At 43.9% G+C, this 144,179-nt stretch overlaps 1 protein-coding gene across 1 annotated transcript; it reads right to left on the reverse strand.

Annotated features, from left to right (window-relative positions):
- Positions 1-224: 224 nt before the first annotated feature.
- Positions 225-103,996, reverse strand: LOC147724779 (ly6/PLAUR domain-containing protein 2-like). Its single transcript, XM_086967065.1, has 3 exons — positions 103,910-103,996; positions 8,429-8,548; positions 225-683 (listed from the first exon to the last, which is right to left on the reverse strand). The coding sequence occupies exons 1-3, from the start codon at positions 103,953-103,955 to the stop codon at positions 460-462; spliced, it is 390 nt and encodes a 129-aa protein (XP_086823191.1). The 5' UTR covers positions 103,956-103,996; the 3' UTR covers positions 225-459.
- Positions 103,997-144,179: the final 40,183 nt, after the last annotated feature.

Consider the following 144,179-nt stretch of genomic DNA (forward strand, 5'->3'; position numbering starts at 1 on the left):
TTCAAAGAAGTTAGGATTTTGTCTTAAGTTTGTCTTAAGACAGACTTAAGACAGACTTAAGACAAAATCCTAACTTAAGTCTGTCTTAAGTTTGTCTTAAGACAAACTTAAGACAAAATCCTAACTTCTGTGAATACCAAAAGTAGTAAGTTTAGGATTTTGTCTTAAGTTAGTTCTGTGAATCGGGCCAAATGATGTTAAACAATTATACATTGGTACATACAATTACATTTCTCTTGTGCTGGTAGTTCCTTTTCGGGTGCTGCTAATGAATGGAGTCGACTTCTCTTAATCTTGAGGGCAACCTGACCAGTGTTTTCTTCACACAGATTAGAGGATCATCATATTCTTCACTGTAATATGTGTAGAGAGCACATCATTGAGCTTCTCTTGATACTTATATATTCATGGTGTGATTTTTATGGGGTGGTCCTTGTAGTCAAATCCATATTACACATTTTATCTCATCATCGGAATTGCAACAATCATAATTCCTGCAAATGTTGTTAATGTCATATAGTTGCTCTCTGCTCTTGTGGCTAAATTGTTGCCATGTGTAACCCTTGTATTGCAAAGATCAGTGCTGCAGCAGGAGATGGTGATGTAAGGTCCAACTTCACTATTTTCCTTGCACTGGACAGAGCAGTCTTGAACCACACTTTCAGGCCCATCAAATGGATCAGCTGGAAGATAAATGGTAAAACATGAAGCACTTATTTGCTGATGTCTGTCATAGTTATCCAGCAACGATCTGCAATGTTATCACTAAGAATATTTGTATTTGGCACTTTAGGTTTTAATACTTTGCACATGTTTAAACCATTGTAGCCCACTATATAAGCACATGTCACAATATTCCTCTCAGACATTGAAGGGGAATATGAGAAACAACTGGTAATAAAATATGCCTATTTTCTAATGCAGATAGCTCTATCTGTTCTTTTTCAAAATATTTCTTGGTTATGAATCACTGTAGGATTTGTGAAAAGCTCTACATAATAACTGTCTCTATTCATCTCGTAATTGTTATAAAAATAACATCGTCCTTCTTATGAAAAGAATGAGAGGTCTGTATTAAAGGTGGCATTCATTACTATACTACTATAATTGCATTGTTACTTTGAATAGTTTATTTTGGCAGTGCTTATAGTCACACCATTGTTAACATAGTTTAGAATGTACATATTATTAATGTTAACTTTTATGTCATGATGCTCTCTAGTATATTGTAACATATGGGTTTCATGCTAGTTTTATTTGGATGGTATTTAAAAAGTATTTTATAGTTGTGGAATAGTCTCAGTAATTGGACTAGTAAAATGCTGTATTTTTGTTTTAGATGAAAGGACTATTGCTGCTTTGTTGTGGTAGTTAAAGTTGAATATGAACCTAAACGCCAATATTTGACTCCTTTTCAGTTTCGTTGTTTCAGTTACTACATATGCTTTGTTTACTTTTTATACGTGGCAACCTTAAAAATGGATTATCTATATTTATATTTTTTTCAGTAGACTTCTTTGTTGTTTTGATTGTTTATCTGCCATTTTGGCAATTATTGTTTTTCATTATTTACATTTCTGGTGTGGTGACATTAGGGACAGTATCTACTAATTTTCATTAGTGTTCCCTTCTGTTAGAAGTGCTGTACTAAAGACAAATACAAAAAAGACAATATCGTTAATACTTTTTGAATGACATGCTTTCTTCAATTAAAGGTACCTTTTATTAGTCTTTACACAAAGAAGCAAGGTATAATGTATAACCTACTTCATGTCATAATATATGTGTATTATAAAGTTACAGTTCAGTCACAAAGCTATGATAAGGGAAAAGGCATGATATTTGCAATGGCATTCTGTTTCCTGTTTTTAAAGTGAGTGATGTCCATATCCTTGTAAATATTGGTGTTTTATTTACTTTTTGTCGGTCCATGTTTTCTTTTGTAACTTGGAAAGTATTTTACAGAATTGGATTTGTAGCCGCGTTTCTTCCTGGCACTGTTTGGATCTCTTCTGCCCGTCGTACCGCAACACCCGCAAAACTTTGCGCACAAGTGCGCATAAAGCCAGCACCAGCGAACAGCGGCGGTTGTAGCCGTGTTTCTTCCTGGTACTGTTTGATTCTCTTCTGCCCACCGGACCGTAACTCCCACAAACCTTTGCATGCGGGCATGTATAAAGCCAGCACCTGCGACCACGGCGGTTCTAGCCACATGTCTTCCTGGCACTGTTTAGATCTTTTCTGCCCGCCGGACCGCAACTCACACAAACATTTGCATGCGGGCGTTCTAAAAGCCAGCATCAGTGCCCCCGGCGGTTGTAGCCGCATTTCATTCTGCCACTGTTTGGATCTCTTCTGCCGGCCTGACCACAACTCGCACAAACCTTTGCACGTGGATGAGCATAAAGTCAGCATGGTGTGGGATGTGGGCAGGCCACTCGTCCATTCCTGTTGGAGCCTGGAGGAGGCTGGGCTGGGCTGGACTGGGCTGGGCTGGGACCCCCTATAACAACGCAGACTCCATTAAGGTAGTGTGCGCAGATATTCTTATTTCTTTCACAATGAGTAAGTGCAAGAGTCAGAGTGAACAAGCGGGCGGGGGAATTGCTGGAACTCTCGATGCATTCTTAACAAGGGCGGAGTCTGTTATAACACATGATATAGAACTGAATGAGTGACGCCTATCTTGGGACCCTACTCTTCAAAAGCAGTCTGTCTTGGGGGGCAATGTACACTGCGTGCTCCCACAAAACCTCCCTTACTAGAACCAGAACTAGGACCAGGAATATTCACGGACCTGAACCCAAAACCCAATTTCTTCTACACCATCTAGCATGTCAAGAATACCCACCAGGGGCAAGGGCCAGAAAAAGCACCCAGGCATTATCCCTAGGCCATCAGTAAAGAGAAAAATTAGTGGTGGTCCCCAGAGACCGAAACCAGCAAAAATCTCTAAATCGGCCAAAACAAGGGGGGCTGACGAAACAGAACCTGCTCAAAATGGAGCAAGTTCTCCAGTACCCCTATCTTCGTTCCCGTTGACGAATGATGACGACAGGTGGCAGCAACTAGAAAATATGGTCTCTACCATGTTGAATCCCATCCTGTTGAAGCTAAGACAGATTGAAGAGAAGTTAGCACACCTGGACCCTCAGGTCGCAAATACATTTCGTAGCCTTGAGACATTGCATCTCAGGAACGGACTCAGCACTGGCACAGGGACGATGGGGCCCCGCAGATCAGAAATTACGCTGAACCACCGTCCAAATACTGATCCTGCACATAGTAATCTGGTCAACCTCATACACTCCTATTCTGATATCCATACTAACACAACTCACCATACTCGAAGGTCTACGCAACAGCCAAATGCCCACCTGGAGACCCTGGTAGGGGAGGTTCCGCAAAATTTCCATCCTAATAAAGCATTGACAAACCAGCTCTTAACCTCACCAGGGCCGAAGAGGAGGGCTAACCACCCAGGAGGGTCCGACTCATGGTCGGAAGCATGACCACTGGACTTCAGACATTGCACCTCCCTCCGGCAGCATCCTCACATGTATTGATGTTGGCAAACGTACCACTTTTGAGGGAGGGTCAAAAAGAAACAACTGACCAACTAATATCTAAAGCCCTCCATTGGCTGACCAGTCGACTGAACGAGGTGGGGGAAGGGGCAGCTGTCTCTCTAATCAAATCATTATGGCTAGAAGGATAGGTTGGTTGGGCACTTCAAGGAAAGAGATGCAGGGAGATTGTGTGGTGATACATTTCAACAATTAAATTGTGGTTAGATCCCTCCTAGTGTACCTATGTAAGGCTCCCCCTAAGGGCTCCCAGATTACTGTTTTATCACTGGAATACTTCTACAAACCTCTTTTCCTGCTGGTTGCAGGAGGTAGACCCCACCAGAGGGACCCAAAGACATGGTTAAATCCACCAAGAAATTTCAGGGCATTGGGGCTGAGGTTGGAGAATAGATTTGCTCCTCTATCTGATCTGAAATCATGCGATTGACAACACCCAACCGAGATAAAATCTCGAGACGCTTGCGTCAGTCATGATATTCTGGTCCCTGTCACTGAAGGGAGCCCAAAGATAGTTAACACACAACTGGGGGCAAATAAAACTATTTTTAAAATAGCATCATGGAATGTGGCAGGTATTGTCCCAAAAGTGGGTAACGATAACTGGAGAATATTCTCGCAAGACCACAACATCGCATGTTTCCAGGAGACATGGTGTACGGAGACAATCTTCTTTGATGGGAAGGCATACTCAAAAGTGCTCCTAAAAGAGCTAGAGGCATGGATAACAGATAGCCAAATCATACCGCAATACCAGACAGGATTTTGACCGAACTCGTCAACAATGGACAATGCCTTTGCATTATCATATCTGGCAACTAAGGCCACAGAGGGCGCTACCCCTCCATATACGCCTGCTTTGTTGACTACAGTGCTGCTTTTGATGGTATTGATCACAACATTCTGTGGGCAAAATTTGCAAAGTTGGGTATACCGAGGAAACTCCTGGCAGCCATCATGTCTCTCCACACTGGCACTTGGATCCGCACTAAGCTCACACAGGCAAACGCAACAGCCAAGATCTACACAAATAAAGGGCTAAAACAGGGCTGTGTGTTCGCACTAACATTGTTCAATTTATACACTGCGGACCTGGGAGATGTTCTTTTAAAAACAAACATCTTTCTACTCAAATTGGGTCACTTTAGACTACCAATCATGCAGTATGTGACAGCCCTGTCATTTTGGACCAAACCAGAGTAGGCATGAAAAGGGCATTGGAGACACTACACCTCTATAATAAGGAAAACAATCTCCAAGCCAATGCAACTAAAACTAAGGTACTGGTCTTCGGCCATAAACCAAAAAAATCTTTATTGGGCTGGTATCTCGGACCATTAAGAATATCCACCGCAAACAAGTACACCTACCTGGGAGTACAATTCTCAGACACCAGCAGAACAACACTACAGGCCAAAACACTGAAAGCAAAAGCGACCAAGGTTACACGCACCCTATGCCGATTACACCTGAAGCTTGTGAGCCATTCAATGGAGGGCATACAATGAGTAATGCAAGCCAAGCTAACTCCAACAATGAGCTATGGCCATCTTGCTTTCCTGGGCTTGTTGACCAACAAATTAGAGCATCTGCACATCAAGGCTTTAGGAAAGGTTTTCAAGCTGCCATACTCGACAAGATGCACATTGATTCAACTAAAGTTTAATTTACCAGCAACGGACATAGAATGTAAAAAATATATAGTGAAGTTCCATCATCATGTGATTAAGGCAAGCCGAAGTACTTTCAGGAAAGCACTCCAAACAGTATTCACCAACAATACTAGTCGATGGGCAAGGTACCTCACGTCAGCCAATAGAACACTGTGCCTTCCAGCTGATTTCAAAACGGACACTCAACTGCCAACGGACAGCTTAAAAAATCTACTAAAGAAGCAGGAAAGATCATTTCAAGACACCAGTATATCGAAAGGATTATAGCTATTCGTAGCGCAGAGGACCTTGCAAACTCACACATAGCTACTCTATGCCAACCATACCTGAAAGCAGGACGGGGCAGACAAGCTCTGCAGACTGTTTTGAAGACCAGGTTTCTAACTTTACCAATACAGGCCTACAGGGCACACTGGAAACCCCCGCCACCAGGAAACAGTGGATATTGTTTGTGCCAATATCACACAGAATCTGCAGAGCATGTCATATGCTGCTGTCCAGTCTTGTTAAGCCCGATGAACAATGTTCATCCAAAAGAAAGTAAGATCATGCAAGGAGGCTCTAACATTTATTTATACCACCACAGTCTCAATGGAGCTCGCGAGTGTTGGTAAGTTGTTTGCTGTAGCTGGAAAGACTCTAAGCAAAATGCATACCTATTAGATGAACTAAAACATTGCACTGATTTGTGAAGTAAGAGCCATCTGTTGTTTTTATAACCCTTTTTATATGTTATTTTAACTAACCAAAGGTTTTTTTAACTATGAAAGTAATGTTGTACGTATTTGTAAATGGTTTTAGGTAACCATACAATAAAGAATATTCAATAGTCAATAGTTGTTTATGGATTTAATAGATGTGAAAGTTAATCAGAAGTCTTTTGCAATTATATCTGGGGCCAGAAAAATGTGGGGCATAAACTAGCTTATAGGCATTCTTATTTCAAGAGTTTTGTTTTTATTTTTGAATACCTGACCAGTTCTGATATATTGCAATATGTTTTCACAGTCAATTAGCTTTACATTATGCTTTACATTATCACATCACTATCTGTTCTGTTTTGTGATAGGACACATGTGAGATAAGTTTTAAGTTGACATTTTCCATGCTACTTATAGACATTTTGGCATTGCTAATTGTTGACATTTTGAAGACTGGTTGGTCTCTAACCTATGTTAATTTAAAACGTACTTGTATGCTTATCAAAAAGCTGACCCTCCTCAGATTGTAGAACTTTGCAAATTCTTGAATGAGATTCATTCACTTTCATGTTCGGCAATATAAAGCTAAATTGGTGATTGACAACCCTGTTACACTGACGTATTCTAGACTGTTTTCCTGTTCAACTGGCTACATTAGTAGGCATTGTAAAGTTACAACTCGTTTATTTAGGGCCATATGTAGGTAGCTAAATACCGGTCGGTAACTGCCAAAAATCGGTAATTATCCCTTTACCAACCGGTATTAGCCTTTTCTAATGTAGGAGGCAGGTTTTAAGGATTCTGTAATTTACAGATTCCTTATTTTAAGGGAATCAGTAAAATACTGAATCCTTATTTTAAGGAATCAGTAATTTACCAAATCCTTAAAAGCTATGTAGGAGGCACTCAAGTGAGTGCATATTTGCTTTCAGGATTCGTTATTTACCACCAACTACAAGTTGGTGGTAAATACTGAATACCTATAAAAAAGCAATATTTTGCTTTTTTCAAGGTGCTATGTGGCAGACATAGGGCATGTATGTGCGCCACATGTGCACTCATGCACGATTCAAGAGTGCAACAGGGTGTCAATGTGAACCCTGCCACCCTTGAATATGCTCCTGCTATTATCGATTCCATAAATACCAAATCGGTAATAGTGAATGGCTTCCTAGTCATTCCTGTGGGCCTCCAGGCCCATAGGAATGAATGGGAAGGTATTTCTTATTACCGAATCGGTAATAAGAAATATTACCGAATCAGTACATTTTACTGATTCATTGCCTACATCACATTTACCAATTCCTAAATACCGAATCGGTAAAATTCGGTATTTAGAAATCGGTAAAATTAGATTCCCTACATATGGCCCTAAATGATGATACTCCTTTAGGTGCTGCCACTATGCAGAGTAGTGATGAAGTAAAGTGTGCATTTATTAAATTGGTACTGACTTTTAATAGATTCTGTACCCGGTCCCATCTTGGTCACTTATGTACAGATGATGTTGCCACATACATGTGAAACTGTTCTGTTTTTGTTCTACTTCCTCTTTAATGTTTTTTATAACAATTTTAAATTCAATATGGGGTGTCATTTAGCTGATCTAGGTGAATAGTGGGATCATTCTCTTCATCACACAATGCTACCATTTTGTTCTCCACTTTATCCATGTCCCTTGCTGCATCATTTCCAATGATGTTTGTAATTTCACCAACAGGAAGCTTTAGGTGTCTGGGGAGAGCTCATGTAATGACCTAGCACAAAATATAAAGATACAGAAAATGGGCTATTGACAGCCCCTTTAAGCCTTTGGCTACTGTGATCACTTTAGACATTGGCTAAAAAGGTTAGCAATAAGTGCTGGGATAAGTGCACAGCATTTCACGAATGTGAACTACTTAAAAGGTAGTCCACACACCGATATTGGCTTTAATGCCTTGTGCTCAGTTTTGTTTGTTTAAATTGGGATATTCTAAATAAGAAATAGAAAAATGTTTATGGAGATGAAATGTCAAGAAGACATTTGTGTGGCTGTTTGTCAATCAGGTGGCAGCAGATATCAGCTTATTCTGACATTAGTGAAATGAAGTGTGAATCAAACTGTTGTGTTTGTGCTATGGAACTAGGATAAGGCAGGTCTTTCCTGCAGCAGCGGTACAGGAGGAGTTAATTTGCCATGATGTGTTTCATGATCAGTGGTGTAGCATGGGTTCCATGTACACTACATTCTGGTCCCTGATGTCACTGTACCAGTTGCACCATAGATATTTTCGCCCCTGTTCATTAAAAAATGGTATATCCTGTCGAACTAGAATCTTCAACTTCTACTAAGACAAAAAATCCTGAAATAATGTAAAATCAATCATTTGTTTTCACTTTTTCAAGATTTTGAGATTTACAGGCAGGTGTACGTTGTCGTACTAGGGGTGACAAAATAGGTTCTTAATCAAAATCATATTCATACTCATGTTTCGCAGAAACACGATTGTCTTGCACATTGTGAATACTCCAGAACAGTTCTTCTCCACAGTGCACTTGGATTGGGAACCCGATGAGACACACTCATAGCACTTTAAAGCATGACCTATAATAGAAAAAAACTGGCAGTTAATGTTAATGTCTGCATTATAGGATCGATTGGTTTATTGATGTTCAACTAATTAAAATCATAACATCTTGACATAAAAACATACGAATATGATAAGACAAAGTAAAAACAATATTTCATGAAAGAGTAAATGTCAAGTTGTTGATCACTTTAGGCTTCCCATTCCCAGTTAGCCAACATCGCACATATGCTTTTGCCTAACATGGTGTTTGTCATTGAAGCTGCGGGGTCATGTATAGAAACGTAGGGCCCAATTCACAAATGTAAAGTGATAAGAAAGTCCAACTTTATGACTTTCGGTATTCACAAAGAGCATTTACTATAGACTTATAAGCCACCATAGCGGGCTATACCAGCTATTAAAGGCCCTCTCCAGCGTTAAAGGCCCGAGCCAAAGGCGAGGGCCTTTAACAAGGGAGAAGGACTTTAATAGCCAGTATAGGCCAACTGCAAAGGGCTATAAGGCTATTAGAACATTCAGCCAGAGCTGTGAACAAAGAAACATTGGAATGTTGGAGTTGAATGAATGAATGAAATGAATGAAAATGGATTTTTAAAGCGCGAATTGCTGCCCTGAGGCGTCCAAGCGCTAGAGGAACCTGATGGAAGTATGAGAGAGGTTTGCAGACCGGGAAGAGGGAAGTAAAGCTGAGTTATTAAAGAGATTTGAACAGGTGTGTTTTTAATTGTTTGCGGAAAGAAGCGAGGTCAGGGTTGGATCTCAAATGAAAAGGAAGGGAGTTCCAGATCTTAGCGGCGTTGAAGGCAAACATCCTTCCGCCTGATCTTGTCCTTTTAATTCTAGGGACTGTTGCCATAAAAGCCTGGCTAGAGCGCAGGTCTCTGCCTGGACGATATTGACTGACTAGGCTACGCGTGATTTGGGGCCCGAGTCCCAGAAGGCCTGGTGAGCAATACACATTGCCTTAAAAGTGACTCTCTTACGCACTGAAAGCCAGTGTAGGCTGGTCAGTGCCTCTCTGACTGGCGTTCTGCGTGGGATCTGCAGTAGAGTGCGGGCAGCACAGTTTTGTACTAGATGTAGTCTCTTTAGTGTGTACTCTGGAGCACCCAGATAGAGGGCGTTGTTAGAGTCCAGTCGTGACTGTATTTTGCCCTGTATGGCTGTCTGCTTTGCCTCCATTGGGAGCAAAGGAAGAACTTTCTTCAATGTCCTGAGCAGTCCAAAGCAGGTGGTGGAAAGCTTTGTAGCCTGAGTGTTAAGAGAGAGACTCCTGTCCAGCCATACCCCTAGGCTTTTGATGATTTCTTTCGGAGCCGGGGGGGGGGCCAAGACAGGTGGGCCATAATGAGTTGAAGAGGGTCGGATCAGCCTGGCCCAGGAGCATAAGCTCCGTTTTGTCACCATTGAGCTTTAGTGATGACAGAGTCATCCAGGCCTTCACCTCCTCCAAGCATTTTGTTAGTCCACCTGAGAGTGGCTGTTGAGCCTCCTGCGCTAGTGAGACCACCAGCTGGGTGTCGTCCGCATAGGAAATGATCTTAACTCAATGCGGACGAACTACCTCAGCCAGTGGCCTCATGTAGATATTAAAAAGCGCAGGGCTTAAAGAGGAGCCCTGGGGGACTCCACACTTCAGGGGCATGCTAGAGGAAACTGTCTGTCCGTCAAACACCTGGAACGACCTGTTGCTTAGAAAAGATTTTAACCAGAGCCAGGCCTTGTCCACAATGCCGACGCTCGAAAGGCGGTTCAGTAGGGTGTTATGACTGACCGTGTCGAACGCCGCGCTGAGATCAAGGAGGATCACTGCCACTGATTCTCCTTGATCAAGAATTTTCCTGGACTCCTCAATGACCATTAGGAGGGCGGACTCTGTTCCATGCTTAGGTCTGAACCCTGTCTGGGTGGTGTCTAACAGCTGGTTATCTTCAAGAAAGCTAACCAGCCGGAGATTGATATACTTCTCCATGATTTTACTCACCTAGGGTAGTAGCGAAATCGGACGATAGTTGGCAAAGTCCAATAGGTCTAGGTTTGGCTTTTTTATCAGTGCTCGGACCATTGCCTGTTTCCAGGAAGGAGGGACAATGCCAGAAGCGATGGAGGCATTCAGAAGGTTCTTGATGATAGGTAGGACCGTCTGAGATGCTAGCAACATGGCTTCTGGAGGTGCCGGGTCAGTTGGAGATCCGGATTTTACTTTCCAAGCCATGGACTCCACCACTTCCAGATCCATGCAGGGAAAGTGGTCAAGCGTGGGTAAAGAGGCTAGCACAGGGTCTGTCCCCCTGGTGTTATCCTGAACTGTCAGAGGAGTAGTGGTGCATAGGAAGGAGGTGTATATTTTATTTACTTTGGCCGAGAAAAATTCCGCCAGGTCGTTGCATTGGGAGACAGATTTTTCCTCATATACACTGGGGGGGGGGGTGGTTTTGTCAGTTTTTGCAGAGTTTGAAAGATTTCCCTGGGTTTAGATTTTGCAGCTAGGATCTTGTCAGAAAAGTATGCTGCTTGAGCAGCTTTTACTTCCTTTTTGTATGCTTTTATTTCCTCTCGATATCGAATTTTTTCCTCCGTGGAATAGTCTGAGCGCCATTTTCTTTCAATTTTTCGGCATTCCCGCTTTTTGTTCCTGAGGGCTTCCGAGTACCATGGTGCTGTTTTGTGGGAACGTTTTACCGTAGATTTCTTAAGAGGGAGGATGGTTTCGAGGGAGTGCAGGATCCAGTTTTCATGGGCCTGGTTTGCCAGACATGGATCTTCGTTATTAGGGGGAAGTTCTTTCATAAGTTTATTTGTCCATTTGTCCACTTGTATCTGCGCCCAGGATCTAGCATGTCTTGTCATAGGTGTTACCGGGATGGGTTTCTGGGTGGACCAGGTAAAGGGCACCAAAAAATGGTCAGTCCATGGGAGAGGGAGTGGGGGCTCAACCACGAAATCCACACAGTTACTGAAGACTGGATCTAAGAGGTGTCCTTTCACATGAGTTGATGTATTTACTCGTTGGATGAGTTGTAGCGCGGCCAGGTCATCGGCTAGTGTAGTAGCTGTGGGATCCAGTGGTGAATCAAAGTGAAAATTAAGATCGCCTAACACAGTGTAGTTGGCGGCAGTGCTAATGCCTGGCGCCACTATTGCTGGTAGGAGATTATGAAATTGTTTGGGGGGGCCAGGGTGGCGGTATATCAATGTGCCCGAGAAGCAGTGGTTGGGAGAAAGCTCCAGCGAGAAAGCTATGCTTTCACAATCTGGGATGTTTTCCGAGATGAGTCTGCAATGATATTGTTCTTTAAATATGATTGCTAGTCCTCCCACTCTACCCTCCGGACGGTCTTGACGGATGATTTGATAACCAGAGGGGAGGGATGCTATCACATCAGGGTCGGAGTCTGACGCTAACCATGTTTTGGTGAGAAACACTGCGTCCGGCATACGCTCTTCCAGTAGGAGGGAGATTTCCACCTTATGTTTAGGCAGGGATCTGCAGTTTAATAGGAGCATACAGTATTCATGCTTCAAGGTTTTGGTCTGCCATATGTTAAAAGGGGCGTTACATTTTGGACGAGTGGCTGGAAGGGACATTGCGTCGAGGCAATGCCTTGCACAATCCTGTCCCAAGGGCCTCATGCCGTGAAGAGCGTCTGCGCTGTAGGCTATGGACTGTTTAGCCTGAGATGTAGGGGATGTGGCCCCTGGCCCGGACTCGGTGCGGACGAGCGTAGACGAGCTTGCCTTATGCGCGGCTTCGGCGCGCATTCGACGCGCCCGCTGCGCTCGTCCGCTGCGCTTCCTGTATAGACACATACTTTATAGGAGGCAGCAGTAGAGTAAGGGGGCGTGGCCTATCCAGGTGGGCGTGGCCTGTGTCCTGGTAATGGCGGCAGGGAGGCAAACAAACACTCGCCGGTGGCAGCGTATTAATCAGCTGTCATCGGGGGTTCGTGGCAATGATTAGTGCTCAGACGGTGAGTGCAGCAAGTTTAAAAACACACAAATCAAAATTACAGTTTTAAAACGCGATTTCGCGCTACTCCCGGCTCAAGCCTCAGGAGGTTTCACAATAGCAATAGGCAGCGCTTGCATTCAGCGCGCTCTAAATACCGAGTGGCGAGGAGGGGGGGGCGTGGCCTATCCAGGTGGGCGTGGCCTGTGTCCTGGTAATGGCGGCAGGGAGGCAAACAAACACTCGCCGGTGGCAGCGTATTAATCGGCTGTCATCGGGGGTTCGTGGCAATGATTAGTGCTCAGACGGTGAGTGCAGCAAGTTTAAAAACACACAAATCAAAATTACAGTTTTAAAACGCGATTTCGCGCTACTCCCGGCTCAAGCCTCAGGAGGTTCCACAATAGCAATAGGCAGCGCTTGCATTCAGCGCGCTCTAAATACCGAGTGGCGAGGAGGGGGTGTGTGGCCTATCCAGGTGGGCGTGGCCTGTGTCCTGGTAATGGCGGCAGGGAGGCAAACAAACACTCGCCGGTGGCAGCGTATTAATCAGCTCTCATCGGGGGTTCGTGGCAATGATTAGTGCTCAGACGGTGAGTGCAGCAAGTTTAAAAACAAACAAATCAACATTACAGTTTTAAACGCGATTTCGCGCTACTCCCGGCTCAAGCCTCAGGAGGTTCCACAATAGCAGAAGTGAGAATATAGGATCAGGTGTATGAAACCATTTGCGTTCGCAAACAGGGCAGATAGCAAAATTCGGTCATTAGTGAACGCAAAATGGCCTTTCCCAATGTATGAAAGGGTTTGCATTAGCAAAATTGGTAATTGCAAAAATGGGATTCCTTATTTTGCGAATACCAATTTTGCGAATCTCAAATTGGGAATTTGCAACTTGGTAATCGCAGGCCAGTATATGAACCATTAGAAAATTGCAAATGATTCAAAATGTATAATTTTGCAAGGACAAATTACTACCTATTCCAATCAGGCGGTAACCAGGTGCAATCTATTTAAGTAGGCCCAGAAAGCCTCAGAAAGTTGCTCAATGGCAGCAAAGTACCTCATAGCGAGGAGGATGAAGATACAAGCAGCACAGAGAAGGAGGAGACAAGAACACATTTTCAAAGGGCTTCTAACCCTATTTCAGTAGACAGAGGAAGAAATCAATGACAAATATCAATTAGACTCGCTACAATCCTAGATAATGACTGTCCTTCATCCACTACTGCAGCATCAGACTTGCAGGACTAATGTCATTGCCACATATATGAAGGTCCTAGGTTCACTGCACCTATAAGCTTCAGGGGGAGCTTCCGGGGGTGATAGCAGTAGCAGAAGAGGGTCTTCTAAAGTGCCTTTTCGGGATTTTTCAATGCCTTCTTGGACGCATTAGTCCAGAAGATCCACCTTTACATTAGATTCCCTACTACGCCACATGAATTGCAGCACACCGAACTAGATTTCTACCAGATAGTTCAATCCCACCATGTAATTGGGTGCATTGATGGTACACATGTAGCCATTTGTCCCCCCCTCCCTCCGGTAATGAGCACGTGTTCAGAAACAGGAAATCCTTTTATTACATGTACATTCAGGCAAAATTCCCTGGCAGTACCAACAATTTATTTAAATTCAGATACAGTGGTATTTACACACGTCTCCTTGTGTGTGAATTTGGCGAAGGATACCTGCTAGGTACATGCATGTAAAATAGTCTGGTAATGGTGAAACAGTATAGTTGACATTTATTGTCTTTTATCCAATAGGTGACAGCGCATCTGCTCTGTGCTCCTTCATACTCACCCCATACCTGAATCCTGCAACTCAAAGTGAAATTAAATACAATACTGTGCATAAATCGCCATGCAATGTGATAGAGTCGACCCTCTGCTGCCTACATAAAAGTGGAGGTAAACTGCAGTATAGGCCGAAGACATATTGCAAAATTGTGGCCACTTGTGCCATGTTGCACAACCTTGTGACAACCAATGGCATACCATTGGACCTGACGGTTTCTGAGTTTGATGATGAGGATGAACCACGTTAACCTCACAGAGCAGCAGAAGGTGCAGGGCAGCAGATGGCAGAGAGAGACATGACAAAATAACATGAAACTTTTTTGATGAGACAATGATTCAGGACTTATTTTCTACTGTGTTTTATTCACCTTAATCTCAGGTAAACTGTATGCACACAGCCAATGTCATCTTACATGTGTGTAAATTTTGTAGGAGAATAAATATTCTCAAGTAATTCCATTTGAAAGCAGTGTCCATTGAACATATATGTATCTCTACTCTATTAATCACCTTTCTAAAAACTCATTATATTCACATCCATTATTTATTCACATTTTTTGACATGATCCACAGTTGTATAATTCATTGACAAACATCAATATACATTATTATAATTATATCATGTGCACATCCTCCTCTTTCTTATACATCATGTAATTACAGAAAAATATTATGACTGTGCAGAAAATTTCATGCCCAATGCATTTCTGGATTCCAGATCCCTTCTTCGGTCGCTATTCTGAAACAGAAAAGATATAACGAGATAATGTAGTACAAGGGTAAATCTCTTTATCAAAATAAATCTAATGACCTGATCATGTTTTATGTATCATGCCTTCTATTATGTTGGTGTTCTTTAACATTGCATGCTGTGTAACACTGCTTCCTCACTGTCTCCTGCACCCAGTGTACTTGTTCCAGCTAAAGTAGCTGTCTGTGACTGTTCTACAGTAGTGAGAACCTGCATCATTACCCAGGCTACATCAGAACTGCAGTGAGCCATTTCCACCTGCATGGCCACAGTACACCTGGAGAGGACAACAGTGGCATTGCTCAGACAATGTATTCCCTTAGTGTCACCCTCCAAATGCCCTATTAGGTGGTGACTTTGTCTGTGTTTGGAGGTATTCTCCCTCTGCATGATGTTACAGAGGTCTCTAATGGCTGCTGTCATGTCCCTGACACTTTCAGCAATTGCCCTATGGCCCTCTGCCACTGTGTTGATCAACTGCATGATGCTGTCCTTAATGTCCGCCATGTTGTTTTTCAGAAACACCAGCTGGGTTTGCATTGACCGCATGTTTTTCAATTTCAGGCGCTGCACCTTCACCATGGTGACCTCCAGACCAGCAAAGACAGAGGAGCCCTATCTTTCCTCAGCAGCACAGTCTCATGCTATTGGTGCAAGTGGGACCGGTCACTTTGGGTCTGTGCCCACTCATCTGGCCTCGCCTGCAGCTCTCCCTGACTGTCTACTTCAACCTCCTGTGGTGGAGCCACAGTGCACTCTTTTATTCTTGGTGCAGGTGTTGTTGGCATGTAATGTAAATAAATTGGTGACCAGGTCACAAGCCAGGCGCACAGCATGGGGTAAAATATAACAAAATGAAATGTAGTTTTAGTGAACTCCAAGAGAGAAATGGGGACCGGTAACCATACAATCCCCAGAAAACCCTGGATAGCAATCCAGAGTTCGTCACAATATACCACACGTATCTCCCTGAGCTCTACACAAATAAACACCAAAGCAAGCTCTGCAAAAAGAAACAGTTCCACTCTAGTGCAGTAGTAATGTCTCTCGTTCTTGATGATGTATCCGTTGAAGTAAACAAATCCAATGTTGTGATTATCCAATACGTTTTAATGTTATTTTCTTCAAACAGATCCTTAAACAAACTTCTTCAAATCAATCCTTAACATCCTTTTACATGCTTCTTCAAATCAGTCCTTATACAGCCAACACGTGTTTCGTCAGATGCTATATAATTGCATCTAATGACTTTATCAGGGCTGCAACCCAGAAAATAAAACATATATAGGTAAATCCATCTGACACTAATGTTGAATTGATGAACCACACATCAATTAAGTAGGAAGTGGATTTAATGTAATAGCAGAGCAGGTACACAGCCAGACAGGTTAGCAGTCAGGAGTAACTAAACACATTGGAATACAACTAGTAGGAACACTCTGAATGGAATGTAGAATGAACAGAGTTAAAGCAACATACATGTATTACGCAACATAACACATCCCCCTTTGAACATTATAGAAATTAAACTTATAACTTGTGCCCGACACCACCCCCCATCTTAACAAAAAAAACAATTTGGAAATTGAAGTGAAAAAAAAAACATTACAAAGGAAAATTTTCAGACATGTAATCCGCTAACCAAACAGGAGGCTTTTTTTCACGCCTAGGGTTTCTAAAAACATTTACCTCTTCATCACATGCAGAACTAGAAGAAGTAGAAGCACCCAAATCTGATGAAATCTGGCCAGAAACATCTGAAACAGGACAACTGGAACTGGAAGTATTAGACGTCTCGAAAGCATCAGAAGACTTAGCACAAAACAAATCCTCTAAATCAAACAAATCAGATGACTTCTGTGAAGAAACTTGACAAGAAGTATCAACTTGAGGAGGAGGACATTTGGCAATCCTTTTGAGGTTCCAAACACGTCCATCAGAAAGACGAACAGAATTGTTTAAAACTTCAACAATTTGCATAGGTTCATAAAAACTACTTTCCTCCTTGGAAGATTTACAAGGTTTCTTGACTCTTACCCATTGACCAACTACCAAATTAACATCCTTCACCTTATGCTTTGTATCATACAACATTTTGCTTTTAAGATGCAAAGCTTGGCTCCTTTCCTTTACAACATCTTCAGACCAATTCACCACATTAGACTTAAACAACCATCCCGGAGTAAACTTGGTACGTGGATTCCTGCCACGCATAAGTACAAAAGGAGGAAAACCTGTAGCTTCACATATTGAGGTTCTGTAAGACCAAACCATCTTCAAAACTTAAACTTCCCACTCCTTATTCTTACCAGACATTTGAATAGTACTTTTAATAACACGGTTAAAGCGCTCAACCATTCCATTACTGTTTGGGTTGTATAGAGCAGTGGTCTTGTGCTTGATACCTAATGTATTGAAATACTCTTTTGCCTTATTAGAGGTAAATTGGACACCATTGTCACTTAGTAAAACTGAAGGAATACCTTCCAAAGTGAAAGATTTATCCAGAAATTTTAAAACAGTCTCAGTATCAGCTTTACTTACAACTTTTACAAAAGGCCACCTTGAAAACAAATCCATTAAGACCAAAATATATTTTTGCTCACAGCCAATGGGACCCATGATATCAATAGCTAAATGTTCCCAAGGAGAAGTAGGTGCAGTCATGTTGCCCATAGGAGGCTTACAGACTACTAGTGATTTGTCAGCTGTTTGACACGACTTACAGTTCCTTACAAACTTATCAATTTCTGCATCCATACCTGGCCACCAAAATGAGGTTTTAATAGTGCGTTTAGAACGGACTATGCCAAAATGCCCCTCATGGCATAAAGCCATGATGGACGACCGCAAAGTCTTTGGAGGTATTACTCTCTCTCCAAACCAGATGTTGCCATCTTGAACACATAAGTCTAATCTAACCTCCCAAAAAGGCTTCAAGGGATGCTTGCTATCAACTTTCTTCGGCCAGGACCCAGCTAGATGGAATTTCACTAAGGATAACTCTTCATCTTTCAAATACTCATCAACCCACTTCTGCTTCAAAATGCCTGCACCTTCCATATCTTGTACATAGGCTACCTGGAAAGAATTCCACAATTCATCCTCACATTCATCGAGTTGCTTAGGCATTCTAGAAAGAAAATCAGCTATACAATTCTCTTTGCCAGGCACATATTCCACTTTATAACAATAATCTTGCAGTTTAATAGCAAGTCTGGCAACTCTCGCTGAAGTGTTAACGGTACCTTCAGTAGTTAGGACTCTGAGTAATGGCTTGTGATCACAGCGCAAAATAAACTTAGTACCCCATACAAAAGCTCTAAAGTGATTAACTGCCCATACACATGCCAAAGTTTCTTTTTCAATTGTAGAGTATTTTTCCTCTGTAGGCGAGAGTGACCTGGAAGCATAAGCTACAATTTGTTCCTTACCATTCACACCGACTTGGGATAAAACCGAACCCAAACCTTTAATGCTGGCATCTGTGGTGATAATAGATTGAGCATCAGGATTAAAACTTTTTAAAGAAGCGATATTAGTAATACAGCTTTTGATGTCTTCGAAATCTTGTTCACATTCTACCGACCAAGCAAACTTTGTCTTGTTCTTTAACAGCTGTCTTATATTATATGTTCTGGTCGCAAAGTTTGGAATGTACTTTGAACAAAATTCGGCCAAACCAATAAAGGATCTGACATCATCTTTTCCTTTGGGAGAAGGAGCACATCTGATAGCATCAACTAAGTTAGGTTTTGGTTTAATCCCATCACAATCTATAACATGGCCTAGGTAAGTAACATGATCACTGGCAAAAGTACATTTGGTGTATTCAACTGTTAAACCTTTGTCATTCAGGATGCTTAAAACTTCATTCAAAGTGTTGTCATGATCTGCCCTTTCTTTTCCAAAAATGAGAATATCATCTTGAAAAAACTTTGTGTTTTTAACTGTGGAAAACAACCTGTGCATTAAACGCTGGAAAACAGCTGCGGCCGAAGCCAAACCAAAAGGCATCCTTTTAAATTGGTAACATCCTTGTGGGGTTATGAAAGCAGTGTATTTTCTGCTGTCTCTAAACAAAGGAATCTGATGGTACGCAGATGATAAATCTATTGTAGTGAACCATTTAGCCCCGTCAAGCAAAGCTAACATCTCATTAATCTTTGGCAGAGGGAATTGATCTACCACTATATTATCATTTAAATGGCGAAGGTCCACACATAATCTTAATTTACCATTGGAGCGTTTCACGACCACCAAAGGAGAAACCCAAGCAGACGCCTCAACCGGTTCAATTATGTTAGATGAGACCAATCTCTCAAGTTCCGTTGCAACGTCTTTTCTTAAAGCGATTGGCACACTTCTAACTTTGTGGATCTTAGGTACAGCAGAATCCTTCAAAATTATTTTGTGTTCAAAATCTTTTAATTTGCCAATTGTCTTTGAAAAAACTGCAGGAAATCTTTTTAACAGTTCCTCACCTATTTTGGTACCCTCATCCATCACTAAAACTTTTTCCACAGAGTTGGGGTCAAGAATAATATGTAAATCCCCTTGGTCTTTCCACCCTAAAACCGATGGACCTTTTTTTGATACATACAACTTGCCATATGATCTACGGTTCTTGTACTCAAATTTCAGCCAACGAAAACCAACAATATCAATATTCCCACCATTATAACCTTCAGGGTCAATATCTGGAGGAGACAGTTTTGGACCAATTCTGTCTACAAATGTGTTACGCCATATATCTTCATTTACAATCGTATAAGGCGAACCAGAATCAGCATATACCTTGATACGCACACCTCCTATATGTATCCAACATTCAGGTTTGTTATCAACAAGTAAACAACCATCCCTGATGTTGAGGAGTAGTTTCTTATTCAAGACTACAGCTCAATCTGATGCTTGGTCCTCATCACTAGAAGTGTTCTCATCAGAGGCAAGGTCCTCTTGAATGCACTTGACAGTCTTTGTCCTTCTTCTACATGCTTTAGTGTAGTGACCATACAGTCCACAAGCACCACATTTACTCTTTTTTGCAGGACACGACTTGGCAAACGCCAAATGTTCTAAACTACCACACCTATAACATTTGGGAGGTTCATTACTATACTTAGGCTTTGCCCATGTTTCATTCTTTTGTTTAAAATTACTGCTTTTTTTTGAACTTGCATCTATTTTAGCCACTACATCTTTATTGACACTTTCTGATTTTAGAGCACTTGCACATCTACTAGATGACTCAGCTTTACGAACTAAAGCTAGGATGTCTTCTAAACAAGCATCACCATTCATCCAAAGACGTTCCTGAATTGCAGGATTATTAGCGTGCATTACAACCTGGTCGCGAATTAAATCTTCCAGTAAACCCCCAAAAGCGCAATCATCGCCCATATGGCTGAGATACCCGCCACCCCCTCTCAACACAATCCCCAAGGATGGGAAACCGGAAACAGTTCTGAAGTTTTTTGGAGACGGGAGGGAGTGACCCTCCCGGGCCGTATTTATTAAAATATGAAACAAAATTAAAACATTAAAATAAACAGTTTCATATTATGTACAATTTCATTACCACATTGCGATGTTTGGCTAACCTTAACATATCCTCTAGTACAAAGGTTCTCCTAGCCGAACTAACATCCTACCAAACATTTACTTAACTTTTGAAATTGTACATCCTAACGTTTAAGGGTCAACGGCAAGGTCGTAACCGGTGTCAAGATCCCTAACCCAGACATATCCCCCTCACTTGAGAGGGGCGGCACGGAGGCATACCTCAAGTGCAACTACCAATTTCCCTTGACTTGACGGGGGCCCCAATAAAACTCAACGCCACTTAAAGGTCGTACGAGGACTCGTGTGAGGTATCTAGAAGGTAGCGTAGACCCCCCCCCAAACCCCACACAACTTACCACATCTGCCGTCGCAGACGTCCTGGCCCCGGGAAATTCCCCAGGAGGGGGCTGTAACCCCTCCTACCCATGAAGGGGCCTTGACCGCCTTCCCTTTCCTTTCGGCGACCCATCCTTAGAAGGGACCGCCTCCCCGTTGAGGGGCCAATGGCCACCTCCCCCGAGCGCCCCCATCCGTAATGGGTGACGCCCATTCATAGGGATCTTCCAATTAGTGCTCACCGATCATGACCTTACCGCCCGACCAAAATAAATACGACAATGATAGCTAAGTAACTAAAGACTAAATATAACAGACAGTATCAACAACAACTTTATTCAAAGCATGCTTACTGATGAACACTAAAGCACAATTACTTTATTTGCAAAACATAACACAAATCGATCATTCTTTATTGCATACTCAAAATCTTCACGATAATACCACAACCTGTAAACGAAAATCAGAATTATCCATCAAACTTTATTCAAAACCACTCGCTGTCTTCAGGGGCTGGTGGGTGGGTCAAAATTGGCTCTTCGTTCCGTCTCGAGCTCACGTGCAGCGAGGAGGGCAGCTTCAGAGCACAGGAACAAGAGGATGCTTTCTGGTCTTGTTCCTCCTTTTATCCGTCTTCAGGGCGGGCGTAAACCCGCCCCTGCCTGCCCCAAGGGCGTGGCCAGCCGCTTCAGTGTCTAGGCCAACCCACTCTAGGGCGGGAAAAAGGCGCGCCCCGGCTACGCCGCTTCGGGCATACCAGCCGAGACTCGCCTCCCGCCCAAGATGGCTTCCCGGGGGGATCGTGGTACTCTGCCATACGTTCGGGGGGACCGATTGGTCGCCCCTTTCCATTTTTCTTAACTCTCCAACATAGTCATCCACAGATTCATTTTTAGACGGTTTTCTTTGGTAAAATTTGTAACGCGTAATGCCCATACATACCTTCGGGGAGAAATATTTGTCTAAATTGGATAGAGCTACTGTGAAAACATTACTATCCCCTCCCCCTACAATGGGCTTGTTCATTTGGTTATAACATTTGAGCCCTTTTGGACCCAAAGAGTGTAAAAGAATACGCTTCTTTTGATCAGCAGACATTTTACCATCGGAATCTACAGTATCAATATAATTAAGAAAATAGTCTTTCCACTCTAGCCATTTCAACGTTGGTTCAGAACCTTTGCACCAGAATTCCTGAGGGTTACTTAAAGAAAATGTTTGTTGACTCATGTTGATGTTAAAAAAAATGAATTAATAAAAATAATTGATGGTTGCTGAGGTAAGTTATCAGTAAGGTATAAAGCTGTTTATGGTGGAATTGTTCAGTGAGTAATAACACACGTTCCTTTTTTACACTGTCCAGTCTTCACCACCAAATGCTTTGAAAATGTAGAGATTCTTCAAATTGTCTAAAATTAGATAAGTAGCATTGTTCCAAGCGCTAAAGAAAGATTACCTGTAACCGCCCTGTAATTCCGACTTGTGGGTGTTGAAATCGGCAAAATAAACAAAAAAAAGTCTTCCGTTTTTTTTTTATTCATAACGAGTAGGCCTGCCCAATCCAAAATGGCTGCCACGCATCATGTGATGCGCCACGTTCTCAGCGAACGTATGACGTTACAAGGAAGCAGCGCGACTTCCAGAGAGAACTTCCAGGCTTGAGGACACGCGCATTCGATCTGCGTTTTGAATCCAGCAACGGTGAGCGCTCGAGCGCAGCTGTCCAAGCGCAATGCAATATATCCAAAGTATAATTAATTATAAATTCTTTGAAAAATAAAGCGTCGCTCACCAGGATTTCTTGCGCTAAAATGATTACTGTCCTCAGCGCGCTGTTCAAATGTAGTAACGTCGTCTCTGCTCCACGTCGTCCACTAAGAAAGTCAGAATTCCAATAAAAAGCGGTACACAGGCTTCTCAGTAATGTAAAAAAATCATCCCGACAGTCGCCAGTTGTTGAATTGATGAACCACATATCAATTAAGTAGGAAGTGGATTTAATGTAATAGCAGAGCAGGTACACAGCCAGACAGGTTAGCAGTCAGGAGTAACTAAACACATTGGAATACAACTAGTAGGAACACTCTGAATGGAATGTAGAATGAACAGAGTTAAAGCAACATACATGTATTACGCAACATAACAACTAATTAATTTAGTACCCATCACCGATTTTGTAAGAGAAGTGGTAACCAGTTAGAAAGACAACCGAGTAACTGGTGAAAACCAATATAAAGTCACCGTTTGTGATGATACACATATACACAGTTACGAAAGAACATGCTATAGTAAACCAAGTGTGAAATAGTCCCAATATACCGTGCTAAAATAAACAAAATGTGGAATAGTCCCAATATACCGTGTAAGGCAATTTCAAATAAAGAAGGAAAATGTACCTTTAAATTATTAAGTCCTTCCCTGGACTATTATTCCTTATAATCAAAGAATGGGACAAGTTGGGCATGCATGGAATAAAGGTATACCGACCTAATTAATCTTGCTCAGTATATGCCAAGTCAAAATTTCATTATACTGCATACATGGCCATGACGCTATTTATTCCAGTTAAATATCAAGGAATCCACAGTTTAGTGACCTCCTAATTTTAGTAAAACAAAATATGATGTCACACCTATCCATAAAGTAAAGCTCAATATATCATAGTATAGCTGTAAATGTTCCATGAGGTACCCTACCTCATTACTCCCAAATCTGTAGAATCTTCGTATCCTACGTAAATAAATGTTGTTCAGTGGTGTTAGGTCCGAAATACAGGATACACATGTACATGTACCTGGAAAATACCGAAAGGAGTTTTAGTATCTATCCCACTCACGGGCGCCCCGTTCCCCTCATTAACGGTCCTTACCTGCTCGTATCTCGTATGCTCCCTCGTACAAATCCTTCGCTTTCGCGTTCGAGTGCTGTCTCTGCGCCATCTTTAAAGGGTACCCGTACGGCAAAATATTAACCAGCGCCATGTTGAAATGTCTATCTTAAGACTAAATAATAAAATAAGGCTCCTTTCGGCAGTGAACAAACTTTACCAAGTACTTCGTAAAATAAGACACGATATCTGCGTATTATCTCGTTACGTTTGTAAAAATGAGCCAAGGTGTAAACGACGTGCTAATATAAACCAATAAGTCTCTAGATGTTGTCAGGATGTGTACCCCATCTGGCATTACAAAACGCCAATTGTATGACTATATATATCTCTCCTTTTAAATCTTGAGTACGTCCGACTATCAGAGAGAGGCGGAACAGTCCTTACTCTGTTTCAATATAGATGTGACAGCTCTCAGCTTCGTTTAGGTATTATGCTGCAAAAGTTAGAACTTAGGAAAGTCTCACGATATTACTAATTTTGCTTAGACTCCAAATTATATAAAAATAAAATTGAAATTCGTAACACACCAAATATATGTTATAGAATCCGAACCTCTAAAAATATAAGTCATAAAGATAAGGTTATTCATGCTGACTGCTAACTCGAACCATGAATCTCAAAACTCACTGTCTCCACACACTCCTCATGGCTACGGTATGATCTACTCATTAACATTCCTGGTCAGTATACCAATAACCCGGGTGCTCCATCTTTGTCAGATATATCGTTTCTTATGAAATGGTACATACACCAGAAACTGTTTCTTTTTGCAGAGCTTGCATTTGGTGTTTATTTGTGTAGAGCTCAGGGAGATACGTGTGGTATGTTGTTGGCATGTGACTGCCTCATCTTCCCCTGCCTGTTCCTGGGTCTCCTCTGGCTCATCTGTTGCTGAGTCGGTGCCCTGTCACTCAGGGGTATCTGTAAATGAACAGAACTACTTCAGTATTATGTGTGTACTGCTTTGTGCTATGTTTAACTTAAACGACAACTGATTGCATCTACAAAAATAAAGTGTGTATATTGGTCATTTGCATGTGGTCCTCAACTGCACCTATGCTGCTATAAATTTAGTTTTTTATCTCTTGTGTGCCTGACCACATTTCCCATGATGCATTGTTGGGTGAAAGCAAAGAGGTGGACTTGAGTGGTATTTTGTTTCTCAAATTATGCTTCCTACCTAGCTGTTGGCGGGGGCGGCTGAGCTGTCGATGTGCATAACACCACTGATAGACTCAAGCTGCAGGGTCGACTCCACCAAGTCCTCAAGGGGCATAGATGAAGGCTGGATAAATGGTCCTCCGCCGGTCTTCTTGGCATCTTCAAGCCTGCTTGCCTCCTTCTCCTTTGTCCTTGACCACAAGTTGAACCAGCGCTTGCGCAAGTCTTCATTGGTGCGCTGTGTGACTCCCAAAAGTGTTGCTTTTTGCTCTTATGTCCAGCCACATTTTTCTTTTCTGTGACTCAGGGACAGAATAATTGCCAATTAATTGTTCATGGGTTTTGACCATTTCATCAATTAGGACCTCCAATTCTTTTTAACGGAATTTTATTTTTCTCGTCTATCCCAGAGCCTCCTTTGCCTTCTCCTGTGATGCCATGCTGGGAATTTGAGCCTGCCTGTGCACTCTGGATGTCCTCCTGAGTCGTGATCACCTGCTGTCAGCCTCCTACAAAGCCTCAGGCACTCAAGAACAGCATGGGAAACCTCACTTCCTGGTTGTGAGGTCATTATGTTGCATCGGATTATTAGTTTCACAATTTTGCGATTCTTTAAATTGCATATTTGCTATTTAAGAATCACAATTTGGGAATCTGTTTTTGCAAATGTGAATTCCACCGAATCAGTATTTTTTAGCGAATGTATTGATACATCGCGTTTTGCGATTACCAAATAATCATACGGTAACAATGGCTATTTGAGAATCACAAAATGCTTTATTTGATTCATCTGGCCCATAAATCCGAACCTATTCTCCTCAAGTTCATACAGTTTAAGTGGCCAAGTAAATCCAGAGAGATCAAAAAGTGCTCTGTGCTTACAAGGATTAGGCCCTCATAGGCATTTGGGGGTTGCCCGTTGCAGGCTATCATCAACTTAAGCATTCCCCCTGATAGAGCTTCTTATGCACAGGATTGGCCAGCTGCCCAGAATGTCCTCAAGTTTAAGATACAAAGAAAGAAACGGCAGGTGCATTGTTCTAAAGTGCTTAAAGCTGACAGTGCATCATTGTACTTTACAGGTGGAGTGCGCCCCGGACTGGTGCGCTCCAAGGACATCAAAGGTGCTCCATGCTTGCAAGTAAGGCCATCATTGACATTTTGGGGTTCCTGTTGCTACTTTCTTACACTTTACGAAAAGCCCAGCTAACTGGCATGATTCTCTTTGTAAGCAGGTTAGGACAGCCGCCCAACATGTCCTCATGTTTAAAATAAGAAATACAGGCCGAAACCAATAGAACCTCAAGGTTTAAGGAGCTTCACAGATACAGAAAGCATGTATTAGAGACTCTTCTGTAGTGCCACACCATCTTCCTCATTACAAACATGCAGAAATTGAAAAGGGCCTAGTGAATGCAAGGGTCGAAGAAGATGGGATCAGAGGGGCATGATGTGTCCATACATTTTTGATTCATGACAATCCATCCATATTTCTGACCCATGACAGTTATTGCCTATAGATGAAATGCTTCAGTTGAAGTGTCATTCACAAAGTCTCCTGAGCTATGAAACCTAGGAGGGGGAAGAAAACTAAGCAAGCTTTCTTGCCAGGGTGCCTGCTTCCCCCCAAAAAATTTAAATGTGCGAGACAAGTTAATTCTGCAAATGTAAAGGGTAATATGGCAATGTAAAGGATGCTTGAGAGCTGGTACTGGCTTTAATTTATTGAATCACTGGAAGCTTTGTGATGATAACGATATATTAATTTTGAGTTGTAGCACAAAGAGTTAAAAACTGAGATGTGATGTGCATGCTTTTAATTGTAATTACATTTATATAGTGTTTACCACACCTGACGAGGTATTGAAGGGATAGTTGTGTTAAAAAAAAATGCAATACATACAGTCTGGGTATTTCTAAAATCTGTATTTTGGAGGCACCGTTTTATTTTGAACCTTTATGCGCATTTTGTAGCAGGCTATTTAATACTTTGCGTAATCCAAGTTTAAAAGAATTGCTTACATATTCACTGTGCTTTCTGTCACAGGCTGTGTCCTCATAATGCTAAAAATACAAAAGTCACTATTCTCCACTGCACCACCCAAGATTTATTTTTATGGCTTTCTGGTTACACACAGACCTTTGCAGTGCATTAACTAATAGAAGTTTGATAATGTACGATAGTGTATTCCCTACTGCAGTGGTTCCCAATCTGTGTGCCTCGGCACCCGGGTGCGCCATTAAAACTAGCCTGGGGCGCAGCAAATGGTTGCACACCATTCTAGGAACCACTGACATACTCTGTTCCTTTAGTGCTGCTGTTAGTTTGCATCATAAATTGAAGCTCATGCTGATGTGGATATTTCAGTTCCGGCTGAACTTTTCCTTCCGGTGTACTCACCTCATTGGTAGATTACAGCAGCACATCCATGCAAAGAGCTGCTTCTCCCACCCCGCTCTTGGTCTTGCGCTACCGATGCACGGCAGTGCAAGGTGCAAGGAAAGTAGGCAGTGCTGACACTGGAGTGTAGTGTAATATCTGCAGCGGTCTAGTCGCTGCACGCACACACGCATCCCCACATCCGCAGGCCAGGCGTGGCCTGCGGGGTTGAATAAAAGGATGATGTCCGCCTGGGGGCGTCACTTCCGACTGGTATCCTGTGTCGGCGTGGTTTACTCGCCGCTGCGCGACCTGCCCCCGCGCTACCTCAGAGGCCCAAGTGAGGCCCAGGTCACCCCACAGCGTAGCGCAAAACATTGGCGACGAGCGGAGGGAGCTCAACCCTCGCCCGTGCACTGGGGACTGAAGCGGAGCGCCCGGCTCCTCTACGCGGCACCACCACGTGTCCACCTGCTGAAGCAGCCTGGCCTGACCCTGCCTGCACAACTCTGTCTCTCCCCACCTTGGCGCTGGAGTCTCCTGTAACTGCCCGCACGACACGTCGCAGCGGAAAGTAGTACCAGACTGGAGGTGCGACGCGATGCCGCTTCTCATGCATCTCGCGTGAGTCGCGGGTACGCGGGAGGCATGCCAAGTCTCACGCATTGCGCGTGAGACGCGGGAAACGCCCTTTGGTGTTCCAGTCTGCGCCCTGGAGGAAGTACAAGTGGCAATCTGACTTGGGGAAGGACATTATCCAGGACCCAACACCCCACGTCACCAGACGCCTGCAACAAGCTCGACAGAGCCGAGGTAGGCCGCCCGGCTACCACGCGGTGTTGCAGAAGCGGCGCAAAGGGGGAGACGATCAACAAGGGCAAGCACCATCCCAATAAGTTGTGGGAAAAGGGGAAGGGAGGGAAATCCATCCCGACGAGCTAACACCATGGGGGACGAAGACGCGCCAGCAGCCACCATTAACATCCCGTTCCAACATGCCGCGTCGGGGGTGTTACCACCATTTAGAGAGATGGAGGACCCGTCCACAACGTCACCAAGGTGGAAAATATGGCTCGAGAGACTGGAAAACGACTTTGCAGTCACGAGAGAGACAAAGCAGTGAAGAGGTCGCTCCTACTACACTATGCAGGGGATGAAATATTCAGACTGTTCAAACACTTGCCCAATACGGGGGCGGGGGATGACTACGATGCTGCAGTAGCCACCCTCAACGGTCATTTTGATCCACAGCTGAATTTAGACTTTGAAGTATTCAAATTGGGACAGGCACGTCAGCGGGAAGGCGAGGCCATGGACCAATTCTATGCCCGTGTCAGGGAGCTAGCCAGCTCCAGCACCGATGAGGATTAACCAAAAGCCATACGAAGACAGATCATCCAAGGGTGCCGAGACAAGGCGCTGAGAGGATCGATACTACGCAAACCAGGGATCTCGCTAGAAGATATACTAATCTTGGCCAAGTCCCATGACCTATCCAATGTCAGGGCCACCACTATGGAACAAGCGCTCCACAAGCCCCAAATTAAATTAGAGACCGTCAAGAGTGAGCGGGCAGATGCGGTAAGGACCCAGCAGCGTGGACCACCCCAGCGAGAGTACCGGAAAGAACAGGCCCGAGCACGGTGTGGGTATTGCGGACATGAGCCCCACGCGGCCAAAGACTGCCCAGCCCAGGGCAAGACCTGCTCCAACTGCGGGATCCCAAACCATTTCGTGACGGTGTGCCGAAGCAGGAACACGTCAAAGACCTTCAAGAAACCACGGACGCCTACCAAAGCTATTAGGCAGCTGTCACTAGCTGAACCACCACCACCGAAGACAGAGAGGTACCTACCCACGGTAGATGACGACTCGGAGTCGGAGGACAAAGAGGCCTACATTGTCTCGTTCGCGCGAGAACTCAAACAGCGGCGGCGGCCACAGCCAACGTGCATTGTACAAATGGGGGGAAATGAAGTCAAGGCAATAATCGACACTGGCGCCACTGTAAATGTAATGGGCCTGCAGCAGTTCAGGAAACTACGCCCGCGTCCTCAGATACTGCCGTGCAAAACGAGAATATTCGCATATGGAGCGGACACACCGCTTCCCCTCAAAGGGAAAATCACAATACCTATCCAGGCCGACGAGTCGGAGGTGGTGGCGACAATCCACATAATTAACCGAGAGGCTGACTCTCTACTAAGCAGCCACCAGCCGAAGACCTCAAATTAATAGCGTTTGCCAACCGCATCAGGGCACACCAGGTAGACGAGCTACTGGGAAGGATCCCCAAACTCTTCCGGGGCCTAGGTTGTATAAAATGTGATCCAATCAAACTACACATCGATGGGTCAATCACTCCCACCACCCTGCGACACCGTCGGATACCGTTTCACCTACGTCCCTTGGTGGAGAAAGAACTTGAAAAGCTGGAAAACTTGGGGGTCTTAGAGATGGTCACGGGGCCCACCCCGTGGGTATCGCCAATGGTTATTGTGAAGAAGCCTAAACAACCGGGTGAAATCAGATTGTGCATTGACATGCGACTACCGAATGCCGTGATCCGGAGGGAGAGACATCTGACCCCTACCATGGATGATATTATTGCTGACGTGAATGGGTCGAAATGGTTTTCAAAGATTGATCTCAACGCTGGATACCATCAACTACCATTAGCGGAGGAGAGTCGTTTCATAACCACCTTTAGCACCCATCTTGGCCTACGACGATACAAGCGGCTGAACTTCGGCATCTCCTCAGCGGCTGAGGTGTTCCAGAATACCATTAGAGAACTCCTGTCTGGGCTGCCCGGGGTAATCAACGTCAGCGACGCGTCAGAACATCACAAACATCTCAGGGATGTCCTGAAGAGGCTGAGTGCTCATATAGCTACACTGCACAAGGAAAAGTGTCAATTTTTCCAGCCCTCCATAGAATTCTTTGGATACATCTTTAATCAGGAGGGTATCCAGGTAGACCCGAGAAAGTCCAAGGCCATCAAGGACGCCCTGGCGCCCAAATCCCCGATGGAAATAAGAAGCCTTCTTGGGATGGCCACTTACTGTGGCAGGTTCATACCAGGTTTAGCCACCTGGAGTGAACCCCTACGAGCGCTGACCAAGGCGGATGCCATCTGGCAGTGGGGTCCGAAGGAAGACGATGCCTTCCAAGGAATCAAGGACGCTCTCCTGGAGAAAGCCACCCTGTCATACTTTGACCCCATGAAACGTACGGAGGTGCTAGTGGATGCCAGTTCGGTGGGTCTCGGCGCAGTGCTGACCCAGGAACATGAACCCGGCCAGTGGACGGCGCTAGCGTTTGCCAGCAAAGCCCTCACCCCAACCGAAACAAGGTATGCCCAGATTGAGAGGGAGGCCCTAGCTATCAAATGGGCCTGTGCCCACTTCCATCTGTACCTGCGGGGACATCCTTTTGTCATGGTCACCGACCACCAACCTCTGGTGTCCCTCTTCAAGGGGACTGCTCCACACCCCCCGCCTCGCATAGAACGTTGGGTAATCCAGCTCCAACCATACAAAATGGAAGTTGTGTATGGGCCGGGGGCCAAGAACCCTGCGGACTTCTTATCGCGACACCCATCCCTACCAGAACCAGAGTCAGTGGACGACGATTGTGAGGAATACGCCCAGTGGGTGGCACTCACGTCATGCCCCCAAAGCATGTCGATAGAAGAAGTGAAAGAAGCAGCCGCTACCAACAACATCTACCTGAGGTCGCTGCAGGCAGTTCAAGAAGGCTCGTGGGCTGACTACCTCTGCCCCCCCAACTCCTGGTCAGCGGGAGACAGAGAGTCTCTCACGAAGATGTGGCGAGTCCGGCACAAACTCAGTGCTACTGAAGAAGGGGTGCTGCTGAGAGGGTCACGTCTGGTCATCCCACGAAGCCTGAGAGACAGGGCAGTACAACTTGCCCATGGGGGCCACCAAGGCACAACGAAGATTAAGGCGCGCATGAGGGAAAAGGTATGGTTCCCGGAGCTAGAGAGCATGGTGGAGGAGTACTTGAGAAAATGCAAGGCCTGTCAGCTGACCAGTGACCCTGAAAGACCCTTACCCGTGATCACTGAAGAAGCTTGTACATCTCCCTGGACTAAGATTAGCATAGACTTTGGAAGCTTTCGAGGGGAGGGACACACATTAGTAGCCTTCGACTCCTACTCGAAATACCCCCTAGTGGAGAAGGTGGCCTCCACTGCGTTCACACGTAGGACCGGCGCTAGAGAAAATGGTCTCCATGTTCGGATATCCGTCGGAGGTCCGAAGTGACAACGGACCACCTTTCCAAGGGGCTGAGTTTGCCACGTTCCTCCGACAAAGGGGAATTCAGCACCGCCGCATCACACCTCAGTGGCACCAGGCAAATGGAGACGTTGAAAGATTCATGCGGACCTTAAACAAAGTATTCCGGATAGCAGTGGTAGAACAGGCGGACCCGGAGCAGTGGTTACACGAGTTATTGCGGGAATATAGAGGCACCCCCCACTGCACCACTCAAAGCAGCCCATGGACCCTCATGTTCCAAGGACCATGAAGAGACCTCCTCCCCAATGCCCCATGTGGACACCATCCCCAGTCGCCACCGGTGAAGCTCAGGAACGGAGACGCCAAGGGAACCAACGGGCCAGTCGCTGTAGAAAAGCCACCCCCAGGAGAAGCCCGGGGACCCGGGTGATCATCCGGAACAGACGCCCAGGGGCAAAATTCCAAACTCGATATGATCCGGGCACCTGGACGGTCACATCCACAAGGGGCACTATGGTCACGGCCCAGAAAGGAGAGGAGGAGGTACAAGGAATGACTCCTGGTTCAAGGCTATACCGCCCAGAGATGGGCAATGTTCAGGAGGGGATGAAGGGGAAACCGACTCAAATGCGACGACAACTCCAGTGGACGAAGATAGCACCTTGGTGGGGAGCCACGTAAATGGACCAGGATCGGCATCAGTGCCTCAGACATTGCCCGTCACGACCAGAGAGACCTGCCAAGACGCCGAAGGTGGTAGGACCAACTCACAGCGTTACAACCTGCAGCCCAATCCAACACCAAGTCAGAGATTGAGAGACTATGCTTGCCTGTTGAGACCCTGAAGTTGTCATCAAGGGGCACGCAAGTACCTAGGCGGTGAGCAGCAAAGAGCAGAAGGGCCCCACGCAGATCTCGTGGATGCTGGGGGGCTGTACTTTGGTGCTGGAGCTGCTCAGGGTTGGGGCTTCTCAAACCCCAGTGCACTCACTCGAGGATATCCGGCGGTCATGCTGGTTAAGCTTCGTGCTGGTTTTGAAGATGGCCGGTCCCTCAGGTCTCGTCACACCCACGAATCTCAGCTTGGCTGATAGTGCAGGTAGAGGTCAGAGATGCCAAGGAATCCGGGTCTCGTCGAGCTGGTCAGCCTTGATCCGGAGGATGGACGTGCAGCAAACCGCGATGCTTAGGTGGTGCCTGCGGGTGCAGGGTGGCTACTCCTTAGCCACAAGGGAGAGTCTTCACAAATTGTCAAGAGTTCCTTTCGTGGAAAGTAGTTCAAGAAAGATTCAGAATTATCTAATTTGGGAAGGGGGCCTGCTCCTACCTTTATCCTAAGAAATGGGGCTGGCACGCGACTAGGTCCTGCCCATGGGTGGGACCAGGAGGGGGCTGGTTACACCCCTCTCCCTTGTCCGGACTTTCCCCAGCTCAGGGGCTGGTGTGCCCCTGGAACTGGTTTGAGCCGGCATATGCACAGTGAGCACCGGGGTGCCACTTGTAGTCACCTTCCTCTCAGCCCTGCCTACCTGGGATACACAAAACCCTGTCTGGGATAGTGCTAGCACCGCCCCTGACAGGAAACCCTTTGTCGGAGCTCTCCTCACTGGAAGGACTCCCAGCAGCAGGAGGTCAGACTTGTGTCTGTGGTGGCAGCATCCATTTTGTGATGCTGAGGCTCGCGTTAACTTTAAATGGGGTTCACAGTTACATACATGTTGTGTCCCTCTAGAAGGGTGGAATGCTAACCCCGTCACCAGAATTGGCGAGGGGTTAGTATTCCAATTCGTATGACACCTTACTCAACATGTTTTGATAAAGCGATACCAAAGTTGGCAAATAACCGCGAAGATTATAATGCACTTAAGAGTATATGGTACGCGTTATCATGGAACAGCTATTAGGACTTGGTTCCGCAAGCTGCAAACAGGCTCAGCTCATGCCAGAGCACCATCTCACATAATTCCAAGCACTCTGCCTTCAGGATTGATAAGGCCTATTGGAGTGACTGAGAGGTGTATATGTGTCCATTTTAGGGTTAGATATAGGTATACTATATCTAAAGCAAAGGGTGATTACACCACCTTTCCCCAGCTGTCATGCAGCCAGTTGTGTCAGATTTGGATGGCCAGCCAGGGGTGGCATAATACATGCTGCAGCCCCTGGTAGGCCCTGGGTACACCTATGCCCTGGATACCTAAGGTATGCTGTACAGGGACTGATAAGGTGGCCCAGTACCAATTGGTAAATGCACCTAAGGTACATGTGTGTCAATTTAGAGAGAGAACAGCTAGGCTGTGGGTCTGATTAGCAGGCCCACAGCCAGGGAAAGTCGTAAACCAGTGAAGCAAAAAAGCAAAAATCGGGGGTGACCATAGGATTGCAGACCCCACTCTCCTACATAACCCCCCCCCCCCCCAAACTTAGGGACATTAAACTAACCTTGACCAGGTGAGTCTTCTTGTTCTAAGTGGAAGTACCAGGAGAGACCATCTGCATTACCATGGTCAGTCCCTGGGCTGTGCTCCACTGTAAAGTCCATCCCCTGTAGGGAAATGGACCACCTAAGAAGTTTGGGATTTTCACCCTTTATTTGATTTAGCCATAAGAGGGGCTTATGGTCGGTCTGAATCTTGAAGTGAGTGCCAAACAAGTATGGCCTCAACTTCTTCAGGGCCCAAACCACAGCAAAGGCCTCCCTCTCTATAGCTGACCAACGTTTCTATCTAGGGGTCAGCCTTCTACTTATAAAAGCAATGGGCTGGTCATGACCGTCAATATTCAGTTGAGAAAGAACAGCTCCCACACCCATCTCAGAAGCATCTGTTTGGACAATGAATGGCTTGGAGTAGTCTGGACTCTTGAGAATAGGTGCAGTGCACATGGCCTGCTTTAGGTCATCGAATGCCTTCTGACAGCTAACTGTCCACTGAACATTCTTTGGCATTTTCTTGCTTGTGAGGTCATTAAGTGGAGTCACAATGGTTCCATAATTTCTGACAAATATCCTATAGTAACCAGACAGGCCCAAGAAAGCTCTGACCTGTGTCTGAGTGGTTGGAGGAGCCCAGTCCTTTATGGCCTGTATCTTGCTCTCCAAAGGTTGAACTTGGCCTCCACCTACAAGGTGGCCCAAGTATACAACTTGACTCTGCCCTATCTGGCACTTGGTAGCCTTGATAGTGAGGCCTGCCTTTTGCAGGGCCTCTAAAACTTTCCTCAGGTGGATCAGGTGATCCTCCCAGGTGGAGCTAAAGACAGCAATATCATCTAGATATGCTGCACAGAAGTCATGCAGCCCAGAGAGAACTTGGTTCACCAACCTTTGAAAAGTGGCAGGTGCATTCTTCAAAACAAAGGGCATCACCACAAACTGGTAATGACCGCCTGGGGTAGAAAATGCTGTCTTGGCCTTGGCATTCTCAGCTAACCTGATTTGCCAATAACCAGCTGTCAGGTCAAATGTACTCAAGAACTTGGCAGAAGCCAATCTGTCAATGAGTTCATCTGCTCTTGGTATTGGATGGGCATCTGTCTTAGTGACAGCATTGAGACCCCTGTAGTCTACACAAAACCTCATCTCTCTCTTACCATCTCGGGTGTGAGGTTTAGGTACTAGAACTACAGGACTAGCCCAAGGGCTCTCTGAGGGTTCAATGACTCCCAATTCCAACATTTTCTGTACTTCTTGTTTGATACAGTCCCTGACGTGGTCAGGTTGCCTGTAGATTTTACTCTTTATAGGCAGGCTGTCACCAGTGTCCACCTCATGGGTGCACCAGTTTGTCTGACTGGGTGTCAGAGAGAACATTTGTCTAAAGTATTGAAGAACCTGTTTACAATCCTCTTGTTGATGCTCAGAGAGGCTGTCAGAAAAGACTACACCATCTACTGACCCATCATCAGGGTTCTGAGTGAGCAGGTCTGGGGGAGGGTCACTCTCTTCCTCCTGCCCCTCATCTGTAGCCATGAGCAGGCCCATGTCTTCCCTGTTGACAAATGCCTTGAGCCTGTTCACATGAAGTACTCTGTGAGGGCTCCTGGGAGTTCCAAGGTCCACCAGGTAGGTGACCTCTCCCTTTTGCTCAATAATGGTATGGGGTCCAGACCACTTGTCTTGGAGAGCTGCTGGGGCCACTGGCTCCAACACCCACACCTTCTGTCCTGGGTGATACACAGTCAGGACAGCCTTTTGGTCATGCCAAGCTTTTTGGAGTTCTTGGCTGGCCTCAAGGTTTTTAGATGCCTTCTCCATGTACACTGCCATCCTGGAGCGGAGACCAAGTACATAGTCCATTATGTCCTGTTTAGGCTTTTTGAGAGGTAACTCCCATCCTTCCTTCACAAGACACAGGGGTCCTCTTACAGGATGCCCAAAGAGAAGTTCAAAAGGGCTGTAGCCAACCCCCTTCTGTGGGACCTCTCTGTAAGCAAACAGAAGGCAGGGTAAAAGGATGTCCCATCTTCTCCTAAGCTTTTCAGGTAACCCTTTTATCATCCCTTTTAGGGTCTTGTTGAACCTTTCAACAAGCCCATTGCACTGTGGATGATAGGGGGTGGTGAACTTGTAGTTGACACCACACTCCTTCCAAATAGCAGTAAGGTATCCTGACATCAAGTTTGCACCTCTGTCAGAGACAACCTCCTTAGGAAACCCCACTCTGGAGAAAACTCCAAGTAGGGCCCTGGCCACAACAGGAGCTGTAGTGGTCCTAAGGGGAATAGCTTCTGGATACCTGGTGGCATGATCCACTACCACCAGTATAAACCTGTGCCCAGATGCTGTTGGGGGGTCCATCGGTCCAACAATGTCAATCCCCATTCTTTCAAAGGGTACCCCCACCACAGGTAGTGGTATAAGGGGGGCCTTTGTTGTGCCACCTGATTTGCCACTGGCTTGACAGGTGACACATGAGCGACAAAACTCTTTAGTGTCCTCAGACACATGAGGCCAGTGAAAGTGTGGGGCAAGCCTGTCCCAAGTCTTGTTCTGGCCTAAGTGACCTGCAAGGGGAATTTCATGGGCCAAGGTGAGAAGGAAACCTCTCAGAGACAAGGGGATGACCAGCCTCCTGGTAGCACCAGGCTTGGGGTCTCTTGCCTCAGAGTAAAGGAGTCCATCTTCCCAATACACTTTATGGGCACCTGTGGCATTCCCTGCAGCCTCAGCAGCAGCTTGCTGTCTGAGGGTTTCCAGAGAATAACAGTCTAACTGAGCCTGTCTCAAGTCTGCCCTGGAAGGTCCCCCTGTCCCAAGAAACTCAACCTGTTCAGGCTCAATTTCTTCTAGGACAGTTCCTTCTGGGGTCTTTGGGTCAGTCTCCTGTGAGAGCTGATCCTCTCCTTGATGCAAGGGGGAAGGCACTGCCTTAACCCTACTGTTCTTTCACTTGGTGAGTGTCTGGTCCATTGTCCAGGATCCAGCACTAGTTCAGCTGGGCATTTCTTGGCCTGTGACCAAGTCACAGCAAGGACATGTGCTGACAAACCTAACATTTCCACATGAGTCCTATACTCCACATCTGACCATAGGGAGGATTCCAAATCATTGCCCAAAAGACAGTCCACTGGGAGGTCTGAACTAACAACAACCCTTTTGAGGCCATTTACCCCTCCCCAGGAGAAATTAACAAGTGCCATACTATGGGTGGTAGTGACATTGCTAGCGTTGGTCACTAGGTAGTCTGAACCTAGTATTACCTGATCAGGGTCCACAATGTTTGGTGTCACCATAGTGACACTGGCACAAGTGTCCCTGTAGGCCTGAGCCAATTTTCCATTGATTAAAGTCGTCTGCCTGTACTTGCCCAGAGTACTGGGACTTATTGTAGGGGTCAAATCCATGTCCCCAGTACAGACAAGAACAGCCTGGGTAGGCACTCTGACTCGGTCAGAGCCTGCCTCAGATACCAGTGTCAAACCCACTAAAGTCTTAGGGGGAACACTACCACTACTAACTGAACTAGTGGTTGCAGGTGCCTTAGGGGCAGTAGTGGTAGGAGCTGGGCCTTTCTTGGTGCAATCACTAAACCAGTGAGTATTACTTTTACAGTACTGGCACCATGGTTTCTTCTGACCATTGTTCTTCTTCTTTTGGGAGTTCTGGGCCCCACCCTCCTTAGATTGTTGGGGCCCAGTTGAAGACTTCTGGTCATTTTGTTTACTCTCATTACCCTTCTGGTCTGCTTTATTCTGGCCACCACCCTGGTTCTGGTTCTGCTGCTTGACCCTTGTCCTGACCCATCTGTCTGCCTTCTTTCCCAATTCTTGGGGAGAGGTCAGATCTGAGTCAATAAGGTGCTGATGCAACAACTGATTTTGACAATTACTTAAGATTTGTTCTCTCATAATTAGGCTATACAATCCTGTATAATCAGTAACTTTACTTCTCAGTAACCAGCTTTCAAAAGCCTTAGTGGCACAATCTACAAAGTCAGCCCAATCCTGAGACTGAATTTTCTGGGTGTCTCTGAACAGCAACCTGTACTGCTCAGTTGTTAGGCCAAACCCATCAATCAGTGTATTCTTCAGGACTTGGTAATTGTTAGCATCCTCAGCTCTAGTAGTGAGGAGCTTATCTCTACCTTTGCCTTCAAAGGAGACCCCCAGAATAGCTGCCCACTGACTCTGGGGGATGCACTGGACAGTGCAGGCCCTCTCCAAAGCAGTCATCCATTTGTGGATGTCATCCCCTTGTTTAAAGGGGGTCTCGTCACACCCACGAATCTCAGCTGGGCTGATGATGCAGGTAGAGGTCAGAGATGCCAGGGAATCCGGGTCTCGTCGAGCTGGTCAGTCTTGATCCGGAGGATGGACGTGCAGCAAACCGCGATGCTTAGGTGGTGCCTGCGGGTGCAGGGTGGCTACTCCTTAGCCACAAGGGAGAGTCTTCACAAATTGTCAAGAGTTCCTTTCGAGGAAAGTAGTTCAAGATTCAGAATTATCTAATTTGGGAAGGGGGCCTGCTCCTACCTTTATCCTAAGAAAAGAGCTGGCACGCGACTAGGTCCTGCCCATGGGTGGGACCAGGAGGGGGGTGGTTAGACCCCTCTCCCTTGTCCAGACTTTCCCCAGCTCAGGGGCTGGTGTGCCCCTGGAACTGGTTTGAGCCGGCATATGCACAGTGAGCACAGGGGTGCCACTTGCAGTCACCTTCCTCTCAGCCCTGCCTACCTGGGATACACAAAACCCTGTCTGGGATGGTGCTAGCACCGCCCCTGACAGGAAACCCTTTGTCTGAGCTCTCCTCGCTGGAAGGACTCCCAGCAGCAGGAGGTCAGACTTGTGTCTGTGGTGGCAGCATCCATTTTGTGATGCTGAGGCTCGAGTTAACTTTAAATGGGGTTCACAGTTACATACATGTTGTGTCCCTCTAGAAGGGTGGAATGCTAACCCCGTCACCAGAATTGGCGAGGGGTTAGTATTCCAATTCGTATGACACCTTACTCAACATGTTTTGATAAAGCAATACCAAAGTTGGCAAATAACCGCGAGGATTATAATGCACTTAAGAGTATATGGTACGCGTTATCATGGAACAGCTATTAGGACTTGGTTCCGCAAGCTGCAAACGGGCTCAGCTCATGCCAGAGCACCATCTCACATAATTCCAAGCACTCTGCCTTCAGGATTGATAAGGCCTGCCATAGGAGTGACTGATAGGAGTATATGTGTCCATTTTAGGGTTAGATATAGGTATACTATATCTAAAGCAAAGGGTGATTACACCACCTTGCCCCAGCTGTCGTGCAGCCAGTTGTGTCAGATTTGGATGGCCAGCCAGGGGTGGCATAATACATGCTGCAGCCCCTGGTAGGCCCTGGGTACACCTATGCCCTGGATACCTAAGGTATGCTGTACAGAGACTGATAAGGTGGCCCAGTACCAATTGGTAAATGCACCTAAGGTACATGTGTGTCAATTTAGAGAGAGAACAGCTAGGCTGTGGGTCTGATTAGCAGGCCCACAGCCAGGGAAAGTCGTAAACCAGTGAAGCAAAAAAGCAAAAATCGGGGGTGACCGTAGGATTGCAGACCCCACACTTCTACAGCGGACAGGTGAGACTTTCAGTGAATTGGAAAGAGGAGGCCGTATTTACCAATCAATAGCGGGTTTCAAAGTGGTCCCGCGTCTAACTTTCTGGATGCCGGGTCAATCGCGGCACTCTGTGGAGAAAAGGGGAGGCATCCATGGGTTCAAAAGGGGGTCATGGGTAGTAGCTGATGAAACCAAGCGTGAAGTACGTTTAATTAGTACTTACTTAGTTGCTGATGAAAGCCGAATCGCTTTTCAACCATGCTTCGCGGGAATCGCTTCAAAACTGCCTATGGCAGCGGGCTTAAGTGGAGATTACCACGTTAGCGGGGTAATGAAAATAGAGGAGATACAACCGCTGGAGACTGCGGCAGCCATCTTGAGGTGGGTTAGTTCCACCCAGCTAACACAAAGAGAAGGTAATGCCACTAGGCATTTCGCCGGCCATATTGGAGTGAGGATTGCTCTTGGGGAGGGATTGGGAGGTTCTAGATGGCCAAAATACAAGTGAATTAGACATGTGAAAAACATGCATGATGAGGGACAGGCGCAGTGAGACCTAAGTACATTTGCATATATACACCATATACTGAACATTAATAAGAGACATTTTGCAGCAGGTAATTGATCATATTAATTAGCAGAAGAGTTTAAATAGTGTGAGGAGTGGCACAATGTGGATCAGAGGAGCGAGGTCCAATCCTCCAGACGATTCAATCCATTGCGGATACTGTTGGTCCGCAGTATCCAGTTCAGTTCCTCTTTGTTAAGTAGTTGGGATACATCACCTCCTCTCGGAGGGGGCTTGATCAGTGTGAATATTGTCCATGTAAAGTCCTTCTCACGTTGTCTTTTTTCCTTGAAATGGTCCACCAATGGAGAGATGGCAGTGTTACATTTTATCCTGCTGCGATGCTGTCCGATGCGGAGCTTGGCCTTCTGGGTAGTTTGCCCTACATAAATTTTCATGCAGGGACAGAATATTGCATACACAACATTAGATGAATTGCAGTTGGTATGATGTTTCCTTTCATAATTGATTGCACCGAAAGAGAATGTTTTCCCTTCAATAGTGGAGTCACATGCTATGCAGTCCCCACATTGCATGTGCCCTATAAGTGGAGGCAGGTCCTAAGCATTATTGAGTGTTACTTTAGTAGTAGGTTGTGGGAGTGCCGCCCTTACAAGATGATCCTTTATATTTTTTGCCCTTATGAAGGCGAACATGGGGCGCTCTATCTGTAGATTGCCTGCATTAAGTACTGGCCAGTGTCTCGGTATGCTTTTTCTTATTGCGTTGGATGCAGGTGAGAAGGTAGTTACACATATTAATCTGTCTTGGTTTTTCTTAACTTTCGGTTCTAGTAGGGCTACTCGCAGGCAATACCAGGCTCGTTTTAAAGAGCAGCGGACTAGTTTCCGTGGGTAGCCTCTGTTACAGAGTTTGTTGCTCAGTATTTTGGCTTCTGTGAAGTAGTCTTCCTTGAAGTAGCAATTCCTTCGAATGCGAAGAAATTGCGAGTATGGGAGGAAATCTCTCAATGCTCGGGGGTGGTGGCTGGTATAGTTGAGCAGGGTGTTGCGTTCTGTTGGCTTGCAGTGAAGACTAGTTGTCAGCCGGCCATCTGTGTGTTTGATCTCCAGATCAAGGAAGGGGGTAGAGTCTTTGCTTGTTGCAAGGGTATATTTAAGCCCACCACTATTGTTATTAAGCCAATGTAGTAGGTGGGTGAGGGAATGTGTGGAGTCCGAGGGGTCTGTCCATAGCTTGAAGATATCGTCAATATATTGTTTCCACAGGGCAATGCCACTGTGGAAATGATTTGAGGTGGTCAGAATACTGGATGTTTCGATATTGTCCATGTAAAGGATGGCTAGGTTAGGAGCAAAAATAGCTCCCATGGATGTTCCATGTCCCTAGCCATAAAATTGGCCTTCAAATAGGAAGAAGTTCTTCGTCAAACAGATTTCCAAGAGTTGCATGATGAACATGGAGGGAACATTGTGGGGGCGTGGTCTTGTATTGAGGACTCAATTTGAGGGATGTTAGTGTACAAACAAATGCTCTGACAAACGCAAACCTTTTTCAATGTCAGATGCATTGCCACTCTGCTAGTTATTTATCTATAAAATTGCGCAAACAGCGAAAATTTGCACAGGTTGAAAGAGGTTACAAATCTGGTTGTGTTCCAACGTTTGCAAAGAAATTTGACGCACCAAGGAAGCAACTACAATAAATCAAACATATCAAAACAGTTAATCGAATAGACAATTCAGAATCAGAGATGGAGACAGATCAATCTGAAAGTGAACAACGAGGGGAAGCGGCATGTCTAACCACAGACACAGGTGTAAATTTTCCCCAGCAATGCGAACTGATGAGGGAAATGCGGAGAAGAATACCCCAACAAATACGTCCTCCAGAACGCACTGGAGAAAGCGAAGAAGAGTGAGGAAAGGGCGGCAAGTATTCAATACCCTAAAGAGTGACAAGAAGCAGGCAAGGGGGATACCAGAAATTAATTTAACATTTTGGAACCTCACAAAGAGAAAACTCACAGAGATAGAGTTGGAGGTTCTACAACTTGGTTTGACATTCTGCCCTTCCTCAAATTTGAACTACACCGAAACATGCATAGACCTCTTCAAGTATCTAAGAAAACTTAATTTATAAAACATTCATCTCATACATTCCGGACATTCTCATAGGCAAGGGTCACCGGCTTTACAAGCCTTACAGGAACTGGAGGGAAAAGTTACAGGTTCAGCTAGAGATACTCCAGTAGGAATATTGGACAACTTGGAATGGGCTGGCATTTCCCAAAACATTGGAATGAGTGGTTTCGCACCAAAATCCAGGCTCATTCCTAAAACATCCCACAATGCAATAGACTGCTTTCAGGAAGCAGTCATCAAAGAATTGGACAACTATATATGGGGTTTTCTCCAGGGCTGGTATGCTCCAAAAACTGTTGTTATATTTCAATTTGGGGTCTGTCAACATCCCTGTGAGTAGGTTTAAATTAAATTTGCTGGTCAATAAAAACCCTGGGAATTATTTTTGTAGATCCTGTAGTACTTTGATCAATTGTTTGATTGACTAATACTTAAAATGATTGTAAACATTATTATGAATTAGGCTAAACTTGGGTCCCTTTGTGTCAGTATGGTCGAGAAGTATATGTGATATATGGGCACTATTAATATTCATGTTTCTCAGTTTGAAAGATTACTTGGTGACATAAATTGTCAAAATGGCCCCCTCCATAAACCTTTCCATTTTCGTTAATTTTACTGTTGGTACTAAGTAAACCTTATTGATAAATAGATGGGGGTTTTTAATGCACCAAGGCTCATCTACACAAATGATATCATAGTCACGAGTGAAATTAATTACAACAGTGTCTGTGGATAAATGCCCCCATCAACCCAAATTCCAAGAGCAACATTCTAGAATTAATATACAAGTTCTTATCAGAAGGGTTGGGGCACTGCTTTGTTTTACACTGAAATGTGTGCTTTGTCCCATAAACGAAGGTGGTAGCTAGCCATATCAAATATCCCATGTTTCGCCCTTTACTAATAGAACAATATGCATATTTTGTTTGTTCTTTCAATGAAAATATAGACAGCCTTTAACTACTCTTAGGATAGAACTTGTATTACTCCCACCAGGAGTTGTCCAATTTGACAACAGTAAAAGCAAAATACTTTGATAACACTTGGACTTGTAACCCCCATTCACCAGTTTTCAAAAATAACTTTTCAATACCCTATCTGCCTATTCTGTAAGCTGCTAAGTTACTATTAAGATGTAATTTTGCGTTCTATGCATGAAAGGACAGCTAGAACGCACCAGTTGTCTGTGGTCTGGGTAAGTTTAGAGAAGTTCCAGAACATTCCCTCCATTGGTTATGCCATTGGGGACACCTAAGAGGTGTACAAATGTGTGAAAAACAATGTATTGTTGCACTCTAAATCAAAAGTACACCTTCCACTAGACTTCAATCTATTGACATTTTATTTTTGGTGGAAAGGCCCCTGAAGGACTGCACCCCTCTTTGCTGCTGCTATCTTAAAAGCTCTGAGACAGCCAGATCCTGACATTGATCACTGTAATAGCCTCCTCAACTCCTACCCTAGGACAGAACCTCTTAAATTCTCTTTTCTTTATGCTTGAGGAGTTTGTGTCTTCATTTACTAACAACAATGCATGTTGTGTAGACGTTGTTTAAGGCAAGTGCTCTCACTTTTATCAGCCTCAAGATTTAAATGTCACATTACTAACACTTTCCTACCCAACTTACATTTGCTAGGTTTAGATTTAACGACATTATGTCTGTTGATATGTCACTCAAATCATATTCCCTCCCACCCCAGTAGAAGGTGTGGATCAACTGAACAGCCTAATCCAGGCATTGGATGCCTTCACTTTGAGTGACTGCATTTTACCCTTACACATACATCTAAAAAATAGTTTCTCAAAAAGTTGAAATTGTTGGACACTTGCATTTCCAACGACTGATAGTCCCTATGTATTGAAAGGTTACATTTTCATAACTTTCGAGAAATTTATTGTAATTTATAATGTTCATTCATTGATATGTCATCCTTCCCCCAGCAATTTATTTGAAAATTCAACCACTTGCATCTGTCTTGAGAGAGCCCTCTAGTACTTACTGGTGTAACTGCATCTCCCCTATTGGATTGTTGTATGAGCAATGCCAGTACACAGAACACACTCCTCTCAAATCAAAGACAAACCTTACACCCACTAAAACATAAACAGCGAAATAAGCTATCTGATTGTACTTGAACTTACCAGTGATTTAAAGTTCTTATAAATATTAGGGTGTGATCACAAACTTTAAAAAGAAAAACAAGAAATGTTTTGAAAGCTGTAATTTTCACTGTAATTATGACTCATTCTTATGAAACAGGTTTGGCAAATAACTAATCCTAAGGAAAACAAGCCCAAATTATTAAATTAGCAAAGGTGTGTACACATATTTATATAGAATAGCCACACCCACTTAGCTAGGTACAGGCCATTTAAGACAGTTGCTTCGACTTGAGGTGGACCTCTGTTACCAAGTGGAACTGCAATTTCTCTTAAACATTGTAACGCTTTTGCAGCTAATGTAGGAAATGTAAAATTTGAGCAGACAGAAAAGGCCAAACTCGAGTACTTAGCACTAGAACAATAATGAGTAGAAAACACATGTGTATGTGGTTAAAAATCAGTACAGGCCCAAGTCTTGTGCTGACAAAATTAAGGTGAAAACTGCACTGAAGGACACACTGGAATAAGTAACTTGAAAGGGTTTCCAGTTAAAAGCCAACTCGTGTTTAGCAAGTATGAAAATAGTTATGGTGTTAGCTAACAGGATCACCTGCATGCACTTCATGATTCCAGATAGTCTGTCCCTGATTAGACAATGGGTGCTGGAAATCTAATTACCCTAGAGCACATGGAGGTTTTAGGAGTACAATGATATAAGCACACACTTCACTGAATTTATGTTTACCATGAATACACATGCATTCGCAAGTAGAAAGATGCTTTAATAAAAAAATGTGCAGAGGATTAGATTAGAGCTTGGGGTTATGTCTTTAAGGGCCAATTACAACTTGGCAGTGTGGCGGCATGGTTGGGTCACTGGCCAGATTAGGAGTTTCCTCCTGTCTTGAGGGCTTTTACTTGGCGTTCCTATGGCAGTGCCTCTGATAACTGGTACAGCAATAGGAACGCCAAAAACAGTTCCTTCATGTCATGGACTGAAAAGTCCATGCGGTTCAGGAACTGGTGCTCATGCACACCGGGGGGGACACGATGTGCCCCCTAAGTGCATCCACAGGGCACAGAGGCACCAGGGGTGATTTGGAGCCCCCTTTGTTTCATCTCTGCCAGGGTTTACATGGAGGTTGAACTGCCATGAAATCCATTGGCAGAGAGGAAACTCCTAATATGCTTGGCGGGACCAGGAGACCTCATTTGCCTAGGCCCATCGGTCTGGTGATCCATGGACCGCCAGACTCATAAACGGGGCCTAAGTGTTTTTCCGTCTTCTATCTGTAGTCTAAAAGGCAATTATTATTTACTGTTTGTTATACACTATTGTGCAAACTGTGCATAAAACTAGATGCCTCTGAGCAGCAATTTGAGAAAGAGAGTCCCGCAGCCTCCTTGTGTGTGAAGAGCATCTTTCTCCCTGCTGCGACGAGTACCAAAGAAGGGCCTTTGCATTGACAAGAGGTGTTCACATCTTATTTCCCTTGTGATGGTTTCGAGTCACCCCGTATCAGTTGATTAGCCGGCCAGGCGATCCCTTTTTGTCCCCACCTGACTACTGGTACTGGAAGACCACCTGCACCCCGCTGCAGAGACCAGTGCACACTTTTTTTGTGAAGTTAGCAGACACCATGGGCCTCATTTATGAGTCCGTGCGTCACTTTTACGCAGACGGTGCGTCACTGTTTGTGACGCACCAGCAGAGTGAAAATGTGCCTTGTTGCACCATATTTACAAAGTGACGCATCTAAGTAGATGCGTCACTTTGTAAACCCCTGCGCCACAATATACCTGCACCAGGTATAATGTATGCAGGAGGGCGTTCCGGTGCCAGAAAGGGTCGTAGAAGTGATGCAGTGAAATCTATAAGATTTCCCTGCGCCACTTCTAGGACATAAATGTGTCAATATCTTACACCTGCATCACAGCAGGCCTAAAACTGATGCAGGCCCTTTCACATAGCGCTCACCCCATGTGAAAGGACACATTGCTGGAGTTGCGTCACTTTTGTGAAACACTCCTTCAATGCGTCACTTTTGCGCCATACAGATACGTCAGAAATACTGACGTATCTGTGACTCCTTGTGACATGATGCGTTATACAATAAATATGACGCATCAATCATGTCGCAAGGAGGACGAACTGAGAAGTGACGCATCGCTGCTTTCATGCAGCACTGCGTTACTTCTCATAAATGAGGCCCCATGTTCGAAAGAAGTTCTACCTGTGCATGGGGGTTGGGAAGGATCTCGGGACTGCCGTCTTTTAAAGGTGAGGACAGAGTGGGTTATGATCCTTGTTTATGTATTGCCGTGCTTTTTATGGCAATGCTAAACACAGATGTAAATCTATGGTTTTAAGAGACATGAGAGTACTGCATACGAGTTTGAATATTGGGTACATGTGCCGCACAATAAGCTAAAGCGTCTACATAATTAGTTAACTTGTGATTCCCAATAACGAGTTGGAAGCAGTCAGTTGGGTAATTTGAAACTTGAAGGTGCCAATATGAGTTCCATTTGACACCAAGGGGCAGCAGAAAAAACTGGTGTATCTAAAGTTTACCTTCAGATACGATCTGAACACTAAGGGGCCCATTAGGATGTTGGGCGGATTGCCCCCGCCAGGCTGGCGGTAGCCACCACCAGCCTGGCGGGGGCAATCCGCCCGACATCCTCACTTGTTTTCCCCCTGCCATATTAGTATGGCGGGGGGACCTCGGCGGACGGAAAGACTGTCCGGCGCTCTTCCACCCCGGTCGCCTTGCGGCCGGGGCGAAAAAGGAATAAAATGGTGGCGGTGTCTATCAGACACCGCCAGCCATATTATGATGGGCATTTTACAATGCCTTTCCGTGGCAGCAATGCCGCCACGGAAAGGCATGCAGTCTTCACTTTGGGGGCCCCTTGCGGGCCCCCAATGTGAAGATGGGGTGGAGGGTGCACACAGGGAGTACCTGTGGTACCCCCCTGCATTTGCATATACAATGCGGTAGGCAGAGAGCACCGCCCACCGCAATGTTATAAATGCAGGAGGCGGTTGTGACTGTGGCGGCCGCATCCTAATACCACCCACGGGACCCCCGCCCTTATGGCGGGCAGTCCCCAATCCCTGACAGGATGGCGGGCGGGCAAAGTCCGCCCGCCATCCTAATGACCCCCTAAAATGTCTGCCTTGGACCTATCGTCCAGAAAGTCACTCCATGGTCTTAAAGATGCATGGTTTGGACAGAATCTCCTTTAGGGTCATAAGGGAATTGGCCAATGGGTTGCTAGTTGCATTTACCTGAAAGTAGAATAGAGATGTCATTATTGCCCTAGATTAGAAGATTTTATTGTGACTGAAGAGAAGTTTGTTCGTAAATTAATGAAACGTGACCATAGTATGATGTTGTTTTTTAATATTGTATAACGTTATTTGAATATGTATTGTATAACAAAAATATTCAGGCTTTTACGTGCAGTGCATAAATTAGTAAGGCAAAATCCGATGTTGTGATGTGCACCGCATAAGCGGCAGGACTGAAATATTTGACATTTTTATGTGCATCGCATCAACTGCTAAGACATAATTGGAACTTTTAACGTGCATCGCATACATTTTTAAGTAAACATGGATGTTTCGATGTGCATTGCATAAACGGCAGGACTGAAAAGTTTAAGTGTATTGCGTTAATTTCCAAGACATCATTGGACATTTTAACACTCATTGGATAAATAGTACAACAAAATCGGATGTAGTAAACATCTGTTATTCAGTGCAAAGATACCTACAGGTGAACGTGCGCTTTTTAAATACACGTTATGTTATGTAGTGATGTGAACCGCATAAACAGCAGGACTGACATTTTTTATTTGCACCGCGTCAGTTGCTAGGACATGATTGGATGTTTTAACGTGCATTGCATAAATTAGTAAGGCAATATTGCATGTTGTGATGTGCACGGCATAAGCTTAGGACTGAAAACATTTCCCTTTTTATTGTGCCTCTCGTCAATTGCTAAGACATAATTGAGTAGCATATTACCAACAACTAGCGATAATTATCGCTATGTTGGCTCAGCGGCAATATTATTATCGCCGAGCTCCGCCGATTTTTATCGCAGATAAACCTTGCTATTATCAAGGTTTATCTCAAAAGTGATAAAAATCGTCCGAAATGCATGATTATCGCTGAAAAGTCAGCGATATTCATGCATTACCGAGCTAATGCTCTTAGCCATGTTATCCACCTACAATTGGATAACATGGGTAAGAACTGCTCTGGGCAGGCATTAGCTTTTGGAGATATTCGCGCTTAGCGCGAATATCTCCAAAAGTAGGTAATAGGAGATAGCGTTGTTAGCGACTGTTTCCAGTTGGTAACATGTTGGCACGCCCACTCTGCATATCATTAGCGATAATTATCGCTGACATGCAAAGTGGGCCCCAAGATGATCGCTATCTCCTACTAGCTGTCGCTAACTGGTGTCAGCGACAGCTAGGTAATAGGGCGATAAAATTATCGCCACTTTAGCGGGAAAAATGCCTGCTAAAGCGGCGATAAGGCCCTTGGTAATATGCCCCAGAGTGTTTTAATGTGTATCGCATAAGTTAGTAAGGCAAAATCGGATGTATTGGCAAGACTGAAAAGTTTACATTTTTATGTGCATTGTGTCAATTGCTAAGATATAATTGAATGTTTTAATGTGCCTTGCATAAATTAGTAAGGCAAAATCAGATGTTGCAATGTGCACCGCATAAGCAGCAAGACTGAAAAGTTAATATTTTTTTGTGCATCATGTCAATTGTTAAGACACAGGGCCTGATTTAGATATTGGCTAGACTGGTCCTGCAGCCACTTGTTCATCTCTCTTCCCATCACTCTATATGGTGGTCTGACTACCCGATTTTGATGTTGGCTGGCAATGGGCGAGGAGAGACCGCCGTGGTCCTGCTTACTTTGCTGGTTCTGAGCTCCCAATCCCAAGGTGGCCTGGGCTACCGTAGGCGGCAGCAGGAATCTAGCCATGATTCCTACTGTCCACATTTGGATGTGGCCTGTTTCGCAGGGAATTCTGGTGGGAACCCCTCCTACTTCAGGATGTTAGAATGGGGAGACAATGTGTAATTATTCACCTATTTTTGGGGTTCCAGCAGTGATTTTGTTCTTTACGCCGTAGTCCTGGTCCTCCCTGTCCTGCGGCACCTTGAACACAATGGACCAACACCCTGTTTTCACAGAATCGAAGGTAGGTGTCTGTGGGAATGTCTGACATAATATCGACAGACAGAATATCGAAATGCAAAAATATCGGAGCAAATATATCGACAGCAAAAATATCGGAATCCTATCTTCATTAAGGTAAGTACAAAAATATCGAAAAAATAATATCGTAGTACAAAAATATCGGAATCAAAAATATCGTTTATTTAAATGTATTAATAATAATGTAAAAATAATTTTAAAATACATATAATTTTACAAATATTAAATAAAAATATTAAAACAAAATTAAAACTAATACATATACATTTTAAATAAATAAAACACTTAATAATTTAATGTAATTTTAATTTTTTTCATGTAATTTATTTGATTTAATGTGATTTTTTTTGTTTTTACCCTGTACGCCTGTACCCCAAAAACCCAAAACTGACCCTGAACCCTAAAAATATCCCTGTACCCCAAAAACCCAAAACTGACCCTGAAACCTAAAAATACCCCTTTACCCAAAAACTGAAAACTGACCCTTATCCCTAAAAATACCCATTTACCCAAAAACTGAAAACTGACCCTGAACCCTAAAAATACCCCTTTACCCAAAAACTGAAAACTGACCCTGAACCCTAAATATACCCCTTTACCAATGAACTGAAAACTGACCCAGAACCCTAAAAATACCCCTTTACCCAAAAACTGAAAACTGATCCAGAACCCTAAAAATACCCCTTTACCCAAAAACTGAAAACTGACCCTGAACCCTAAAAATACCCCTTTACCCAAAAACTGAAAACTGACCCTGAACCCTAAAAATACCCCTTTACCCATGAACTGAAAACTGACCCTGAACCCTAAAAATACCCCTTTACCCAAAAACTGAAAACTGACCCAGAACCCTAAAAATACCCCTTTACCCAAAAACTGAAAACTGACCCTGAACCCTAAAAATACTCCTTTACCCAAAATTAATAATATTATTTAATTTCCAATTAATTATTAATTAACAATAACAATAAAGTAAATATATGAGCACATTTGCTGTAATTAATTTAATTTAATAATTAATATTATTTTCCCCAATTAATTATTTAAGAATAACAATAAATTATATATAAAAAAATTACTATAATTAATGTAATTAAATAATTATTATTAATTAATTACCAACAAATTAATAATTATAAATATGTACAAAATTATATTAATTATTAACTAATTAATAGAAATTAATTACCAAATAATTATTAATTAAAATATGTACAAACATATATCAATTAATTAATTATTATTAAATTACTTCCCACCCTATTCCCCTATAAACCCATAACCCGCTACAGAACATATTTATCAATTAATCAATTAATTAAAAATAATTACAAATTATTTCTCAATTAATTAATTAATAATTCCTACTAATTAATAATTAATTTAACATAATTAAATTACTTCCCACCCTATTCCCCTATAAACCCACAACCCGCTACAGTAGTAAAAGACAATATTTAATTAAATTACATTAAAAATAAATAACAAAACATAATAAATACAATATAATATACACTAAATTTATTTAAAAATTGATATTAGTAACATCGAAGTTATTTATTTCGATATTATTGACATCGATATTTACAACTTCGATATTACTGATATCATACTAATATCGATATTAAGACTGTCGATATTACTTACCTTCGATATTTTGTCCCATCGATATTTAAACTTCGATATTTTTGTATATCGATATTTAAAAATCGATATTTTGTCTGTGTACCGTCTGTGGCGTGTGTGGGTGCACAATTAATGGTGTGTGTATGTTGTGTCATGGACAATGCATAATGTGAGAAATATTGTCACTACACATTACAAACATGCACATATGGAATCATACACAACATACATGTAATTTACTATTCCAAACGAGGGAGTGTCGTGTTATAAAAAAATCTGTCACAGGTTCAAAGATGTTGATTCCAAAGTTTCTTTATTGAAGTTAGATTCATAAAGTGATGGCGACACCTTTTCATCAAATTCAAATTCTCCAAATTTACTCCATCAGAATAAAGTATACAGAAAACAATACAGCCAAAACAGCCAACGCGTTTCGTCCAGCAATGGACATCATCAGGGCTCAAAAATGTTCTAACTGTATGAACGCGGAAAAACAATTTGTATCTTTAAAATTGCACACAGCAGCTTCTGGCCTCCCAATCGTAAAGAGAATCTCAAAAGAGAAGAGAAACTTGGCTCAGTCAAGTGGAAGACAGTTCAAGATTCAGAATTTCCATAAATTCTTTATTTCAATACCGTATAACCTATTCAGGCCTGGACATATATATCGGTTCTCATCTTATCCTTGTGAAATCACTATTTAAGTAAGTATGAAGTAAAATCCCTCCACTATTGTATCAATTCCTAATTCAACGTATCCTCAAAAAAGAATCCAAAATTCTTCTGTGCCTTATATAATGCGGGTAATCCTCTAAGCGAGATCCAGGACGGCGACATGTGCACATTGGTTTCGGAAATGCCCGAAACATCTTTGAACCTGTGACAGATCTTTGAATAAAACAACGCTCCCTCCTTTGGAATAGTGATTTTCTGGATTGTTTGGGGGCCAAACGGTAGATCCCTGGAGGTCGAACGCACGGGCTTTTTTGAATTGGTGGACTAATACAAAATGTATATGGTTAATTCTCTGTGCTTAATCCTTTCACCCATACCGCTACTTTCTCATTTGCATACATGTAATTTACCTTTAAATAAAAATACCACTTACATGTCTATGCACCCCTATATCCTCACTCCATCATGTGACCACCACTTGCAAACTGCCAGCCCATCATGAACATCTGAATTGGCTTGTCACAAGACCACTGGCTCGGCAGAGTACTGGATGCCTCTACACCGCCATAGCACCAACAGGGAACTGTGGTTCCCTGGCTGCTGAGGCATGGCTGTGGCAGTCCGACCACTCCGGCGGTCAGGAGACTGCATCTGCCACGCCCTGTGTTCCGTGGACCACCAGACTCGTAAACGAGGCCTAATTGCTTTTCTGTCTTTATTCTGTAATCTAAAAGTAAATATTATTTACTATTGTGCAGCAGCAGCAGTCTAATATATACAGCTGCAACATCTATATGCAACTGGAGTGCCGCCATAGGCTCAGGAGAGTTCATGGACCGCCGCTGCAGCGGGCTGGCAGTCATACAGCTAAGATCAGGCCCATAGTTTGGACGTTCTAATGTGCATGGTGGAATTAAGTAATTGGGAAAGCAAAAACTGATTTTTTTAATGTGTGTCGTATAATTTTGAATTTCCCAGTTTATTCTTTCTCTTCAATTTTGTAAGCCATTTAAAAGGAAAAAAACTATAATATTTATCCAGCTAGATAAAAAGGTTAGGTTATAAAAGGCCCATAAAAATGTGAATGATCATGGAGACTCCCTTAGCACATATGCAAAAAACGTTCCCACATGATCAAAGAAAATTACAACAATATAACTTAGAGTGGTTGAAAGCCACCCCAAAACATACCTATCCCTGGCCAAAAGAGGGTACCTTCAATGACACCATCATAGAACACATTACTATATATCTCGGAAGTAAGTATGAGTGGCCAAGTTAGAGAAAAGAGAAGCTATTTTAGCTTCATGGCAAGCCCAAAGGATGGTTCCTCTACTAATCTTTCAGACCACCACCCCATACGAAATCATGGGTGCCTCTCACAAGATACCTAGTACTTACCCACTGGCGTAGCTGCAGGAAGTCGCAGTGGGATTTGAGAACCTTGACATGGATGCATGATGTTACAATGCGATCATGCAGAACGCGTTACCTTACATCGGTGTTTTTACAACGCAAGTCAGTACAACGACTTGTGCGGTAGGGCGCTGGATTTAGGAATAGTATAATTCACTATTCCAACTCCAGCCTACGTACAGTAGGGAAGGTGTCGTAATAGTAAATCACTCTATTTCTTAGTCTAGCGCGCCCTCCAGTGCAAGCCGTGGTAACGACTTGCATTGTAAAAGCAGCAATGTAAATGTATTGCAGTGTTTTGACCGCGTTGTTATGGTCGTTTCCCCCTGAGATTGAAACCCTCCGGAATATTAAAAAAAATGCCCCTTATTTCAATCCACAAATGCAAAAGCCAAAACATGTGAGTAATTATAGCCAGCAAACTAGGACAGGCAACTCTCAGTTCTCAGGACAACTAGAAGCGCAGTTAACAGTGCATCTAGATACTACCTAAGAGCAAATCCAGGAGATACTGATGACCAATCACGGTGCACAGTCAAAATATCGATTCCTAATTATCGACCTACAGTAATATCAAGTTGAAAATATCGAAGGTCAAGAATATTGAGGTCAAGAATATCGTTGGACAGAATATCGACCCTAAGGTAAGTAATATCGATTTTTTTATATCGATGTAAGTAATAGTGAAGTTAGTATTATCGATATCAAATATATCGTTGTTACTAATTTCGATGTTACTAATATCAATATTCGTTTGTTGTTATGTATTTTATTATGTAATTTATATGTATGTGTTATATGTTTTTTGTTAAGTATTTTATTTGTTTTAAATTATATGTATACCATTTTTTATATATTAAAAATGTTATTTTTAATTTAATTTTACGTTTTAGTACTGGAGCGGGTTGTGGGTTTATAGGGGAATTGGGTGGGAAGTAATTTAAATGTAATTAAGTAATTATTTATTTTTTATTGGTATTGATAATTATTTTATTTCTATTTAATTATTAATTGATAATTAATTATTTTATTTGGTAATTCATTTTTTTAATTGGTAATTAATGTTTGTATTCGGTAATTACATTTTTTAATTGGCAATTAATTATTTAATTGGTAATTCATTGTTTTAAATTGGTAATTGATATTTTTCATTGTTAATTACTTTTTGTTAATTGGAAATTTAGTTTATTAATTGGTAATTCATTTTTCCTAAAAAAATATTTTTTATTTAAAAATAAATTTATTGTTTACCATTTTTTAATTGTTAATCAATTTTTAATTATCAATATATTTTTTGTTTTGAAAAATATTTTAGTGTTCAATATTTATTATTTGGTAATGTATATTTATTAATTAATATTTATTGGTATTTATTGTTAATTTATTGTTAATTAATTATTCAATAGTAATTATGTTTTTAGTAATTATTACTGGGTATTTGCAAATGATGTAGAGTCATTTAAAAATTAAATTTTTAATTATTTTATTTACAACAATTATTTATAAGTATGTTATATTTAACTTCTACGCTATCCAATGCTTTCCCTACTGTTGCACTTTCTGTAGGGGAAATAGTAATATTTACTCCTACACTATCCAACGCTTTCCCTACTGTTGCACTCTCTGGATTGGGAATAGTTATTTTTACCCCTACGCTGTCCAACGCTTTCCCTACTGTTGCACTCTCTGGAGTGGGAATAGTAATTTTTACCCCTACGCTATCCAACGCTTTCCCTACTGTTCAACTCTCTGGAGTGGGAATAGTAATTTTTACCCCTATGCTATCCAATGCTTTTCCTACTGTTGCACTCTCTGGAGTTGGAATAGTAATTTTTACCCCTACGCTATCCAACGCTTTCCCTAAGGTTGCACTTTTTGGAGTTGGAATAGTAATTTTTAACCCTACGCTATCCAACGTTTTCCCTACTGTTGCACTCTCTGGAGTTGGAATAGTAATTTTTACCCCTACGCTATCCAACGATTTCCCTACTGTTGCATTCTCTGGAGTGGGAATAGTAATTTTTACCCCTACGCTATCCAACGCTTTCCCTACTGTTGCACTCTCTGGAGTTGGAATAGCAATTTTTACCCCTACGCTATCTAACGATTTCCCTACTTTTGCACTTTTTGGAGTTGGAATAGTAATTTTTACCCCTACGCTATCCAACGTTTTCCCTACTGTTGCACTCTCTGGAGTTGGAATAGTAATTTTTACCCCTACGCTATCCAATGGTTTCTCTACTGTTGCGCTCTCTGTAGTGGGAATGGTAGTTTTAAGTTCTATGCTATCCAACATTTTTATTATTGTATTTTGTTTACTTATGGATTTTGAATAGTATTTTCATTTATTTAGCTATTTAATTTTTTTGTATAAATTTAGATAATGTAGTATATAATTAATTTTAGAAATATTAAAATTATATATATATTTTAATTAATTAAACATAATTCTTTACCTTTTATTTATGTTTTTGTTTTATGTTTGTAAATGTATTTGTAATTTAAAATATTTTATATTAATTTATAAATTATTAAAATAATTATTACAACTTAATGTTAAGTACGTATATATTATATATATTTCTGTATATGTTTAATAATGTATTATTATTATTATATATGTATTGTTTATTAATTTTAAACATTATTAGATATTTTTAACTATGTTTATTTTATTTATTAGTGTTATTTACTTTATTTTACATTTAGATTTTTACAGAAAAAAACGACATTTTTAACCAATATTTTTAACATCTATATTTATTTTCGATATTTTTGTACTTACCATGTTGTAGATAGGATGTCGATATTCTTGCCTTCGATATTTCTGCATTGATATTCCTGTAGGTCGATATTTTCTAGGTCAATATTTGGTCAGTGATCCGACCAATCACATGTATTGTCAGCAATATCATATTTGCTGCACACGAGGGACACCACGGGAAGAAGATTTAGCAAACTAATTTCCAGCCCACTGCGGAGAGATACAGAGAAGGTGGAGAGACTATGTGGATAGGGCTGTAGGTATGACATGATGGTCAGTATCTCAAGAGATAAAGGAAGATCTGAGAAGGACTGAAGACAGTCTTCCACCTTGGCAGAATTAAAAAGTGTTTAAGAAGAGCTCTCGCAATGTGAGAGTAAGTGAAGTTAGGATAGAGGGCTATCACAATGACTTTACAGGGCAAATTCAGGGAGGGTTTGGCAGAATAACAGACAGGATAGAATCTATACATGAGCGTGTGGATAATATGCGTAAAATGCTTCAAACCTCAAAAACTAGACAGCCTACCTATGATATTGATATTAAAAAAAGATCCCTCATTGATTTGGACCACACAAGGAGTACAAGGAGATTGCTTAGGCATATTGATGCTAGAGAACGAGAGAAGGATGAGCCTCCTAGAAGTAGTAGAAATTGAGCAACACATCTCCTGGTGCACTACTGGTTGGAGGAAGAAGTCCGCTTTGGTCTTGAGGCCCTCAGAAGTAAAGTCAAGTTCATTCCCCAACTGTTAGTGTGCAAGGAGGCCCATTTGCAGAGTGGTGGAGAAAGAGGGCATAGTCTCCAAAGACCTCTCAGCAATCCCGCTGTGTGGGACTTACAGGAGCGCTTGTTCACCCCCAAGGACCCTCTGGAGCCAAAGGGACTTCATCCCCCAACCTCAAGTGCACCAGGAGGCCCGTTTGCAGAGTGGTGTAAAAGGGGCTGGACCTCCGGGGACTTGCCAGTTCCTTTTTCTTAAATTATTATTAGGGGAGGAGGGTTATGTGGCACACCTCCTCCCGGGCTGATTTTGGTCCTGGGACCCCATTCCCTAGGACCTGTCCCCAACTGTTAGTGCCTTGGTTCCAGCCGGGGCACCCACTCACCAAGGATGGGGACCACGGGGAGTCTCAAGGCCGCCGTGGTCCCTGCCAGCTTCTGCCTCCTGTGGGAGCAGGCATTACTTTTGGACAGAGGGAGCTGCTGAACATGCAGCTCTCTCTGTCCAAAAGCAATTTCGCTCTGCTTCTAGTAAGCAAGAGCATTTTTCTGCTCTTGCTTATTAGAAGAGGGGCAGAGTTTACTATGGCTTGGCGGGACAGGTAAAGCTCCTGCCAAGATATATCAAACTGCAGTGCCCTGTGTCGTGTAGTTCCTACCAATTCGTAGGATCTGCACATTTGTTGGACAACATAAACTTTGGGTGAGGTGCCTGGACTAAATCCAGGCACCCCCTATGGAAGTGTTGGCCTAGAGACCAGCTAGCTCACTGTGCCACCATAAGCCCCCTAATCTTACCAGGGAGATAATAGTTTTTGGCAACCACTGATCATGACTTCCCTGGCACCTTAGGAATCGTGGAAACAGATCAGAACCTTTTGCTCAGTCACTAGTGCTTTCTTGCGTTGAGAGAAATGTACAGGAAATACAGTGGCACATTTTCAATATATTTATTGAACCAATGTTACTCTGTTATAGAATACATGTGTTGCGATAATCAACAGACAAGCACCAATAGCATAAATAGCATGTACAGTTCTACCAAGGCGCACAAATAGTGGATATTTGCTGGCATAGAAACAACGAAGTAATCAGTCATACTCCTACTAAGCAAACCCTACTCTGAGTGTACCTAGAGTGTGTGTAGGTGTGAAGCCAAAAATCCCCACAAGGGACGATCCAACCCCATTATCTGGCAGGAGAGAATGTTGGAGCCCATTTTGGTTATGAACTGGACACACCGTCACAGAGATGTCAGACGCTGGTTGGTGAAGTCTCAGCATGCAGGGAGCCTTGGTGTCAGCTGAAGTGCCTCCTCTACTAATCTATTGGGATGCTCATTATTTATAATAGAAAGCAGCCTTGCGATGTACATGCAGATTAGTGATTTTATGGATATATACATTGCTATGTCACCCTGTGGATGAAGATAGGACTTTTGTACCTAGTTCGAGGCAACATGATAATGTTGTTGCAAAGATAGATCTATAAACTAAGTAGATTTCAGAGAAACTAATCCAACATTGTCGTGCATGCAATGTGTAAAAGTTCATGTTGGAAATGTTATTGTGAAAAAGAGTGCAATGCAAGAAGTGAGCAGCTTTGCTACATGGGTCTAACCCTGGAAAAGAACACCGGGGGTGGGCACCCCGGACATTGCAGGAGCTCTCTCTGTGGGGGTGGCAGGCCCCAGGGCCATCTTTGGCTCTATGATGGGGGCAGCCTCCCCCATCCTTTGTTTCATGTAGCCCCATGGATGAGGTGGTCCCCAGGGCCAGGGGTCCACAACAGACCTTCTTCATTATAATATTTGAGCCCGGGGAGGGTGGCAGTCCCCAAGGCTGCGGGGAGCCACAAGACCCCTTGCATTACTATACTAATAGCCGCAGGGTGGTGGCGGGCCCGGCCTGGAGGGTCTGTGTGGGCCCCACATTACTGAAACTTAAAGCCCCAGGAAGGTGGTGGTCACTGAGTCTGTGGGGGGCTGCGATGCCCCACCACATTCATTTTGGATAAAGCCCTGGGGAAGTGGTGGTCCCTGGGGCTACAGCAGGGAACGTGCACCGCCCCACATTATTTAAATGTAATGCTGTGGGTAGGTGGCGGCCCCCAGGGCAGCAGGGGGTCTGCATGGCCCCCCACTTTCTTTATTATATAAAGCCCATCAGTTTGCATTATGTTTGCTCCAGGAAGGTGGCAATCCCTGGGGCATAGGGGTGCCACATGAGTATGCCTTGCATTATTAGAAAAACTGCCCTGGGGATTGGCCCACCCGGCGGCTCAATGAAAAAGACATATGGGAGCCAAAGCGTCTTTATTCAAAAAAATGCAGCTGATCCACCTGCCAAATTGCAGCAAAATTCAATCTACAAAAAAGGTTTTAACCCCTGGTGTGGCCCTTGTGGGACCGTTTCCCCCCCTCCCCCCCCACACTGTATCTGGGGGGTCAGAGTATTCCTACTCTGCCTCCTTTTCTTTCTTTTTTACATTTTTCATGGGACTCGGCTTACACCAAATTCATTATTTGGTGTCCCTCACAAGTCAGTGTTGCAGGATGACTTGAAACTGTCACAATGGATATAAGACTCGAACATGTCTTGTCAATGCAAAGGCAGTTTTGCACTGACTGTCGTGACAGTGAAAAAGCAACTCCTCACTCACAGGCAGACTGCCGGGATCTCTTTCTCGGATGGCTGCTCATAGGCGGCTAATTGATAGTTTGAACAATAGTTCATAACAAACAGCAAATATTAATATATTATACTTAATTAATATATTTTACTTTCAGGTTATAGATTAAAGACGCAAAAACACTTAAAGATGTGCAACACCATAGCTCTGACCTAACCCTCTGCACATTCTTTACTTGTGAATCCATGTATATTGGTGATATGTATAATTTCAGTGAAGTGTGCGCTTGTATCATTGGGCTCCTAAGACCTCTGTGTGCTCTTGGCTAATCAGATTTACTGCATCCATTGTTGAAACAGCTTACGATCTATTTGGAAGCACTGAGTGCATGCTGGTGATCCCGTTTGCTAAATGTATACATATTTTAATGCTTGCTAACAAGTTATCTTTCAACTGTAACCCCATTCAAGTTACTTATTCCAGTATGTCCTTCAGAGTGTTTGGGCCCCAAAACATTGCTGAAAGGAAGAGCATTATCAAAGATTAAGTCCAATTTCTATTTTACGGAGTGCTCTCTGATGCCCAACAACTAGAAACTGTGGAATTGTTTGATACTTCTTAAACACAGTGCTTGCATTGTGAGTCCTTCTTTACTGTCTAAAGTTGCCTATGTTTAAACCGGAGAACAACTGACCCTCAGTTTTTGCATATGATTAAAGACCCAGCAAGGTTTGAAACATGTTATGCTATGTTAACTAGATTACCTGCAGCCATTAAAACAACTGTGGTTCACGGATGCTCGACTGGAGGGCATGTGTGTTCACACTCTGGACTGTGAGTGACTTTTCTGGTGCTATATTTGGTGGGGACATCGCATCCAAGCCCCGCCCTGTTAGGGTGGGCATCCCTTGTCGTCACGTCAAACCAAAGGGTGCATACATATATAACCTACTGGCAGTTGCCAGTAGGTAGTTTTAGTTAGGTCTTACTTTCCATAGATGGAATGTTTTTTGGCTTGCTAATAACCTTGGTCCCATTTGACAAATTTTTTTGAAATCTTCTAAAAGAAATGCTCATCCACCTCTGCACCTTCCTGGAAAGTTTTGGGTGATCCGTTATGCGGGGGCTGAGAAAAAAGCTAGATCCCAAAACATAAAATCTACAGGCATTTTCCATAGACTTTTCTAAGACAAGTTTTAGCAAAAACGGAACTACACCAAATTCTTCAGGAAGCGAGATCTTGATTCACAGGCTGTACTTTTTGTGATCCAATGAAGTTTCATTCAGTAATTTTTGAGATATTAAGGGTAAAACATAATTGTATATTTTGGCAGTTGGGCTCACTAGAGGCCCCCAAGACTCCTGCAAGGGTGCAAAATCAAAAAATGTTGCCCTATATTTGGTCAAGAGCCCATTTTTCCGATGAGCCTTCACACTCATGCGGAAGCAAGAGGGTCCTGTGAGTCCTGCAAGCGCTTTGATTGGCTGGCTGTTGACATTTAAGAAATGGAATGGCTGCCATTACTGTTTACTGTAAAATATTGGAGGTGTTGTGGAAATAAAGTAAAACACTATATAAGGGGCCAGCAGAAAGGCATGCTGTCCTTCTAGATTTAGAGAATAGAATGATAATAAATGTATATTATTTTTAACAAATTTTTACAATCTCATGGGACTCTCATGGGATTGTGAATAGTAAAAAGGAGTAGATGAGTTTTCAAAACACTCTATTAGTAGGAATACATATTTTGGTCATAGTTTTTTAGAGGAAGGGTATAAGAGATAAGTATTGTGACGATTAGATGGTTACATCTTTTTTTTGGAATCTCATGAGACTTGTGGGATCTCGAAAAGTAGGCAGGAGTAGGTGATGTTTGAATACACTCTGCTGTGCACACTTGTTACTGTATGAAGGAGCCTTACTGTGTTTAGCAGACTCTGCTATTTATATTCATTGGTTTGACAAGAGTTGTGAGTAGAGTTAGGGCTCAATCCAAACACCCTATTACAGATACCTATCATCTAAGATAGAGGTCTGAAAGTAGAGCTTAGTCTCTCCCCACACCTATGATTATAGAGAGGGGTCTCATCAGCGAGACAGTCCCTTCACACAGCCTACTACGCACACCCGTCATCTGAGAGAGAGATCTGAAAGGATAGGGCCGTCCCTCCCAAAACCATACTACTTACCCCTCATCTGAGATAGAAGTCTGAAAGGAAAGGGTAATCCCTCCTCACACTGTAAAAGGCACACCAGTCATCTGCGAGAGATGTCAGAAAGGAGAGCCCAGTACCTCCCCACTAAGCATACTCATCATCTAAGAGAGGGGTCTAAAGGGAGAGGGCACTCCCTCCACACACCCTACTACACATACACTTTATCTGAGAAAGATTTCTGAGAGAAGAGGCCAATCCCTCCACACACCCCACTATGCACACCTGTCATCTGAAAGAGAAGTCTTAAAGAGGAGGAAATTCCCTCCATACACCCTACTAAGCACACCGTTATCTGAGAAAGAGGAGCCCAGTCCCGTCCCACCCTATGCTGCACACCTATCATTACAGAGAGAGGTTTCAAAAGAGAGGCCAGTCCCCCTACACACCCTACTATGCATGCCCATCATTACAGTAAGAGGTCTTCCCAGAGAGATCAGTCCCTTTGCAAACCCTACTATGTACTCCTGTCACCTGAGAGACAAGTCTGAAGGGAGAGGGCAGTCCCTCCCCACACCATACTACCCACCCCTATCATTACAGAGAGAGGTCTCAGATGAGAGGCCAGTCTCTCCACACAGCCTACTAAGGACACCATCATCTGACAGAGAGGTAAGAAAGGAATGGAATGGGAATGGGAATGGTTTGCATTTTTATAGCGCTTACTACCCCTGGATTGGGAAGGATAGTGGTGGGATAGAAGAGGGAAGAGAGACCAGTCCCTCCATGCACCCTACAACACACGCTCTTCATCTGAGAGAGATGTCTAAAAGGAGAGTCAATCCCTCTCCACGCCGTATTATGTACACCTATCATTACTGAGACAGGTCTTAGCAAAGAGGTCAGTCCCTTCACGCAGCCAACTATGCACACCTGTCATCTGGGAGAGAGATCTGAAAGGATAGGGCAGTCGGCAGTCCCTCCCCACACTCTACTATGCGCACCCCTCATCTGAGAGAGAGGGCAATCCCGCCCCACACTGTACAATATGCACTAGTCATCTGAAAGAGAGGTCTAAAGGGAGAGCCCAGTCCATCCCCACACCCTACTATTTATATCTATCATTACAGAGTGAGGTTTCATCAGAGAAACCGGTCCAGTCCCTCCACACACCCAACTATGCACACTCTTCATCCGAGAGAGAGAGGTCTTACAGGAGTGGGCTCTCACTCCACACACCCTACCATTCACACCCATCATCTGAGAGAGAGGTGTAAAATGAGAGGGCAGTTCTTTCCCCAGTCCCGATTACACACACTCATCATCTGATAGAGAGGTCTGAAAGGAGAGGTCAGTCACTCCCCACAACCTACTATGCACACCTATCATCAAAGAGAGGTCTCACCAGAGAGACCAGTCCATCCACATAGCCTGCTACACACACCTGTCATCTGAGAGAGAGGTCGGAAAGGAGAGACCAGTCCCTCCACTCACCCTACAACACACAGTCCTCATCTAAGAGCTCTGAAAGGAGAGGCCAATCCCTCCCCACACCATTCTTTGCACACCTATTATTCATCAGAAAGATCTCCACAGAGAGGCCAGTCCCTCCACACATCCTACTATGCACACCTGTCATCTGAAAGAGAGCTCTGAAAGGATAGGGCAGTCCCTCCCTACAACATACTACGCACACATATAATTACAGAGAGAGGTCTCAGCAGAAAAGGCAGTCTCTCCACACACCCAACTACGCACATCTGTCATCTAAGATAAAAGGCATAAAAGGAGAGGGCACATCCTTTGTATGCACACCTGTCATCTGAGGGAGAAGTCTGAAAGGAGATTTCAGTCCCCCCCACACACCCTTCTATGCACACCTTTCATCTGGGCGACAGGTCGGAAAGGAGAGAACTTTCCCTCCTCACACCCTGCTATGCACACCAATTATCTGAGAGAGAGGTCTAAAATGAGAAGGCAGTCCCTCCCCCACTCCCTACTACACACACCCATCATCTGTTAGTAAGGTCTGAAAGGATAGGGCAGCTACTCCCCACATTCTACTATACATATCAGTCATCTGAGAGAGAGGTCTCAAAGGAGAGGCCAGTCCCACCCCACATCGTACTGTACATACCCATTATCTGAGAGAGAGGTCTGAAGGAGAGCCCATTCCAATACCACACCCTACTATGCACGCCTATCATTACAGAGAGAGGTCCTAGGAGAGACCAGTCACTCCACACACCCTACAATGCATACCCATCATTACAGAGATGACTCACCAGAGAGGCCAGTCCCTCCACACAGCCTACTACGCATGTTCATGTGTTTAAGAGGATTTTTTGCCTCCAAATGATCCTTGGACTGGATGCATTTGATTAATTATTGTGGTGACTTTTTTTCGGGGGGGGCGTCACTGTTGTTCTCTCAATTTGTTACACTTTTGAATATGTACTGCACCTTTTGAAATGTGATGGACTATCTGAATATAAAAATATCTTTGCTTCTACTTTTTGTGATATATTTATGGAATATTTGTCCTTCACAGTTGGATCTTTCTGACCAGCAAATGGTTTATTAGAGCATAAACAATTCTTCCATGAACACTAATTAGGCATAGGCAATATCAAAATAACTTTGCATAACCAAGCAATGGGAGATCCATGAAATGAATAAGCCACTGAACAAGCCTGGGCAAAAGGCCTTGAATTGTAACTGCACTGGTACCTCCTGACTTGATTTCCTTTTATGGAACACAAGTAAATACATTTTAGTAAGCAGTAGAAAAAACACAACGAAAATATCTCTATTTTGCTTATTTTAACAAGTGGTAGAACACAGGAGAGAAAACATGTACATATAAAAGTTATTTCACAAAGCAGTGAATTATGCATTCATCTTCAGCAACTTTAAAATGAGTGTCAGTGTGAGCAGGCTGAAGCCTAGTAAAGGCAATTTGAGGTTTAGTTATTTCTAATTGTTGCCTACTGACATTAACTTAAACACTTCAAAATAAATAATATTTTCTAATCAAGTGCATTGTGCCCATTGGGCTTAATTCAGTCACTGGTTGAAACCAAACGAGAGAAATGGCGAAATATCCTTTATTGTTTTTAGCAACAGGAACAATGCACTATGAGATGCAATGATTAATCTCTACCTGTTTCTTAATTAATTTTTACCTAGTATATTGATTATTCAGCTTTGGTAACTATTGTGTTTATGGTTTATGGTCTACGCAGAGTGTCAGACAGATTGATAAACTACGAGTCTGTCTTCAAGCTCTATGCGCTGTGTAGTTTCACGTGACCTACGTTATAACATTAACCAATCTGTGCACTGCATGTCAGTTTTCTAGTTACCAACTGCCTCTGTCGCCCAATAGGTGTTACAAGGAGTTTACTTGTACCCCATTTACACGTTTGGAGGTCTAAACTGGAAAAGTCACTCGAGTGCAAACGTGAGGTGTGCAGTAGGTCTTGCAGACGGAGCCAGAGCATAGCGGTAGCACCGAAGTAGTGTGCTACTGAGCCTCCGACAGCACGCCCATGAACACATGAAAGCGGTGAAGCAGTGAAGGGAAAAGCTCCCGTCAGCAGAAGCCATGGCCAGACGCTGCAAGCTAGCCACAGTCTTGGTTTGCAGGGAATCCACTGGGCGGAAGGAGCTCTAGGTACTCAAGCAGCAGGTGATCAACAACTCCCAGATAGGGTGGCGAGCAGCAGAGCGCCATCTGGAGAGTGTTGGGGAACACAGGGGCTGCAGAGACCCGTCTGTGAGGGGAGACAGAGAGTACATGACTGCGGGCAGAAAGAGAGAGAGAGAGGTAGAGAATCAGAGAGGGGGAGTAGGAGTGAGGTTGAAAAGCATGTGATAAAGGTGTTGATCCAGCGCCCCTAATGGAAAACTGTCTCACAAACACTCATCTTCATAATACTCACCATTAATCATGAAACACTAACTAGGCCCATAAACTAAAGAGACAATTTTTGAGCGTCTAAATCATGTGACCTAATTAAAACACTCTTATTCATAAACTATTTATAAAACTATATACAACTGCAGCCTAATGAATTTAACCATGTGTTTTAAATCACATAACATTAATTAAGTCACATAGGCGAATGGATCTAATAATGATAACTAGACCATGAATAAACAAGACCAGCTTGTCATTTCAAAATCTATTTTATTAGCTTTATTTTATTCAAGGAAGAGCATTCTTTATTCAGAAATCATTATTTATATTAGCTAATTCGAAAGCTTCATTCAGGATAAGGCTTATTAGTCTGACATTTCAAAGTAAATCATTTAGCATGAATTTAAACAAAATAAGTTTCCATTCCCTAAATTCTATTTCCCTGTCTAAAACTCTCTTCACCTAATAAAATGTTAAAGTCTATTATCCTTACGTGCACCAAGAGTCCGTCAGCACGTCATTCAGGAATCAGGAAGCAAGAGCCCCCCTCCTGTCTGTAGGGCCAGTTCTTATACCTTTCTCACTAGCTAATCTTCTCAAAAAGCACACTTTTCCCTGCCATCTGGGTTCCTATTGGTTGACAGATGTCAGACCATTCTCACTTCAAACTTTTCTGACCAAGTCTGGGGGAAATCTTAAAGCCCTTATTGTTCTTAGATTCCATCCTTCTAGCTTCCTGGGAAAAGAAACATTTCACCGAACACAAAACTTTTCACTTCCTAATCTTGGCAGGCGATTCAGGCTTTTTGTCCTTGGTGCTCTTCTCTAAGAACACATACAACTCAACCAAAACAGTTCCGTTTATTATTCCATTGTTTGGAAAGAAAACTCTTTTTCTGCATAGGAGTGAAGCCTTCACTCTGGTCAAGTTTTGCATTTTCCAGCACTGCCAGTCAAGCATTTTCTTTAGGCCCACTCGAGCTAATATTTAAACAAACACAAGACAGTAATTAATTAAAGAATTGAAACCCATTCTGTTTCCCTCCCCTTTGCTAAATATTAACCCAGTTAATTATATTACCTAGCAAGGCACATATAAGCAGCATATAGAAACCTTCTTCTTTTAGGGCACCAGGATTTTCCCTGAGCTTTTTCCACAGAAAAGAACGACAAAACATATGCACACGAAAATAGCACATGCTATTAATTAAACAGCCACATTTAATACTGGCAATAACGATAGACAAGGTTAGTTTATTATTTTTCACAAACTTGCAAATGCAACATAAAAGCACATTAATCCTGCGTGTAGTGTGTGCAATTTTAATCTAGGTTGGTTAATTTTTCAACACATGCTATTAATACGGTTACATTAAGGAAGTTTAACTTTGCGAGTTTTGAACAACATCTCGCTCCATCAGTGTGAACCCCTAAAGATGAGGAAAAACAAAAGATGGGGCTAGGGTTGCAGGGTGTTCTGGGGATATCCGGGGGTGAGGGGTCTCTATGGCGCAAGGTTCCAGAAGGATTCGGGCTTCCTAATTAACACTAGATCCCTAGTGAAAAATAATCTCGCTTTTTGCGATTTTATCACTGCTAGAAAGCCCACATGGGTGTTTCTCACTGAAACTTGGGCCACCGAGTACTCGGGACCTGATTTGGTCGAGGCCGTACCAGACGGATATTCTTTGGCCAGATTGGATAGAGTGGGGCGCCGAGGAGGAGGCCTTGGAATTTTGCATAAAATTTCTCACTCATGTCACACCACTCAACTTTCCAGGCCCTCTGACCTTATTCAAGCCCTACACTTTCTTATAAAATCCCCAGACGCCGAGACTTTTGTGGGCATACTGGTCTATAGACCGCCCGGATCTAGGACAGAATTTAGTCAGTCTCTACTCAATCTGTTAGAACCATATTTCTGGCCCCTAATCTGACAGTTCTTGGTGATTTTAATTTTCACCTAGATAACATGGACTCGAAAGTCTCCTCAGACCTTTTGGACGCACTATCTGCATGTGATCTTGTACAATTGGTTAAACATCCTACTCATCAAGCCGGTCACATTTTGGATGCGGTCTTCTCCAATGATGTGAGGCTTCAAACAGATGTTCCCATTCCATTGTCCTGGTCTGACCACTTCGCTGTCCCTCTTGAACTTTCGATTGCTCCTATCCCTACTAAGAAGGCCATCTCCTCTCATATTATTCTTAGGAGGAATTTGAAGAATCTTACTAGTACCTTGCTGGCCCCGCTCATGGAAAACTTTAATACAGCCCTTTTTGATGACATCAACTCAGCTGCTTCACAATTTTCTAAAGCTATTAGTACAGCAGTTGATGTACTGGCTCCCCTCTCCTCTTGCTATTCTGCAAGAAAGAAACCTTCCTCACCTTGGTTCTCAGAACCTCTCAGGCTTATGAGACAAAAATGTAATCAGAGCTAAGCAAGAGCACTTTGCCAACATTACAACGGCTCTTTCCTCTCCCAGGGATCTCTTTAAAATTGTGGACTCGCTCTGTATGCTACAGACGCAAGACCCTGTGGTAAGTACCCAGGAATTCTGTGATCAGATCGCTGGATTCTTTCATTCCAAGATCGCGGACATATATAGGGATCTTGAATCACAAAGATCCGTTACCCTTCTTCCGCCTGTCCCTTCCTTTCCTGTTACGGAAGATATCTCTTCCAACACTCGAAAAACTCTATTAGAGTTTCCGTCGTTGTCCCATCAGGAACTCGACCTGCTGTTAAATAAGACTAGGTCTGGATCTCCACTTGACCCTTGCCCACTCAAAGTTCTGAAGGAGTGCAGAGACCCCTCCTTCCTCCCCTGTTGGATATCATGAACAGGGCTATGAGAGAGGGCATTTTTCCATCTCAATGGAAGAGTGCGGTGGTCAAGCCCCTTTTAAAAAAGTCTACTCTAGATCCCGAGGTGTTCAAGAATTACCGCCCTATTTCCTTGCTTCCTGCGCGGCAAAGATGCTGGAGACACACCTGAACCAACATCTGGCGGCATTTCTCGACTCCGCGGGTCTCCTAGACCAATCCCAGCATGGTTTTAGGAGATACCATAGCACTGAGTCAGCCCTCACGGTTGTACTGAACAACATCCGTACGGAGGTAGACCAGGGACAGTCCAGCGTCCTGGTCCTTTTGGACATCACAGCAGCCTTCGATACCCTATCTCCCTCGGTCTTAACATCTCGGCTGAGGGGGATAGAGGTGGAAGGGGCGGCTCTGAGTCTGCTGTCCTCCTTCTTAGACAAGAGGGTTCAGAGGGTCAAGCTGGGAGAGTTCCTATCTCCATCCCTTTCTGTGCAATGTGGGGTCCCTCAGAGGTCGGCATTAAGTCCGACCCTGTTTAACATCTACGTGACGCCGCTTGCCAGGTTAATTAGATCTTACGGGATGGAGGTAGTCTCCTACGCGGACGACACACAGATCTTGGGGTCCCCGCTCAACTTTAGGAACTGCATGCAAGCAGTGTCCCAGTGGATGATTTACAATTCGCTAAAGTTGAACGGGGAAAAGACTGAGATCTTGGTGTTTGGCTCCAACATTAACATCTGGTCACCTGAATGGTGGCCGCCTGAGTTGGGGTCCTGTCCCACTCCCTTGGGATCAGCACGGAACCTAGGGGTAATGATGAACCTTCTCTTTCCATGACCCTACAGGTAAATAGAACAGTTGCCACCTGTTGGGAAATCATTAAAATTCTCCGTAAAATAAAACATTACTTGTTCCTCCAGGCACGGAAGCAGGTGGTAGTAGAACTTGTCACTTCGCGTCTTGATTATTGTAACGCCCTTTACATCGGCATGAACAAGAGCTTAATCCAACGTCTTCAGACTGCTCAAAATGCGGCAGCCAAATTCGTCCTTGACGCCCCCAGATTGGCACCATCAACGGCAGCCAGGAAAACTTTACACTGGCTCCCAATTGAGGCTAGGATCACTTTCAAGACGCTTTGCCTAACCCACGGTGCCCTCTCTGGAAAGGGTTCGGGTGGGGTCAGGAAACTGTTGCGGCCTTATGCTTCAAGCAGATTGTTACGTTCCTCCTCTAAGAACCTGCTGGTGGTCCCCCGTTTTCGAAAGAGTCGATGGGGCGGGAGGGCTTTCTCTTTAATTGCCCCTAAGCTATGGAATGCTCTTCCTTGTGATATCAAATTGCATGCTTCTGCCCCCGCTTTTCGTAAAGCATTAAAAACCTGGTTGTTCGCAAAGGCGTACCCGTAGATACTCTCTATGTGTCTATATATTCTTTTGTTAGGCGCCTTGACGCCTTCGGGCAAAGTCGCGCATTATAAGAATCTTTTCATTTAATTTCATTTCATTTCAGGTTTAAACTGCATAGCTGTGTGTGTGCAGGAGGAGGTTGAAGGGGAGGGAGAAGTATGGAGTAAGAGGGGAAGCATCAGATCCATGGGATAGTGGAGAAGGGAGTGTGAGAAACGGAGGAGAGACCCAAGAGGATTGGGGATGTCTAGTTTAAAGGACTCTCAGTATGGTAAACATAGAGTACCTGGAACAAGTTGGACTGCTGCTGTTCTGGGTGCCTAGAAAGTCCCAGCTGTAGCCCATGAATCCATAAAGAAACATCAATACCTTAAAAGGGCACTCATTCTATGAATAAGTCCAGGCTGTCCCTGCTCTGACCAACTGCTCCACTCCATATTTTACCTGCAGCGCCTGGCTATGTTGCATATGAAGCTACCTCTTTGAAAGCTCTCGATCAGAAGCCCATCAAGGAACAATGAATAGGCCTCACCTGGGATGAATAGGGGTTCTTTAGAACTCGTAAAGATCAGATGGGACTGGTAATTTATTTAAAAGGAGGTGGATTTGGGCATGTGAGTTCATTTGTTTGTCGAATTCTTGTTTAGTGGTATGAGGTGAGAGGTAGGTTCATTTATGTTTCTGAGTGTTATAGGGCATTTGTGCGCAGTGCATTATATCTGCTTGCTTCACTTTGTGGAGTTCTTTCTCCACTGCTTTTGTGTTTAATGTTTGGGTAACCCTGTTCTCTCTTTTATGGTACATTGTTCCTGATTTTAGTCTGAGCGTACCTAGCTAAATTGGTGTTTAATCTTCGAATGACTTTTAAAATCATGTTTACTGGTGTGCCCATTGCTCTGTGTAACTGTCATCATCATTAACGCCCCACCCCTTTCAAAAGTCACCAGCTACCACTGGCCACGACACCCTATCATCATATCCCTTACACAAAGCTGGGCCAGGTCACCCAGTCTTACAAGGCTAATGAGGTTAGAGCTCCAATTTTTTCAACTACGAAGCAGTATCAAATTATGATAAAGGGAGGCTGGTGGTCAAAACTCACATCTCTTGATTTCAACTCATGCAGAGATTCCCTCTCAGCTCCTCAGCAGTTCCCTGGCTGGAACCAGCCATTTCGCCCCGTTACTGCATCCAGGCACTGAGGGAGAATTGGAGAACCAATGGGATCCTTGGCATTTGTGAATCTAAGTGTTAGAAACATAACTAGCCAAAAATAAGCCAACCAGAGTAATAATCCCTTTCTGGAAAAACTCACTGAAAATCCTTAACTAACTGCTCCATATGCCTCCTAGAGCGCCAAGTTATTGGAGGCTACAAAAGTGGGCAGGAGCACTCGTGCACCTGAAGCTAATGATGACACGCGACAAAACAAACAAGGCAAGCAGGACAAGGCCGCTGGGTGTAAAGAAGAGAGATCGCCAGTTGGGAGTAAACCAAAGTAAAATTCAAAAGTATCTATTATCAAAAATCTCCCCAAAACGTATCTCACCCATGTCTCCACCAGACGGCCAAACAAAAGATGCATCCCAAAATCCCTGTTCCTCCTATTCACCAGAATATGCCCGTGATAAAACTCAATAGCCAGGGGACGAGGTCTCAATATTTCAGTCATCAAATGGGTATGAAATCCCTTAAGTAACGTTTCATTTTGCTCACCAACCGTGGGCCCTTGGTCGATGACTCCTAAAATTGCAGATAGATTATTGAATCTGTCACAAATTCACTAAAAAATAAGTCCCCTGCTACCTTGGACCCACCAATCTCCAAAAGCCCACGAAAGACAGTGGAGGATTCAAAGGGTGCAAAAGTAAACACCAATTTTCTCTACAAATTAAGGTCTTAGAATTTCACTGTACTGATGGAGAAATTAGAGTCTGGGGGAAAGACTAGAACCCCGTCTGTTACCAGTGGGCTAAATAAAGACCAGACTCAATTTAGTCCACATTGGGATGGATGGAGTTATCTAGATTCAGGATCATTAGGGCCCGGGGAAACTAGTGAAAAAACAGTATTACCCGGGGAGAAAGTGCTAGCATGGTGCCAAAAAACGCTCAATGCGATACAATACAGTTCTAATCTGAAAAAAAATTTGGACAGTGGTAGATTTGGGGGTCTCTAGTTGGCAGAGGTAGGTACATTTGACAAGATAGCGACCCTTGCGTCTAGTCAGGTTAAGGGGGTACACTCGTAAAATAACCTCGGCTCACCCCTTTGGTAGCTTGGCATGAGCAGACAGGCTTGTCTCAGAGGCAGTGTGTTAAGCATTTGTAAACACAAACCATAACCCAGTGACAACACTACAGATGGACACCACACAAGTTGTAGTAAGTATAAAAATAAGTATTTTTATATAGACTTAACACAAGACCACAAATGACATAAATCCAAAATACAGCATTTTAAAAATGGTAGAAATAGCTTAGTTCTCTTTAGATGGTAAATACGACACTTTAAGTTCAATGTACCTTTGGATACATACGCTATACAGCCAAAGTGTTGCAGGGAAAGTAAAGGGTTGGTTCCTTACATACAAGAACGGTGATGCGTCGGTTCCCTACTGCTGCGCATGGGATGCGTTGGTTCTTCTCCGCGTGGGGAGGTGATGCCTTGGTTTCTTACTGCGCTTCCGTGGCGATACGACCAGCAGCGCTGTGATGCAATGAAGATCTGGTGCAATGAAACAAAATGGAGTCTTCTTCTTGATGCGACAACGATGGAGGGCAAGCCCGATGGCCGTGCGGTGACTCAACGATTCTTCTGAGCCGCACAGGCCCTGCAACACGCTTTTCTGCCATGGCGACACTCTTCTCAGGTGATGCAATGACAATGGCTGCGGCGGTGACCTGCTTCTTCGTCTTGAGTCGCTCTTTCAGCTCCCAGCAACGCACCGTCTCTCAGAAGTCCCAGCTCAAGAGCAGGCACCTTAATTCCCAGCAAAGGAAAGGCAGGGGAGCTGGTTGGTGAAGTCTGTTGTTCCTGACACTTCAGTAGAAGGCAAGCTCTATCTAAAACCCTTGGAGGTCCTTTACAAGTTGATTTGAAAGTAGCACAAAGTCCTTTCTTTGGCAGTCAAGAAACCACTGTAGGCCAATCCCCCAAACAGCACTCAGCTTAGGGATAGTCTCCTCCTCAGTTTCTCTGGTTCCTCTCCTCAGCAATGGTTCTTCTTGTGTCCCAAAAGTGATCTAAAGTTCTGGGGTCTGGGTCCCCATAAATATACTGGCAAATCCTTTGTCCTCTGAAGGAAGAGGGTCCTGTCCCCAGTCCAAATCAGCTCTGTGCAGTCCTGGAGCACTTTGTTGACAAGACTCCTTCTTTCCTTTGACAGTGTGGGCCAGGGACATCAGACACACCACAAGAGGTGGAGCTAGCATTGCGGAAGGTAGGCACAGCCCTATTCAGGTCCCAGGTACAACTCCTCCCACCCATCTACATGCAGATGAGTCTATTCAGCCCTGTGCTGACTCACCCTGTCTCATGGAATCCCCCAGCCCCTGCCACTCAAACTCCAGACAAGGAATACACAACCTAGCAGAGACAGGCTTGGATAGGTAGGCAAGAAAATACACACTCTCTAAAAGTGGTATTTTCAAACACTGAAAGTTAAAACCAATATCACTAAAAGATGCATTTTATCATTCTGAGTTCAGGCACACTAAACTGAATTTCTACCTAGTTTCCTGAGTCAGTTAGGATTATAACATGTTATAATCAAACTTCCCATTCTGGCCTATGGGTAACAGGTAGCCTTGTAATAGTGAAAAATTAAAATGGCTGTAATCCACTATTAGGACATGCCACACACAACAGGGCAGGCCCTACCTTTTATCTGCAATGCACCCTGCCCTTGGGCCTACCATAGGTGTGACTAATATGCAGAAAAGGGAAGGTTTAGGGACTGGTGAGAGGGAGCACTATCAGGTTGTTGCTTTGCCAAAAAAGGGCTTTGGGAGTTTGACAGACTGCACACCGGCTCTGCAATGGCAGACCTGAGCCACACTTTACAGGCTGCATCTGTGGGTGGCACAACCAGTGCTGCAAGCCCACCAGCAGCATTTGATTTACCAGCCCTGGGCACCCATAGTGCACTGTACTAGGGTCTGACAGTAAATCAAATAAGCCAGTCATGACGTCACTAATCCATACATCAATTTATAATAGGGAGAGCATATGCACTTTAGCACTGATCAGCAGTGGTAAAGTGCCCAGAGTCATAAAATCAACAAAAACAGGTCAGACAAAATACAGGAGGAAGGCAAAAAGTTCAGGGATGACTCTGCAAAAAGGGCCAAGCCCAACAGACAGCATTCTAATGAGTACCTCCACCAACAACTCTGACAAGGCAGTCAAGAAGGACCCCATGTCACCTCTCTTAGCCATACTCAAGCCACAGTGGATGCTCTAAACTGGAACTTGGAAAAGCTTGTGATTTAGGTGGAACTGTTAAATCTGCTAGCATTGTACGTTACCAGAGTCAACGCTAAGTTAGAAACACTATAACATTTCCCACTGCCGTCAATGGAGGTAGATTGCATGGCCTGTTCATGTTCCCACCTCGTAGACAAGCTAAGTCCTCTTCCGAGTGTCCTGTAAACCCTACTACAAATGTTAAAGTACATTTTAAAGAATTCCACCACTAGCAGATTGGATGAAGATGTCAAAATGTATAACTCTATTAACAATATTGCTAGCCAGGAAAAAGACACTTGCACAACTGTCTCCAAATATAAAACTACAAGACAACCAACACAGCCCGTTAGTGGAGATAGCATAATGAGGTAGGCGGAAAAGTTAATACCAATGAATATCGACACAACACAAAAACAAATAATAATCACAGCTACGGTCACTCATATTGAGAGTGATATAGAAGACAAACATCCACTGAGATCTTCAATATCTCCACCCACCATGCTAAAAGTTTCATGTATCACTTCAAAGGAGTATGAAACTCAGGGTACTCTTCTCAAAACGAATTGTCAAGTTCCACTTTCAAGAAAGTAGTACTGAGAATGCACTTATAAGTAAGCGAGGTTCTGACCGCAACATGGACAATCCAATAGGAGCCCTTAACCCTCAAATAACTAGGATGTATGCAATCACAAATTATAAAAACAGCAACACAAAAAACTGCAAAAAGGAAGAAATAAGGCACAAACAGTGGTGACCCAGGCCAGAACATCATGGCCCTGCCAATCATCACAAAGCGCCAACCTACTCTGTTCTTCCATAAAAATGGCTCAAAAAAGGCCTTAATTCCAATGGCCTGTGAAAACAATAAAACTCCAATAGGAAAATCAAGTTTCCGAAAAACTGAAACATAGAGAGGAGCCAACTACTCAGGAACATTTTTTGACCCTGATCCAAAAATAAAGGAAGACATCAATACTGAGAGCCACTTAGAGACAATCAGCTCAAGACTCATACCCACAGCCGCCAACCACCATGGCCTTAAAGAACTCAGAGCGGACCTGCAAGAGAAACCTCATATAACGGATTTCTCAAGAATATGTTGTGAACAACTAAATGATGATAATGAAATGGTTCCAACAAATTTAGGAATAGAAGTCTTAAACACAACTCAAAGAAATAGCCTGACAGTCATAATTCGACAGATCAGACAAAAAAACGTAACCCAACAACCTACACAAGCCCTGCCCAGAATCTCTGTAACGGTAGGTCAAGTCTGCAAAGGAGAGTCCAGAAAGAAGAACCGTTGATAAAGAATATCCCTGCGCAGCAAGAGGTACAGAATGCAAGTATGCGAATACCCAGTTATATTTAACACTGACACATGTATCCAGTGGATGACATGATATATTAAACTGAAGGGCCATCCTCAGGTTAGGTAAAAGTATTCCAACACTCCAAGGAATCAACTCAACAGATATAGAGGCTGTTAAATTTGTTGCAAACAAGGGACCTCCCAAGTGATCACTAGCTCAAAACAACAGTAATTTTCTTGCTTTCAGAGGAAATAGCCAATGCTTTATTGGTGAGCAGATCATATTTTGAGAAGTGGGTATTCTAATCACAGGATATAGCGAGGAAGCTTACCCACATATTCTCTCAATGCGGCCACCCAATGAGTTGAGCACACTTCGTGATGTTCAGAAATCACTCACCAGCTTATCCGATCCTTGGGAATCCCATTGCCAAAAACAGTTCAAACATAATCACTAAGCATGGCACAGTCTGATACATTAAAAAAGGCACACACTTCATGTGATTATCATGACACTGATCGGACCTGGCTGCCACTGGACCTTCCAACAAAGCTATGGGATGATATAAAAGTGCACCGCCCCATAACGCAAGTAGCCCAGAACACCTAGAAGCTACCCGACATACCCTAAGAGGTCGATCCACGGGTGACCTGTCAAAAAACAACTCAGTGTATCTAAAGGTCTGGGTAATACAACTGAAACTAATTCAACCCTGGATCCTGGCGTTAAAGCTGGAAGATTGGTCTATGGACACAATTCACCCACTGATCATTCTGAACAGATACATTAATCCGGCAGTACCAGAATGCGCAAAGTTGAAGTCAACCTGCAATCAATGTTAAGGGGGTTTAAGCTAGATTAGAGAGCAACAAAATTTATAATTACAGGAGGGATCAACATAAGTAAATATGTTCAATCGCCAAAATGACGACAAGCTTATTGTCGGACAAGATTTTATATGGAAGATCCTGGACCAGTTGTCACCCATGGTGAAAAGACAAAGTAAAATGGGTGTTTCCATCATTACTGCATGTACCACCATGGGCTTTAGAGTACTAAATGAAAGACTTCAATAATATCAACCATCTGCGAAGACATGAAGTTCTCTAAAATCGAGCTCCATCATTTACTATACCCTGGCGTGCCACGGCCTGTTTAACTGGATTACATTTTTCAGTATAGATCTACCACATAAAAAATATAATTTCCCACAATTAATATGCCTTAGCACAACTACCAGCCTGCATTCAAAAGCCACTGTGATCCATATTCCCTTGACTTCGGGAAAAAAAGGCTATAATGGAACAGCAAAGTAACAAAGAATATATTTGAGCAGTGCTCTGCTTATAAACTTGCAAAACGACCTCAAGATTGCAACCCACTTCACGAATGGGAGTTAAATGTGGCCAGCTTATCACACCAGAAAAGCAAACAACTCATCCCAAGCAGGCAAAAATAAGAATGGTTCATGCAAGCCCTATGGGCAGCAAAAAGAAGCTTGAACCTTCAAAAAAGAGCAGTGAGAAAGGGCTCGGCCAACACTACACTGCAGGAAATATTTAAACAAATGAGACAGGGGTATACAAAAGTGATATGGCCAAGAAGGAATCCAATGAATGCCTGTGGGTGCACATTTTTCATGACTTTAAGAATAAACACTCAAGACAATCCCAGAAGACCATCACCAATAACAAGAGAGACCCACACGCCGCTAACAATGCCAACATTAGTGAACACGCTTAGATACAGTACCTCGAAGACCACTTTGCCACCTCCTTGAAGGAACTTGTTAAAATAAAAGAAAAGATGAACAAACAAGGGTGCTACCCGGATGGCACTAACACTAATACCTATTAATCTACAGGGATAAAAAAGCGTACACCCAAAAGCAAAAAGGACCAGGGCCCAGTGTCTGCTCAACAATCTCCTTAAATGAGACTCGGGAGCTGGGCGAACTAACTAGTTCAACTGTGTTATTACTGCTTCTATTCAAATCAAACTCCTGATTCTTGGTGTGGTGTGATCCTTCACCACCCAATATATAAAGGCGGCTAAAAATTGAACAAGCAAACTACCGCCTGATCACCCCTCTAACCAACGGGGTAAAATACTATGCATGGCTTTTACTTCATGCTCTAAACTGCTGGGTGGACAAGCATACGATAATACCATATAATTACACCGGCTTTCACTCAGGGATGGGCACACTAACTAATCTGGTATTTCATGTCAAGATAATAAAGAAAGCCCAGAGACTCAAAAGCACTCTGTACTCCTATTTTGTGGACATAAAGGCTGCCTTTGACTGCATTGACTCCACACGGATACATGGATCAGGAACAAATTTGGCCATGGAACAAGGTCTACTGTAAAATCTAGATCTCAACAGGGCTTAAACAGAGATGTGTGCTGCCCCTGCACTGATCAATTTCTTCCTGGTGGACCTAACACTAGATCTGTATTAAAAGAACAGTTATGCACCCAATTTAGGGGGGAATCATTAACAAGCATGCTATATGCAGATGCTATTGTCCTCCAAAGCAGAATCAAGGTGGGCCTACAAAGCTAAGCAATTATAATTCACAAAATACATTGGAAATTAATCTGAACATAACTAAACTGCTCAAATTTAGCAAAAGGCTTTAGAAAGCAGGACCTTGCCTATAAATAATAACAAACTAACCAAAGCGAATGACTTCAAATACCTGCGAGTTATAACTGACACTGAAGGAAACTTTCTACAACAAAAGGAACAAATGAAAGTGAAAGCAGGGTCCCATCTAACTGCTTTTTTTCTGAACAAAACAGGATGGGAGATTATTCTCTTCTACCAATTGTAGAGGTTCTTAGAGTGAAGCTCCTGCCTACCATTGCCTATGGCTCCCAAGCACTCTTTGTTAATGTTTCACCAGTCCATGTCAAGATGGAATTCGGGATTGTGAGGTAAAAGAATGTAAGACTTGTGCTTTTATTAAAATGTGTCATAAATTGAGTGGCCAAGGATGACTAACTAGATCGTAGGATCTGGACAGAACTATTGACAGATAGAGAATATAGTCCATATAGAGATTACTTGTGGTCCAGCGTAGGGTCCTTACAAATAAACGACTGTGGGAGCTCCATTTTTTACCATTTCAAGTGTTTTGGAAACATGGAACATAATTGACTATGGGCTTTCATTCTAGAGTACAAAAAGGCCGTCTCAAAACGAGCACATTCATGGATTACCTAGCACTCATATAACACCCTGGTCCTTGATTACAAATCTGGCTGTCCATGAACCGTCATATTTGCAGGGGCACGGACGAGGCAGTCTTCAAACTGCCATATTACAACTAGGGCAGTCGAACCGTCATAGCCCCACGGCAGCTGCCAGGGAACCACTGTTCCCCGGCTGTGTTGCAGCGGACAGGAGGCCTCAATATGCCTGGCTAGACCGCTGCGGTTCTGCCAAGCATATTTTGGTTTCTTCTCCACCTGCAGTGTCATGGAGCTTCCTCCTCCATAAACACTGTGGCAGAGATGGTTCAAAGGGGGCACTGGAAGGCCTGCTGTGCCTCCTCCATATGGGGGTGCTCACAGGGGGGCACAACATGTGCCCCTCCAGAGGGCATGCGCCCCAAATTCCTGCACGAAATTGACTTTTCAGTCCTTGCTGGCAGAAACTGTTTTGCGTGTTCCCGTTGCGGAGCCCATTTTTAGAGGCGCCGCCGTAAGAGCACCAAAAACCAGGCCGCCAGACAACAGGAAACTCCTAATCGGTCAGGCGGTTTGACCACGGCTTTGGCAGTGCAGACCCTGCTCCGCACCACCAAAGTTGTAATAGGGCCCTTATCTAGCCACCTATATCATCATCAGAACTTATAAAGTGTATTTGCCTTTGGCAGTGCAGAGTGTACAGCACGAAGCCAAAGATTCAGAACCAGGATCCTATCTGCTCAAGCATGTAAATGCGAAGGGTGCTCATCTAATCACATTTACAATGCCATCTCTTCGCTTCTGAATGGACACTTGCTTTGCTTCTGCTGTTAGAAATGTAGGGAAAAGCGGTGACATTGCAATAATTTATAAACATGGACTCATCCGTCGAATACTGGGCAGTCCTGCCATCGACTGTGAGAATGTCGCATTCGACATCAAATTCAGCCCCGTCCTGACTTTTTCAGGCTTGTTGATCTATAGACCCCCAGGGCCTTCGATGAACTTTTGTAAAACCCTTCCTGAGGTGGTTGCTAATTTAGCTAGTTCCTTCGGTAAATTCTCCATACTGGGGGACTTCAACCTCCATTTCGATGACCCCGCACAGACTCCTGCAGTTGAACTCACCAATGACTTTACGGTCTATCAACTTACACAAAAAGTTAGTAAACCTACTCATACAAAGGGCCATTTACTCGACGCAATTTTCTCCAACCTGGACACCATGGTCGTGGAAAATCCTATCCCAATCCCTTGGTCAGACCATTTTCTGATACCATTCACATGGTCGCCACCAGGAAAAGTGTTGAACAGAGCTCCCCTCTTCTTGAAATCCAGGCCTTGGTCCACACTGCCTTTGGAACAATGGGCCAACATCCTGGAAACCACTACACCAGCACCATTGGCTGATGTAGCTACAGCCAGCAAAATGTTTAACTACTGGCTTAAACAATCCGTGGATACCCTTATCCCCCAAAAAGGAAAAAAAAGTCAAGATCAAAAACCTTAAAAAACCATGGTACACAGCTGCCCTTTATGAGCTGAAACGGAATTGTAAAAAAATAGAGAGAGTCTGGAGGAAAGAATTTTCCCCAGCAATAAAGGAACAATATAGAAAGAGTATTAACATTTACAAAGCGGAAATCAGATCCGCGAGGCTATTTTCTATGAAGAAAAAATTCTAGCTGCATCCAATTCTCCGCGTGAGATTTTTAATATCGTAAAAACCCTTTCAAAACTTCCCCCAAAACCCTATCCCTCTGGATACATCAGGAGCTCAGTGTGATATTCTTGCTGAATTTTTTTCTCCAAAATTGATACCATCTTGTTCACTATTTATTGTTTTAATGTCTTGTGTTTGTATGTATTTTATCTGCACTTTTATGGTCTTTGGACCGAAATAAAGTTATCAAATGATGATACCATCTTTTCCTCCTCCCCCCCCCACTAACAAAGTTCTTGTACTCTCTTCTTCTGCTAGAACTCAGCCGCTTCTTGATTCAATTCCACTCTTAGAACTGCCAGAGTTTGAAATTTTGTTTTCTAAAGTTAAAAGCGGTTCACCCAAAGACCCTGTTCCCCTACGAGTGCTTACTCAAGTAGCAGGGGTTGGTCCCCCCGGTGATCCTAGACCTAGTTAACACCTCACTTGCCTCAGGAGTGGTCCCTCCCGCATGGAAGGAAGCCATGGTGAAGGCCTTGTTGAAGAAACCTTCCCTTGACCCACTAGTCTTAGGAAACTACCGCCCAATTTTTCTTTTGCCCGGGATTAGTAAAATCACCGAAAAACATGTCAATACGATACTCTCCTCTTTCTTAGAGACCCACAATCTCCTCTACCGGACCCAGACAGGTTTTCGCCCTCTTCAGGGAACAGACACAGCCCTGATCTTGGTAGTGGAGGAAGCTAGGAAAGTAGTTGACTCGGGTAGCACAGCGGTAATTTTGCTGCTTGACCTTAGCACGGCTTTTGATACCGTTAACCATCACATCTTAATTCAAAGGCTTCACAACCTAGGTATCTCTGGAACGGCGCTGGTGTGGCTCCAGTCGTTCCTTGTGAATAGGTCCTTTCAAGTATTTCACAACGAGGCGTTCTCCAAAAAAACTCCTCTCTGCTGTGGAGTTCCCCAGGGCTCCTCCCTGATCCCTATTCTTTTTAACGCTTATACTTGTACTCTAGCAGAAGCAGTTCTTCCTTTTGGAATCCACATTATTATGTATACGGACAAACACAACTAGTGAGTGGACTTAACAAATCAGACAGTAACCCCCCTGGTCCTTACAAGTGTCTCCAAGAGATAGCCTTTTGGATGAGGGACCCCTTCCTGAAACTTAATGGGGACAAGAGTTAAATCATGGTCCTGGGAAATCGCTCCCCACGCAATATGAGCAAAATTTGGCCTATTGTTTTAGGTCCTGCCCCCACGCTCAAAACCCAGCTTAAAAATCTGGGTGTCTGGTTGGACCAAGACTTGTCCTTCAAGCCACAAGCTAGGAAGACAGCCGTCACATGTTTTGGCATCCTTCAAATGCACACAAAATTCTTCCCATCTTACCATTCGAGGCTAGAAAGATCATGGTACAGGCCCTTGTCCTGTCCAGGTTGGACTATGCAAATGCGCTTTACCTAGGGCCCCCTCTGGCCACCATCGCCAGGCTACAAACCACCCAGAATCGGGCTGCCCGACTATTGCTTAATATTCCTAAGATGCAATCAGCCAGACCAGCTCTGAAGGCTCTCCATTGGCTTCCTATTCAAGAAAGAATCAAATTCAAATCATTATGCATTGCCCACAAATCCTTCCACAACCTATGTCCCCCTATCCTAAATAACATCCTTCAGCGGTATGAGCCCAACAGAACCCTCCGTTCAAAATCACTAAATCTGGCATCCCTTCCTAAAATCAAAAAAGAAGCGTAGGCCGGCAATTCTCCCTGAATGCCGCTAAACTTTGGAACTCTCTTCCACACCTTCTTCGGCCGAATCTAACCATCTCCCCTTCCACAGATCCCTCAAGATGTGGCTGTTCCCCTAAATTCCGCATGATCACCTGCCCTGGTCACTACAAAGCGCTGGGATGCCTTTGGGTAACCATGCACTATATAAATACCATTCAATTCAATTCAATTCAATTCAACCCGTTACCAGTATTATGTGGTCAATATCTCAGCTCTAGTGGACATTTGACTCTTCAGCTGGAAGACATCCCTGAATTCTGGCACCAACCATCATATCTCCTTGCCCGGATTGAATGTTGAAGGTTGTAAAAAGTCTTACTAAACTTCCCCAAACCCTGCATCTAACCACAACATACAATCCTGTTGTAAGGATTTGGCAGAATTCTTTTATTTTTTAAATTCATCAAATTTACCTGTCATTTCCTGATGCCGATATGGATTCTCACTTTGATAGTCCATCCCCGTCCCTTCAAGATACTATGCGGCACTCATTAAATACCTTGGACCAGTTTCCCCTGTTAGATCCAGAGATGCTCGGACCCATATTGCTTCAAGTAAAATCGGGCTCCCCCTGTGACCCAGCCCCCCCTTGCACCCTAGTTGCTGCCACTCATACTATTCTCCCCACTATTCTTGACTTACTCAATGCATCCATATTCTCAGGCATTGTCCCTCCCTTGTGGAAACAAGCCATGGTACGAGCACTCCTTAAAAAAACAAATTTAGATCCCAACAACTCTAGTAATTACCGCCCTATCTCTCTGCTTCCCTGGGTGAGCAAAATCCTCGAGAAACACATCAATGGGCACTTGACGGGGTTCCTCGAGAGCAACCATCTGCTCGACTTTACCCAGACGAGCTTTCGTCCCAAGCATGGGGCAGAAACTGCCCTGCTTGTGGTAACAGAGGAAGCCAGAGGGATCTTGGATCGGGGGGGATTGGTGGCAGTCATCCTCCTCGATCTAAGCGCTGCGTTCGATACCGTGAATCATAGAATTCTACTGCATCAACTCCTCAGCCTAGGAGTGTCAGGGAGAGCGATAACCTGGCTCAAGTCTTTTTTGAGTGATAGATCATTTCAGGTCTTTGAAGGGGATACTGTCTCTTTCAGTCGAGCCCTAGGCTGTGGGGTACTGCAGGGCTCATCTTTGAGCACTGCATTATTCAACGTATATATGAGACCACTGGCTGAGATTGTCCGTCCCTATGGTATTAAGATCATTACATATGCGGACGATACTCAGCTAGTGGTTTCTCTTACACAGCGAGACTGCCAATGAGCACAGGTTGATCTGGCGGGCTGCCTAGAGGAAGTCAAAAAGTGGATGACTGCCTCATGTCTCAAACTTAATGGAGACAAGACAGAACTCATGCTCCTAGGCTGCTCCACTTCCCTTACGATCAACTCAATATGGCCTCCTTGTCTGGGCCCTCCAGCAACTCCCAAAGATACCATAAAAAGCCTTGGTATCTGGCTCGACAGGTCCTTTACTTTTAACAGCCAGGCAACCAGGCTATCAGCCATTTGCTTTGGCCTGCTCAGACTTATCAAGAAGATTCTCCCCCTCTTGCCCTTCGAGGCCAAACAAATGGTGGTTCAAGGTCTGATTCAGTCTCGCCTTGACTTTGGCAACGCCCTTTATCTAGGAGACCCTGAATACACTTTACGGAAACTGCAGTTAATTCAGAACTGTGCCGCGCGAAAGCTGCTTCAGCTCCCCCGTAGGCTCTCAGCTAAACCTGGGCTGAGGAGTCTACATTGGCTCCCGGTTAGGTAGAGAATTAATTTTAAATCCCTGTGTATTTCTCATCAGTCTTAATGGAAAACAGGTCCGGTGATTAATCATTCTTTAATCACCCCGTACCATCCCAATAAACAGCTTCGTTCTACTCATGCCTTTCTTGCTGCAGTCCCCAAAATTAGGAGATCAAGATCAGGATGCCGGTCGTTTTCTTATAACGCGGCCAAAATGTGGAATTCACTCCACTTTTATCTCAGATCCAACTCCAATCTGTCCTCATTTCGCAAACAGTTAAAAACTTTTCTTTTTAATAAATCTGACTGTAATAAAGTGCAGAACAAGGAAAGTATGGTGAAGATAGGAGGTCTTTAATAAACAACCTCATCCAACATCTAACAGGGATAACTGACAAAGCTGGAACCTTCCCAAGGTTCACATGAGGAACATTCCACTGACTTGGTTCCATGCTGGAACACACCCATGGAACCAAGTCACATCATTACACTCCTTCCCCTTTACATTTCACAAGATGAAACTTAAAAAATTGAAGGAGTACAAAGACAATAAGCTAGCCGAATGATAACACAAAACTATAACACAGCTTAGCTGACATTCAACCCACATCTTCCTTTCTATAATAATACATATATGAACATTTCCTGCAAAGTGAGAGATGTTATACATAGTCATTCAAATAAGCGGGAGCTCTAGTAACTCAGCAAGAGCTGCGAGAGTCATTAACTCTTGTAACAGAATTTGAGAACTTTTTACCAAAAGAAACAGATGGTAACAAAACATCACTTGAAACACTACTAGGCACATGTGCAACCCTATTAAGATTCCAAATTCGCCCATCATCTGTTTTCACCGCATTTTTTAACATTTTTACAATTTTCTTTACATCAGTAAACTTAGACCACCTCTTACAACCAACAGGAACTCTCATTTTTACCATGTCACCAAGCTTGAAATTAGGAACCAAAACATTTCTCATCATAGTAAGTTTTCCTTTTCCTCTGTAACTGGACTTCCTTGTCTCTCCATTGTCCAATGCTGTTATCTTTCAAACCTTTGTCCAGATCCATCCAACCTGGACACAAATTAGTATTTGAAGATCTACCTCTAAACAATTCAAAAGGAGTCTTTCCCGTTGTGAAATGAGGAGTGTAGCGATAAGCAGAAACTCTATTCTGCAATTCCACCCTCCAATCTATTGAATTAACTCTAGCTAACTGAATTCCTCCTTTCAAAGATTTGTTTAACCTTTCCAAGGAACCATTGGATTCTGGATGATATAACGAAATCTTTTTGTGAACAATACCACATTTTGACAAATAATTTTCAAATTCTACTGAACAAAATTGAGGCCCATTATCCGAAAGTAAAGACTTAGGAAAACTTTCTCTTTTAAATAATGTTTCTAGAAAATTTATCACACAACGAGAGGTAACATCTCGCACAGCACTAACTTCCACCCACCGAGAATAAAAGTCCATCAACACCAGCAAATAAGGAGTATTCTGCTCACCATGCAAAGGACCGACAATATCTATTGCAACTTCATCCCACGGACACAAAGGTAAAACTCTGCACACCATAGGCGAACACCTTGGCTTGAGTACTTTGTCACTTACACAGCAGGCCTTACAGTCGCGAACAGCCCTTGCCACCATCAAATCAAGACCGGCCACCAAAAATTCTGTCTGATTCGCTCCTTAGTTTTTGAAATACCCAAATGACCAACATGAGCCATTTTGATAATGTTGTTTTTCAAACTCACAGGAGGAACTAATCTAGTCCCTCTTGCTAGAATCCCATTCACCACAGCTAGTTCATGAGAAACTAACGACCAAGGTTTTGTCAACTTCCCATTATAATTTTTAGATACATAATTCATGACTTCAATCCTTAGATAATTCCTGCTTCCACTCGTCCTCTTTTATTGCACCTGACGTTATTTCACAAACTCTGACTTCACTCTCCTCATCTTCTTCATCGTCATTCTCGTCCTTTTCCAAATCCTCTACACAATTCACTAAACGAGACAAACAATCTGCGGAAAAATTAGTGCTACCAGGAATATATTCAAACTTGAAATCAAATTCCTGAAGAGCAATTACCCATCTCCTAATCCTTGCGGAAACAGCATCAAGTCCTTTTTTCTCCAATATCTCTCTTAAAGGTTAGTGGTCTGACCTCACTACAAAAGGACAACCCCAAAAAAATGTCCTAAACTTATTAATTGCCCAGAAAATGGCAAGAGCCTCTTTCTCTATCACAGAGTAATTTAACTCTGCACCTTTCAAACACCTAGATGCACAAGCAATGAGATTTTCCCCCCATTCCTAACTTCAAACAACAAAGCTCCAAGTCCTTTACAACTTGCATCTGTTACTATGAAAGTAGGTTCACCAGGTCTAAACGTTTGCAGATTCGGTGCAAGTTTGAGTTCCTTTTTAATTTGTACAAATTCCTTATTGCATTCACCAGTCCAGACAAACTCACATTTCCTACACATCATACTTCTTAAATTCTCAGTTTTGTCTGCAAAATTCTTAATGAATTTATTGTAAAATTCCGCCAAAAATGACGAGAGTTCCTCCTTTGAACAAGGTTCTTTAAGCTCTTCAATCGTTTTTACCAAATCCTCTTTTGGCCTCACACCAAAACCAGAAATATGATGACCTAAATAATCTAGCTCTGTCACACCAAACTTACATTTGTCACGTCTAAGAGAAAGACCAGCTTTTAACATCTTTCTGAGTACACACCTCAATCTACAATCATGTTCTTCCTTAGTACTTCCACAAATCAACACATCATCCTGATAACATTTCACGCCACATACATCCTTTAATAAATCATTCATTATCCGCTGAAACACTGACGCCGCAGAAATTAGACCAAACGGCATTCTTTTAAATTTGTAAGATCCGAAAGGGGTTATGAAAGCCGTCAACTCTTGTGATTCAGAGGACAGAGGAACCTGATGATAAGCCGAAGCCATATCTAAGGTTGTAAAATAACACGCACCATCCAATGTTGCAACAAGCTCTTCAATGTTGGGAAGAGGAAATTTATCTACTATCACCTCTTTATTCAAAGCCCGAATATCCACACATAGACGAATCTCATTATTTGGTTTTCTCGCAACGACAATGGGGGCCAACCATTCTGTCGCTTCCACAGCTTCAATCACACCAGTTTTTAATAATATCTCAATTTCTTCCTTCACGGCATCCTGCATACAAATTGGAACATGCCTAACTTTTGCAGTAACTAGGATTGCACCCTTTTTCAACTTGATTTTGTGTTTGTAACCTCTCAAACATCCAAGTTTCTCACTGAACAATTCTTTAAAGTTTCCTATCACCTCTTCACTGTCATCATTTACAGATTGTACTTTAATTGAAGGGTTTGCATTCGGATTGAGCACCACACCCAAATTAGCTTGATGCAACCAGCTTATTAAGCTATCACCCTTTTCCGCAACATAAATTTTCCCTACAACATATCTTTCATTATATTCTATATTTTCTGTGAAGTAACTTAACATATTGATTAGCTTTTTTCCATAACCAGTTGGTCTCACATCAGATTTTTTTTAAACAAATTTCCCTTTAAAATGTTTTAAATAATCTTCTTTTGAAATGAAAGTTAAATGTGAGCAAGAATCAAACTTCATCTTAATCTTAACTCCTCCTACACTAACCCAATCAGAAGGATGTTCTAAGATGTCATCATTAATTTTGAAAGTTACTTCTTTAGTTTCAACTCTAGTGTCTCTTCTAAATCTTAGACGACAATTCTTTCCCAAATGGCCTTTCTTCCCACACACATTGCATACAACCTACGTTCCCTCTAAGGCGCGCGCGCGCGCGCGCGCACCGCTCCTGACCTCACCGCGCACCACCTAGCGTGGAGCGCGCACACAGTCAGGAAGTCGCGCCGCCGGCCGCTTTGAAAGAAGCGAGCGGCGCGAATGCGGCGCAGCGGTCGTTAGGCGTGCAGGTAAGGAGGTGGGGGAGATCTTGTGGCGCTTGAGGCTAATGGGGAGGGCGGGGTAGACTCTGGCCTTTTGTTTAAGTAATGCTGTTAATCAGAGCCCCTTCACGGGCTCCGATTAACAGTAATACTTAAGCAAAAGGCCAGAGTCTTCCCCGCGCTTTCCTAACAAAAGAGTAGACAGTTTTCAAACTCACGCTGTGTTTGGAAACTGCCTACGCTTTTGTTAGGAAAGCGCGGGGAAGACTCTGGCATTTTGCTTAAGTATTACTGTTAATCGGAGCCCGTGAAGGGGCTCTGATTAACAGCAATACTTAAACAAATGGCCAGAGTCTACCCCGCCCTCCCTCATAGCCTCAAGACCTGGCCTTTCTGACGTCTTACCAGAAGACAAGACGATGTCTAAAAATTATGAAACCTGGAAGAAGAAGTGGAGTGGCCCTCATCCACCACTCTAGTTTCACCTGCCACAGAATAAAGAACAAACAGTATGAGTCCTTCAACGCATGCTTGTCAAACAATTTACTGGTACTATATTGTCCCTCTTTTGTGAAATAATCTAGCACACACCTAAAAAATTACCTACATTTATCCAACATAGCTACGTATGTTGTCTATCTTAAAATGTGCCTTAATTCTCAGACACTATAGAAATAGGCGGCAGATAATCCTAAAACATTTACGCACATGGTGTTGTGGGCAATATGCATAACTTGGGATTCGAGCAACTCAGTTCATCTACACATGACACACGCTACTGTCATAAATTCCATTTTCTAATATCCCAAATTTAACAGTCACAGCTATCACTCATTATCATGGTCAGGTCATGTCCTCATCTGTTTTTCAGTGACTGCAGAGCTCTCACATAACAATAGCCCCAAAACATGCCTACCTACCTCACTCTTGATCAAAAATGTTAAAAAGTCAATGATAGGGACAAGCTGTTTATGCTCTTTGACAAGGAAAGCTCTCCTTCTAAAGATCCTTCAGTCATCCTGAACACCCTTCGTATCACCACTGCTGCTTTGACCAAGATGGATTTGCTTACCAAATTGGAACCTGAATCGTTCAAAGCCACACCTAACAAATGGTTTGCCAATGTGTTTCTCCTCCTAAATGAAAAAAGCAGAATGATGAAAAGATGATGTAAGTAACTCACATTTATAGTCACACACCACAGCTTATCATATAAATGACGAAGAAAAAAAAGTCTCCTTGAGGCAGGTGCTAAGTAGAAGTAATCATTACATTTCTCTTAACTTTTCACACATTGTATGTGGGTTGAACTTTACATCACACATGCAATGTGTGAAAACTCTAAACGTTTGTCTGCGCATAGTATTTTCTAAAGGCAAGGAACCATTCCAGGACAAATTCTGTGCTAGACATCACACATTAATAAATTAAGTATTTCTAAAGCTCATACACATTCCATAAGGCGTCTGAGCACTGATGCAGTTGTAGCTAACTGGTGGGCAGATTATGAAAGTTAGATAGATTTCCAAGGCAAAAAGCCAGGTCTTCAAAGTTTTACGGAAAGGAAGATGTAGCTCTAAACCGGATATGGATAAAGGAAGAGTTTTCCAGATCTTAGCTACTGTGACCAAGAAGGCTTTCCTCCCCTCTTGCTCTTCTGTATGTCGAAACTACCATCATGTTTTTATTGGTTGATTGTAATTGTCAATTAGGGTTATAGAGGAGGAAGATGTGTGTTGCTGCCACTGGCCTCTTAATCTTTATTTGGGAGTGTGTAGTTTCTTTCCACTGACGCACAGCAGGAGAAAAGCCTCTGTGGAGCAGTTATCAGAACCCCTTCCCAGTGTGAGGAGCTGGGTGGGGTAGGTGGGTGGGAGGTAGGTGGGCAGTGGTGGGTAAGGCGGATAGAGGGGCCAGTTCCTAATAGCCGTTTGAAATGCTCTAGGGCACGGTGGGTTCGCTGATTCTCAGTGATTTCTGGAAGTTTATCTCGCTGTTTGTCTTTTTCCAATTTCGCGGGAGGGAGCCTTGGGAGGGGGTCGAATCGCGGGCTTCCAACTCTGCCTGACATCCTTCAGAGTTTGTTCAAGTCAACTAACTGAACACAAGTCCATTGAGTAGTAATATTAAATGTTCTGCTGGTCTGTCGCCTGAGTTATCCGGTTGAAATGCGCTAACCAAAAGCAAGTGGGGCAGAGGGCAGGAGGGCACCAAAAGCGAGTGGGGCAGAGGACAGGAGGGCACCAAAAGCGAGTGGGGCAGAGGGCAGGAGGGCACCAAAAGCGAGTGGGGCAGAGGGCAGAAATGCACCAAAAGCGAGTGGGGCAGAGGGCAGGAGGGCACCAAAAGCAAGTGGGGCAGAGGGCAGGAAGGCACCAAAAGCGAGTGGGGCAGAGGGCAGGAGGGCACCAAAAGCGAGTGGGGCAGAGGGCAGGAGGGCACCAAAAGCGAGTGGGACAGAGGGCAGAAAGGCACCAAAAGCGAGTGGGGCAGAGGGCAGGAGGGCACCAAAAGCGAGTGGGGCAGAGGGCAGGAGGGCACCAAAAGCGAGTGGGGCAGAGGGCAGGAGGGCACCAAAAGCGAGTGGGACAGAGGGCAGGAGGGCACCTAAAGTGAGTGGGGCAGAGGGCAGGAGGGCACCAAAAACGAGTGGCATTTGGCGCCGCAGACACGCGAGGTTCGGTTCGGTTCCTGGCGCACATAGCCATGGTTGCAGCGCAAAGAGACCCTCCACTGCCGCACACAGAGGAAAATAATTAGAGGGAACATTGCATACAACCTTCAAGATTGGACAATTTTTATCATTAGCCATATGTCCAAATCTTCTACATCTGTAGCAATTTCCTTGAAAATTACTCCCAGTTCTCTTTTCCACACCTGCCTTGCCTGCTTGACTGTCACTAACGCCACCTTTAGCATCAACAGGATCTTTCTTCTTTTTCTCTTCTTGATTCTTCACCTCATGAATTTGTACTTCCTCAATCTTTTCGTTGGTGCACATATTTTTCCCAGTTTTGCTCAACTTTTCCACACACTTAACCATGTGTTCTACCCGCTGAGCAATAATCATCACTTCATCTAAAGGTGGTTCATCCTTCATCCACAGTTCCTCCCTTATTTTGTCATTTGTGCATCTCAATACAAACTGATCTCGTATCCTCTCTTCTGTTAACTCACCAAATTTACAGCTTGAAGCTAATTTTCTTAACACAGTTACACACTGTTCAACCGTTTCTTCCTTCCCTTGCTCTCTCAAACCAAAATAATATCTCTCCATTATGGTACTTACTTTAGGCAGAAAATGTAAGTCTAATTGTTTTATACAAATTTCATACTCATTAAGTCCCCTTTGTTCTACTTGACTTAATGCAGGTAAATTCTCTAAAACTTCCTGTTCTTCTCCACCAATGCAATGCATCAAGAGAGCAGGTTTCCTTTATGCACTTAGATTTGTGCCACAGACCCTTGCGTAATTCTCAAACATTTTTTTCCACTTTTTCCATCTAATAGGTGGATCACCTGGATCAGAAAGAAAAAACGGTGGCGAAGTTACATTCTGCATTTTCACACACACTTCTTTTTAACTTTTCTACAGGTTTAAATGATTATATTACCTCACCTTTTTTTAACTTAGGTAAACCACCAAGAGTATACTCTATCTAATTTCTCTTATTACATTTGCTTACCAAGCAACACTTTAACATTATTTTTCTAATAGTATTATGTCATCATACATTATACACAACAAAACAAAGGATTATATATTTTTTTAAATAAAAATTAAAAAAAAATTGGTGTGCTTATCACCGTGAGCACAAACTCCTCTTCTTTTCTTTAGTCTCAAACTGTTTTCTTTTAATATTTAAAAAATGTTTTTAAAAAAATAGTTCACCACCGATAACCTCTCTTTCCCATGTTTATTTTGATCAGTGTTCCCTTTCCTTTGAAACCGATTGTTCCTTTACTATTATTCTTTTTTTTTTTTACTTAGGAAAACGCTTTCATCTTACCATAAATTGCCTTCAACTGACGTTATTAATAAATTCTTTCATCCTTCCAACTTTCAAATCCGTTTTAACCTTCCAGAGACGATGTAATCACAGTTCCTTCGATTTTTTCACACTTAAGAATGCCGCCGCGTGACATCACAATCACTCGGTTCTGTTTCTCTAGGTAATTGGGCACATCCTTAAATAAATTATAACAGTACTGTTTTCCCACACCTAAGATGGCCGCCACGTGACGTCAGAAACAGTCAGTTCTCTTTCTTAGGGCAATAGAGCTTGTTTTCCAACATTACAAAATCTCTCTATGGTGAGTATACCTTGTTTTCCTTTACTCACGGCAGTGGAAAGCAGGCGTGGTTCATGCGTTTCACTTCGGAGCACCGCTGACCGAACTCCCAAAGCGTCGCACTTCTTCCTCACCGATCTGCCTCACAGCTCGTCAGTGTCAAAAGAGAACAAGGAGAACCCTACTCACATAGGAACCAGGGCATTAAATTATATCAAAAAACAACGGCTCCTGTGGACTAGTACTCGAAATATATCATTAACTAGATAGCTAAATAGCAATTAAAATCGCACAAAAAGGGCTAACAGGGATGACAGAAAAGGCTGCACCATCAATTTGAGAAAATACTCAATATTGTTTATAAACCAAGACACTAATCACAAAGTTGTACTGTTATATACAGCTTGTCACATAATCATGTGAACACAAAAAGAGAAAAGGTGCACAGTGTCCCAAGTGTACATGTGAAACCAAAAACATTAAATACATAAAAACATATATTGATTACATACAAAGGTGTCTCATAACATAACTAGTAGAAATGAAAATAACCAACATGTTAATAATAAATAAATCGTAGTGTCTATGTATAATCCTAGGCACTAATTATTGGTTCAATTCCTTGTGGCGTCGACGACGTTTCGACCCATGGGAATGTGGGTCTCATCAGGACAGGACAATGGGGGACATCTGGATGTTAACTTGTTTTCTCACCAAGCGTGATAAAAAATGTAAAAGACTTACAGGTAGCCCAGCCGGGTACACTGTAGTGGTCAGGAAATTTCCGAGGCGTAATGCTTTTAAATGCGTAGAGGGCGTGGACTTATGAATTTGAATTGGCGCCTGATAGCGCACGATATGACCATATCATTAGACTGAATATGTAGAAAAATACGGACAGGGCGATGCCTGAATCGGTAACGATGCCACTCAATGGCGTTTCCGCAAACACGCGTGGTTCTTCACAGCTCTCCAGTCTCACACACTTTTTCCCGCTCACCGCCATGCTCGTTATACTCAACACCGATTTTCTCCACGAGGTTTCATTTCCTTTATTTGAATTTGAATTTTAAAATATTTATAGAGCGCACTTATACCAGAATCGGTTTCATGGCGCTAGATAGCAGAAGACCAGTGGATGCGGGGAAGAGGGCTAAACAGCTGCAGATCTGGAAAACAAAAAGGTCTTAAGATGCTTACGGAATTCCAGGTAGGAAGATGACGTCCTAAGAGTAAGTGGAAGTGAGTTCCAGAAGGAAGGAGCCAGCACTGCAAATCTGGCCCCACCGGACTTCTGTTTTCTGAAACGAGGGACTGACAAAAGGGCCAAATGAGTGGAACGGAGTTCTCTGGAAGGTAGATAAGGGGAAATGGCTTCGCACAAGAAAACAGGGGCGGTCCCTGATCTGGCCTGGTAGGTGATGCATCCAAGCTTGAAAAGGGCCCTCTCCCTCACTGGGAGCCAATGGAGGGACTGCAGCAGGGGGGTCGTGTGATTGAATCTGGGGAGTCCGTAAATCAGGCGAGCCGCCTGATTTTGAATCTGTTGGAGCCGACGGAGCAAGTAGGCCAGCGCACCGTTGTAAATAACGTTCCCGTAGTCGAGGCGCGAAAGCACCATGGCCATGAGGATGAGCTTGAGTGCAGCAGTTGAGAAGAAGCGGGCGACCCTTCGGATGATCCGAAGGGAGAAAAAACAGGCAGACACAACTGCATTGGTCTGCGTATGAAGGGTAAGCATGGGATTGATGAAAATACCCAAGGTTTTAACCTTGGAAACAGGAAGAGGGGGAGGGCAAGGGAAGAGGGCCAGAAGGAAGGGGACCAGGGACTGCAACCACCCCCCATCAGGACCAATTCGGTCTTGTCCGGGATTAATTTGAGGTGGTTGCAGTTCATCCACCCTTGGATAAAAAGCATAACCTTCTGGAAGTTAGAAGCCGAGGAAGGGGAAGAGGAAAGGTTGAAAATAAGTTGGAGGTCGTCGGCGTAATTGAACACCGAGACCTCCATCTGCTGTAAAGAAAAAATGAGGGGTGAAATGTATAAATTAAAAAGCAAAGGGGACAGGGAAGAGCCTTGGGGGACTCCGCATGTCACCCTCCTAAGAGGAGCAGTGAAGTTGGCAAGATGGACAGCCTGTTCCCTGTCCGTCAAGAAAGAACGGAGCCAGGCATAGGCCGTGCCCCCAATGCCCGCCGCTTCGACACGGGTCAACAAGATGTCGTGGTCCACCGTGTCGAACGCGGCGGACAGATCTAACAGGACCAGAGCCTGTGGCCGGCCAATATCAATACCCTCTCTTAGTTGATCCATCACCGACACGACTACCTTCTCGGTAGAGTGCAGCGGGCGGAAGCCCGCCTGGCGGGCGGCAAGGCAGCCTGTGGATTCCACAAAGGGGCTCAGGGACCTGGTGATATGAGCCTCTGAGACCTTTGCAAGGTATGGAAGGAGGGAGATAGGGCGGTAATTGGCGGGCACAGAAGGATCGATGCCAGGCTTTTTCAAGATAGGGATGATGACTGCCGACTTATGGGCGAGGGGGACAATGCCAGAGTTAAGGGAGTGATTGATGAAGGTAAGTGGTGGAGAATAGCAGTTGGAAAAGAGCTCTTTTGGAACAAAAGCAGGGCCGATCCTTTTCTTTTCCTTGTTGTTGAGGTTGCTAAATTCACCGTGGGTACGTCACACCACCAAACGTTGCCAGTGTAATAAAGTGCATAACAAGGAAAGTATGGTGAAGATAGGAGGTCTTTATTAAACAACCTCATCCAACATCTAACAGGGATAACTGACAAAGCTGGAACCTTCCCAAGGTTCAATGATGAGTGGGAGCTCGCACAGCGTAAATATTCCAAATGGTAGCGTAGAGGTAAAAGGTTGTTGTGTGCAACCAGAGTTGACACCGTCTGGCCAAGCGGTGTAAAGAGTCAATAATAGAATTAAGGGGTCCCCCTACTGGGAGGGGAACACTCTAGTGCACAACACAGAGACCGTAGTCTTATTCCATACACAGATTAGTCAATAATCTGAAAATATATTTTCAAGGATTTTTATTCTCTTGATATGAATATTCTTCTTGTGTTCATATTCATCTTTAAGTTTCAAAACAAACTAGTGTTATGGCACACTAGGTACATCCACATTAGTAGTCCTCAACAAAGATCCCGATGCATTTCGGGCCAGAGCCCTTTTTCAAGGGAATACTCTACAAAGAAAACATAGAATAGAACCAGAATCAATATATGGGCTCGAAAATAACCCAAGATAAATTAGACTAGTGCATGCAAAAAAATGGTGAAAAAATGGTGTGAAACTAGAAGCCAAATCACATAAAACCGTGTAAACATAGTGCAGAGGAAGACGCTAAGCCACTCGAAGTGTTGAAAGGGTGAGTCAGATGAAAAGCGGTGATCTGAAGTGATGAGCTAGTGCACGCGATCGTATTCAGAGTGAAATGAAGGATTTCTGAGTGTGCTCAAACCCAAGAGTGAATAAAACATTACGGCGTGCGTGTCCAAAGTCTAATGGTCGAATTCAAACGCGGGTGAAAACCTTGTGCTTTTGAGTTGGATAGCGGGACAAGAACTCCCCCTCATGTTACTTACTTAGTGAATGAGAAGGAAGTGCCTCGCGATGTGCCGGCGAGACGGAAGTGCAGCCATCCAATGTACGCGTGTGTGGTTAGATATTGAAAATAGTGGAAATAGAAGAGGGGTGATAAAGCGCGAGTGATGAGGGAAACTATAGAAATAAATAACGGACCATGCAGTGCAAAGGATAGACAAAAACTATGTCAGCCTCCATGATGGAATAGTCAAAAGGACATAATAAGACATGAGAAAAATGTAAACAAAGGTTCTTAGAGTGTCATTACAGAAAAACAATTATAAATAACATAAAAATTCGATGCGATCATTCAACCCGTTGGGCGCCATCGTGGCAAGAAATCGGATCCAGTAATTTTCTCGCTTTAGTAAATTGTTCTTATTGTTCTGGGTGATTTGAACTTGTTCCAAAACCTGGAATTTTAGTTGAGCAACAGTGTGTCGTAATTCGGTGAAATGGGAAGCCACACTATATTTGATGTTGTGGGTACGGATATTACTTTTATGTTCTAAAATCCTGGTGCGGATTTTTCTCTCCGTGTGACCTACATAACATTTGCCGCATGGACATTTGAGAAGGTAAATGACATTTTTTGAGTTGCAGGTGGCATTCACTTTGAGTCTGATGGGGTGTCCTTTCATGGGGTGGCATATGATGTTAACGGTGATACAATTGTTGCAATTCGAACAGTTATGACAAGGTTTCAATCCTTTATATACCGTGATTTTATCTTCCTGGTCACGTTTGCACAAAAGATCTTTCAAGTTTCTACCTCTTGTGTAAGCAAAGATAGGTGGTTGTTTGAACAGACCCATGAAGTCTGGTTCTAGTGTTAGAATAGACCAATGTTTTCGAATGATGGCTTGAAATCGATTTGCAGTATTGGAATACTTGGATACCACGACCATCCGGTCAGATTGGACTTTGGGTTTTGGTTGCAGCAAGGCAGACCTACTTTTTTTCTCACTTCTAGTCAATGCCAAATCCAAGATAGGTGGAGGGTATCCTCTAGCTTTTAGACGTGCAAGTGTGTTCTTCATTTGTATTTTGCATTGATCTTCCTTAGAGACTATGCGTTTGATGCGAAGTAGTTGTGCATAAGGGAGATTATTCTTCAAGCCAGGGCGGTGAAAACTCTTATAATGGAGGGTAGAGTTTCTATCCGTGGATTTTCGGTATACTGTGGTGAACCATTCTCCTGCATTCCTGTGTATTTCCACATCAAGATAATGGACTTGTCTTTCACTGTGTTCCCATGTGAACTGTATTCTGGGATTGAACTGATTCCATGTGTCTAGAAAAATGTTTAAAGACTCAATGGTGCCCTCCCATAGGAGGAAAATGTCATCAATGAAGCGCAGAAATAATCTGCCATGTTCAAGCCAACTCGTTTGGCTTAAAATGTAAGACTCCTCAAATTGCTGCATGTAGAGATTGGCATAGCAAGGAGCTGCCGAATTTCCCATGGCGGTGCCGTTGAGTTGTAGAATCCACTTGTCTTTAACTGAGAAGTAGCTGTGATAGAGTGTGAATATTGTAAGTTGCATGAGGAAAACTTTGAGATCAGCGTCTAGCTCAGAAGCAGATAAGATGTTCTCAATGGATTCTATACCTCCGTCATGAGGGATGGAGGTGTATAGTGAACAAACGTCCACCGTACACATTATGAGCTGAGTGTTTTTGAATTCATTCATGATGGGTTCAATTTTTAGGAGGAAATCTGTTGTGTCTTTCACATGTGATCTGGTGGCTTGAACAAAAGGTTGTAAGTATCTGTCCAAGAATTTACCTATGTTCTCATGTAGGCTGCCTCTAGTCGACACTATGGGTCGAAATGGGGGATGCGTAGGATGCTTGTGCATTTTGGGGAGCATGTATAGAGTAGGTGGTTTGGGATTGATAGGTGTCAAAAATCTCCGAGTTTTATCGTTGATTGTTCCTTGATCAAAGGCATTCTTGATGATGAGTGTCAGATCTTGTGAATACTCTTTAGTGGGATCACCTGGTAAGGGATCATACGTAGCACTGTCATTGATGTGTAGATCAATTTCTTGGTCGTAAAAAGTGGTGTCCATAACGACCAGGGCACCACCTTTGTCGGCATTTTGGAATGTGATGGATTTGTCGTTGGCCAATTTTTGCAAGATGTTTCTCTCCTTACGGGTTAGGTTTCCTCTTTTTATGGTCGATTGGAACGGTAGTTTCAAGATATCTTGTTTGATAAGATTTTCAAAGGCATCTATGATTTTGTGGCTCTGAGGTGCCAGGAATACACTGTGCGGTCTTAATCCTCTAAGCATGTCCTCTTCTTCACTAGGAGTGGAGATAATGTTCGTAAAATAGTGTCTTAAGCGGATGTTGCGAATAAGTTTGAATGCGCTAACCTCCAACTCCAATGTGTTAATGGTAGTGGTAGGGACAAAAGATTGACCCTTTTGTAGGATGTTGATTTCTTCATTGGTTAGATTAGTTGAAGAAATGCATCGGGATCTTTGTTGAGGACTACTAATGTGGATGTACCTAGTGTGCCATAACACTAGTTTGTTTTGAAACTTAAAGATGAATATGAACACAAGAAGAATATTCATATCAAGAGAATAAAAATCCTTGAAAATATATTTTCAGATTATTGACTAATCTGTGTATGGAATAAGACTACGGTCTCTGTGTTGTGCACTAGAGTGTTCCCCTCCCAGTAGGAGGACCCCTTAATTCTATTACCTTCCCAAGGTTCGCATGAGGAACATTCCACTGACTTGGTTCCATGCTGGAACACACCCATGGAACCAAGTCACATCATCACACTGACTAAAATCTCCCCGTCAACCAATCTCATCAGGTAGCACCACTTTTTTAGCGCTTGGACGCCCCGAGGCAGCTACCGCGCTTTATAAAACTTCTTTTCATTTCATTCTTTTCATTTCAATGTTTAACTTTATTTGTACTATTCCACATTATCCCACGTAACTTAATTGATGGGTCACATTGAAGAATAAGTCTGCCAGTATTATGTCTCCCAGTCACAACGCATGAGAACCAAGTCGTCAGAAACAGAGGGATTCTTAACAGCATTGGTGGTCTCAATTGGCAAAATGAAAGGCACAAAATGTGCAACAGACTATTGGCAAGAAAAACTCCCAAGAATCTGCAACAGTTGTTACTTCTGAACAAATAACTTGTCAATGGAAGTTGCTTTTTTGCGAGCAAAAAAGAAAAAAATCATTTAGTGACTATAAAAAAGACACTCCCTCGGTCTATATTTTCCAAATTACAGGTGCAAGCAGTTCACCCCGACCATGTGTTTTTTCAGTTCTGCTTCATTGCTTCCTTCAGTCTGTTAACTATAACAGAAAAAGCTGTAAAAAAGTGCTACATTCATCATGGGTGCCCGTTATCTAAGCTAACATGTTTGCCACTTTAATCATTCACTTAAAGTTGAACACGTGTCTAGATCTGATAAAAGTTTCACCATGTTATATTAGTCTGGTAAAAGATACAGGGACATTTGTACAAGCCCCTATTGCCACCATAACATCACATATAGTGAAGTTGTGGAGGCAATAAGGTCTGCGCCTTATGTACAAGCAGCGTTAATCCACTTAATATGGATTAACGCTGCCTTGTACATAAAGCTCCAGGGTGTTGTGGTGGGTGTTCCACCGCAACACCCATTGTATTGGACGATGTCCCCTATGTACAAGGGTCGCGTACATAAGATGCAGTGCCAAAATTAAGACCAGGAAAATCCTGGTATTAAGTTGACCAAACGAGAAGAAATGCATTTTTTCTCCTCGTTTTTGCTTTTTCCATGTGTGCTGCCGTGTTAAACTTAGCACCATTGCAGGGGGAAACACAAGGCTGCATCACATTCTTGTATAAATGGTGCAGTCTTGTAAAAATGCTCCAGTCAGAAGTGGCGGAGTGTGTTGTTAAGCCAAGGAGGTTAGCGACACGCTCGGGCACTTCCTAGTACATATCCCCCACAGTGTCTCAGAACTCTGGTTTATTTTGAAAGCATGAGATAGAATCAGTGGTCAAACACTACTTAAATCCCAGAAACTGACCACTGATTAGGAGAGGAGTTTGCTCAACAATTATCGCCAGACATCATGCCGGATTGACAATTCTATTGCTATTTGCCCAGAGCCATGCTGATGGTGTACCTGACCAAATCCACACATTATCGCTCCCCTAGCTGAGCCTTGATAAGGAATATGTGAAACAGCCTCTGAAGCACAAAAGACTGGGATTTGAAAATGTGGTTCGCAAACAACTGTAAAACTCTTGAGAAAGTTAGAAGGCAGATGTGGCATGTAATGCTATTGCTACAAATTAACATAGCACTTAGAAAAAGTATTAGAGTGTTAAGATGTTAGCTACAACGCCCTAAAATGTTCTGCTTGTATTTGCTGAACATAACGTGCCTCACTGCTCTTGTTTTCATATTCTTTGTCATAGTTTGTGCACTAGTCTAAGGATTTTAAAATAAACATTCTTTATCTACATAACCTCATTTCTTAATGACATCTTTGAGTTTAGTGTTCACAAACAAAGGTTTGTTTGGATTGCCACTTTGTCCCTAAAGCTTGAACGGGAGTGATAGTATTCTGAAAATACTACAAGATTGCTCAGTGGGTCTGTGTCAGGGCTGTGGTCCAACTGTTTTTTCAAATTCAATGTTGGTGCATTGAACTAAATCTTTGCACCTGAGTGTTAAAATACTGACCCCTAAAGCTCTGGGGCGGGGGTTGTCTGGCATCCCCAGAATTCACATCATATCAGTCTAATTGAAAATAGTATTCCATCTTAATGGTAATTTCTCATTTAATATAGTGTTTTAAAAAGACTCAATAATGCAAGTTTTATCAGCTTCAAAGGCACGAAAGACTGAGATTTGAAAACTTGGTTTGCACAACAGTAAAAATCTTGACAGCAATTTCTCAACCCACTAGGCTGTAGAACCAGAACGTTATCTGTTTCCGGTGGATACTTATTTGAACAGCCAGATTTTGAGGGCCATTTGGAATTCTGTAAGTGAGTTGATGGTCGGAGGTGCGTGGGGAGGCGGTTCCAATTGCTTAAACTATTGCTAAGCTGGTAGAGACTTCGGCTCCCGGGGCACCTACTGAGTCTCCAGTGTCACCATCTCTCCTCTCCTTGCTAATCCTCCCCGGTCCACCACAGCTTCTGCTGATTGCATGGAGGGAGGATTACCATCAGGAGTGCTCACTTTCGGTTTGCCACATAGCAGCTGCCATTTTGGGAAGGAGACGGTCTAGTCTCCTCTCTGTTCAGCAGCATTTGGGTACTTAACACGGGGATGCCGCGGACACGTGCAGCAGGTGCGCTGCCCTGAAGGTGTGCCAAAGGCAAGCCCGTCTGCGCCCATCAGCGTCTCGGAGGCAGGCCGCAGCAGGCGCAGTTGTTCTGCAGAACCATGAAATTTCATCAGCTACACTTGAGCACGATTGAATATAGGCAATTTCCACAACAGCAGGAATGTAGCGGCAATCTTGAATAATATAGATTTATTTGTTTGCCCTCTTTGCAACTGGTTTCCTGTCAAGGGGTGGGGGAACGCTTGGAGTTCAGAGGAACAAGGCAACTAGCGCAGGCAGACAGGGAAAGCAGGTGAGAGAGTATTCCTCTGCCCACCAGTTGAGGGCAATTGGTGTCCGTGGTGGCCCGCAGATATCCCCCCCCCCCCCAGCACTGCTGAATCGACAGTTAAAAACCTGGGTATCTACATTGATAATGAGCTCTCAATGCAGTCCCAGGTTCAACCCCTAGTAGGATCCTGTTTTGGGGTACTGTGGATGCTGAAGACATTTCTGCTGCTTCTCCCCCTGGATTCCAGGAGGTCAGTGGTTTAGGCACTGATCAGGTCCAGACTGGACTATTCTAATGTCCTCTATCTGGGACTACCGGACTACCTTCTCCAACGCCTCCAAATAGTGCAAGATTTTGCAGCAAGGGCGATTCTTAAACTGAAACCAGGACACATATGACCTCCAATCTGAAGTCCCCACACTGGCTCCCAGTGACGGAAAGGATAAAATTTAAGGCTATGTTTTTTTTTCTTCAAAGCCTTCCTTGGCACAGGCGCCGCCTACCCTAGAAAATTAGTTAGCCGTTACGTACCTACCAGGACACTCCTGGCCTGTATTCTCAAAACACGTCTGGCACACAGAGGCGGTAGATCGTTCGGCTTCCTGGAAGCCCATGCTTTGAACAAACTGCCAGCAGCTCTGAGAGCATTAACAGTTCTCTCCCACTTTAAAAAACAGCTGAAAAAGTGGCTATTTAAGGACTATGCCCCCTGCAGGGCAGGCACATGTGAACTGTTAGCGCCCGGACACTCCCGAGGGAGAAGCTGCGCTCACTATAAATACTGGTCATTCATACTTTCAGGTCTTTGATGCAATGGGGGAGAGAAGGAGCATCCTTCACTTCTGCTTCGGTAGATGCAGGGAGTATGGGCGAGTGAAATGGAGGCGGAGCATAGTCGTCACAACTGTTGGTGGAAGTTCATGCGGTAGTTAATGTATTCAGGTCCTTGGTTGTGTATAGCCTTGTGTGCATGGGTCAGCCGCTTAAATCAGCATCTCTTCTTCAAGGGGCACCTGTGGAGTTGCCGGAAGTGGGGTGTGATATTTAGATCGGCTCAAAGAGCATGGAGTGCGGCTAACATTCTCGAAGATATCCAGAAAGTTTAAAGCTATGAACGTTGCATATCTAAAGTCTTAAGCAAAGTTTGACTTCAGTTAGCTCAACTATGCAGTCTCAAATTTACAGTTTAACTTTAACAAAAATAAGTATGGGTTCAACTGTCTGAGTGGGCCTGAAAGTTGTTGCTTCAAAACCAAGACTACTTGAGTGTGTCATGACAACCTTTTGGTCTTAAATTCATATCAAAGTCTAAAACAAATATTGTTTTTGTTGCAAAAAAAGTGATCTGTGATCTTTGAAAAGATCAGCCTGAATTTTTTCTTCTGACTGACTAACAAAAGGGTGTTCACTCTTTCTACTTTCACCACTTTTATTGTCAGGGCAATAGCCAAAGCAGGATGAAAGTGCCACAAAGGGAGCAGAGTTACTTTGTAGACATGTGCTGCTGCCTGCCTTCACTAGGTGTTGGGAGATGGATATAAGGATGCATGGTGGAATGGTTATTGGTTCACTGGTGGGGGATAGGTAGCCAGCCTACACCGTTTAATCATAACTTGTTTTTTATATAGTGCTTTGTTGCACATTCTACCCATTGTAAGTGCAGTTAATACTAGGTGGTAGTATTCCCCAATTTATGACATCAACCTACTGACCCACATATCACCACATATTTCAGCAGTAGCGTTCAACTCACAGTGGTTTCCCACTGGCACTGACACGCAGTTCCGCAGTAAACCCTCTGGGTTGTGGGCATTGGGGACATTAGAGAGCTCTCTAACAAAAGTCAGTAAATTTTGGCTGCTGGCAGTGAGGGCTTCTACTAAATCATCTGTAGACATTTTAGAACATAGAAGAGGTAGAGTGTTCTATGAGAGACATCTCATACTCATGTGAAGTCCTGAGGAGTCCTGTGCTCCGAGAAGTTTGCTCTATTTATCAAAGTATGATTAGGGCAGTGTAACCGGCAGAAATTACATATTACTCAATGTGTCACACTTAAGACATGGTAACGTCTTAGATAAAACATTGAAATGTTACACATAAAGAGACGTCACACCTAATGAGACTGATATCTGGCAGCCCAAAGAACAGGAGCATCACCTGCATGCCTTAAGGACTATACATCAACAGTGGGAACTGCCAGCAAAAACAGGTCATGCAAGTCTCCATGCTGTCGTTGACCCAAACTAATTGATTACTCTTAAAAAACAGCCTAGATGTCCCCAGTTAAAATCCTGTAACTGTCTACTTCCTCCATATGTACCATACAAACTGACGGAAATAAAAAAAAGAAGTCTCACCTGGCAGCAGGCACAAAGCCGCCACATACAAAAGATATTCCTTCATCCTCAGAAGATCTGTGTGGAGGCAGCCTGATGGCACTGAATGCTTGCGACCTTGTGTCCTGACTGGCTATCCGTGAGGAATGGTGTTCCAAGTCCAGACACTCATAAGATCAGGATGGGAATGGTGTGGGAGTCCCTGGTAAGTCTCAGCCAATGGAATTTGGAGGAGTCATTTCTCACTGCGTCACAGCTCAGGTAGAAAGTGTAATTAGAAAAGCAAATTGAACAGATCCGTCTTTATTCTGTTAGTGTTGATACTTACATTGGTGTGTTAATGTCAACAAGATTTCTTTTGCTATGTTTTCAACTATGTATATGTTTTAATCTCTTCATAATTACTCTCACTGACAGATGCACCTAGTTTAGACACAGCTTCTCCTGTCCATCACCCATAATGTATTTAATATGCATTTGCGTATAGCTTTCTTCCACAGCTTTAATATGAGCACCCTGAGGAGAATACACTAAATACAAAAGTACAAGGGGGTGAAGGGTAATAAAAACTTTGGAAAGCGTGTGTTTCCATCAAATAGACAAGCAACTGAAATGTACAATTTACAGGCATAAACGAAATGATTTCATTTAGTTTAATTTACTGTTCCTAAAGTGCAAACAAGGAATTTCACCAAACATAATAAACATATATTAGTACAGATTATAAAAACTCATATACAAATACCATAACCTTAAAACATTACAAATAAATACAGTTTATTTAGAACTCTAAAATGCATTTGGTCAGCAACTGTCACTTTACCTATTTGTTAGTGTTCCACTATGAGATGATGCTATGACTTAAGAACAAAAATAGGCCTAAAGCTGAACTTTCTGGATATTGAATAAATGTTTGCCCGAAGTGTTTAAATAGACAACCAAATTGGACTGTACCAGAGATAAAACAATTGCCTTTGCAAGTAGTTTATTTTACTCAAATTGTAACTGTGGGCAGATTCTAGATAGAGTAGAGCTGGTGGTGGGCAGTTTCTACCAATGCCTTGATCTGTGGCTTAAAACTATGCAACTGTTAAATATCACATTCAGCATTCAGACATGGTCCACAGAGGATGATCCATCCCATACACCAGGTCTTGAGGGCCATTTGGATTTCTGGAAGTGAGGTGCTGATCCTGAAGTGCCGGGGGAGTCTCTTCCAGGTCTGCTGCAATGTGGGAGAAGGAGCGTCCTACACTTCTGCTTCGGTAGATGCAGGGAGTATGGGCAAGTAAAAGGGAAGCAGAACATCGTCTTCTCGACTTTTGGTGGAAGTTCAGGTGGTGGTTAACGTATGCAGGTCATTGGTTGTGTAGAGCCTTCTGTGCATGGGTCCACAGCTTCAAATGGCATCTCTTCTGCACAGGGAGCCAGTGGAGTTGCCTGAAGTGGGGTGTGATATTTAGATGAGCTCAAAGAGCATAGAGTGCGGCTAACATTCTCCAAGATGCCCAGAAAGTTAAAAGCTGTGAACATTGCAGGTCTGAAGTCTTAAGCAAAGTCTGACTTCAGTTATCTGCACCATGCAATCATCTGGAATTTACAGTTTAACTTTAATCATAATAAGCATGGGTTCCAAATCTTAGTGTACCTGAACGTTGTTGCTTAAAAACCAAGACATTTGAGTGTGTCATGACAATCCTTTGGTCTTAAACACATATCAAAGTCAACAATAAATATTGTTTGTGTTGCCAAAAAAGTGATCTGCGATCTATGTAAAGATCAGCCTGAATTTTCTTCTGAATGTTTACTCTTTCTTCATTCATGACTTTGGTTGTTGGGACAATAGCCAGAGCAGGCTGAAAGTGCCACAAATGGAGCGGAGTCACTTTGTAGATATGTGCTGCCACCTGCCTTCAATAGGTTTGAGGATCTGGATCTAAGGATGCATGGTGGAGTGGTTATTGTGTCACTGGTGGGAGATAGGTAGCCGGCCTACACCCGTTTAATCATAACTTGTTTTTTATATAGTGCCTTGTTCCACAATCTGCCCATTTTAAGTGCAGTAAAAACCAGGTGGTAGTATTCCCTAATTTATGCCATCAACCTACTGACCCACATACCACCAGATATTACAGCCGTAGCGTGCAAATCTCTGTGGTTTCCCACTGGCACTGACACGCGGTTCCGCAGTAAACCTTCTGGGTTGTGGGTATTAGAGACATTAGAGAGCTCTCTTACAAAGGTCAGTACATTTTGGCTGCTGGGGCAGTGAGGGCTTATACTGAATCTCCGTATACATAAAAGAACTTAGAAGAGGTATAGTGTTCTATGAGAAACATTTCATACTCATGTGAAGTCCGGAGAAGTCCTGTACTCAGAGAAGCTTGCTCTATATATCAAAGAATGATTAGGGCAGTGTAACTACCAGCGATTACATAATACTCAACATGTCACACTTAAGACATATTAAAAGTCACAGATAAGCACACCTAAAACATTGAAATGTTACACATAAAGAGACGTCACACCTAATGAGACTGATATCTGCAGCCCAAAGAACAGGAGCATCACCTGCATGTCTTAAGGACTATACATCAAGAGTGTAAACTGCCAGCAAAAACAGGTCATGCAAGTCTCCAATCTGTAGTTGACACTAACTAATTGATAACTCTTAAAAAACATCCTAGATGGCCTCAGTTAAAATCCTGTCATTGTCTAATTCCTCCATTTGGACCCTACAAACTGACAGAAATAAAAAAAGAAGTCTTACCTGGCAGCAGGCACAAAGCTGCCACATACACCATATATTCCTTCATCCTCAGAAGATCTATAGGGAATGAGCACCAATAGCACAGAAGGCTTGCGACCTTGTGTCCTGACTCGCTATCTGTAAGGAATTGTGTTCCAAATCCAGCCACCTATCAGACCAAGAAGAGAATGGTGTGGGAATCACTGGTAAGACTCACCCAACGGAATTTGGAGGAGTCATTTCTCACTGCGTCACAGCTCAGGTAGAAAGTGTAATTAGAAAAGCAAATTGAACAGATCTGTCTTTGTTCTGTTAGTGTTGATCTTTACATTGGTGTGCTAATATCCACAAGAGTTATTTTGCCATGTTTTCAACTATGTATGTGTTCTAATCTCTTCATAATTACTCTCACTGACAGATGCACCTTGTTTAGTCACAGATTCTCCTGTCCATCACATATAATGTATTTAATATGTATGTGCATCTACATTTCTTCCACAGCTTAAAAATGATCGCCCTGAGGAAACTTCACTAAACACAAAAGTTCAAGGGGTGGGGGAGGTAATAAAATCTTTGGAAAGCATGCATTTCCATCAAATAGTCAAGCAACTGAAATTTACAATTCACAGGCATAGCATAAATGATTTAATTTAGTTTAATTTATTTTTCCTTAAGTGCAAACAAAGAATTTTGTCAAACATAATAAACATATATTAGTACAGATTCTAAAAGCCCTTATAAAAATATCATAACCTTAAAACATTACAAGTAAATACAGTATATTTAGAGCTCTAAAATGCATTTGGTCTGCAACTGTCACTTTACTAATTGCTAGTGTTCCACTATGAGAGGATGCTATTACATAAGAACAAAAAATAGGCCTAATGCTGAACTGTCTAGAAGTTGAACAAATGTTTGCCTGAAATGTTTAAACAGACAACCATACAGGACTGCACCAGAGACAACACAATTGCCTTTGCAAGTAGTTTATTTTACTCGAATTGTAAATGTGGGCATATTCTAGATAGAGTAGCACTGGTAGTGGACAGTTTCTATCACTGCCTTGATCTGTGGCTTAAAAATATGCAACTGTTAAACATAACACTCGGCAGTCTGACATGGTCCACAAGAGATGGTCCATCCCATACGGCAACGTGAAGGACAGTGTGGTCACCCTGCACATCTGAGGATCAGAACCAATGTCTTACACAGATTTTTAGGCAGATCCATTTGTCCCACATCTACAGTTGCAGTGTACTCAAGCAATTGGGAACCTCCACAGATTCCTGAAAGCCCCAGTAGAGATCAAATGGAATCTGTGTGCAATCATCACAGCGATACCACCCTCAACCATGGCTATCCTTCACTGGGGCCTTGGGAAACAGACAGCAATCAAAAATTAAAGAGAAAATGGAAGTCCTTTGAGAGGCTGCACATGTTACAGGGGCAGATCAAGAGGTTACCTAACTTAATTTGCTGATTCTGCTGGAAGGCAATGATCCAATCCATTCAAGGGCAAAGCGTTCAATTTCCACCACCTAGCCCAGATGATCAAGGAGAATGCATTGACCCAAAGTGCAAAATGATGCCAACATGTCTAAGAGGATCTATGCAACCAATCTTCTCTCATCCCCCAAGATCCCGCAAGATCGCTGACATTCACAACAGCTTCAACATCACAACCGCCCCAACTACGCCAGATTCCACCTCCCCTGTGAACACCACCAGTGCCAGCCACCTGACCTCCTTGTCCAATGGCAAAGACGACGAAACACGCAAGGTCATGAACTCCATCCACTCAGGATCTACGTCAGACCCGTGCCCACACCACGTATTCAACAAAGCAGACGCACCCATCGCACCCCAACTACGAAAGGTCATCAACATCTCCTTCGAAACAACAACAAACCTGGAAAGCTGGAAGCATTCCGAAATCAACGCCCTCCTCAAGAAGCCAAGGCGGACCCCAAGGACCTCAAGATCTTCCAGCCCATCTCCCTGCTCCTGTTCCCGGCAAAGGTCATTGAGAAAATCGTCAACAGGCAATTGGCCCACCACCTGGAAGACAGCAACATCTTGTACCTGTCCCAGTCCGGATTTAGATGAAACCACAGCACCGAGACAGCCCTCATCGCCACCACAGACAACATCAGACTCCAACTAGACAACGGCAAAACATCAGCCCTCATCCTTTTGGACCTGTCGGCCGCCTTCGACACGGTCTGCCATCGCACTCTAAAGACACGCCTCCTAGAAGCCGGAATCCAAGAAAAGACCCTTGACTGGACCACATCCTTCCTCACGTCTCCAACCCTTCCGATCTGAAGCCACCGACATCATCTGTGGCGTCCCCTAGGGTTCATCCCTCAGCCCGACGCTGTTTAACATCCTCATGGCTCCCCTCGCACAAGTGGCCTGCCAGCACAACCTCAACATCATCTCCTACACCGATGACACACAGCTCATCCTCTCCCTCACCAAAGACTCACACACCGCCAAAACCAACCTCCACGAGGGAATGAAGGCCGTCGCCGACTGCATGAGGAGCAACCGTCTGAAGCTGAACTCAGACAAGACAGAGGTACTCATCCTCGGACCCACCCACTCAGCCTGGGACAACTCCTGGTGGCCGACCACACTGGGAACAGCACCAACACCCATCGACCATGCACGCAACTTAGGATTCATCATCGACTCCTCCCTCTCCATTGCTAAGCAGGTCAACGCCGTCTCCTCCTCCTGCTACAACACCCTCCGCATGCTCCACAGGATCTACAAGTGGATCCTGACCGAAACAAGAAGAATGGTGACACAGGCCCTCATCAGCAGCAGGCTGGACTATGGCAACGCACTTTACGCAGGAATCCCAGCCAAACACCTACGACGACTACAACGCATCCAAAACAACTCCGCCCGACTGATCGTCAATGTCGCCCGCCGCAGCCACATCACACACCTCTTGAGAGACCTACACTGGCTCCCGGTTGACAAGAGGATCACCTTCAAGCTCCTCACCCATGCACACAAAGCACTCCACAACGCCGGACCAGCCTACCTTAACAGCCGACTCAGCTTCTACACCCCCACCCTCCAGCTCCGCTCTGCCAGCCTCTCCATCACCGCTGTCCCCCTGTAATGACTGACTTTTTTCGGCCCTCTTTGGAGGGAGAATGATGGAAGATGACTCCAGCCTATTACCCTTTTAGTACAGGGATTAGGACTATAAACAGGACTTATCCATGAGGCACAGTAGTGCATTTTTGTACCCTTTTCTTTAGATCAGGGCTTATAAATTTAAGTTAGGGGATAGATTCATTAGTATTAGTGATGATCCGTCCTTTTGCAAGAGTGTTAGTATACCTTCTATGGAGTTATGCTTATTTCGGGCCTTGTAGGCCTCAAACGGAACAGACTCCATTTTTGCTCTCTGCCCGGCAGCTTGAGAGGCTTTCTAGGTCAAGTGTAATGTTTTAGCTTCGAGGTGTTGTTCCCTTGGAGAGAACCGGCTCAGGCTGGCCCTTATCGAAAGACTGTATTTTTCTCCACTCCGAAGACACAACTTCAGGCCGGCCGGCTGGGAACGTGTCCTTGGTACGGGGAGGTACAAGAATTTGGTGGGCGGCAGGTTATTGGCCGTAACTTTCCATGAAGGGACAGGCTTCGATATTAGCGAAAGTATTAGGCAATGAGTCAGTCAGTCTGTAGGCGGCTACTAGCCGTTAGCATCTATGCCATTAATTATTTCCGGGCAGACAGTCGCCATTTTTGAAGTCCGAGAAAGATCATGAAACTGAGACTCTCTGAGAAAGACTGAAGGAGAAGGAGAAGTAGCGCAGAGAGATCAGAGACAGAGGGAGAGAGAGAGACAGCAGCTAATAATGAGAGAGGTTCCAGTGACTTGGAGGGAAGCAGAGGAGATCGAGCATAGCGGTGCAGACGTGTACTCGTGACTGCTAAGGTGTGATTCCGAGACGAGCCAAGACACAGACGAGAAGGGAACCTAGATGACTGCCGAACCCCGACTTCACATTAATCAGGTGACCTCCGCCTTTTCCCTTATAGAGTGCACATTCTAACCTTTTACTTTTCTTTGCAGAATATATATGCTATCGTGTAGTATTGTGTTTATAATTATTGTAATAAAAATACCCCAGTTCTTAGTGAACCAACATGTGCCTTGTATTCCTGTTCAATCAGGGTAACCTGGTCTTCTAGTCAGACATTGTTTGCATGAACGGATGCAAATCCCGATCAGGTAATAAGTGACTGAGCAATGAGGGAGAGAGGGAACGTTTGATGCCAAGAGCAGAAGGTACATATTTCTATTTGGAGAGCCGTACTAAATTCTATTATCGTAGTTTTATCCTGAGTAGACAATGAGAGATTTCTTCCATAAGTGTTCATAGGAAAGTGATCGTCGTTAGTACGCAGCGTTAATGAGAGCACCGGGGGGACACGGTGTGTAGATCCGCCGGATTGTGGATCGTATGAATAAATGAATGAGAGCACCGGGGGGACACGGTGTGTAGGTCCGCCGGATTGTGGACCGTATAAATGAATGAGAGCACTGGGACTGCAGGCCCGTGTGTAGGCACGCCGGATTGCGTGTCGAGTGAGCACTGATGGTGATCAGTGTGTAAGGGTACATAATCAGACCTGCCGCAGGGTAGATTAGTCTGGGCCTAAGTGGCCGCGAGACTGATTGGTATGAATAGGATATTTTAGAAAATCTATGCATGTCTATTGCTATTTGCCCCATCCTTAGGTACGAAATGTATATACATATATCTATACCCATTGTAAATAGGTTCTAAGGAGGGAGGTGATTACGTTCCGACTGGGTTAGAGGGGCTCCTAGGAGCTGATTCCATCTGGTCCAAAAATCCGGTCGTTACATCTGGCGTCACGAACAGGATTTGGTTGACTCAGGAGTTATAACTCCAGTTACTTCTGCTTCTACTTCTGATAAATGAATGAGAGCACTGGGACTGCAGGCCTGTGTGTAGGCACGCCGGATTGCGTGTCGAGTGAGCACTGATGGTGATCAGTGTGTAAGGGTACATAATCAGACCTGCCCCAGGGTAGATTAGTCTGGGCCTAAGTGGCCGCGAGACTGATTGGTATGAATAGGATATTGTAGAAAATCTATGCATGACTATTGCTATTTGCCCCATCCTTAGGTACGAAATGTATATACATATATCTATACCCATTGTAAATAGGTTCTAAGGAGGGAGGTGATTACGTTCCGACTGGGTTAGAGGGGCTCCTAGGAGCTGATTCCATCTGGTCCAAAAATCCGGTCGTTATATCTCTCGCGTCACGAACAGGATTTGGTTGACTCAGGAGTTATAACTCCAGTTACTTCTGCTTGGAATAATCCTGTTTGGCCTGTGCGGAAGAGTGATAATTCTTGGCGCATGACTGTTGATTATCAAGAGTTGAACAAACACACACCTCGTTTGACTGTTGCAGTACCAGACATTGTTACTTTAATTCAAAGAATTCAGAAGCATCCAGGCACATGGTCTGCGTCCATTGATATTGCTAATGCTTTCTTTTCGATTCCGATTGCCCCCGAGTGGCAGGAACAATTCAGTTTTACCTGGAATGGACGTCAAATGACGTTTAGAAGTCTTCCTCAAGGTTATGTACATAGTCCTACGATCTGTCACCGGCTGGTGGCGGAACATTTGTCCGAAGTGACTGTACATCCGCAAATTCAGGTGTGCCATTATATTGATGACATTTTGATTCAAGGTGTGACACAAGATCAGGTCCAGACCCATTTAGATCAGATCCTTGACTGCTTACGCGCAAAAGGTTGGGAAATTAATCCTGATAAGTTACAAGGTCCATCCCAAAATGTTACATTTTTAGGCATCAATTGGCATGAAGGTCACAGAGAAGTGATTCCACAAGTAAAACGAAAATTTTTAGATTTTGCAGTTCCGAGGAATAGGAAGGAAGCTCAGAGTTTCATTGTCTTGTTTGGTTTTTGGCGTCAACATTTTGCCCATTTGAGTCAGATTTTGGCTCCCTTATATCGAGTCACTCGTAAAAAGAATGCGTTTGAATGGGGTGAACCACAACAAAATGCTTTTAATTTGGCGAAAGAAGCGATTCAGTACGCCTTGGATCTGTGGCCTGTGGGCGAGGGTGATGTGGATTTGAATGTGTCTGTGGATGGTCTGTATGCCAATTGGAGTTTATGGCAAAAGCAGGGCAGACAAAAAGTGCCATTAGGTTTTTGGACTAAAAAGTTGCCTGAGGCTGGTGAGCGTTATACACCTTTTGAGAAACAGTTGCTTGCATGTTATTGGGCTCTGGTGGATACCGAGCAATTGACTTTAGGTCATGCTGTAATTTTAAGACCTGAAATTCCTATCATGCAGTGGGTTTTGAGTTCACCGAAATCACATCGAATTGGACATGCTCAAGAGGTGAGCATGATTAAATGGAAATGGTACATTCAGGACAGGGCACATGTGGGTCCGAAAGGTGTGGCAGTGTTACATGAGCGAGTGGCGCAGGCGCCATCGAACGATACTGGAAGTGATTGCTCTGCACCTGTAGTGCGGGAATCTCCTGTCAAGTGGGGTAAGCCATTTGATGATTTGTCCGCGGAGGACAGAAAACGTGTGGTTTACGGATGGTTCAGCGAGGTTCATTGGCGGGAAACGTCAAAGCAGTGTCCTATAACCCGATCACGCAGAAATTACTGAGTACAACTGGTGACGGAAAGAGTAGTCAATATGCTGAATTGTATGCAGTTTACCAAGTTTTGAAACAGGAACTACCTGGCACATGTCATATTTTCACTGATTCCTGGTCCACTGCTAATGGACTGGCGGTATGGTTACCAACGTGGCATTGTCATAATTGGGAATTGCATTCAAAAGAATTGTGGGGAAAAGAACTATGGCAAGAAATTTGGGAAATGCTCCCACAGAGTACTGTGACAATCTTTCATGTGGATGCTCATACCCCGATAGACTCCCTTGACAAATTCTTTCATAACATTGCAGATGAAAAGTCTAAAATTGCTGAGGCAGTGGTGGACATGCAAGATTCTGATTTGGCGGGATTGGCGAAATGGGCTCACCAGAAAGCAGGACATTTTGGAGAGAGAGCCACTAGCAGGTGGGCTGCCGATCGTGGAATTCATATTCCTTTAAATTACATTAAAGATATCATTCTGCATTGTCCTATTTGTTAACATTCTAGAAAGAGAAAAGTGCCTCATATTGTTAAAGGCTATTTACATCAAGGAAAATTGCCCGCTCAAATTTGGCAAATTGATTATATTGGCCCGCTCCCTATGAGCAAAAATTGTCAGTATATTTGTACCGCTGTTGATACCTATAGAGGCCTTTTGGTTGATTTCCCTTGCAAACATGCTACCCAAATCAATACCATTAAAACATTGGAATTACTCATATTATATTATGGTGTTCCATTTAAAATTCAATCTGATAATGCATCCCATTTCCGTGGAAGATTGGTGCAGGAATTCTGTGTGGAGAATAACATTGAATGGGTGTTTCACATTCCATATTATCCGCAGGCCTCGGGCCTCAGTGAGAGAATGAATGGTTTGCTAAAGGAACAATTACGAAAGTTAACTGACGAACACTATAAGAACTGGAGGGACTTTTTACTCCAGGCATTGCTGATTCTGAATAATCGCCCCTTGTTGCATGCTGAATCTCCTTTAATGCGTTTGTTTTCTCCAAATGTTGATGCAAAGCCCAACACCATTGCTAATACTGTTATGTATTGGGAAATTACCCCCGGAGCTTTGGCTCCATGCAGAGCAACCCCAGGTTCCGCAGGCTTGGACCTGCATGCTATGAATGATGCTGTCCTTAGGAGCAGAGACCGAATAATTGTTGAAACAGGCGTTGGTGTCTGTATACCAGCTGGAAGTTTTGGACTTATTGCCCCTAGATCGGGCCTTGCTTTAAAAGGTGTTCAAGTACTCGGAGGAGTGATTGACAGTGATTATCAGTGAGAGATTAAGGTTCCCCTGCTGAATAGCAGTGAGATTGATCTATCGATTCAAAAATCTGACCGTGTTGCTCAGTTGCTAATTATGCCTGTTTTCAGTGGTGAGATTAAGTGTAACGATTGAAAGCAGCGCAAGAATCGCACGCGCCACTAACCTGAATCCTATGCCCAGCAGGAACGATTGGATGACTGTCCTCGCAACCTCACACCGCACGTCACCCAACAATGGGACAATCACCGCTATTGGAGCGAGCACAGCCGGAGGCCGCAAGGGAGAACCTAGGGATGGAGGAGGGGGTCTTCTAAGCTTCTCAGGACGAGCTCCAGAGCCAGCGGCTTTACTGGGAAGACCTCCCTGAAGGTGGGTGAAAAGACGTAGAGAGGATAATGTACTTTCGCACTGACTTGAATATCCCCACCTCCCCAGTGTTCCGGGACTTACCACTAGTGTAAGTGAGCTTTTCCGTGAAAGAAGTCTGGTGATACAATGAATACAGGAAAGTCTGCTCCACAGTTGGCGAAAAGTTACTGCACTTTCCACCCAAGCTCCTGTAATGGATTCCTGAGGATGGAACTCTCCTCGGCACTAGTTTAGCAAAGTACTGTGTACAAGGAACCCAAAATACTCCTTTTGGAATGTACGTGGATCTGGGCTCAATGACGCCCGTAATACAGGAAGCCAAAGTATAAACAAATCAAAAACATGTGCGAACCGCACTATACCCTCTTTCAGGCGTTGAATCAAGGACGGCAACAAGAGAAATGGAAGAGAGCGAGCCCGCTCTCTTCACTGCTTTTCCCAACAAGCGCGGTTCTGTTATACTCACAGAGACGTGCTGGGAAGCTGATAGTCTGACCACGCAGGCACTTCGTCGTCGCGGCGGGTGTCTGCTCAACTGACCATGCAGGCACTTCGTCGTCGCGGCGGGTGTCTGCACAACTGACCACGCAGGCACTTCGTCGTCGCGGCGGGTGTCTGCACGCTTGACAAACAGGCTAGTCAAAAAACTCCAAGGCAGGGTCTCCAAATCCGAAAACAACATGGAACAAACCAGGAACAGGATTGACAAGCCCCGTTTTGTTCAAGGGGAGGAGCTTAAGTAAGTTCTTCCCATTGTGCAGCCTCCTGGCGCCGCTTGGCCTTCTGGGACTGGTAGTTTTTCTGCACACGTCTGTAAACGTAATGTCTGCGGCGACTTGCCGCTCTGCCAAGGGCGATCGCTACAGAACCCCCCCTCGAGGACTGCCGTCCCGGCGGTCGTCCCGGCTTTCCAGGGTAGCTTTCATGGAAAAGTGCAACCAAATCAGGACAATGTAAGTGGTCCGCTGGTTCCCATGAGCGGTCTTCGGGACCGTAGCCTTTCCACTCGACCAAGTACTGGACCCGACCCCGCACCACACGGGAATCCAAAACGGACTCCACTTCGTACTCCTCCTGCCCTTCCACTTCCACAGGACCAGGGCGCTCGGGCAACCGGACACTCGGGAGGCAAGGCCGTAGAAGTGAGACGTGAAAAACCGGATGTATGGACCAAGACACAGGCAGAGAGAGTTTCATGGCCACGGTATTGATTACCTCACAGATACCATATGGCCCTATGTATTTAGGTTTCAGTTTGTTTGCTCCTCGCAGGTGTAAGTTACGAGTGGAAAGCCAAACTTTATCTCCTACCTTGTACACGGGCTCCTGGGTTCGTTTCATATCGGCATACGTCTTCTGGGCGTCCTGAGCCTTCTTCAGATTGTTCCGGGCCTCTATCAGTACGGCGCGGAGATGCGCATGGTGTTCCTGGATGGTGGGAACCAAGGAAACACCAGGCCACTCGAAAGGGAGCATATTCGGGTGGAATCCGTTCAAACAGAAAAAAGGAGAACATCCCAGAGTGGAATGCACGGCGTTATTGTACGCAAATTCTGCCAACCATAACAAGGTGGTCCAGTTGGTTGTGTTCTGTAAGGTGAAACAGCGTAGGTATTGTTCCAGGGTTTGGTTTAACCGTTCTGTCTTACCATCCGTTTGTGGATGGTAGCTGGATGATAGGCGAGCGTCTATCTGGAGGATGGTACAGAGCGCCTTCCAGAAATGAGAGGTGAATTGCGTACCCCGGTCTGTTATCACCACATTCGGAAGTCCATGCAGACGCACAACGTTTTGTAAAAACACCTTCGCTAATTCTCCGGAGGTAGGCAGACCCGGTAGGGAGATGAAGTGGCCCATCTTTGTGAGATGATCTACCACCACCAAGATGACTGTTTGCTTCTCACAAGGAGGCATTTCTACAATAAAATCCATGGACACGGTATGCCAGGGTTTGGACGGGATGGGTAGAGGGCGCAGCAATCCTGTCGGTTTAGCATGAGATGATTTACCTTGCGCACAAACCGCACAGTTTTTTATGTAGTCCTTCACATCAGTCCGGACGCTGGGCCACCAAAAGGACCGTTCCACCGTAGAGAGTGTCTTGTACACACCCATGTGTCCTCCCAGTACTGAGTCATGGGCCCATTTCATCACCTTGGTTTGCAGCTCAATGAGGGGAACATATAATGCATGGTGATGATACGCTAAATGATCCTTTTCACAGCGATGATCTGGCTCTTCAAGGACCCATGCGGGTACATCTAGGTCAGCGAGGGCGATTTTAACGTCCTCAAGAAAGTCGTCTGAGGTGATCAAAGCAATGGAGGCCTCGATGTTCTCGACGCCCTGCAGTATTGAGGGTGATTCAACAGGTCTCCCTGTGTCATCCTCCCCCAACCGTGAGAGAGCATCCGCCTTACCATTCCGAGTTCCCGGTCTATATCTGATAACGAAGTCGAAATCGGAAAAGAAAAGGGTCCATCTCAATTGACGGGGTGTCAGGGCTTTTGCGGTTTTCAAAAACAGGAGATTACGATGGTCCGTAATGATCTCCACGGTATGCACAGCTCCAAGGAGGTAATGCCTCCACTCCTCGCATGCTCTTTTAATAGCCAGAAGCTCCTTGTCCGTGATGGTATAGTTCATTTCACAAGGAGTGAGTTTCTTTGAATAAAACGCCACCGGATGAAGCTGTCCAGTAGTAGGGTGCCGTTGCGACAATATTCCGCCAAGAGCATATTGGGAGGCGTCCGTTTCGAGTATGAAAGGCAACTGGGGGTTCGGATGTCGAAGGATGGGTGCTTGTGTAAATTTCTCCTTGAGGGTTTGAAAGGCCTTTTCTGCTTCTTCTCCCCATTTGAACGATACATTCTTCCGCAAGAGAGACGTGATGGGATGGATGATCTTGGAGAAGTCCTGGACAAAGCGCCTATAATAATTGGCGAAACCAAGAAAACTCTGAACGGATTTGATAGTCTGCGGCGTCTTCCAGGAGAGTATGGCCTCAACCTTTCTCATGTCCATCCTAAATCCTTGGGCATCGATCACATAACCCAGAAACGCCACTTGTTTGACGTGAAAAAGACATTTTTCAAGCTCGGCGTACAAAGAGTTTCGTTGCAGTCTCTCCAACACCTCCTTGACGTGTGTGATGTGCTCAGAGAGGGAGGCAGAGTACACCAGAATGTCGTCAATATAGACGATACAGAAAGACTCCAAACACCCCCGCAACACCTCATCCATAAAAAACTGGAAGGCGGCGGGGGCGTTGCACAGTCCAAACGGCATCACTCGATACTCATAGAGGCCGAATTTGGTTCTGAAGGCCGTTTTCCACTCGTCCCCAGTCTTTACTCGCACGAGATGGTAGGCCCCTCGAAGATCGAGTTTGGTGAAGTACCGCGCCCCTTTGAGTTGGTCCATAAGAACGGGTATCAAGGGCAATGGGTACCGGTTTTTTACCGTCACCCGGTTGATGGCTCGGTAATCGATGCATGGACGCAATTCCTCACAGTCCTTCTTGGGGATGAAAAACATAGGCGACGATACAGGGGACGTGGAGTGTCTAATGAACCCGGTGGCCAAATTGTCATCAATATAGGTTCGTAGATACTGTGTCTCCTTTTCGGTTAGGGCATACACTCTGCTGCAGGGGAGATCCGCACCTGGAACAAGGTCCACACGTCAATCGTATGCCCTATGTGGAGGCAGGTGAGTGGCTTTTTTCTTATCGAACAAAGAGGCGTACTCGTGGTATTCCGCCGGTAAAACCGTGGCACAGCAGAACCTGTCAACTGAGCAGGCCCCAGCCAAGCAAGAGGCAGGTGAGGGTTCCGGAACACTGTGGAGATGGTCTCTGTTCTGGCAATGTTCTTGGCAGTATTTGGATGTCATCCTTACTGTGCGGGTCGACCAGCAAACGGAAGGGTCATGTAAAGTAAGCCAAGGCATGCCTAAGATGAGCCGGAATTGTGGGGCGTCTATGAGGTTGAATTGGATGTATTCGTAGTGACGGGTTCCATATTCCATCAGCAAGGCCAGGGTATGTTGGGTCACTGGTCCTGATGACAAGTCAGTGCCATCCACAGCTTTGACCATCTCGGGCGTTGTTTTCTGGTCACAGGGAATACCATTCTTCTTGCATAAGCTTGATCGATATAGTTCCCTGTGGCCCCTGAATCCAACAGAGCGTCAACCAGGAAAGGTTTCTGATTTGCTACCTGCAGGGTTACGTTTATATTCATGTGCGCAACAGCAGGGTGAAGGGTGTTCGCGACGTAGGGGGAGACCGGAGGAGACTGGAGTCTTGAATCAGTGGTCTCTGTCTGATCCAAGACCATTAGTTTTCCGACGGCTCTTCCGTTCTCAGGGTGGCCTGTGTTCTGGGAAATACATTCCTTCCGGAAGTAGAAGCCCGAGCTCTACAATCGTTAACGAAATGCCCGCTTTTACCACAGTACATGCATAGTTTGAGCCTTCTTCTCCGGTCCCTTTCTTCTTTGGTAAGGGGGCCCCGTATTCCTCCTATTTGCATGGGTTCTGGCCCCTCTTGGGGCTTGGTTTTTTCCTCACCCGCTTGTCGGGATCTGACCAGGGGATAGGAGAACCGAGAGTCCCCTCTGCTCCGATCACCTCTCCGCTCCATCAATCGATGATCCAGTTGGACTGTTAGATCAATACGTTCTTCACATGTGGAGGGCAATTGCACCACCTGTGCTAATACGTCCTTCAATTCCCCTCGAAGACCCTGATAGAATAGAGAGATCCGTTTCTGAGCCGGCCAGTCTGTTTCTACTATGAGTCGGTTGAAAGTCGTAATATAGGACAATAGATCCTGTGATCCTTGGCGTAAGGTCATTAGCTCCCGGTCCAATGATAACATGTGGGACTTTCTGTCGAACAGTTTACGCATTTCGAGACAGAAATCGGCAAAATTATGTAATATGGGATCATTCCGTTCCAACAAAGGAATGGTCCAACCGGATGCGTTCCCTCCCATATATGACATAACGAAGGCTGTCTTAGATGATTCATCCTGAAAGACTTGAGGCTTGCAAAGGAAATGAAGGCGACATTGGTTTAGAAAGGTCTCAAATTTTTTGGGATCTCCGTAAAACCTTTCGGGAGGAGCCAGAGGTATGCCATGGGTCTGCAGTATATGTACTGTAGGGGTGGCGTCTGTGGACGTAGAAGGGGCTGCAAAGGTTCCTCCAGGTTGGAACGATGGAGGAGGGGGCAAGGTAGCAGGTCGTATCAAAGGCCTGACACTAGGCTCTTTATGGGCAAGATCAGACATTTCTTTACGTAAGTCAGACATTTCTTTGTATAATGCTTGATTCTCGGCACGAGATGTCTGGACCTCGTTTTGTAACTCCGTGAAACTCTCCAACAAAGAGGTGAGGACGGCATTGGTATCCATCGTCCGGGCTGGTTAGCGTTCTTGGGCTTGTCAATCTGTAACGATTGAAAGCAGCGCAAGAATCGCACGCGCCACTAACCTGAATCCTATGCCCAGCAGGAACGATTGGATGACTGTCCTCGCAACCTCACACCGCACGTCACCCAACAATGGGACAATCACCGCTATTGGAGCGAGCACAGCCGGAGGCCGCAAGGGAGAACCTAGGGATGGATGAGGGGGTCTTCTAAGCTTCTCAGGACGAGCTCCAGAGCCAGCGGCTTTACTGGGAAGACCTCCCTGAAGGTGGGTGAAAAGACGTAGAGAGGATAATGTACTTTCGCACTGACTTGAATATCCCCACCTCCCCAGTGTTCCGGGACTTACCACTAGTGTAAGTGAGCTTTTCCGTGAAAGAAGTCTGGTGATACAATGAATACAGGAAAGTCTGCTCCACAGTTGGCGAAAAGTTACTGCACTTTCCACCCAAGCTCCTGTAATGGATTCCTGAGGATGGAACTCTCCTCGGCACTAGTTTAGCAAAGTACTGTGTACAAGAAACCCAAAAAACTCCTTTTGGAATGTACGTGGATCTGGGCTCAATGACGCCCGTAATACAGGAAGCCAAAGTATAAACAAATCAAAAACATGTGCGAACCGCACTATACCCTCTTTCAGGCGTTGAATCAAGGACGGCAACAAGAGAAATGGAAGAGAGCGAGCCCGCTCTCTTCACTGCTTTTCCCAACAAGCGCGGTTCTGTTATACTCACAGAGACGTGCTGGGAAGCTGATAGTCTGACCACGCAGGCACTTCGTCGTCGCGGCGGGTGTCTGCTCAACTGACCACGCAGGCACTTCGTCGTCGCGGCGGGTGTCTGCACAACTGACCACGCAGGCACTTCGTCGTCGCGGCGGGTGTCTGCACGCTTGACAAACAGGCTAGTCAAAAAACTCCAAGGCAGGGTCTCCAAATCCGAAAACAACATGGAACAAACCAGGAACAGGATTGACAAGCCCCGTTTTGTTCAAGGGGAGGAGCTTAAGTAAGTTCTTCCCATTGTGCAGCCTCCTGGCGCCGCTTGGCCTTCTGGGACTGGTAGTTTTTCTGCACACGTCTGTAAACGTAATGTCTGCGGCGACTTGCCGCTCTGCCAAGGGCGATCGCTACATTAAGAAAGGCGTTGCCCCGACTTTGCTAACAGTACGAGGCCAAAAAGGCTTCGGGTCTTCCGATAACCCGGGAGCGAAAATATGGGTGCAATCACCTAAACATCCCCCTGAACAGGCTGAAGTCATTGCGACCGGTAATGATAATACCATTTTGGTAATGAGACCAGGGAAAGATAGCTGGGAAGCTGTCCCGGCTGACAAATGTTATTTACGTGAGTGAATAATGCCTGTATTTGATTTTCTTTCAGATCATTCTCTGGACTGCTGCTGCAGGATGTGCCGGCGTAGGACTCCTTTTGGTTTGCTACGCCAGGAGAGGAGAGAACCCACAGACTTCGGTTGATTGGAGAACCCGAGTTCCGCGTTCCTTCGCTGCGTGGGATTCCACATCGAACTTTTGGATCACCCTTGCTAAGCGGGTTACTAATACCCCGCATTTCTGCCTCACCCCTATGCGTTCTGTGACTGACATCTTAGCGACCTGCTTGGTTGCCGTCCCTGCCTCCACTGAAACGTTGCGGCACATTTTCAATATTTCGAGTGCCCGACCCAATATCATTCTGGGCGATTTCGCGGCCCGCAAATTTTGCCCTTTGTGTACTGTTCTTTCGGACTCCATTCCCCCGATTCATTCCCAAATTACTACCTACAATATCACGCAGGGTGATTGATGCTTCATTTTGACATGTGATCCCAAAGCAATTACTGAATGTGTCAAACTGAAGTTAAATGCTGCCACTTCTTTTTCAGCTCATCAATGTTTGTTATGTTTACGAAGACTCCCGAATTCATGTGTTTCTGTTAAAAATAATATGACATGCAAACGTATATTAGTTGCTCCTAGCTATTACCGTACAATGTTGTTGCCCTCTGGTTGGTTATTTTCCTGCGGGAATTCCTCCTGGCCCTATATTCCTGCAAATATTTCCGGCGGTCCATGTGCCATGACCAGACTGAGTTTATTAATGTTTTCTTCACATCCCAATTCCCATTCCCGTGTGGTCCGTAATTCTATGATGTTACATGAGGACTGTGATTCGTCCCTTCATCTTTATTCCAAATCTGAATATCTAAGTTTAGCAATTTCTATTATTGGTGTCCCGGCGTTGGCAGTTTACAACGCCAAATCCATTTGAAAAATGGCCTGTTGGATGGTTAAATCGATTAACCAAACCTCTACCATTCTATCTGACATGTTATTAGATGCCCAGGGTGAACGCAGAGCAATTCTGCAAAACCGCGCAGCAATTGACTATCTCCTGTTAAAAGATGGACATGATTGTTCTGACTTTGAAGGTCTTTGCTGCTTTAACCTGTCCGACCACTCTAAATCGATCCAAGCCCATATTGACAAACTTCACGACTTGACTGCAGAAGTTAGAAAACATATTGATCAGAGCTGGTTTGACTGGCTCTTCAATTGGTTACCTGACTTACATTCTCTACGACAGATTTTAGGGGGTATTATGATTTCTATCTGTATTTTAGTAGCCATTTGCTGCTTTATTCAGTGCATTCCTTCTCTACTCCAATATTGTAGATTTGGCAAGAGAAATAGATCGGTTAATTTTGTTTCTTATTATTCTTCCACTGATGTTAGTTCCATATAGAACATGGTTAATAGACTGGAGTCAAGGGTGAAGTGTAATGACCGACTTTTTTCGGCCCTCTTTGGAGGGAGAATGATGGAAGATGACTCCAGCCTATTACCCTTTTAGTACAGGGATTAGGACTATAAACAGGACTTATCCATGAGGCACAGTAGTGCATTTTTGTACCCTTTTCTTTAGATCAGGGCTTATAAATTTAAGTTAGGGGATAGATTCATTAGTATTAGTGATGATCCGTCCTTTTGCAAGAGTGTTAGTATACCTTCTATGGAGTTATGCTTATTTCGGGCCTTGTAGGCCTCAAACGGAACAGACTCCATTTTTGCTCTCTGCCCGGCAGCTTGAGAGGCTTTCTAGGTCAAGTGTAATGTTTTAGTTTCGAGGTGTTGTTCGCTTGGAGAGAACCGGCTCAGGCTGGCCCTTATCGAAAGACTGTATTTTTCTCCACTCCGAAGACACAACTTCAGGCCGGCCGGCTGGGAACGTGTCCTTGGTACGGGGAGGTACAAGAATTTGGTGGGCGGCAGGTTATTGGTCGTAACTTTCCATGAAGGGACAGGCTTCGATATTAGCGAAAGTATTAGGCAATTAGTCAGTCAGTCTGTAGACGGCTACTAGCCGTTAGCATCTATGCCATTAATTATTTCCGGGCAGACCGTCGCCATTTTTGAAGTCCGAGAAAGATCATGAAACTGAGACTCTCTGAGAAAGACTGAAGGAGAAGGAGAAGTAGCGCAGAGAGATCAGAGACAGAGGGAGAGAGAGAGACAGCAGCTAATAACGAGAGAGGTTCCAGTGACTTGGAGGGAAGCAGAGGAGATCGAGCATAGCGGTGCAGACGTGTACTCGTGACTGCTAAGGTGTGATTCCGAGACGAGCCAAGACACAGACGAGAAGGGAACCTAGATGACTGCCGAACCCCGACTTCACATTAATCAGGTGACCTCCGCCCTTTCCCTAATAGATTGCACATTCTAACCTTTTACTTTTCTTTGCAGAATATATATGCTATCGTGTAGTATTGTGTTTATAATTATTGTAATAAAAATACCCCAGTTCTTAGTGAACCGACGTGTGCCTTGTATTCTTGTTCAATCAGGGTAACCTGGTCTTCTAGTCAGACATTGTTTGCATGAACGGATGTGAATCCCGATCAGGTAATAAGTGACTGAGCAATGAGGGAGAGAGGGAACGTTTGATGCCAAGAGCAGAAGGTACATATTTCAATTTGGAGAGCCATACTAAAGTCTATTATCGTAGTTTTATCCTGAGTAGACAATGAGAGATTTCTTCCATAAGTGTTCATAGGAAAGTGATCGTCGTTGGTACGCTGCGTTAATGAGAGCACCGGGGGGACACGGTGTGTAGATCCGCCGGATTGTGGATCGTATGAATAAATGAATGAGAGCACCGGGGGGACACGGTGTGTAGGTCCGCCGGATTGTGGACCGGATAAATGAATGAGAGCACTGGGACTGCAGGCCCGTGTGTAGGCACGCCGGATTGCGTGCCGAGTGAGCACTGATGGTGATCAGTGTGTAAGGGTACATAATCAGACCTGCCCCAGAGTAGATTAGTCTGGGCCTAAGTGGCCGCGAGACTGATTGGTATGAATAGGATATTGTAGAAAATCTATGCATGTCTATTGCTATTTGCCCCATCCTTAGGTACGAAATGTATATACATATATCTATACCCATTGTAAATAGGTTCTAAGGAGGGAGGTGATTACGTTCAGACTGGGTTAGATGGGCTCCTAGGAGCTGATTCCATCTGGTCCAAAAATCTGGTCGTTACACCCCCTCATCCAACGAACGACCTCCGGCGGCAGATCCTTCTCCTACCTCACTGCCAAGACTTGGAACACCCTCCCTACTCACATAGGGCAGACCCAAGACCTACTCGTCTTCAGAAGACTCCTCAAGATCTGGCTCTTCGAGCAGTAGCAGCACCCCCTCCCCTCAGCGCCTTGAGACCCTCACGGGTAAGTAGCGCGCTCTCCAAGTAATTTCATTGATTGATTGATTATCCCCGAATCAAACAGCCTCTCTCCATCACCATGGTCTTGAAAGGGTTGGGCCATGAGGTTCTGGACCTACTCCAGAATCACTGTCTGAAGGTTCTTTTTAGCAGCATGTAAGCATAGAGGGGAGAAAATAGTTATGAATGCCAATCAATTCAACAGACATTTCTCTAGACATAGAGTAACCAAAGACAACTACGTAAGATTAGTTAATTTATTACAAAGCCAAAATAATTGATAACGAAATCCATAATAATTGGACTTAAATACACCTTAAAACAAAGTGTAAAAATACATTGGAATCAGCATAAAGCAAAATCTGCTAATCAAGTTGAGGCAAAGCAACATGCACAAAACAAATAACTCAAGAATTAGGATGCAGGGGATCAGAAAGCATGAGTCCAAGAAAAGACCCTTGACTGGACCACATCCTTCCTCACGGGCAGAGCCCCGAGCGTCCGCCTCCCACCCTTCCGATCTGAAGCCACCGACATCATCTGTGGCGTCCCCTAGGGTTCATCCCTCAGCCCGACGCTGTTTAACATCCTCATGGCTCCCCTCGCACAAGTGGCCTGCCAGCACGACCTCAACATCATCTCCTACACCGATGACACACAGCTCATCCTCTCCCTCACCAAAGACTCACACACCGCCAAAACCAACCTCCACGAGGGAATGAAGGCCGTCGCCGACTGCATGAGGAGCAACCGTCTGAAGCTGAACTCAGACAAGACGGAGGTACTCATCCTCGGACCCACCCACTCAGCCTGGGACAACTCCTGGTGGCTGACCACACTGGGAACAGCACCAACACCCATCGACCATGCACGCAACCTAGGATTCATCATCGACTCCTCCCTCTCCATGGCTAAGCAGGTCAACGCCGTCTCCTCCTCCTGCTACAACACCATCCGCATGCTCCACAGGATATACAAGTGGATCCTGACCGAAACAAGAAGAATGGTGACACAGGCCCTCATCAGCAGCAGGCTGGACTATGGCAACGCACTTTACGCAGGAATCCCAGCCAAACACCTACGACGACTACAACGCATCCAAAACAACTCAGCCCGACTGATCGTCAATGTCGCCCGCCGCAGCCACATCACACACCTCTTGAGAGACCTAAACTGGCTCCCGGTTGACAAAAGGATCACCTTCAAGCTCCTCACCCATGCACACAAAGCACTCCACAACGCCGGACCAGCCTACCTTAACAGCCGACTCAGCTTCTACACCCCCACCCTCCAGCTCCGCTCTGCCAGCCTCGCCCTCACCGCTGTCACCCTCATCCAACGAACGACCTCCGGCGGCAGATCCTTCTCCTACCTCGCTGCCAAGACCTGGAACACCCTCCCTACTCACATAAGGCAGACCCAAGATCTACTCGTCTTCAGAAGACTCCTCAAGATCTGGCTCTTCGAGCAGTAGCAGCACCCCCTCCCCTCAGCGCCTTGAGACCCTCACGGGTAAGTAGCGCGCTCTCCAAGTAATTTCATTGATTGATTGATTATCCCCCGAATCAAACAGCCTCTCTCCATCACCATGGTCTTGAAAGGGTTGGGTCATGAGGTTCTGGACCTACTCCAGAATCACCATCTGAAGGTTCTTTTTAGCAGCATGTAAGCATAGAGGGGAGAAAATAGTTATTAATGCCAATCAATTCAACAGACATTTCTCTAGACACAGAGTAACCAAAGACAACTACGTAAGATTAGTTAATTTATTACAAAGCCAAAATAATTTATAACGAAATCCAAAATAATTGGACTTAAATACACCTTAAAACAAAGTGTAAAAATACATTGGAATCAGCATAAAGCAAAATCTGCTAATCAAGTTGAGGCAATGCAACATGCACAAAACAAATAACTCAAGAATTAGGATGCAGGGGATCAGAAAACATGAGTCCAAGAAAAGACCCTTGACTGGACCACATCCTTCCTCACGGGCAGAGCCCCGAGTGTCCGCCTCCCACCCTTCCGATCTGAAGCCACCGACATCATCTGTGGCGTCCCCTAGGGTTCATCCCTCAGCCCGACGCTGTTTAACATCCTCATGGCTCCCCTCGCACAAGTGGCCTGCCAGCACGACCTCAACATCATCTCCTACACCGATGACACACAGCTCATCCTCTCCCTCACCAAAGACTCACACACCGCCAAAACCAACCTCCACGAGGGAATGAAGGCCGTCGCCGACTGCACGAGGAGCAACCGTCTGAAGCTGAACTCAGACAAGACGGAGGTACTCATCCTCGGACCCACCCACTCAGCCTGGGACAACTCCTGGTGGCCGACCACACTGGGAACAGCACCAACACCCACCGACCATGCACGCAACCTAGGATTCATCATCGACTCCTCCCTCTCCATGGCTAAGCAGGTCAACGCCGTCTCCTCTCCTGCTACAACACCCTCCGCATGCTCCACAGGATCTACAAGTGGATCCTGACCGAAACAAGAAGAATGGTGACACAGGCCCTCATCAGCAGCAGGCTCGACTATGGCAACGCATTTTACGCAGGAATCCCAGCCAAACACCTACGACGCCTACATAGCATCCAAAACAACTCAGCCCGACTGATCGTCAATGTCGCCCGCCGCAGCCACATCACACACCTCTTGAGAGACCTACAGTGGCTCCCGGTTGACAAGAGGATCACCTTCAAGCTCCTCACCCATGCACACAAAGCACTCCACAACGCCGGACCAGCCTACCTTAACAGCCGACTCAGCTTCTACACCCCCACCCTCCAGCTCCGCTCTGCCAGCCTCGCCCTCACCGCTGTCCCCCGCATCCAACGAAAGACCTCCGGCGGCAGATCCTTCTCCTACCTCGCTGCCAAGACCTGGAACACCCTCCCTACTCACATAAGGCAGACCCAAGACCTACTCGTCTTCAGAAGACTCCTCAAGATCTGCCTCTTCGAGCAGTAGCAGCACCCCCTCCCCTCAGCGCCTTGAGACCCTCACGGGTAAGTAGAGCGCTCTCCAAGTAATTTCATTGATTGATTGATTATCCCCCGAATCAAACAGCCTCTCTCCATCACCGTGGTCTTGAAAGGGTTGGGCCATGAGGTTCTGGACCTACTCCAGAATCACCATCTGAAGGTTCTTTTTAGCAGCATGTAAGCATAGAGGGGAGAAAATAGTTAATAATGCCAATCAATTCAACAGACATTTCTCTAGACACAGAGTAACTAAGACAACTACGTAAGATTAGTTAATTTATTACAAAGCCAAAATAATTTATAACGAAATCTGAAATAATTGGACTTAAATACACCTTAAAACAAAGTGTAAAAATACATTGGAATCAGCATAAAGCAAAATCTGCTAATCAAGTTGAGGCAATGCAACATGCACAAAACAAATAACTCAAGAATTAGGATGCAAGGGATCAGAAAGCATGAGTCCACATTTTCCTGCATTGAGGGCTGGTGAATATAAAGCATCAATCTATCCCTACTCTAGCTCTAAGAAAAAATTCCTACTTAAGCATGTTCAGGAAAAGGAATAAAAAGTGTCAGCATGTGGAGACTTCTTTGGAAGGCTCTTCACCATCGATGGGTTGGATAGTATGAAGCTATTGAGACTGAGCTCATTCTAAGAGGCTCTCTATCCTAAGGCAGAAGGAGAAGTGGGCACTTTATCTACTTTCAACAGCCCATTACTACAGGTATCCTTCCCAAGAGTCTTTGTGAGTCACCCCATCTGCTCTGGATATCATCCGAAAGGTAATGTTTCACTTGATTGTGACGTTCATCTTCTTACCATTTCTGCCTTCTCCTATGTGAAGGATAACGGCCTTCCCTTATCGGTTTATACAGAACAATGTCACTTTTTCTCTCCTTGCCTGACTAGTAAAACAAAGATATTATTCTAGCTAACAAGAGAGCTTCTTTTACCTGCAACACAGAACGGGCGAAAGAACAAATTCCCCAGCACACATGAAATTCAGCTATTAATTCTAAAGCGAGATCTTCCATGGAAGAATACATTGTGGGCGTATAAAATTCAGCTAAGATAAAAAAAATGGCATGTGAGCTTTTAAGAAATTGCATAGGAAATCAAGACTCTTTCAATTAATACATTTAGCTACATGTAGAGTGACACATTAATAAACACATTTAATAAATGTCAGTTACACAACACAAGATCTTTATGGTAATGTTTTCTGCTAGTTACCTTATTTTTCTACCTTAATTCTCCACATTACTACTCAATGGCCTAAATGTATCACGTCTCATGTTATTACATTTTGAATTCTAACACTTCACATTAAAACAACAAAGAATTATATGCTTGTGCGCTCTACACGTATGGTTCTTATGCACCCCTACAAATAAAATGCAGTTTCTGCTACATTAGTCTTAGTGCATGGATCCATTATGTCTGCAACTGAACAGTGACCTCTGCTTTCATAATCTTACTAATAAAGGGTAGCGTGTATATTGGGCCCCAATTTACTAGATTAGTTAGATTTGATTTTGCCATTTTTGATAAATGCAAAAATAGCAGTTTAAGGGCAGAAAGATAAATGTCTATCTAAAAGGAGATGTTATTTACTATATCAAAGTCCTGTGGCAAAGCTCTATATTATTTTGTAAGTGGATCGACAGTCAGCACAGTGCCAAGCAGGAGCAAAATGTTCTCATCTTACATACTCATTCATTAATACTTGTTCTCTACCAAATATAACTTTGATTTTAATCATTTTAGTAGATAGATATGTTTTTCATTGTTTATAAATCTTAACTAGGGAGGTTTGCTATTTAGACCAAATTGGTTCAACAGACCATCTGGGCCTATCCTAAATTTGTGTAGATGGCAGAGTACAGTTCTTATTTGATAAATGCAATGCAACCGGTGCCATCCTTCCTGCTGAGACAAACTGTTCCTAAGCAGGTTCCTGAGTAGGGAAGCAGTGCTCAGCTGGTGAGGCACTGTGAATACTAGAGAGGTTTGTACTTGTATGGACCTGCACTGGTTTAGTCAATGCAGCATGTAACAGAAAAGGAAGGGATTTAATTAAATTAGCACAGGTTCTTTGGAAGCATTTAAAGAGATTGGTGTTTTGAAAATGTTGTGCCAAAGTCATATATGCCTGTCAGTGTGGGCACGCATGCATTTTTAGATTTAACTCTGTTTTTATTTAGCAATAACATTCAGCTTAAGACAATTTTCACAATATGTAGTATACGCCCTTTCTACTGCATTTCTCAACTCGAATTATATCTTTTTTTTACAGGTATCGGCCTTCAACGTCAAACAGCATATGCATTGTATACGTCTTATATGAAACAAGCAAAAATCTAAGAAAAAGGTACAACAAAGCCAGACTTCAAACAGTTCCATACTCCCTCCTATCCCATGCCCACTGGTACTCTTCTTTCTGTATTTATTTATTTTATTTATGGGATTTATAGCGTGCACAGCTAATCAATAGAGTGTCCCGGTGTGAAGCCAAAGCATCAGAGGGAACCAAAGCAGAGTTAGAGAAGGACAGTTTAGTTGAACAGGAAGGTTTTTAGCTTTTTCCTAAACTGAGAGGGATTCTTCAGATTGCCTAGATCCAGGGGAAGGGAATTCCAGTAAGTTGCTGCAAGATAAGACAAGGAACTTTATGTTTCAGAAGAAACCTAGGGACAGACGCAAGGGACATATTCGAGGAGTGCACCTGCCAGGGGTGTAAAACTGAAAACGTTTTCTAAAATATGCAGGGCCATACTCATAAAGTGCAGCGTGAGCAATAGTAATAGCCTTAAACTTTATCTTAGATTTTACTGGCAACCAGTGTGGATTACCTAAGTGATGCCTAACACTGGAGTGCTAAGGAAGATCCAGTGGCAGATGAGCGGCGGCATTCTGAACCACCTGAAATCTGCCCATAAGGTAACATGGCAAACCGTCATAGGGTGCATTCGCATAATCTATGCAAGAAGTGACCAAAGCACGGATCAGAGGCAATAGCGGCAGAAATCTACGAGAAGTTTTAAAATACCAAAGCAAATGCCAGTAAGTTTGCCAATCTGGGTACCAAAACTTAATTTCTCATCAAGCCAGATGCCAAGATATTTCACAGGATGACCAGAAGGGGAGGGACAGGGGGACGGGGGACTCAACGGGCCAAAAGTAATGCCAAAACAGAGGGGGAAACTCCCCACAGAAGAGAATCTCAGTTTTGTCTGCGTTACATTTCAACTGAGCCGACGCAAGCTAGCTAAATACCGCAGAGGCAGGTCTTGACATGTATCTATTGTGTGTTTAGATTCCATAGCTGTTTCCTAATCAGGGTTCAATGGGTCACGGAGGGTTCTCCTGTGTTTGTTATACGAAGGAGTCAGTGATATTTAGGACATGTGATTTCGTGGAATTCCGTTGACAGCAGCCCAATGATTTCCACACATCTTTGAATGCTGCTTCGGAATTTGGGAAGGAGGCGTGTATTCGCCATAATTTGCCATAATCAGTGGAGCCAACCAAGGAATGTAGGTTAATTTTGTGCTCCCCAGTGTGTCAGAATGTTTTGGAGCGCTACCCCCAAGCCCAACCCCATCTGTTTCCTCTTGCGAGATTTCAATGGGAACATAAGGAGTTAGGCATTCCCAGTACTATATATGCCTGGAATCGTTGGGTCTGTGTCTCGAACCTTAAGTCTATCTTTTCTAGTATCTTAGGCCAGTAAGATGATAAAATTGGGCAATCCCACAGCAAATGTAATAAGGTGCCCTCCTCCCCACACCCACGCCAACAGGTAGGGCTTCGGTCTGGGTTCCCTTTATTAAGGCGTACTGGGGTTAGGTACCAATATGTGGCTATCTTAATAGCCGTTTCCTTACTAGCTGTGTTCCCTGCAATATATTTGGCATTATAATATATGTCGTCCCATTCCTTTCTCATATGGTCCCATCCTAGTTCCTTTGCCCAGCGTTTCTGGGTAGTGGTGAGTTGTGTAGGGGCCTTTTGACGTAGCATGTCATATAAGACTCAGACTAAGTTCTTGTTGTCCCTTTTGGTAATCAGCGATTACTCATATTTCATTAATTTATGACTAAATTGTGGCTTAGCATCGGGGTGAAGTAACCATTGCCTTATTTGTGTATAGAGGAAACATTCTGTTTTGGGTAGTGTATAGTCTTGTTGCATTTGTGTGAATGGTATGATCCCTTCCAGATCGAATAAGTGTCCTGCCGCTTTGCTAGGTGTCTTGCGCCACTCTGCAAACGCCTTGCTTTTTAGCCCTGTTGTGAACTCCATGTTATCTAATATTGGTGTCATCCGGGAAGGGAATGTTGTGAGGTTTGCATTAATAGCTACCCTGTCCCATGCCTCCATAACTGACTTTGTGACAGGTAACCTCCAGAGACTCTGCCTATCCACTTTCTTCAAAAAGGGAACCTTTCATAGTGCCAGTCCCGCTAGTGCTCTATATTGGAATAATCATCGCTTTCCAGATTCTTCCCAACTCCACTCCACGAGATATCTCAGTTGGGCTGCCCTGAAATAATGTAAAAGATTCGGAATCTCCAAACCCCTTTTTCTTGGCTTCATGTATCCCAGTTCTCTGCTCATCCAAGGGTGCGCTCCTGCCCAGACAATGGAGTTTATCTGTCTGTAGTTTAGCAAGAGTTCCCTTAGGTGAAGAGGCCAGCAGTGTTTGAAATAAGTATGGTGCTTTGGGTCGGATTGTCATCTTGACTGCCGCCACGTGGCCCTATAGGGACAGATGATGGTGTCTCCAACTATTCAGATCCTTCCCGATCTGTCAATAATTAATTTTAGTTGTTTGTGCTACCGTTGGGCCTAGCTCAAGTCCCAAATATGGGATAGATTACGTTACTTGGATCTCCGAGATGCCATGCCACCCATTTCCGTAGCCCGGCAAAGTCCCAGTCAATGGGAGGATCTAAGACTTTCCCACATTGACCTTAAATTCAGAGACCCGTCCAACAGTCTCCAATTCCTGCAGAAAAGCTGGGAGCGATCTCCCCTGGGAGTGGAGGGAAGCTAATATGTCATCTGCATGGAGGCTTATCACATGTTGTCCCACCGAACGGTGTACCTTTGATTTCTGGGTTGTCTCTCACTTTTTGCTGTAGCGGTTCAATATATAAGGCAAACAGGAGGGGTGACAGTGGGCACCCAGCCTGGTGCCAGCGCGAAGACACCCCGTTGACCCTAATTGTGGCCATAGGGTTGTTATAACAGCCTGCCACCCAAGAGCAGTAACGGTATCCTATGCCAAATTGAAGTAAAGTTCGCTCTAGGTAACCCCAGTCAACCCAGTCAAACACCTTCTCAGTGTCAACCGTTAATAGTAGAGCATTCATGTTCGTGAGATGGGCCGACTTTGGAGAAATGCAGCTTGATCCGGTTCTATTATACCAGGCATCAATGGGCCTAGTCTCGCTGCCAGTATTCTCGTGAAAAATTTTAAATCCACATTAACAAGGGACACTGGACGGTATGAACCACATGCTGTTTTGTCTTTCCCGGGTTTGGGCAGCACCACTATGGATGCTGACAACATTCCAGGAGGGATCGATCCCGGTCTGTTGAATGAATTAAAGAGTCGCGTCAGTACTGGAGCTAAGATGTAGCAAAAGGATTTATAAAATCCTGCCGAGTAGCCATCCGGCCTCAGCAATTTGAGCGGTTTAAGTTGTGAAATTGCCCCAATCACTTCCTCCAGTTTTATGAGGGAGTCCAGCAAATCTGCCTGATCATTAGATTTTGCTTCTGTATGCACCCCTTCCAAATATGATATATAAGCTTCTCTGACCTAGCTTCCACTTTATACAGATCATCGTAGAAGTCCCTGAATGTGTGAGCTATATCTTTGTCTTCTACTAACTCTTCACCTTGCTATTCTTGATAGCCTGAATCTTGGACTGTTGGCTCCTGGCCCTGAGTTTGTTTGCTAGCATTCACCCAGTCTTGTCCCACCCAATGTAGTAGGAGTACTTTAATCAGAATGCAGCGTATTCCGCTCTATCGAGATCCAGCCTTGCCAATTGTGCCCTCGCCGCCTTCAGTTGTTTCCATACTCTTGCCGCTCCATGAATCCTTTCTAGTTATAAAACGTATGCCCCTAGCTGATCCCTCTTGTCCTTTTGTTCCCTATTCTCTGCTGCTACAATGGCGATTAACTCACCCGTCACCACAGATTTCAGCGCCTCCGACAACATAGCCACAGAGATATCTGAAGTGGTGTTCACCTATAGGTAGTATTTAATACACTTGGTGATCTGTTTTGTCACTGTGTCCTTGTGTAGCATGCATTCCCTCAACCTCCAGCTCCCCAGCGGCTTCAGTACAGCATCATGGTAGGATAGTGCCACCGATATGATGTCTGTGACTACTACCACCTTATTGAATTCTGCTGTGTCTATCATGTAGTCCAGTCAGGCAAATAGATGCTGTGGGTGTGGGAATAGAATGTCTGACATAATATCGACAGACAGAATATCGAAATGCAAAAATATCGGAGCAAAAATACAGACAGCAAAAATATCGGAATCCTATCTTCATTAAGGTAAGTACAAAAATATCGAAAAAATAATATCGTAGTACAAAAATATCGGAATCATAAACATCGTTTTTTTAAATGTATTAATAATAATGTAAAAATAATTTTAAAATACATATAATTTTACAAATATTAAATAAAAATATTAAAACAAAATTAAAACTAATACATATACATTTAAAATAAATAAAACACTTAATAATTTAATGTAATTTTAATTTTTATCATGTAATTTATTTGATTTAATGTAATATTTTTTTGTTTTTACCCTGTACGCCTGTACCCCAAAAACCCAAAACTGACCCTGAACCCTAAAAATATCCCTGTACCCCAAAAACCCAAAACTGACCCTGAAACCTAAAAATACCCCTTTACCCAAAAACTGAAAACTGACCCTTATCCCTAAAAATACCCCTTTACCCAAAAACTGAAAACTGACCCTGAACCCTAAAAATACCCCTTTACCCAAAAACTAAAAACTGACCCAGAACCCTAAAAATACCCCTTTACCCAAAAACTTAAAACTGACCCTGAACCCTAAAAATACCCCTTTACCCATGAACTGAAAACTGACCTAGAACCCTAAAAATACCCCTTTACCCAAAAACTGAAAACTGACCCAGAACCCTAAAAATACCCCTTTACCCAAAAACTGAAAACTGACCCTGAACCCTAAAAATACCCCTTTACCCAAAAACTGAAAACTGACCCTGAACCCTAAAAATACCCCTTTACCCATGAACTGAAAACTGACCCTGAACCCTAAAAATACCACTTTACCCAAAAACTGAAAACTGACCCAGAACGCTAAAAATACCCCTTTACCCAAAAACTGAAAACTGACCCTGAACCCTAAAAATACTCCTTTACCCAAAATTAATTAATATTATTTAATTACCAATTAATTATTAATTAACAGTAACAATAAAGTAAATATATTAGCACATTTGCTGTAATTAATTTAATTTAATAATTAATATTATTTTTATAAATTATATATAAAAAATTACTATAATTAATGTAATTAAATAAATAATATTAATTATTTACCAACTAATTAATAATTATAAATATGTGCAAAATTATATAAATTATTTAACTAATTAATAGAAATTAATTACCAATTAATTATTATTAAAATATGTACAAACATATATCAATTAATTAATTATTATTAAACTACTTCCCACCCTATTCCCCTATAAACCCATAACCCGCTACAGAACATATTTATCAATTAATCAATTAATTAAAAATAATTAAAAAATATTTCTCAATTAATTAATTAATTAATAATTCCTACTAATTAAAAATTAATTTAACATAATTAAATTACTTCCCACCCTATTCCCCTATAAACCCACAACCCGCTACAGTAGTAAAAGACAATATTTAATTAAATTACATTAAAAATAAATAATAAAACATAATAAATACAATATAATATACACTAAATTTATTTAAAAATTGATATTAGTAACATCAAAGTTATTAATTTCGATATTATTGACATCGATATTTACAACTTCGATATTACTGATATCATACCAATATCGATATTAAGACTGTCGATATTACTTACCTTCGATATTTTGTCCCATCGATATTTAAACTTCGATATTTTTGTATATCGATATTTAAAAATCGATATTTTGTCTGTGTACCGTGGGAATAGAATGAGTATTGTGAAGTTTGGGGGTGTTTTTCCCACCAGCAATCCATTAACCCCATGGTCTGAAACCACCTAACCCCCTCTTTTGAGATTTCTCCAGTTTGCCTGTATCGGCTCCCCGATCTATCCTTGACTGCATCCATTACTATATTTAGGTCTCCTCCGACCACTGTCAAGTGTTCTTGTCTATTCATGACCTCTGAAAAGCTGTATGTAAAAAGTGTTCCTGTCCTGAGTTGGGGGAGTATACCTAGCCCACCACCCATGTATGCCCCCCATCTGTATCGTGTATGCTAGGAGCCTCCCTTTACTTTCTGCAATTTTGTCCCGCACTTCCATCCAGAAACATTTAGCGATCAAAATTGCCACTCCCACCTTTTTATCTAAAGAGGAAGAAAGGAACTTCTGGGAGCAGGCGCGTGACCGCAGCTGGGGACAATCTTTTCAGAACAAGTGGGTCTCCTGTAGAAGGCACACCTCCACGCAAGAGTTCTCTAAGTAGGAGAGAATGGATTTTCTCTTTACGGGGTTATTGAGGCATTTCACATTGAGTGTGAGGACCTTCAATGTGCTATTCGACATAATTTAAGAGGGGCTGTTTTGCTGTCCACCCATATTTCAGAGTGTCTATATCTCCCCTTTTCCTCTCTTACCCTGATGTATCTGAGCTCCCAAGACCTACTGTGTGCCCCCATGGCCATTTCAACATACGTACCAGTCCCCAACCTCCCCCTACCCCAACTGCACCCCTAGCAAAACCCCACATTGTCCAGGACCTGCAGGTCGAGTTCACGTGTCCATGGTGCTCCAAAATGTCGGATTCATAATGTGGCCAACGAAGAAATACAAATCCCATTAAGACCCAGCGGAAAGCACCGCCACCCGTCTAGCCCTCTTTTCCGACTTATCTGTCCCTTGACCATTCAGGTTTCTTCATGGGAAGTCTTCTCCTTGGACAGCAAATCCAGAACTGCTTCTCTCTCCTGCGGTATCGTGGTGGAGTCTGGTTTCACTGGACGCTTAGCTTTGCGACCACTGCCGGACTGTTGCCACCAGTCTGGAGAAGCCGTAGAGCCTCCTCTCCCCTCCTCCTCCTGATGTGGGCATTCAATACCTAATATCTGACGTGTTTTTTGCAAGGATCTGAGTTGGTGCAACTTGTTCTTTAGTTTAAAGATCCACCCGAAGGGATGTTCCCATGAATATGCAATTCTTTGCAAGCGTAGGTACGTTGTCGCCGGTCGAAATTCACTGCTTTTTTGTAAGGTGATCACAGCCAAGTCGTGGTATAGAGCAACAGGATGTTCTTGGTACTTGAGTGGGTGCTTATCTCTGGAGGTGATGCTGACGCTCGTCTTTGTAATCCCACCCTGTGTGCCCGGTCTAACTTAACTTCAAAGTCCGGTGTGGCATCCAGTTTGCTACGGAAGAGCCCCTGTAGATATTAGTAAATAGCTGCACCTTCTTCTTTGGGAGGGACACCCTTGATACATATGTTGTTCCAAAGTGATTTGTTCTCCAGGTCTTCGGCCTCTGCCTGGAGGTCCACTTTTTGTTCCCGCAGCCTGATCACCGTCTGCTGTAGCTGTGCCACCTCCTCATCTCGGGCTTGATCCTGTACTGCAATGCTAGCCACTCGTTCCCCCACTGCATCTATGTCCCTGCGAACATCCTTCATTTACGATGCTATTTTGCTCTCCAGTGATGGTATATCTTCTCGCAACGTATTGAATAGCATTTCAAGAAAAGATCGGGTTACCTGTGCTTCTGTGGATTCCGAATCCTGACCCAATAGTGATGCCGATAATGTCCGCCTCTCGTCGCCGCTTGTTGTGGGTAACTTAATCACCATATTTTTTAATTAAGGTTTTTAATCCCTTGTACTGTAGACATTTTATCTGCCTCTGCTAACTGGATCCTCCTCACTCCTCGCTGCACCTTATGCGTATTGCACAATGTCTGTATGGCTGTTTCGCCTCCCAGGTGCTTGGAACCCCCTTTTTTAGCTGCACTGCCGGGTCTTTTGTCGGTCTTTCTCATACCCCTCAGCCAGTGGTCAACTGCCGGTTGTCGTTCCCTTCGGCAAAGCGAACCTGGTTGGCTGTTTCACCCATCCTCTTCACTAGTATCTACGTAGGCCCCTGTGTACTGTGGATCTCGTAAGCTCTTTAGGGTGTCACCCCAGGAGGTGTAAATGCTCTTCACAAGCCTGTCCACTCTCTCACCTTGTGGGGTTCTAGCAAGGTCTGCCCAACCGGTGGCTAATATTGACCCATGGGTCCTCAAGAGCAGCAGCTTTTTGTCCCTCAATGGTCTCTCCCCCGACCCCCCTCAACATTCATGATATCTATGGTCCATCTCTCAGCCCTGCCTTATTTCAGGACCTGCATAGCTGGAAAACGTGCCCCCTGGCCCTTTGTCTCCCTCGCTGTTCTTTGCAGGGTCTTAAGTTGCTGCTGATCTGCCCCCTCCACTACATGACTCCTTGTGTTGTGTGCTCTCTCCGTGCTCTACTTCAGGTCTTGCAGCACTCTAGTGAATACCTGCTGGGTCCTTATCTCCCCTGCTGCTATTCCCTGGGTCCTTAGTTGTTGTCTTTTGGCCTCCACTGCCACCCGACCTCCACCTCAGCTCCGCGCCGCCTGCAGCTCTCACTTCCCTGGTCTTATTGCAAATGTCTCCTCAAGCCTCCTGTGCGCCGTGGGTCCCCTAATGGCTGTGGGGTGGCGCTTTCTTAGTCTGGCCGTTCCGTGCTCAGCTCCTATGTACATCAGGGGGAAGGTAGGCACCTCCCGGTTTCGGCCTCTTCCTCTCTTCAAGAGTTTTCTTGGCTGCAGTGGTGCTCTCTCTGGGCTTCCGCCCGGGGCTCTCAGTGCCCCTAGCTAGCGGAGCCCTTTGGTCTCGCTGCAGCGTACCTTCCGGTATGTTGCGTTTGTCAATGTTTTGTGCCACTGCTAGTTCCGTCACTTCAGTTTGGATTGGGGTGTCCAGCTCTTGTGCTCTGCATCAGGGCGCCGCCATTTTGTCTCTTCACCTCCGTTGCATCCTTCACTGGTGGCCTGTTTGTCTCGCTCAGTCGGGTGCTCGGCAGGTTCCCCTGTCACTCGCCCAGCTTTCGGGACCTCACACTGCTCCATCTCTGGTAGCTAGACGACTTGGCAGGTCAATGGGAGGGGGGAGACGACCGAGGCACGTCTTACCCGGTTACCATCTTGGTCATGCCCCCATGCATGCATTTTTGAAGAATTTTAGTCCAGTCTATAGGAACAATATCCTGGGGTTGAGTAAGAGAATGCGTGTTTTATTCGTTTAAATTTAGAACATCAAACCAAATCTAGTGAGGTGGTAACCTGATAATTATTTCAGAATGCTCACTGGGTAATTTACATTTGTATTCTGGCTTTGCAGAGTTAGATACTGAGTGAAGCACAGTACTGTAGCAGGGTTTCCGTTTCCCACAGAACTGTGCATAGAGATCTAGAACCTCAGTGAGTTAGGATGATCCAAAACTCATCTCAGTGTCAGAAATCTCCTTACCTAGCTAGCTACAGTGTCTCATGGATCATTATGGAATGAACCATGTCTTAGACAAACCAGAACATGATCTTTAGAATACCTCAGGAATCGTGGAACACATGAACACTCTTTCGTTATATAATCATTTCAAACCAAAACTGGGAGTCAAAGAACACAAGTGCAAGTTTGAAATATTTATTATTCAATGCAAAGTTCTCAAACGCAGTATCTTGTATAATACCAAAATGCAGATTATAAAAATCAGAGTCAGCAGCATAGTCACTAATCCATAGTAAGCAAAAGGTGCTAGCATGTTATAATGCAAAACCTATAGAAATCGATATCACCTATATTTCGCGCACCCTATCTAGTATATTATTTTATATCTAAGAAGGTCTCATTCGGGCTTTAGCAGGGCGGCCCCATACCTCTCAATGTCAGTAGGAGCAGTTCACATCAACAGCTACCAGCTCTCTCCATGCGCAGCACCAAGTGTCCACGTTCATTCCGTGTAACTCTATCTTAAACCCGCGTAGAGCCCAAAATGTTGGCATCAACATTATTTGTGTTATGTCTAATGTGGTGCGAGGATCAGGCCTCTCAGCAACCTTGTGTTAGGTTAATCTTAGAGTGTGTAGCTCTCAGTGTGCAGACAGTTGTACCAAGTGTACCAGGCAAAGCTGATAGCATAGAAATAACATATTATTCTCTAATAAACCACCTCACCGCTTCTAGGGTGAAAGCTACAACAACAAGTATGTGTCGTGTGCAAAACTGAAGCCGAAGGCAAACCGGCTGTTTAAACATGTAATACACTCATGCTAACTTAACGCCATATATGTAATGAAGTATCCATATGACACCCCCCCATTGGTCCGAGCACCGTCAAACATAAGGGAAAAGGCAATACTAAATCAGACACAACAATTGAAAGCAAAAATTCAATGATCTTGAGCTAAAATAAGCTAAAATTATGTATGAATGAATATGTATGAATGCCTACAGTGGCCTCAAATCTAAAAATAAAAACAAAACTTTTGAACCAAAAGTCATCCACCAGGTCTCAAAAATATGAAACGTAGGATCAGGTTTCATCAATGCAAATGTTTGTAAGAGAAAAAACAGGGCACGTATCCGATTTTCAAAGTCATGTGCCACATTGACGTTATCCCCAGCGACATCACATGATTGTACTCTCCATCAGCTGAACATAGTCCATCCCTCCAATCCAGCGAGGGGAAAGTCATATTTCACAACAAAGCATTCCTCCCAGGCATCTCACGATTGGAAAGTATATGCAAAGAAAGTAGCCACAGCCTCCAGCATGAAATCACTGCCATCATCCGAAAATAGTTCAGCAATCCAATTTAGCAATGGGAAAGAACATACGTGCTCCTCCAGCATCGGATCCTCCTGTAACGTCAGAGGACAACTCGGTGGGTTCACCAGATCGCTGTGTGTCAGAAAGGCATCCGCCGCTGCAGAGATCTCCCATTGGCCCAGAACTCCATTTATCGCTGCCAAGGCCATAACTCTTTCGCCAGAACAGATCAGCTCGTGAGCCACCACGGGACGCATTAGCTGATCAAAATCGACGTCAGGAGCAGTCCTCAAGCATAGGCACAAATCAATGGCCCAATCGAACTCGCAGCTCAGGCAGTGAAACACAGGTTGGACACACGTGAAGTCGGTGAACCGAAATGACAATCTATAGGCCGTGCTTAATGCTGCAAGCGGCAATGTTCCATAGTAATTGAGCATCCGATTACGACACAGGGTCAGGAGGCGTTGAATGGCGTCTTGCGCAGGATGGGCATCCATGTTTTATGAAGAAAAACACCAACAGAAAGCCTGCGGCCACAGCCAGCAAAACAGGTATTCCACCAAACAAACTCGAAAAAATAGTGTGGAAAAACGTGGGAATGATACCAAAAACGTTTTCAAACGTAGTCACGAGGCCACTGCTCACTAGTTTAAAAAAATGTGGCCAGTCGTTGAAGAAGCATTAAAAATCTGGTGTACCAGCTCGCAGAAATGAAATGGCAAATCAGTGTTTAAGAGCGCCTGCACCTCTGTGCGGGTGTTGGCTATGTGAAGGACATAAGTTTCCCGGGCCGAACTCAGGGTCACTTGTTTTTGAGACAAAAGGGCCCTTATTCTGCTTAAACCATTGAATTTCGCTTCCAAGGTTGGGATCCGTGGCCAGATGGATACATCTGAAGAGCCATGCGTGGGTGGGTATAGAACGTTCTTGCAGCACACTACACGCTCTGATACAGTTACTATATAAGCCACACCAATTAATAAACCACAACATAATTCGTTGTTTAAAAGCAAATAACTACCATTAGCTAATAATGTAAATGTGGGAACTACTGCTGGAACTGGCGTGCCTTTTAAAACACAAGCTAAATTTGGGCGGTCCTGATTACAAGACCCGTGTAACTGAATGTGTCTACACATTAATGAATGGTCAGGTGACTGTGTGCATTCCTCACCATTAAGATTCACTTCTTGTCCATCTTTCAGACATCTGTATGTGTATGGTAATGACCATGCCTCATGTAGGAATGCATTGCCTAGCGGTTCATATCGTCCTATAGCAATATAACGCATACAGTTAGTAAATTTATATAAAGGGAATGGTAATGTAATTAATCCATGAATAAGCCATGTGGCAGTAGTGGTTTCAGCAACAGAGAAAGGCAAGGACTCTAGCCTTTCAATATGTAGCATAGAAAATGAAGCATCACGCATTGAAAGCATGCGCTGTTTCTCAGTAAGATTAAAAGGAGCAAAAAGGGATGAAACGTTCAATGAGGTCCAGGGAACTCGACCAGCCTTAAGAGTCTGTAGCGTCCATGCAAACTGCATCACAGAACGCAATTGATTTTGACCATGGTATAACGTGGACACTTCATCATGTATAATATCAACAACAGAAGAAACAATATTATCCAATGTGTAAATTCTGGAAGAAAGCATGTTAATACTGTTATCGACCACTGCAAGCACTTTTTCCAAATTTGCTTGATCAATAGCTCTCAGGCGTTTTGCTGCCTCAACTTGTGAAAATTTCCAAATCTCATTGTATATAGCATAAAGAAAGCGTTTAGATCTACCCCTAGCTGGGCCTTTTATAAAATCATTTAGATCTATGTCTTCATTCAACTGGGACAGATGCAGTTTAACTGCAGCTAAAGTGGAATGTTGTAACCAGTTCTGACACAATTTGCCTACTGAATAAGTAGTAACAGTATGACCTGTTTCAAACCTGGGATCTGGCCTGATGTGTGTAAAACCTTCAGACAAACCCAAAAAACGACGTTGGCAAGCATCAGAGCTTCTTTGCCACAAGAGCCACCCCTCCGGATCAAAATGGGAAACATTAAAGGAGGAATTCTGCAAAAGTGCTCGTATCTCACTGATGGATAATGTAGTGAAATTACTCCAACCTGAATATTCTTCTAAATCAGGGATAGTAGGGGTATTTAATTTTTTAGATGTAGCCAATCCAAAACATGTTGTTTGGGAAATAGTTGAATTTAAAAACAACATGTGATTCGGGATGAGACATGCACGATGCAAAGCCTCAGTGCCTTGTACCTGCCAATCTTTGGTACCCCAAACCGATTTAAGGTCAATAGTATCCTTCCATAACTCATAGCCATCTACAGATAACCTTTCGAGAAAGGACTTTGAATACAGCAATTTTGTATCAGTAAGTCTGACTTTGGGCATGAATTTCTGGTTTACTTTAAAATAAAACGACTCAGGATTTGATTGATTAAAGTCTGTAAAATAAGAGTATTTTCCCAGAAACTTACTTGAGCTCCCCTGTAAAGGAACAGGGCAATGTTCCCACTGAGTGTAATTCACAGGAACCCTCCTGGAACTTGTCTTGTGTAAGAAATGATTCCCATAATGTTGATAGCAAAACAAATCACCATAATTGACAGAGTCTAAGTACAAATCCTCAGCATCAAAGGCCGCATAATATTTCAAATCAGAGAACAATGCTTCTACAGCCTGAAGATCCCAGTCATCAGAACGAACATTTTGCTTAATCACATCTCCCATGTTTACTCTAAGCACATTAGGAACATTAATAACTTCTGTGGGGCCATGTATCTGAAACCTAACCGCATCCCACACAATCCCATCAAGGACTGGCCAAGCAGTAATCTGTACTGAATGTAAGTCTCTCTTTAGTCTGTGTACTGAATGTGAGGAGGACAGAGGGGCC

Source organism: Lissotriton vulgaris, chromosome 4_1, assembly GCF_964263255.1.
Source record: "Lissotriton vulgaris chromosome 4_1, aLisVul1.2, whole genome shotgun sequence".
Lineage (NCBI taxonomy): Eukaryota > Metazoa > Chordata > Amphibia > Caudata > Salamandridae > Lissotriton > Lissotriton vulgaris.

Bases quoted from the DNA above. Each gene is read 5' to 3' on its own strand.
- LOC147724779 (XM_086967065.1), bottom strand. From the start codon at position 103,955: ATGAAGGAATATCTTTTGTATGTGGCGGCTTTGTGCCTGCTGCCAG. The intron at 8,549-103,909 runs GTGAGACTTCTT...TTTCTATTATAG, and splicing joins GGCTTTGTGCCTGCTGCCAG to GTCATGCTTTAAAGTGCTAT. The intron at 684-8,428 runs GTATGAATATGA...TTTATCTTCCAG, and splicing joins CGTGTTTCTGCGAAACATGA to CTGATCCATTTGATGGGCCT.